The sequence below is a fragment of the Akebia trifoliata genome, chromosome 3 (assembly GCF_017979445.1).
Source record: "Akebia trifoliata isolate Shusen 1 chromosome 3, ASM1797944v1, whole genome shotgun sequence".
NCBI lineage: Eukaryota > Viridiplantae > Streptophyta > Magnoliopsida > Ranunculales > Lardizabalaceae > Akebia > Akebia trifoliata.
Genome location: NC_141377.1, coordinates 1,452,910 through 1,597,088, shown reverse-complemented (window position 1 = coordinate 1,597,088; position 144,179 = coordinate 1,452,910). Strand labels below are relative to the sequence as shown.

At 34.1% G+C, this 144,179-nt stretch overlaps 8 protein-coding genes, 1 long non-coding RNA gene and 2 pseudogenes across 12 annotated transcripts in view; 7 read left to right on the top strand and 4 right to left on the bottom strand.

Annotated features, from left to right (window-relative positions):
* The window catches only part of YSL6 (YELLOW STRIPE like 6), a 9,290-nt gene extending 5,775 nt beyond the window's left edge, over nt 1-3,515 (top strand). The window contains exons 5-7 of the mRNA XM_086433156.1: nt 756-945; nt 1,558-1,687; nt 2,442-3,515. Coding sequence (XP_086289282.1) covers nt 756-945; nt 1,558-1,687; nt 2,442-3,376 — 1,255 coding nt within the window. The 3' untranslated portion in view covers nt 3,377-3,515. The remainder of the gene's footprint in view (nt 1-755; nt 946-1,557; nt 1,688-2,441) is intronic.
* An 8,770-nt stretch (nt 3,516-12,285) lies between these two features.
* On the top strand, nt 12,286-14,065 carry LOC147405406 (transcription factor TCP20 pseudogene; annotated as a pseudogene). The gene is made up of 2 exons (XR_015175946.1): nt 12,286-13,589; nt 13,690-14,065. The product of XR_015175946.1 is annotated as a transcription factor TCP20 pseudogene (transcript).
* A 13,734-nt stretch (nt 14,066-27,799) lies between these two features.
* LOC147405405 (ACT domain-containing protein ACR6-like) lies at nt 27,800-31,505 on the top strand. Its single transcript, XM_086433155.1, has 7 exons — nt 27,800-28,049; nt 28,578-28,623; nt 28,775-28,889; nt 28,992-29,059; nt 29,501-30,109; nt 30,642-30,746; nt 30,844-31,505. Exons 1-7 carry the CDS (start codon nt 28,003-28,005, stop codon nt 31,180-31,182), a joined length of 1,329 nt encoding a protein of 442 aa, XP_086289281.1. The 5' UTR covers nt 27,800-28,002; the 3' UTR covers nt 31,183-31,505.
* A 775-nt stretch (nt 31,506-32,280) lies between these two features.
* On the bottom strand, nt 32,281-34,582 carry LOC147405404 (pentatricopeptide repeat-containing protein At5g66520 pseudogene; annotated as a pseudogene).
* A 6,746-nt stretch (nt 34,583-41,328) lies between these two features.
* LOC147405403 (uncharacterized) lies at nt 41,329-51,575 on the bottom strand. 2 transcript variants are annotated; one of them, XM_086433154.1, is made up of 10 exons: nt 51,240-51,575; nt 50,301-50,395; nt 48,208-49,026; nt 47,105-47,204; nt 46,853-47,002; nt 46,017-46,730; nt 43,996-45,918; nt 43,839-43,911; nt 42,568-42,719; nt 41,329-41,937 (listed from the first exon to the last, which is right to left on the bottom strand). In XM_086433154.1, the coding sequence occupies exons 1-10, from the start codon at nt 51,319-51,321 to the stop codon at nt 41,612-41,614; spliced, it is 4,434 nt and encodes a 1,477-aa protein (XP_086289280.1). In that variant the 5' UTR covers nt 51,322-51,575; the 3' UTR covers nt 41,329-41,611. The 2 variants fall into 2 exon arrangements, with proteins under 2 accessions (XP_086289280.1, XP_086289279.1); XM_086433153.1 differs by having other exon boundaries at nt 46,017-46,733; nt 51,240-51,574.
* An 8,132-nt stretch (nt 51,576-59,707) lies between these two features.
* On the top strand, nt 59,708-76,554 carry ARP2 (actin related protein 2). The gene is made up of 15 exons (XM_086433152.1): nt 59,708-59,862; nt 60,679-60,789; nt 60,926-61,060; nt 61,179-61,250; nt 61,362-61,440; nt 61,723-61,772; nt 62,595-62,698; nt 62,802-62,870; nt 62,953-63,016; nt 69,821-69,889; nt 72,203-72,286; nt 73,390-73,448; nt 74,880-74,946; nt 75,622-75,705; nt 76,139-76,554. The coding sequence occupies exons 1-15, from the start codon at nt 59,821-59,823 to the stop codon at nt 76,217-76,219; spliced, it is 1,170 nt and encodes a 389-aa protein (XP_086289278.1). The 5' UTR covers nt 59,708-59,820; the 3' UTR covers nt 76,220-76,554.
* A 1,456-nt stretch (nt 76,555-78,010) lies between these two features.
* Nucleotides 78,011-87,663, top strand: LOC147405401 (DEK domain-containing chromatin-associated protein 1-like). 2 transcript variants are annotated; one of them, XM_086433150.1, is made up of 11 exons: nt 78,011-78,761; nt 78,858-78,891; nt 82,641-82,720; nt 83,538-83,597; nt 83,808-83,918; nt 83,998-84,078; nt 84,167-84,244; nt 85,858-86,377; nt 86,950-87,032; nt 87,121-87,151; nt 87,260-87,663. In XM_086433150.1, exons 1-11 carry the CDS (start codon nt 78,321-78,323, stop codon nt 87,436-87,438), a joined length of 1,698 nt encoding a protein of 565 aa, XP_086289276.1. In that variant the 5' UTR covers nt 78,011-78,320; the 3' UTR covers nt 87,439-87,663. The 2 variants fall into 2 exon arrangements, with proteins under 2 accessions (XP_086289276.1, XP_086289275.1); XM_086433149.1 differs by having other exon boundaries at nt 78,012-78,761; nt 84,161-84,244.
* Nucleotides 87,664-90,222: 2,559 nt separating this feature from the next.
* On the top strand, nt 90,223-92,707 carry LOC147405400 (omega-hydroxypalmitate O-feruloyl transferase-like). Its single transcript, XM_086433151.1, has 3 exons — nt 90,223-90,362; nt 90,484-90,951; nt 91,482-92,707. Exons 1-3 carry the CDS (start codon nt 90,360-90,362, stop codon nt 92,337-92,339), a joined length of 1,329 nt encoding a protein of 442 aa, XP_086289277.1. The 5' UTR covers nt 90,223-90,359; the 3' UTR covers nt 92,340-92,707.
* An 8,992-nt stretch (nt 92,708-101,699) lies between these two features.
* Nucleotides 101,700-102,845, bottom strand: LOC147405399 (SAUR-like auxin-responsive protein family). Its single transcript, XM_086432698.1, has one exon. The coding sequence runs from the start codon at nt 102,417-102,419 to the stop codon at nt 101,925-101,927; it is 495 nt and encodes a 164-aa protein (XP_086288824.1). The 5' UTR covers nt 102,420-102,845; the 3' UTR covers nt 101,700-101,924.
* A 14,637-nt stretch (nt 102,846-117,482) lies between these two features.
* LOC147405398 (protein MICRORCHIDIA 7-like) lies at nt 117,483-126,417 on the top strand. Its single transcript, XM_086432697.1, has 21 exons — nt 117,483-118,003; nt 121,159-121,233; nt 121,360-121,394; nt 121,472-121,550; nt 121,860-121,952; nt 122,089-122,173; nt 122,474-122,549; nt 122,672-122,800; nt 123,064-123,162; nt 123,255-123,356; nt 123,469-123,630; nt 123,729-123,824; nt 123,983-124,034; nt 124,127-124,238; nt 124,319-124,392; nt 124,489-124,754; nt 124,919-124,971; nt 125,073-125,228; nt 125,316-125,391; nt 125,526-125,648; nt 126,118-126,417. Exons 1-21 carry the CDS (start codon nt 117,595-117,597, stop codon nt 126,229-126,231), a joined length of 2,466 nt encoding a protein of 821 aa, XP_086288823.1. The 5' UTR covers nt 117,483-117,594; the 3' UTR covers nt 126,232-126,417.
* Nucleotides 126,418-137,328: 10,911 nt separating this feature from the next.
* On the bottom strand, nt 137,329-138,599 carry LOC147405397 (uncharacterized). The gene is made up of 2 exons (XR_015175943.1): nt 138,042-138,599; nt 137,329-137,930 (listed from the first exon to the last, which is right to left on the bottom strand). It is a non-coding gene; the product is annotated as an uncharacterized LOC147405397 (long non-coding RNA).
* Nucleotides 138,600-144,179: the final 5,580 nt, after the last annotated feature.

Sequence of the window (144,179 nt, the reverse complement as noted above, 5' to 3'; positions counted from 1 at the left end):
CAATCATGATGGCTACATTTTTATTGGGGCACAAACATGATGTATGTAATTGCAACATCTGTGTTGGTTAATTCGAAACCTTTGATCAGATGGTATGCTCTTGTTTTCTGCCCAAGGACCTGTGTCTCTCATCCTAATTTTTTTGCATATTTCCCATGTATCACTGAATCAAGACCATTTGATTGGTAGTTCAAAGTAGCCAAAACAGTACCAATGAGGTGATCACTGTCACCAAGGGATGTGGAGGTATCAAATAAAATTGCTGTGTACTGGGAAAAATCATATATTTGATGTATAGCTTTTCTCAACTTCTGTGATTACTTGGCTTGGCTTTGGGTGTGACTTTGGTGAGGTGGTAAGGTCTGTGTGTGGTGAAACCACAGACCTAGGATCAAAACCCTGATTTCAAAATTAAACCTATAAAAAAATGGTTTACTTGGCCTTATTCTATGACTTGTTCCTACCAACTTATGTCCTGGATAAGTATTGGTGGGCCATGTATAGTCTGGGGTGCGGGAAATGAGACTCTCTTAAGTGTTGGTGCGTATATGCATGATTTGAGATGTCCATGACTCGGGAAGAATTCATGTGTCATGGACACAAAACACAATCCTTCTCACCATGTTGGAGCTCTTTCCATCAAGGGGAGCCTACAAATTTACACGGAATATAAGATTAGAGCTCATGAAGATATTAATCATAGCAAACATTGATATTCATAGCTGGTTTACATTATCCCCTTGTTCCTTATGCAGATTTTATTTTGACTTCAGTCCAACTTATGTTGGATGTGGTCTTATTTGCCCCCACATAGTCAACTGCTCAGTTCTTCTTGGGGCAATAATATCTTGGGGCATTCTTTGGCCCTTCATTACCAAACGTGCAGGTGACTGGTACCCAGCTGACCTTGGTAGCAGCGACTTCAAAGGTCTCTATGGATATAAGGTATAGTTATATAGAAGCTCTAGTAGCTATTTATTCTTAATTTAGTTGAACCAGTAATTCTTTTAGAATTAGTGGGTGACAACCAGGAAAAAAGAAAGCAGTAGTTTTCTGTTCCAACTATTTTTGGCATTTTTTATATGCATATGCCTGTAATTTTTATTAATTATTCTAATATTTTATGTTGTTGAAGAAGGTTAAATTATTTCCCCAAATACAGTTTAGCTGGATATCTGTAAGCTTAAAGGAATTTTGTATTTGGATTGTCAAATAAAGAAGAAGAATTTGATCTCCTTTTAATTCTTGACTCAGTTGTTTCTTGTCAAATAGCTTTAAGAGTAGTTCTTCAACTTTTACATTTACAAAAAAGTCAAAGAAATTTAAAAGCTCTTTGTGCTAGTGGTGGCATTTTGTATTTGATTATGATTTACTGGATTGAATTTTGTATTTGCATATATTTATTGAAGCATCTCTTACTAGTGCAAGTGTCACAAACTTCCTACGCTGTTTTTCTTTTTTTCTTTCTTTTTTTTTTTTTTGGATTTTAGAATCGATATTTTTATCCTTCTCTAGCAACCTTAGTTGGATATTTTTGTGCCTCATCTTATCTAACAGGTTTTCATAGCCATTTCTCTTATCCTTGGAGATGGGCTGTACAATTTGGTCAAGATAATAGCAGTAACTACGAAGGAAATTTGGAACAAGAGCACAAAACAGAGCCTTCCTGTTGTTAGTGAGTTTCAAGGTGTGTAAACTTTTGGTTGCAGACCTGTGCCTTTTATAATTTCAGTTTTATATGAGTTGGCATCCTTCGGGCTCTTCCATACTTATATTGGCTCTCTCTGCTTCTTTTTCTGTTGTAGAATTTATGTCAGGGTTTTACACTCATTATCCAAGAAAAGATGCAGATTATTTCTTTGTCTATTTGAGTTTCCTACTTTAAGTTTCCAAATAAAGGAACAATTTGAACCCTTTTTAGCCGTCTTGGATTTCTTTCACAACAATACTAATATTTGAGGGAGTTGTTTTAGAACAATACTAATCATAAATACACATAAAATGCTGAACCTAATATTTGAGCTCTCTGATCTGAATGCTTGGAGGAACTTCCACATATAGCTTTATATTTTCATCCTATTCTAAAGATCTGACATGACATTAAATTAACAAATTGACCCCAGAAAGTCTAATGTGGACAATTCACTATGGTTATCCTATTTCTTTTTCTTTATTAAAAAAAATTCTACGCATCTTGATAGAAAGAATTACAACAAACTATGTAAACTTATGCAGGATGAGGAAAATAAAAAGTATTACAGTTGATATAATTTGGTTTCTGGTGCCTAAGGGCTAAGACTCAATTATAAATGAAGTGTTGCATTTTGTTTGTCATCTTCGTCAAATTTTACCCAAATTTTTTGGGTTATTAAGCTTGTTTGTATCATATAAATCTTCTTGCTTTTTGGTGGATTGATTTTTCTAAACCCTTCTTGTTGCAGATGGTGAGAGCTCCGAGTCATCAATGGATCAAAAGAAAATGGATGCAGTATTTCTGAAAGACAGTATACCTTCTTGGTTCGCTGCTTCTGGATACGTGGGCCTAGCGGCTATATCCACAGCAACAATACCCATAATCTTCCCAACCCTCAAGTGGTATCTAGTTCTCTCCTCATACATCGTAGCTCCGGCACTCGCTTTCTGCAACTCATATGGAACCGGGCTCACGGACTGGAACTTGACTTCAACTTATGGAAAAATTGGCCTTTTTATCTTTGCTTCATTGGTTGGTACTGATGGTGGAACCATAGCTGGGTTGGCCGCTTGTGGGGTCATGATGTCCATTGTCTCCACTGCCGCTGATCTCATGCAAGACTTCAAGACTGGTTACCTCACTCTATCGTCGGCAAAGTCTATGTTTGTTAGTCAATTAATAGGGACAGCCATGGGTTGTGTTATAGCCCCATTAACTTTCTGGTTGTTTTGGACTGCATTTGATATTGGTGATCCTAACGGACCTTACAAAGCACCATACGCCGTCATATACAGGGAGATGGCCATTCTTGGAATCCAAGGCTTCTCTGAGCTGCCCAAGCATTGCTTGGCAATCTGTTGTGTGTGCTTTGTAGCGGCTATTGTTATAAATCTTCTAAGGGATGTGACCCCAACCAAGATCTCCCAATTCATCCCTATACCGATGGCTATGGCGATACCATTCTATATTGGGGCATACTTTGCGATTGACATGTTTGTGGGGACGGTGATATTGTTTGTCTGGGAACGGGTGAATCGGAAGGACGCGGAGGATTACGCAGGAGCCATTGCTTCGGGTCTTATATGCGGTGATGGAATTTGGACAATTCCATCGGCAATCCTCTCTATCTTCCAGATCAATCCTCCAATCTGCATGTACTTCGGGCCTACTTTGAGTAGCTAAAAACTGGAATCGTAAACCATGGTATTGTAAGTCTTTTATTTCATCGCACTTGTAAATATAAATACTTTTCTACCACGATCATCAGGTACCTTCTGTATTCTTAAAGTTGTGTCTTAAAGGACCCTTGCCATGATTTCTAGTTTGTGTGTTGACTTAGAGGACTCTCTGCACCCTCATTTTTTTAGCGGATCAACGGATAGGATCCAGACCCAGTTTATGGAAAATTGGATTGGATCTCTAAATTTGATGAAGAAAAATGGGAAATTTGTATGGTAAGTTGAGATGAACTCCTGTGTGTTTGTGTCTTTTGACTTTTGTTTGATTAGACACGCTGTGGTGGTTATTTCTTAGAATAATAATAATTCGTAAGAACTATTTTTAAAATTAAAAAATAAAATTATTTTTTTCAATATGTGCTGTAGTAACTTTTTACCAAACATGTTGTAACTTAGTTAATTTCAATAAAGTGGTGTGACTATAAATAATAAAATTAGCATTATAAACAAATATGTTATATTTAATATGGACACTTTATTGGCCTTGCTTAGGAGAGGGTGGTGTGAGCTGTTGGATGCACTTTTGATGGAAATAAATTACTAATTCAAAAGCATTTTGGGGATATTTTAGTTATTAACTAAGAAAGCAACTGTACTATTGTTTGAAAATTTCGAAACTTTATAGTTCACAGAAGTAGTACTCATGTTTTTATCAAACAATAGTTAGAATTTGAATAGTGTTTTTCGGCATGAAAGTGCTCCCAAAGTTCTCAGACCTATATGCTTAGATTGAATGAATCATGACTGTTTAATATTTTATTCGAGATACTCCTTTGTTTTCAAATACTCCTTTGACCTCAGTCTACTTTGGAAGATCACTATAAATACTCCTAGTCTTCTGCTTTCCCTAAAATCTTATCTTGTTCTTTATAGGAGAGAGAATATTAAGGTTGAGAGCGAAAGTAAATAAAGTTTTATCTGAATTTTAGGATAACAGATTTTTGAGAGAAAAAATGAAGGGTTTATATGGTAGGGGTGTCAATGGGTTGAGTTTGGTTCAATTCCACATATACTCATAATGGAAACCTAATTAAAGCGCTCGTTTGATTCTTATTTGTTTTGATTCCATATTGAAATTTTAAAAGAGAGTTTAAAAAAAAAAATAAAAATCTTATTCTCTTTATATTCTAATTTTAGCTAAAAGGGATTTATTTCTACCTATTTCATTAGTTTATTTAATATCCTAAAATATGTGCAGTTGTGTACCTTGAGAAAAAAATCTATGGCTCTATTCATGAGAGTAGAGGGGGACTTAGTTTATCATTATTCTTATAAATAAGTTACAATTAAAGCAAATTATCGAGTCTCCTTAGGGTACTTGTCATACATGTGAAAGAGATATAATTATTATTAGGTCCCTAAATGATTAGTCGAATCTGAACGAAAAATAATTAGGTCCATGATGGTAGACTCAAAATTAACTAATCGATTTTAGATACATTCAATAATAGAATAATTAGGTACCCGTTAACATCCTTAGGTTTTGTTCAGAGGTTGACGATGAATCATTTATATTAGTCTCTCAAAAAAAGACTGAAGTCAAGGGTGTGAGTCATCAAATTTGAAAATACAAAGAGTATCACAAATATTCATATTAAAAAAAAAAAAAATGGAGTCCTACGCTTAAGTTGTCCTTTAAAAATAGGTGGTGGTTATATGTTTAAAAGAAAAGAAAAGAAAAGAAAGGGATAGGTGGAGGAGGAGATGTGACAAGAGGATAATGGTGACGTTGATCTTATCAAAAGTTTTTAGGGCTGGAGATTCTGGCTTTTTATTGGAGATCACTGATTGGTCATTGTTAGGTTTCCCTATTTGATGGGGGTGATGCTCCTCCTCCTTCTCTTTCCCTGTTTTTTATCTTTCCAATATTAGCCCCATTCCAAAACATATATTTCTTATCCAAGATACATTAAGCATTTATCTTTGCATTATCTTAGAGGATAATTTTTAGTTTCATTATCTTTTCTCTTTTTTCCTTTTTCAATAATACTCCTTTAATTTTTTCATTTTTTTTTTTAGACATTTCTTTCAAGAATATCTCTTTTGATTTTATATATTATCTTTACTCTTTACTCTTTTCTCTCTTTTTAAATAAATATTCCTTCGATTTTATTGTCTTTCTTATGATATCTCCTTTCAATATGGGCAAACTCTAATAATAATAATAATAATAATAATAATAATAATATTTAAATTTCGCGAGATTGGCTTAATGGCAATTTCGGACCGATAAGCGATTAATGCTCGTAGGACATGAATTCGATGCCCAGTATGAGTATAAATTCCTCAACGTCCACTCGTGAGGGCACACCCTCACTTACCTAATGTGTGTGATGTGTAGGATGCTCCGCTACTACTTGAAGGAGACCATGGTCTATGGACTGGGCAAAGTTAGATACAGACTTGGTCCAGTGTCTACAGGGATACCCGATTATCAAAAAAAATAAAATAATAATAATATTTATTATTATTATTATTATATTAAGATAAGGCGAAATAATAATACTCCAACACCAAAATTTGGAAATTTCATAAATGCCCCCATCTTTACATCTTAATTCATTATTATTAGGGGTATTTTCGTAAAAAAAAAACAAGTAAAATTACTATCTCAAAATCCCTGTAATCATGTTAATGAATTTTTTAAAATTACAAAAATATTTTTTTATATTAATTACAAAAAAATCCCTTTAGAAAATTAATATTTCAAATTACAAAAGGCCATTATAATAATGCATGTGCCTTCGCACCTACCGCCATTAATAATAATAATAATAGAGAGTAGAGACAAAATATAGGGATATGTTTACAATAGCTGAAGATATGGACTTTCTAACAAAGCTCTGAAAAAATATAGCTAGAAGACAATATTTACATCTTATTTAAAACATTTTCAACAATACCCTTTTTTTTTTACCTCTCTCTCTCTCTCTCTCTCTCACTTTCATCTAATCAATGACAGATCTCGAGGGAACCCTGATGCCCCAATCTCGGAGTAAGTTTAGATCCGGAACCCTTTGTTCAATACAAGGATATCGATTAGTGAATTTCATCCCAATAGGGTTTATGGTTTCAAATCTCAGTTTGATGTCTCATCTCATTCATGAAAAAAATCGAGTTATTTCAGACCAGTCTTCTTCTTTTAGATTAGATAAATCATTTAACTCAATTTACAATTATTTATTAAAATATTAAGTCATAGATAAGTAATTTTTTTTATTTATTATTTTTTTTATAAAATAAGGTATATGATCATTAGTCACAAGACCATTTTTTTTATTTAAGTAATACATATTTAAATCATAAAAAATAATTATTTTAGTTAAAAAAAATACAAAATCCTGTTGACTTAGTCAAAATTTTCAAAATGTTATCCAAGACATCTTGTTTGTCTCATGAGATGGTGTGGAACTTGAGACGCGGTGTACATTGGTCTCGTTAGTGAAAAATATTGAGATGACTTGGGCTCATCATCTCGATCCCAAACAAGATTTGTAACCAAAATGGACTGGAGGCTCATATACTCATTAAAAAAATATATAGGAAAAATTACTTACTAAACCCTGTACGAGGGATGTGTTTCTAAATGCACCTTTAGTTTTGGGACAGTATTTTAACAACCCAATTTGTAAATTCTTTCTTTCTTGATGATCCCTCACCCCGATAAAACAATGAACTCAAATCGTCAAGTTAACTATTCAAATCATCGATCTCAAACAATTTGATTCATGTTGAAATCACAATTGTAACAAGGTTGATCTAGAAAATTTGAATCATCAATCTCACCAATTGAAGGGAGGGGCGGGGGTCATCAAATACTAAGAAAGAAAATCATTATTAATCAAGTCACCTCGGATAAATTGGGGGGGATTTAGAAAGAAATCCCTCCCACAAAATGCATTAAGTAAATTTTCCAAATAATTAAACTCATAAATATAAAATCCAATGATAATGATAAAACATGTATATTAAAGATACATTACTTATCTCCCAAGAAAATCATGTCCGTTGGATTTCATATTTCAACGGTCAAGATTGTGTGTTTGTTTATGAGTTTATTTTTATCCATATAAATAAGTCATCCTTCAATCCACCTCTCTCTCTCTCTCTTTGCGACGATGCAACCATACATTTAATTGTCAACACTTTTGCCATGATAACGGTCCTTTTGACATACGCTCCCTGACATTTTTCTCGAGATATACAATTACACATCCCAATAAATATGTACATTGTGTATCCCGAGGAAACATCTATGGTTCTAGCACATGCCACGTCAGGGAACGTATGTCAAAAAGAGGGGGGGGGGGGGTTCAGAAAATCATTATTCTTAATAATATTAGAATGAATTGACTTTTAATTATGCCAATCATCATGTTAAGAGTGACTCAATGTGAGGTTTGATGGTCTAAAATAGTATCATATGGACCCAGACATAAGTATCTTCAGTTGTACTCCCATGGATCATATGGACCCATAGATAGGGATCCCTCATTTTATACGATTCAATGGTACTAAATTGATTGTGTCTCAGAGACCATTTTCGCAAAGTTAAATCCATTCTCACATCTGCATAATTCATATGGCCCCACAAGTACAAATAAGGAGTAAAGAACAAGGATTAAGTATAGACCGACTCTATACTTTACAATATAAAAATGAGCCTAAATAAATAATATATTATGTGTTTGTTATAAATGTCCAGATATAGTTTTGAAATTAGAACTATATCTTGAAAGATTAAGACATTATAGAGAACTAGAAGGTGACGTATGCAAACACATATATCTAAAGGGATTGTTTATAATTTAAAATTTAATATTTTTGTAATTTTAAAAATTAATCAACGTGTTTTCATAGACATGTGAATGCAATTTTCTACTTTTTAACCAAAATAACCTTAATTATATTAAATCTAAATGTTAAGATGAGGGCATATTTGGAATCCAAATTTTGATGTTGAACCATGCACTTCTACTTAGCCGTCTCTCATTATAATAGTAAAAGATGAGAACTTAACAAAAGGGTAAATTTAGGTCATGGTTTGAAAGGGCATGGATTCGAATCCCACTGTTTGCAAAATGCTTTGGCTCTGGATAGAATTGATTGGAGGAACGCAATATGTTTAGCCAATCCCAACTCTTTGGGATAAAGCGTCGAAGATGATGATAATGAAGAAGAAGAACTTAAGAAAAAGGGTTGATCAAGAAATCAGTTTAAATACGATTGGTTGGGATTTGATTCCATGAGACCACCTTACTTTCCTATTCAAATGGGCAAAGCAAAGCTTTATAAAAAGATAGGGTTTAGAGGGTCCCAAATGATTAAAAATAACATAATTAGAAGCTTATCTCATGTGAAAACATGAATTTAAAATTATATAAAGCAAGATCTTTCTCTTGAAGTTTCAAATTCAATTTGATCTTAGGGTGATATGTCAACATTCAACAGCTTGCTTTCAAAGGTGGGGTCCAATGTGTCGCCTAGGTGGGAAACAAAAATGACAAGCAATCCAAGCACCAACACACACATGACTCATGCCCAATGTGTCTATGCCATTATTATCTACACTCAATAAATTGCTCTTATTTCACACCAAAGCAAAGCTAAAATATAACTTAAAAAAAAAAAAAAAAAAAAAAAAAAACCACATCATTCATGTGGTTCTAATCATCATATCAAAACCCTTAGGGCAAAAGAATGGATCGGATTTTAATCAAAATCCGAGTGATCTGAATTTGAATTCAGTGAATTTAGACTTTTAGAGTAGATCCAAATAAAAATATGGGCGAATATGATTTGATGGCTCTTGAATCCAAGTTGGATCTGGGTCAGATACGGATCTGTCTGGATTCGAATGATATATTACTTTAAAAATTATATTTTGATATTTTCAAAATATCTTTTTTTACTACGTTAATATAACATAAATTCTTGTAAAATAAAAAATAAAAAATTATAATGGTAAAATTGAATGGTTAGCAATTAGAAAAGAAGTATAGCAAAAAAAAAAAAAAAAATTTGTTAAACAGTGCGGAATTATTTAACCCGACCAATCCGAATCTAGTAATTCGGTCAGGTTGGATCTGCATCCGGATTTAGTGAAAACAAAATGGTTCGGATATGATTTTAGCTAATAGGATCTAAGTTGATTTTAGCTAAGGTTCATGATTCGGCCAAACAAATTATGCTTCCCCATTCCACTATGGCCAAAGCCATATCTTTTGTTAATGAAAGTATCTCCACATCTGCTTTCATTATCTCAATCCATATCTTTTTTGTTCTTCCTCCTACTCTTTTGAAATCTTTCTTACATACCTCTAATAAATAATTCAATAAAATTATCTTTATAGTCAGATGTGTAAGAAGAAAAAAAAAAAAAACAACATAAATAAAGTAAATAAAAATTTGATTTTCCCTCTTTAAGACCGAATTTCCTAACAATAGGCCAGGGGGACACATTAATCATGTCAACTTGAATTTCTTTTGAACTTTGTTACTCAAAGCAACTTTGAATTAATTGCATTAGCACATCGTTACTAGAATGAATATGACCCCTTGGATAGTCTCTAAGGACAATCCTTCCAAAGTGGAGAAGGCAAACATATAGGAACCATACCATCCCATCAATGTTAAATCTAGTTGGATTAAAAGTATCAAGGTCTTATAGTTTGCTCTTAAAAATATTACTTATTTGATTTTTTAATAAAAAGCATTATTTTCTATAGTACTTATTTAATAGTATTTTTGTAAATATCATCATCATCAAAGCCTTTTTTTTCTTGGATTTGGGGTTGGCTAAATGAATCATGCCCCTTCACACAAATTTTTTTAATTTATTTATGACAGGTGTCTGTACTAGGGAAGTATGGGTCCTTCCCCCGACACGTGCAATGCCCGCACATCACATGCATCAGGTAAGTGAGGGTGCGCCCTTACAAGTGGTCCTGAGGAAATATTGCTCATACTGGGTTTCGAACTCACAACCTTCCGGACTCTCGTCGCTTTATTGGATCCAAAATTGCCATTGAGCCACCCCTCAGGGTTAAATTCACACAACTAGAACCTATTTATATGAATTGTTCATGTCATAGTAATTCCAATACTAAAATAGGAGATGTATGTGTTCCAAAAACTGCCACATGACACATTATTTAGGCCTATAGATCTCATGATTTCTTGTCTCCCAATTTCCTTAGTTGACCTATACATCATAAATTTACACATTGGTGATTTCAATCCATTTCATATCATTGATTTTTCAAAACCTACTATTTAGTCATGAAGTGGTCCACAATGATATACGGTCAAATCCAATGGCTAAAACATATAGTTTTTTTTTTCTACGTGAACGAGATTAGTAATTAATAATTAGTAGGTGAAGGTCGGTTTTGAATGCAGATCGTCGTATCAATTTGACAAGTTGGCATTTTCCCGCTAAAAATCGTTTAATCAGTCACAAATTATGGGTCCAAAATTCATGGTGTCAATGACAAAAATGTGCCAATTGATAATATATGAGACTAGAGTGATTGAAATTCAATAAGCCAAGATAATGACCTCAGTGTCCTATATAGAAATCAATGACAAAGGTCATGACCTCAGTGTGTCCTGTATAGAAAGTAATTACTGTCAGTGAGATTTCTAACCACTGATTGCTCCTTTTTTAGGTGGTTAGTAGTGTTGTATGTATCACATTAAAGTTTTGGTGATCAAAGCTTAGAAACATCTGACCTACCCCAATCATAGCTGTAACAAATCACACACCTAAGTAATTAATATTATTCCCTTATGAGGGATGGATTATTATATAAATATAAACTAATATAAATGGAAAAAAGAGGGGCACTTAAATATGGGTTTCCCTAAAAAATAATTGGTCATCTTTGTCATGAAAGATTATAAAAATAAACTACTTCCATGAGTTGTAAGTCTTCTACAATACTCACAACTCTCATGTGTGCAATTTTTTTTATTTTTTTATTTTGAGTCTATATGATTGTAGAAAAGCATTTTCTAGGGAAAATGGATTTTAGTAACAGAGTTGATTTTTTAGTTTAGGGAGAATAATGTTAGGAGATGAGAAAACCCTTTTCCTGGGGATGGCCCGAGAATAATTTTTATTCCATCTAATGTGGAAAATGGGTTTGGTAGGAAAAATGTGCAAACCATACACTTGAAAATCACGTTTTCAAAAAAAAACTATTTGTTCATCCTTTTTCAAACAAACCCATTTTTTCTTGTTTTTTTCTTTTATCATTTTCAACTCTTCTTTTGGAACCTAAGTTGATTATTCTGATGCACAAGTTTGGTTCTCAACAATTAAGGAAAATGGGACCCTATACAACACCCATGAAATGTCAGAAACTCTTGTATTCAGAAATAAGAACAGATCCAAACTGAAATAAATAAAAAATTAATTAAAACACCCCCACATTAGAGTAACTGCAGCAACCACCACCCCACTCCTTCATTTTCTTGTTTTTATTATTTTATTTACTTTCTTTAGGGATGGGTCTAGAGTGGTACAGAAGCAACCCCACACTTGCCTATTCATGGGTTGCCAAGTGGACCTCTTACAAGAAGCCAAGTTGGCAGTTGAGTTCCTTACAAGAGATTCAAACATTGTTGTTGCGTTGTTGCAATAATAGCATACAGAGGACAGTGATAATGAGGGAATCCATGGAATGTAGGAAAATGGGTTTATTGGTATCTGATGTGGTGAAATTGGCAGTTAAAAGGGTTAACAAATCAAAGTAGCCAAAACCCACAACAGTAAAAAAGATACCAATTGAAGGAAAAAACTAAGAAAAACAGAACCCACAACGACAGTAAAAAAGTGAGAAACAGTTAAAAACCTTTACAAAGAGTAAACTTTGAAAAAAAAAAAAAATGGGTATCTTGGGGTTTGGTATTTTATTTTTCTTTTTGTCTTTTGAACAACAAATTCATTCCTTGCCAAAAACAGTGAAAACCCATGAAAGCTTAGGTCTTTTCAAGGTCTTCTTCACACCTTCTTCAATCAAAGAGAGAGAGAGAGAGAGGTCAGTCTTTTGTGTTTCTCTATGGATCCCAAGAACTCAAAGCAACCTCAAGAGGTACCCAAGTTCTTGAGTTTACCACAACAAGATATGGGTGAGAATAAAACAGCAGAAATCAAAGATTTTCAGATTGTTGTTGCTGATAAAGATGAGAGTAAGAAACAATTAGCACCCAAAAGAAGCTCAAACAAAGATAGACACACAAAGGTTGATGGGAGAGGTAGAAGAATAAGGATGCCAGCTTTATGTGCAGCAAGAATTTTCCAATTAACAAGAGAATTGGGTCACAAATCTGATGGAGAAACTATTCAATGGTTGTTACAACAAGCCGAACCATCGATCATCGCTACGACGGGCACCGGAACAATACCAGCTTCAGCTTTGGCTGCTGCTGGGGCCTCTGTTTCACAACAGGGGACTTCTGTTTCAATTGGTGTTCATCATCATCACAAGATGGATGAGTTGGGTCAAGGAATTGGGTCCAGTAATAGGACCAATTGGACTATGGGTGGTAATTTGGCTAGATCTTCTGTGGCCGCCGCAGGTTTGTGGCCCTCTATCGGTGGAATCGGGCCCGGGTTTGTTCCTTCTTCGGGTCCATCGACGTCAAATTTAGGGACCGAAAGTGCAAATTACTTGCCTAGAATTGGGTTCCATGGTTTCGAATTGCCGGGTTCTAATATGGGTCCAATGAATTTTAGCTCAATTTTGGGTGGAAATAATCAACAACTTCCAGGATTGGAACTTGGGCTCTCTCAAGATGGTCATATTGGGGTTTTGAATGCTCAAGCCTTGAACCAATTTTACCAACAAATGGGGCAAAACCGAGGCGGTCCTGCCTCCTTGCATGAGCAACAACAACATCATCAACAACAACAACAACAAAATCAAGCTGAGGATGATTCTCAAGACTCAAGACATTAGAGTATTAGGAGAGTGAAGGAACAAACAAAATTATCCGACTTAATCTTTTATGATGATGGTTCCTTTTGTGTTTAATAGCCAAAGTTGGAGGAAGAGATTTATGGGAATTCAGTCTTTTTTTATGGATTTGGGTAATTGGGTCTGACCCTTTTTTTCTTCTCTCCACAGCTTCATTCAAGCCTTCAAATGCAGGTGGTTTTTTGGGTTCTTTTTCAATTTCATGTAAATTTTTTTTGTAAAAAAAAAATAATTATTAATTGTGATATAATTGCTTTTGGTTTGAATTGTGCAGGTGAAACTGTGCAGAGAGGTTGGTAGCTTTGGGGTTGGACTTACTTTCTTGTTGATTTCAGGTGTGTCGATAATAGTTTAAGCCATCTTTGATGATTCTGTTGTGGTTAGAATTTTCGATGGGGAGGTGACCGACTTGTTTGTGGAAGATAAACTTAAGGTTTGCTTAGTCATACTTGTGTGGTTTTTTTTTTTTTTTTTCTTTCTATTAGATCTAGCAAAGTTGCTCTATATTCTTCTATTCTGAATAGATTGATTAAATTTCTGGTTAAATGTGGTTGTTGATGCACAACCATTGTTAGCTTCAACCCATCAATCATGTTTGTTTTGAACTTAGTTTCTAGTTATCCGTTGAAGTTTACGCTACTTTACATCAACTTTGTCCTTTGTCTTCTATCTTTCTGAAATTTTCTTTGCTTGAGATATCGATCTATTTTCTAACAAAATGCTGAATTCTCTTAACCCAATTTAGGAAAGTGATGCTTTCATTTGATGGAAGTTTCACATTAATGTGTCGATAGTTTCCAGCGTGTTTAATCATTGGGTTTGGTTTATTTTGGTTAGATAAAGATGCACACTTACTCATCTTTTGTGCTTAAAGGTTTTAAATGTTTTGGTAGCATTTAGAAAATCTAATTTCATTTCCAACTTTCACGGATTTCCCCAATATAGAGGTGAGACTGTCGTAGCTGATCATATATATAGGTCACAATCGCTTATTAATATCATATTTTACTTAAAATTTCCAAATATGTCTAATAACCCATGCATGGTATTTGAAACGTCTTCCTTGTTATATCGTGAATCCGAAATGATCATAAGGAGAGGAAGCTTTAAAGTAACTTTCATAACTAAATCTATCACATTACAGACATAGGTACAAAGGGTCGAGTTAAATCCTTCAAAATTTGTTCTAAAGTGGTCGAGTCCACTGTCCTCTCTCCATCAATTTTGCTTGGTTTCTCTAGTGTCATTCAATGTTGAATAACTGAGCTTTCTTTCTCCCTCTTGAGAAACTCTCACTTTATTGTGTCACTTCTAGAAATTGTTTCCAAGAGAGAACAAATAGAGAAAGACCATGAAACTCAATCCTTATGTGGGGTGGAATCAGGATATAAATTGTGGATCTCAATTGTATATGCTACACTAAAGTGAAGTATCTAGTCTTTTCTAATTGCCTCTAATAAAATCCAAGACTTCGTTGGAGGACTTCATTACTCTAATGAAGGTCAGTCACTCATTCCTCTTGTAAGGAATCTCCATCATAGACACTATTCATAAAACGGAGAATCATTAAAGCCACAATGAAAGGTAGGTCAGTCACACATGGTGCTGCAAATAATGGCAACAACAACATCCCTCCAAATCCCTCTAGCATAAGCAAGAGTAGTCCATCTTCATTAGCGTGACCTCAAAACTAATACTTCTACATGTTTGGATTCCATGCCTTGTTAGGATTGTGAGCATCTCAGGATCCTCCTAACTAAATTGAGATAACTTCTTGTAGCGTATCTCTAACCATCCTACGTAAACTAGTTCAGTTCAGATGCCAAGTTGCTCCTTTTACTAGCATCAATGTCTGTTTTCCCTTTAGGACACTGTTCGGGAACGTGGAATTAGTATCTCCATCATTTTCTGAATCATTATAGTGAGCAATTTCATATTACTTCTCACAACATGGTTTTAAATCTCATTCGAGACCTAGACGACTCATTCGATTCGTCTCGGTATCATCCACCAATGAGACTGGTTGACAAGTCGTCTCAAACTTGTTATGTGTCTCAAAAGTCAGTCTATTGTGCCCTTGTTGAATGAGACATTTCAAATAAATTGGATAACTCGTCCAAGATGACTCGGTTTCGTTCATGGACGAGACCAGATGTCAAAACGAGTTTTAAAACCATGTCTCACAAATGCCCATTAACAAATATGTGGCTTAAGATTTTCAATGCTTAAAATTCTTTTCTACCTTTGAATCCAAAGCATTAAACTTAAAGAGTTTATGGCCTTGTGGGTTTTGGTGATGGTACAAAAACTCATTGTCACTATTGTGCCCATATTATCAGAGACCGGGAAAAAAAAAAGAAAGCACTGACAACTGTTGGCCGTTGGGATAAGCCCACAACATTGGTTCCACAAAAACTCCACCCTTCGTTATTTCATTCAAATTCAGGTGACCAAGCTTCATCTGCTTGGGTTTAGTGGAGAAATGAATGATTGTAGGTGTTGTGAGATGTCCAGTGTTCTTATTAGGCTTGGACTTAAAGAGGCAAGGCAGTATCAAAAGGGACATTTTCTATGTGAGGTTCCTTGCGATTGTGGACAAAGAGTCTGTAATCTTTATTGTTAATAGTGGATTTTTCCCCCTCTCCCCTGTGGACATAAGCAATTTGCCGAACGATGTAAGTGTTCATTTTGCTTTTTATCTTTACTCTTGTTATGCTTCCGCACAACAATATGACAACCAGAGGAGGACCGATGGTTGGAGTTGGGGGGCAATGCAATGAAGGCATGAGGTAAGCAATCCTTCCACCATTTCTAACACTAGAAATTGTGCAATATTTGAGAGAAGAGGAGGCATTGGGAACTTTAATATAAGGTTCATATGTAAAGATCATGGTGCGACAGCAAGCTTCGTGAGTTACAGATGGATGAGGGAATTGACACATAAATTTATGGGAAAGAGGACTATAAGAATGGAGGAAATTGAGTGAAAGAAAGGTTATGGTTCAAGGAATCAAATCATGCATAATAAGAGGTTGAAACATTAAATCCTGGCAAGCTTAAAATGGAACTACTCTATCAAATATCCTTTTACGAGACTAAAAGTCATCAAGAAGCGACATAGAGATGACACATACTTTGTCAAATATTACACAAACAAAATATATCAAAAGCTTATTAGTGCAATTGTGATCATTAGGTATTTGAAACTCTATGAGCCTGATATCTTAGAAGCATTTATTGGTTTCAAGATCATGTTTTAAAGTCTCTACTATATATCCATTCTTTGTTAGATTTTTCATTGAATAGGAGATTTTTCAATCAAGATCATGTTTAAACCCAAATTTAAAGTCACTAAATTTCTATACTTTTTTTTTTTGGGTTCATGCTGATTTGAGCTAAATTACCACTCCAGATTTTGATGAAAGTTTTCATATTGTTTGTGACATGCCCCTCTTGACTTTGGTCTTCCATGAGAGGGTAGCAAAAATCGATTGAAATGCCCTCATCTTCATCCTGTTAACCCCCCCCCCCCCTCCCCCCCTCTCCCAACACACACACACACACACACACACACACACAAAGAAAAAACTTTGATTTTTGTTTTTAATTACCAAAACGCCCATTTTCTTCTATCTCTAGACAAAAAAAACCTTGATTTTTCTTCTCCAAAACTTGGTTTGAAGGTCGGAGATGGAATCTGAGATTGAAGGTAAGGAAGACGATGGGTTTTCACAAAAAAATAAGGATTTTTGGCAAATGGTCAAGACGTCGAGTACAGGAAATTTAGGTAATTTTATATTAATTTCTCATAGAGGACTAAAGTCAAGTGGTACCCAAGGGGTATTTCTAATTTTATAAAAAAATAAAATAAAAATAGAAGGATACCTCAAAAATTACCCAAATAACATTCAACAAAGGTTTGAATTATGTCCAGAAATTAATTATCTCATAGAATATTATATGACTTTGGAATGATCAAACCATCTTTCATTCTTTAGATAGAATTGAATGGAGTAAAACATATTCATCCATGGATTTGATGATAACGACGACAATAATGATGACTGAGTATATACAGTTCCAACCTGACATAATCATCTTCCATTATTCGGGTTTGGGATTGGAAATGTAGTATAAAGGGGACACCATGTATACGTATAAAAATAAAAATTAAAAAAAAAAAAAAAAAAAAGAGGGGGGGTGGGGTTCGGGGGGTCAATTGTTCAAAGCCACCGAAATTCAATCTAGTCCACCATGCAAACAACCTGACACTAAAATGTTGCCTTAAAAAGAGACTAAATTGCTTAAATGTCTAGACAAAGAAGCTAGGCATGACTCATGAGGACTACCTTTTTCTTTCCTTGTCATGCTTCTCATGTGCCATCTTACGTCACTGCAATTGGTATTAATTCGTTGGTCAGGGAAGTAAAAAAAAAAAATGGAAACATATGATTCCAAAATTCATGGGCTAGTCATTTTTTTTTATAATTCTTTATCAAAAAAAAAAAAATACATTTAGATTTATTTATTGGTCCCATTCGGCAGCCAACGTTATGGAGCCAAACACATTTGTCTTATATGACTTAAAAGTTTTGGATTTGACTGATTTTTTGTGTGGATGATCTTCTCACACAAAAAAATCAACCCAATCTGAAACTTTTAGGTCATATAGAACAAATTTTGGGTCCCTAACATTGGCTGCCTAACGCTATCCTTTATTTATGTGTAATGATTTTCTAACGTCCCTCTCTGACACACGCCTCTCATCACAAAACCATAGATCATTTGCCTCAAGATACACATAACCATAAATCCTTTTCTTGCGTGTCTTGAGACAAATGATCTACGGTTCTGTGACAAGGGCGTCATATTATCACGACTCTTTATTTATATATGTACCTATTGTGCATTTTAAGTCAATAGTAAGTGGCAAGTGTAAAGGCACATGTATTTTGAAAATATTATTTCAAAAATTTTCTATAGATAATCTAGTTTTCTATATCATTCTTTACCATTCAATAGATTGTAAAGGTCTTTTCATAATTTAAAATAGAATCATGATAATATGATTCTTCAGGTGGCATACTCAAATGACTGCATGACGTGGACAAGTTTGAGAACCGTAGATCTGTACATCTCGGGATACATTTTTTATGGGGAAGTGCGATCGTGTATCCCGAGGCATACAAATCTACAGTACCGAACTTTTCACGTCATGGAGTCATTTGAGGAAAATACAGATATCCTAATTAGTTACCATCTTCTAGCGATTAACACACACTTTCATAGGGATTTCATTTTTTGGGAATCCCTAACATCCCAACAATCATGTTGATAGAGAGCCTTAACGCACAGGTTGTTCTAAATTGTTATCGATCCATTTTCTATTTGGCGAAACATTTTTATTAGAGTCGGACTGGAGTATCTTCAAGATTGTGCCTCATATCGCACTTTCATAAGCATCTACGGTTCTTATACACTTCCACGTCAAGAAAGTGCGATATGAGGTTCAATCTTGAGGTCAATTCAGCATTATTCTTTTTATTAAGGTCCTATAATTTTCGATGATGGAGGGACTGTTCAACGTCGCACTAGTGGCCATCCAACTAATATAATCTTACGTATCTAAATAGTTTCACTTGTTAACATCAAATGATTGCCACTTTCACCGAACAAAGAAAGGAAAATTACTTAATGAACCCTAGTGGAGGGGCATGTTTCTAAATACACCCCCACCGGCATGGGTGGCATCTTAACCATCCAGTTAGTAAAAATCTTTTCTTTCTTAATGATCCCTCATTCCATAAAATGGCGAACTCAAATCGTCGAGATTAATGATTATAAATCATCAATCTCAATGATTTAAAATCATTGATCTCAATTATTTTGTAGTAGTTATTGGACTTATTGGAGTATTAGTTTTGTCGTAGCTTATTTGGTGTATCTCGGCACACTTTAATAAGCTACTACATAAAGTGTGTCGAAATACTCCAAATCGTATTGGTATTGTAGTTACGATAGTTATGAAGTTATTATATTAATCGAACCTATGTTACCATTATATATTTAATAAAATCATCAATTGTCATGTTTAACGTTGTAGTTGAAACTAATAAAACTAGTTAATTCTTTGTCAATATAAAATCCAAATTATTGAATTAAAACTTCTTTATCGTTCGATAATTAAAAAATTATCATATTTTCTAATTATTGAAATAATGAGAAAGTTATTAAAAAGCTAAATTGAGTGAGTTTGAAATCATACACTAAATTTTTTATTTTTATTTTAGATAGATAATTAATTAATTTTTACATATAATCAACTTTGCCGAGCTCGGCCCAACCCGGTTGGATATGATCGTATGGCTAGGGCTTGGATAGCTCAGGTCCGTTCAGGCTTTGGGTGGGCCCAACTTGCTATGTCTGAGCCTGCCCAAGCTTTTGTAATTGATGTCCATTCAGGGCTTAGGGCCAGCTGTTCCTTCTTTCTGTTAGTAAGAAAAAAATCTTTAAGCATATAAAAAGGTCGAAAGAAAATGAATTCCTTCGGAAAAAGTGTTCCAAGGAAAAAAGTTCTTTAAAAAATTGTTTTCCAATGTTTGATTGTCTTAAAAAAAATGTCAAAAAGAGACTCAGTTTTTTGCTTTTGGTGGTGTGGACTACGAGAGAGAATCATTTTTCTATTGGATTGGTTTGAAAAATAAATACATTTTCTATCAAAAGGGGTAAACTTGCTTTCCTCATAAAAATAATTTTCCCCAAAAAAATTTGCAATCTTATACTTCCAACTCTCTCTCTCTCTCTCTCTCTCTCTGAAAATTTATTTTCCCATCAATTTCTCCACCACAAACTATAGATTAACGTTCGAGCTCCATCTTTGGGTAGCACTAAGTAGGGGTGCAACTTGGTCCGGTTTAAACTGAGAACCGAACCAAGCCGATAGCTTTGGGGTGGTTTGGTTTGGAACAACTTGCAGTTCGGTTTCGGATTACGAAAATGGAGAATCGGTCAATTTGGTTTGGTTCTCAGATCAAGCTTGTATAGAATCGAATCAAACCGAGAACTAAACCCTTATGCAATAAAGAAAAAATATATGTAAAGAATAATTATTATGAATTATTTTAGGAGTTAGGACATAGATTAGTGATCTTTTATGAATAAACTAATGAATTTTTATGGATAGATTTGTGATTTATTGTATGAAATTTTATGTTTATTTTTTCATTAAAAAATATTACTTACAATTTATAAAAAACCGACCTATGTCGGTTCAGTTCCAATTTGACCTCAAACCGAACCAAGTTGCACCTCTAGCACTAAGAGGAAAGAGATAGTGGTCAAAAAGAGATGTTCGATTTTTGTTTTGTCGGAGTTTCAAGGGAATTGAATAAGTCAACCTCGAAATTGCGAGGACTTTTCCAAGGTCCAACTATATGGAAAGAAAATACATGTTTCTTAGGAATCAATATAAGTTTCTTAGGTATTAAGAAAATACATGTTTGATTAAACATCTTTCCATATCAATCAATTTATGTTCTTACCAATCACATTTGAAATTAAATAATTCAGAAGATTGGTGTGTAACCAACCAAGTAGAAGGTCTTGGTTTCGACGGACGACCAATAGATTTAGTTGAAATCACCTAATTCATGAAGATTAGATTAAAAGTTGGTCTAGTTGCCCAACCACCTTACTACATCTAAATAAATAATATATTAATTAGATATTTAATTGGTGATTGTGCTATCTAATGAAGAGGGTGACACTTGATATTGGAAGATATCTCTATCATAATATATTTAATAGAAGATTTTCTATGACCTCACTAAGATCTTTAGTACCCAAAACTTGGGCTAAAGTCATCCTCATGTCCATTAATAGCATTATTTAATGTCTACTTAGTCTACTATGGGTTTTGAATATAAATAATATATAATTTATTAAAGAGAAATCATTTCCTTATAAAGATAGTGAGGAAAAAAAATCTCGAGACGCATAAAATAAAATCTCAATATTGGCAATGAATCTCGAGGAATTTTTTATGGTGGATGAGACTTAATAAAATCTTTTTTTTTTTTTTCCTCATTATCTTAGTAAGGCTAGTAGGACTCTTTATTAAAAAGTTTTTAAAGTTTTATATTATGTCAATGGGTTGTTCTAAATATAGAACAATCAAAATGAATAATTTATAAAGTCATTCTTCATAAATAATAAAACTATTAGATATAATTAGTATTATAAGAGTATTTTTGAAAGAAAGAGTCATGATGATGATGATGATGTTGTTGAAGGATTTAACTTTGACTATAAAAAATATCCAACATGAAAAAACTGAGTGGCTCATTTGGTTTACCTTCTTTTATAGATTGCTTCCCACCCAAATGTCATACAAGACTTGTCTCCTCCAAATTTTATGGTGGTGCATGTGAAGCATAATTTTAGGTTTGTGGTGTCATCCTCATGTGTTATCCACTTGACCCATTAAATGATGGTGTAACATCACTATCATCATCATCATCATCATCGTCATCTTTACTATTATTTTATAAAGACAAAAATACTATTTTATCTCGAATGTACACATGCCACCTTATGATTCATATATAAAAAAAACTCGGACATAAGAAAGTTGAATTATTAACCCAAGAAAGATCCTAATTCATTGACTGTATTAATTTGGGTCCATGTCATGATGACAGCCATATTACCTTCAAGGATGAATCTTATTTTGAGGACTAGTTAATCAATCACTTTCTTCTATCTTTCCACTTGCTTGTTCCCTGACCCTTCTAAACTCGGACGATCCAAATAAAGATTAACTTTACATCCTTTCGTTGATTTAGATAAGAACCAATGATCTCTGACTAACTATCCTTTTCAATCTTCTCTCATCTAAAGCTCATTCATTCCTAAATCGAATAAGTCAAGTGAGTGGAGCCTTACAATCAGGGGGGGAGCCAGGATTTTCTTGTAGTGGAGGCAAACTATAATTAGTTGTATAATTGAATAACTTGAAGATGAATGATTTTAGAGAGAAATTTAGAGATTTTTGGTTAGAAGTTGAAGAAAGGGATATTTAGGTCATTTCCAATTAGTATATGAGAAGGCCCGGTCAAAAGGCAATGTTATCAACAAAAAATTGAAGGGGGAGAGGGGAATTGGAGGTAGGTGAGGGTGTGGGGGCAAATGAGACATTTAATTAGTTGAAAATATAAGGGTGTCTCAAAATTTTGTGGGGGCAATTGCCCCCACCAGCTCCTTACTAACTCCGCCTTTACTTACAATAGTTAATTAAGGACAAGTAATGGGAAGTGCGATTAGTGGAAGGCAATAATCGTGATCCCAAAATCATGTAGAGCATTGTGGTCATAATCATAATTGAAAAAAAAAAAGTTCAAAAAGAAACGTTTCTCAAATAGTTGGGGTTGGGAACTATTGACTCATGAAAAAACACGAAATCCTGATGGTTAAAACATGAAATCCAATGATCAAGAGATATGCTATATCCATCCTCGAGATACATATTTTATCCCGACAGTTAGATTTCATATTTTTCACAAGTCACCAAATCTAGACCCATCTATAAATAGGAGTAAGACTATTTACTCATTTAATTCATTTGATTGTAACTTAAAATATAAGTCACGATAAACTAACGCGCTAAAATTTACACATTGACTAAAGTGGTTGACATGGCAATGCATAGAACCACAGATCTTTTTCTTCGGGATACACAATAAAAAAATCTATGATTCTGTGCACATGCCACGTCAACCACGTTAGTCAACACTTAAATTTTAATGAGTCAATTTACATTTTAGGGACGATTTAATTATTTTTATTTATTATCTTAAATACCATGATTAGTAAAAAGGATATTTTATCATTCGATTTTATATATCTAAGAATCATATCTTCAATCAAGATTGTTCTTCAATCTTTTTGTTACTAAGAAAATATCTGTCATTTTCAACTTTCCATCAACTTTCGTTGAATCAAAATATCTTCTTTAAAGACTTGATGCCTACAATCTAGCTATATTGATGGCCCATCGATTAAAACAGTGACATAGATCCATGGCCCACCGCACATGTTTGAAATTTGAACCCAAAAGTTGTAATTTTGTTTTTTATTATTCTTATTTAAAAGCATTTCTAGAAGAAGAAGAAAAGTTCCACATTTTATTCTTTTTACACCGCTATTGTCAACTTAGCTTTCCCTCATTATTAATATTTATTTATATATATAAATTTCGAATATTTAAGTGGGACCAGAATTTGTTCGTTAGGCCACCAAACTAATCGGTATCTATCTTTTTTGTGGGTCCACGTGGCGGCGCGTTTCCTTTTATTCCTCTCTAGTCTAGTCTCAACTAGTGTAGGTTATTTATTTGAATATTGGACTAAAGTACCCTCGTATAACGCTGTGAAGAAAAAAATTTCAAAATCTATATTGCCACATTAATTTAATTTTAAAATTCTAATTAATAAAATTATATATAACACTAATTAATGATTAAAACCTACAAGAAAAGAGGGAGGGGAGGGGATTTAGAACAAAAGTTGAAAAGAGAGCATAGAAACGACTATGGTAATTTAAAAAATAAAATTGTCTTTTGCAACCCAAGACCCTTATTTAATTAAAAAAAAAAGTTACTTATTATATACGATTGACAATGGTTTCTAACTTATAGACTCAATTAGTAGGGATGAGGCAACTGGTCTTTTAAAGCACCATATTTCACTAAAATCCCTTAAGTACATGCAATACCCTCACAAACCACACGTACCAGATAATTAGAAATAAATCATTGTAAGTGGCCAACGAGAGAACTTGAACTTAAGACCTCTCCATTTTTTAAGGGATATTTATGTGTAATATTAATGATTTTATTGACACAAAACACTCCACCCATAGATGAAATTTCACAAGAAAATCTCTCTCTCTAAATAGGTTCAATGATTTTTTGAAGAACAATGGAATTAAATAATATATTTTTCAAAAAATATATTCTCAATGATTAATCATGTTTCCCTTAAATTAAACTTTGTGGGTTTCGCGTTTCTTTATAAGTATCAATTCAAGATTGAGTTTAATGCAAATATTTAGCATGATATAGGTTATGCAAAGCCAGGCATGTGTGCCTTGTACATAAGCCTTTGAACTATCACTCGAGGTTTTAAAGAGTATTTGAAGTATTCTAATAAACAAGTATCATAATACCCTCAATGTTAAATTGGAGACAAAAACCTTAAATTTTTTTTCTTCCTTCAAATCAATCATCTCGAAAACCTTTATTTTTCATATTCAAAACCAGTCATCTTCAACTTTTTAGATTCTATCTACTTCAACTTTCAAATCTCAATGCAAGATAGGATTTTTGGGCAAGTAATAACGAAGAAATTTTGGACATAACAAATAGGATTTTTTACAAAGTGTTAAGGTTAGGATTAAGTGATAGATTAAAGATAAGGTTGAATAGATTAAAAATAATTTTCCATAAAGTTTAAAGAGTTTGAAAGATGATTAATTTCTAGAAAAAAAAAATCAAATAAGATTTTTGAAAAAAATAAAAAACAACTGGAATTCTAAATAGAAAATCTATGATTTTCTTCAGAGGATTAATGTTAAGTTGAAAATGAAAGAATAATGGTAAATTCTAATAAGTTAAAATAAAACTTAAGATGATAACTAATTTTGAGAAGAAAAACCCTGATTTTTTTTTTTATTCGGTTAGAAATTGAATATAAAGACATTTAAGTCATTAATCATATTAGTATATACGAAGTAATAATTGATGAGGCACGCATGGGTGGCTTTGCATAATACCTACAATACGAAGTTTCCTCATCAAATTCGATCTTGATCCGGGACCAAACCTTTATTTTCAACAAGATATTTTGAGATTTTTGTTCAATTATTGATATAATTTCTACATGATTGAGAGTGTCAAATTTATGCAAAGGAATTCAAACCATTTAATTTTATTGATAAGTGTCATAGTCGCATGAACTCCACGTTTCTCACTTATTATGTATGGTTCTTAGTAGTTATCAAACAAGCCTACTTAAAGGATAAGAAACATGTGTGTCTCGTCTCCAACAATGTTGTAATCCAACGCACATTCAACTTAGCGATTGAAGTCGACAGCTATGGCTACTATCTCTTCTTCTTCTTTCCGTTTCCACACCTTAAAAATCTAATTTGATTTTATTATCCATTAAGTTAGAAATTTTTTTTATTTTATTTTATTTCTATTTATTAACTTACGATAATTAACATAAGAGTCTCTCATCGATCATATATGTATAGGGCCAGGATCCCTCGACTCCTAACAATGACTCATGCAAAAGACACATGATCCTAATCCTTTAAATGCAAAATCCAATGGTTGAGATTTATCTGTAGGATAAGTATCTTCGAGATTTGTGTTATAAAGATATTCTTATATCTCAACCAATGGATTTTGTGTTTAAAGGGTTGAGATCATATGTTTTTTTTCATGAGTTATTTTTAGGAGTCAACATATCCCAACCAGTATGTATATCGTCTAGAACAATATCTCGATCCAACAGTCAAGATCGTCAAATATTTTTTTTTCACTACTAACCATATTTTCTTTTTCAAGTGGAAATGACTAAAGAATACTTCACAAGATAAGAATTTTCTTGGAGTTCCCAAATTTGAAATATTATTTTAGATTCTCGTTATATTAATTTGATTTGAAGAGAGATAAATGGATAATTTAAAGAAAAAATTAAATTTATGAGGATTACATCCTCTCTCTTTCTCTCTCTATTTTTTTTCCTCATTGCTTTATCCTATTCTCACTCTCTATAATTTTAGTTAAAGATAATTTTAATATTCTTTTTAAGGATCTATCATTTATTTTCAAGAAGTCTACAAATAAATATTTAACAAATGTATTTATTATCATCCAATTTGTTACCATAACATCTAACAAGTAAATAAAATTGATGACAATATAAGTTTATAATAACAAAGAGAACAAAAAAAGGGTTACAAACTTACCCTATCTAAAATGTCCATTCAATAGAGGGAAAATGTGATTTAGACGTACATCTTCACATTTTGGTGAATATTTGAGATATCACTTTATCTTCTAATTGATGACATGTCCCTTGACCTATGTCCTTTATTTTATTTTTATTTTTATTTTTTTTAAAGTAGGATTGTTTGGGCCCGTAGGCCAAACTAGCAGGGGTGAGGAAACTGTCCTCTTAGAGCACCATATCTCACCCAAATCTCTCAGGTACATGTAATACCTTGTACAAATAACACATATAAGATAAGTTGGGATAAATCCATGTGGATGGCCAATAGGAGGATTTGAACTCAAGATCTCTCTTTTTCTAAAAAGAGGTCTTAGCTACTACACCCAACACTCGGTGGTTCTCTTTACCTATGTCTTCTCTTATAGAGTAATAAACATTACCTCATCTCCAACTTTTAACAAAAATCTTGACCTCCTCTTCAACCTTTAATCAAAATCGTTCATTTTTCTTTCTAAAATCAACAATTTTCAAGCTCTTCAACTTATTATTTTATATTTTTAACCTTATTTTCAATTTCACCTTATTTTAGAGAATTGTTGATTTTTTATCCAAAATTTAATCATTTTCTACTACACCAAAAAATCATATCTTGCTCTTGAGAGTTGAAGGTTAAAGTAAATACGACATTTAGGTTGAAGATTAGGATAAAATATTTATCAATAATCTGGTTAGGAAAGAAAAATCAAGGGTTTTTAGCTGAAACTTGTACAGAGCGCATTTAGATCATTTTATTAGTTATGTTACAGAAGATCGAAGTCAAGGATCATATAATGAGTTTGAAAATTCTTAAATATTCACCAAAACGTGGAGGGTTATATTTAAATTATCTAAAGATAAAATTCTAAAAGGGTAATTTAGGTATTTCAAGTCAGTTGGTCATTTATTTAACTTGGCAAGGGAACGAACCGATCTGTCACGAAGGGATTGCCGCCTAAATACGGGCAAAACTCCAGAGTAATCCGTACACAACACGTGTCACTCAGAATATGACTTATTACCTTTCAATTCCCATCACATTGTACGGACTTCTTGATGGGAAGTTTTAAAAAAGGAAAATACATATAAAATTCAAGTATCATCCCTAGTTGTTCTCCTTAATTCTAGACCGTTGATATTTAAGATGCAAATCTCGAATAACAATTAGAATTTAGTATGTAAGCGTGACGACTTCAGTTGGGGCAGCTTTCATCAGTCTTGGGCAACGGTAACTGTTTCTAAAACCAATGACAACTCGACACGTCATCCTTCTTGGGAAATTTCCATTTTTTAGGTCAGATTGACAGGTTGTTCACAGTTGTATTTGTTCTTGTGAGTTGGTTTTTTCTTTGAATGGCGAAGGTTCTCACTTTACTTTACTCTCTCTCTCTCTCTCTCTCTCTCATTTGTTCTTCCTTTTAGAGGGATCTTTATATTCTTTTTGAAGAACTACTTATAGTTTTCAATCTCTGGGTTTGTTTTCAATCTTGTTTTTAAATCGTGGGTTTTGTTTAGAAGTTTTGAGAATTACAGATATGGATGATGAGTATGCAAAGCTCATTAGAAGGATGAACCCACCAAGGTATTTATTTTCATTTTTTCTCCTTTTGTTTTTTTGTTTTTCTCTAAAATCTCTTTTTTGTGTAAAATTACAAAATGGGTTGTTTTGATTTTAAATTTTAAGTGAAGATGTTGGTTTTTGTGGAGATTCAAAGATGTGTGGAATTTTGTTTTTCAACCTAAATCTCTCTTTCTGAAATTTTTATTGTGTTTCATTGAAGATGAATGTTTCTTAGTAATTTTCAAGAGTTAGTGTCAAAGGCCTTTGGAATTTTCTCTGTTTTGTTCTGTTTTATCAAACTCTTTTTCCTGGTTTTGTTTGTGAGACTATATATATGATGGATGGACAAATTTTTGGCTTTCTTACTCCACTTGATTATGAAAATTATGGGTTTTATTTTTATTTTTATTATCAATCTTTAACTTAGACAAATTGGGTTTTGAAGATTTTGGCTGAAAATATCAGTTTTCTATATTTTATTTTTTCTCTTATTACATGCTTTTTTATCTAATTTATTTTTTCTTTCTTCCTTATTTTTTTTCATGGCAGAGTTGTGATTGATAATAATGCTTGTGAGCATTCCACAGTTATCCAGGTGCCCCTTTATCAATTATAGTTTTTTTTTTTTTTTTAAGAATTGGTAGACAAGGTTCTTCTGTTTTTAGCTTCTCTGGTTTTACTTTCCATGCTTATGTGAAGTAGTAAGAAATAATTGAAAATTACTAAATGGGTATTATCTTACTTAGGTGGACAGCGTAAACAGACAGGGAATTCTCCTTGAAGTAGTTCAAGTTCTTACAGATTTGAACCTTATCATCACAAAGACATACATATCTTCTGATGGGGAATGGTTCATGGATGGTATGGTTACTCTATCTAGCTATCCAAATTAAAATTGATCAAATTCAAAGTTTTTCTCTTTGTCTCTCATATTCTTCTCAATCTAAAACTTTATGTTTCCAGTGTTCAAAGTGACTGACCAAGATGGACATAAAGTCAGAGATGAAGGGATCATCAATTATATTAAAAATGTAAGGAGCTGTCTACTACTAATTATCTTCTCTCCTTGTAAAGGAAATCTGTTGGGGTTATGTTTAATATCCTTGTGAGGCCTACTGCCTTGTAAATGGTTTAGAGGACTCGACTTGACTTGCTTCTCGCCATGCTGACGCAATATGTTTCTCAGTTTTTCTCGTTCTTATGGTTTGTGAATGAATCAAATAAAGGTTTCTAGTATGCCCACCTCACAAATACCATTGTCTTCAAACTGATCAAGTGCCCAATTTTTTCACATAAGACCCATAGGAAATATTGGATTTTTTTTGCTGAATTTTGCGGTCTCAAACTTAATTATAACCAACCATCATGAATTTCACACACCCTTTTCGATTTTTTGTCAACTTAAAGTCAAAGTGTTCATATAATCCCACGCAATTTTGCATAACTACGTCTGTACTTCATCAATTTTTCAGTCACTGGAAACCAACGCTTGCTTTCTACCCTCTCTAGGAGGTTCTGTTGGGGTAATGCCCTCAAAAGAATACACCTCAATTGAGCTAACCGGCACCGACAGGCCAGGTTTACTTTCCGAAGTGAGTGCTGTGCTGACAGACCTGCATTGCAACGTTGTAAACGCTGAGATCTGGACACACAATTCTAGAGCAGCGGCCGTAGTCCGTGTCACAGATGAGTACACCGGGTGTGCTATCGAAGATCCGAAACAACTTTCCACAATAAAAGAACTCTTGTGCAATGTCCTCAAAGGAAACAATGATTTGAGGACAGCAAACACAATGGTTTCAGCACCTGGAGTCACACATACAGAGAGAAGGTTGCATCAGATGATGTTCGCCGCTAGGGATTATGAAAGGGTGGAAGGAATTGGACTCGGGAGAGTGGAGGATAAGAGTTCAAGACCCCAAGTCACTCTGTTGGATTGTTTTGAGAAGGACTACACCGTGGTTATTGTGAGGTCCAAGGATCGTCCAAAGCTATTGTTCGACACCGTGTGTACGTTAACAGACATGCAATACGTGGTGTTTCATGGCACTGTCAACACGGGAAAGATGGAAGCTTATCAGGTAAAATCAAGTTAGAGAAAATGGAATTGATTTCTTGGATATGTAAATGTGGCTTGTGTGAGCCGACCACATGACTTATTTGCTGATGATTATATGTATAAATTTAATAAATGGTCACAAAACAATTCTACATTCAAACTAAATCCATGACCAAGTGAAGATTGTTGAGTGTATATTTTCCTCCACTCTCGGGTGTCATACCCCAGTTAAGCCCAGTGACCTTATATTCATAGTTCTCCCCCTCTCCAATTGATTGGTCTTTTGGAGTAGTTGGTTGGTTAACATGGTATCAGAGCACTAGGTTCGAATAGTTCATGGCCTCATGGGTTCGATTCTTTCCACTCTTATGGTGAGGGGGAGTGTTGAGTGTATATTTTCCTCCACTCTCGGGGTGTGACATACCCCAGTTAATCCCCGTGACCCCTTATATTCAACTCAGCCAAGTCACAACTCAACTTACTAAGACTTCTAACATTTGGTTTGGTATCTCTTTATTCAAAACCATCTAAGGGTGTTTCTTTTTTGGATTTAGGAATACTATATTCGGCACGTTGATGGACTTCCCATACACTCAGAAGCAGAACGACAACGTGTGACCCAATGTCTTGAAGCAGCCATTGAAAGGCGAGCTTCAGAGGTATTACAAGAATTTCCCGAGAACTAGAACCGTAACATTGTACATACTTCAGAGTTCAATCGTCTTCTAACAATTTTTTTTTTGTTTAATGTGGCAGGGATTAGAACTAGAATTATGCACTGAGGATAGGGTTGGACTCCTCTCGGATATTACAAGGATTTTCCGAGAGCACAGTTTGTGTATCAAGAGAGCAGAGATCACAACAAAGGGTGGGAAAGCACTAGACACATTCTATGTCACAGATGCGTCTGGTACCACTGTAGACCCCAAGACTGTTGATTCAGTCCGCCGACAGATTGGACAAACTGTATTGCGGGTGAAACGGAACTTAAGTTTCTCTCCCGAACCTCAGCAGGAGACGACAAGTTTCCTCTTGGGGAACCTCTTTAAAGCTCGAGCCTTCCAAAACTTCAGACTCATCAGATCTTACTCTTAATATATTCATATATATTTGAAGATGAAACTGTGCAGAAATATCATATTTTCCACTCAACATGATAAAAGGGGTATCTCCTCGCATTAGTGCTGAGGGGTTAATGTTATGTCCTTAAAAAGAATAGAAGAAACTCAAACACAAAAAAAGAAACCACCCTATACTGTAAAATTACTGCAGAGTTTGGTGTTTATAGATCTTTCAGCTCTGTAATTAAATGGTGTATAGAAATATTACACTTGTAAAAAAAAAAAATTGTGTACAGATAACTGATGTTTATAAGGGGAAAAAATGATGTAAATTTGATGTAAAATTGCCTTGATGTATGTATTTAGTTTTGTAGCATAAAATTGTCATTAACTGATGCATTTATATGTCAATTTGCCATTAATAGAGATTAAACTGCACTAGAATGATTGGATATAATGGGGTTATACTCCATGGTCGTCCCAATGATTATGTTGGGTTTCAAGGTAAATAATCAACTAGACCCCATTTCTGTTGAGCAAACAACGAAGGACTTCATTTGTGAATAATAAAAAATTATTTTCTTTTTCGTACTAAGGTCAGCGACGTGAATTCTATTTTGCCATTTAACTCTATTATAAATCCCAAATCTTTTTTCTAATTACCTCCATTCATGTGGTATTCGATTTTTATTATTTTTCTTTTTAGAGTCCTGGACTTGCGACAAATTGTTCTTTCATGGTAGTGTTAAGTGGTTTTCTTTGCATATACTCAAACCATCTCAACGAAGACTTCTTATTTATCTCCGTAGAGTTATTCCAAAACCTATGGGTGAAACCCACTTAAACTACACTCACCGAGTGTTCAAGGAGATGATCAAACCAACAAACCTTTCTGCTTAACACCGTGATGAGGGGGTACGCGCACAATGGTTCAGTAAGGAAGGAATGCATCTTTATATCTATATGCAATACAGGGACTTCAACCTGATAATTTCACCCATCCATATTTTCTAAAGGCTTCACAGATTTCAACCAATGATGTTTTGGGAGACCTCATCAAACTTCTTTGATCGGTTTCTATTCTAGCTATGGTGATGATGAATATGCTTGACCGAGTTTTGATAGAATGCCAGATAGAAATGTGGTTTTATTGGTTTTATTGGATTACGTTAATTAAAAGAAGTTTACATTATGATTCTCTCAATTTCATTATGTATAACCGAAATTGAAATAATTTACAGATGTCGTTCTGGATAGACTTAATGAAAACAGATATATTTACCAATAATCGGAGCAAGAACATGATCCATCACTGAAATGGTGAAAGCGGTTGCAGTCTCTGACAATCATCTGCTTATTGTAGTACTTAGAGACCATCTTCATGAAAATATGACAGTCATCACAGACACGGAGATTTTTAACAATCCGAATTGGTGTTCTTTGATCAGAACTTAAAAGTCCGAACGCAGTAGCCAACTTCTCACTATGGTGTATTAATACTTGCTCCTTTTCATCCACGTCCACATCGTGCAAGGCAGAGGAGAGGTGTGGGGTATATCCTTCAGCTTTCAATCTTCTAACAATCTCATATAATGTTTCATAGATATCTTTGCATCTGGGATGAGCACGGTCTCCTGCAAAGAATTCATTGACACTATTATTCACCTCAATTGAACTACACCCGGGCTTCTTAATTACACCCTTCTCCTTCATCATCTTCCTTAGCTTTGCAGCTTCATCCCATCTACCAGCCTTAGAGTATATATTTGATAAGAGCACATAGTTTCCACAATTCCTGGGCTCTAATTGTATAAGACAAAGAGCTACTTCTTCTGCTAGCTTGACATTTCCATGTATCCTACAAGCACTAAGTAGTGCTCCCAACACTATTGGATGGGGCTCCATAGGCATATTCTTCAAAAGTTTATGGGCTTCTTCCAAATGCCCGGCACGACCAAGAAGATCAACCATACAACCATAATGTTCTACCTTTGGCATCAACCCAAACTCCTCACTCATCATTTGGAAGTATTTCACTCCAGTATCCACCAAACCCACATGACTACAAGCTTTCAAGAGCCCAACAAACGTGACATCATTGGGCTTGATCCCTACACTTCTCATGTACACGAAAATCCCAAATGCCTCCTCTGCTTTGCCATGCATCGCTAGAACTTCGATCATTGTGCTACACAAGAAAGTGTCCTTTACACGTGCATTTTCAAAAACCTGTTGTGCATCCTCAACACTCCCACATTTTCCATACATATCTATTAATGCAGTATTAACATATACATCCATTTTGATTTGATTCCTATCAATATAGGCACGAACCCATTGCCCCAAATCCAATGCCCCCAATTGACCACAAGCCGGAAGCACTGCAACCACCGTGACCTCATTCGGCTTAACGTCAGATGCTTGCATCTTTCTAAACAACTCCAATGCCTCCAAGAACCTTTGGTTATGCATATAACAAGTGATCATCACATTCCAAGATACAACATTTCTCTTAGGCATTTCTTCAAACAGTTCTCTCATTGCCTCACAATCCCCAATCTTGGCATACCCCGAGATCATCGCATTCCAAGAGATAACATCTCTCATCGGCATCTCATCAAAAAAATGCCTCGCTATTTCAATATCCCCACATTTACAATACATGTCAACCAAAGTGTTCCATGATGAAACATTCTTCATGGGCATTCGATCAAAAACCTCTTGCGCCATACTAAATTCTCCACATTTAACATGCCCAGCAACCATTGTGTTCCAACAAATAACATCTCTATCAAGAATTCTATCAAACATTAAACGACCATAATTTGAAAACCCACAATTACAGTAAAAATCTATAAGTGCAGTCTGAACAATTACCTTAGAATCTAAACCCATCTTTGTAACAAGCCCATGTAACTCTTCTCCAACACAGATCCTCCCTAAACTTGAAGCTGACCTCAAAACAACAGGAAATGTGAAAGAATCACAGAAGACAGACCGAACCCGCATAAGCGAATAGAGACGCAAAGCATCCTCATGGGCTCCGTTTTCAGAGTACCCTTTGATCATGGCATTGTAGAAGAAGATCTTAGGGTTTTGGATTCCATCAAAGATTTGACGAGCGTAGTTCATGGAATTGGAATTGGAACAGCACAAGAGGAGTTGACCGAAGACGAGGTCGTTTCGGGTGAGACCAGTTTTGATGATTTGGGCGTGAAGGGTTTTGAGTTGGATTGGGGTTTTTGGAGATTTGAGAGAAGAGAAGAGCCATTCTTCTATGGGTTTTTGGGTTGAATTTGAATCGAGATTGTGAGGTTGCAGAGATAGAGCGGGAAGAGCTAAAGAAGTCATCTTGGTTTGAATTCTTGAGTCTGGTCTGGACTCTGGAAGTCTGGAGTGAGTCAACTTGTTTTCTGTTTTATGACAGTTGGTGGAGTAGTAAATCTGGACCGTTCATGAACAAAAATCATGTTAGCATCTTAACCGTACAAATTAAATCATTCTTATTTTTTTCTAAGAGAAAGAAAAGGAAACTGCCATTGGCACCCAACGTTTACTTGTTACACCCCAATTAAAATAAAATAAAATAAGCTAACAATGGTTGAGATTTAGGATTTAGGATTTTATATGCACCTACTCACAATTGTAGGAGTCATGATAATCTGACACCCCCTACGCCCCCATCACAGAATCGTAGATCATTTGCCTCGAGATACACAAAAAAGGTTTATGGTTCTATGTATCCCAAGACAAATGATCTATAGTTCTGTGATGGGGGCGTTAGAAAATCATTAACCTAATTGTAAACTGTTAAAGTTGTCTCAATGTGTTGTAATGCTTTGTAGTATTGAAATAATAAGTTGAACACAACTTTTGTAATGTTTGAATTGTGTGTTTCTAATCTTTAATTTGTAGGGTTGCAACTTGGGCGAGTTGGAGGGTCAACCCAGGCTCAACCCAAGTTGTAGAATCGTCAATCCGATCCTCAGATTAGTACTCATTAACCCAAGTTCAACCTGAGATTGAGCTTGTGAAATCGGGTTGAGCTTGGATTAACCCAAGTTAGGTAAGTTTGGGTGGATTGGACTTATTAAGAAAGTCTAATTTCATTTTGATCAACACATAAATTTATTTTATATCTTAAAAAATATATATAATATAAAAATAAATCACTAGTAAAGAAATTTGGACACAACTTCCAAATCTAGTAATTTTTATATTATAAATTTTTTTTCCTTAGTTTTACAAATATATTAGGAAGAAAAAATTAATATTTTTTTAAAATAACAAGTAAATATATAGCATCGGGTTTAGGTTGAGTTGGGTTGCCCCAAGCCTCAACCCGAATTGAGCTCAACTCAGTTTCCATATAACCCAACCCGGGCTCACCTATCAATTGGGTTGAGTTTAGGTTAGCCCACCCAAGTTGCAGCCCTATTAATTAGGTGTGATAAATAATTTAAGAAATTAGGGTGTAGTAAGTAAGAGTTAGAGTGCCAATATCTGCTCTCAAAAGAAAACTATTTAGGACAAAGTTTTGGTGATTTAGACATTCCCCTCCATGTTTTGATGAAAAACTAAGATACTCTTTTTTCTTTCAAACCTGTTTATTCTTATCTATAACCTTTAACCAAAACCCCTTGATTTTTCAAATAAAAATGGGATATATTCGATGTAGGGTAACTTTTTTTTTTTTATGATCCTTACCTTGAACCTTAAACTTCTATCTCTAACCTTCAAACCGCATAATAAGACACTTGACTTTAAAAGTCATTGTTTTTCTACAAGAGATTGAAGAGTATGAATGGATGAAAAATAATTTACCCTAAAGAGCTTGAAGACAGTGGAGTTTTGTTAGAAAAACAAAGTGTTTTTAGCTAGACATTGAAGATGAGGGTATTTAAGTCATTTTTCATTGATCTTACCAAGTAAACTGAAGCCAATTTGAAAACACTGAGGGCTATCTCAAATATTCTCCAAAAGATAGATAGCCATTTCTCAATCACCCAAATCTTTTTTAACAAATAAATTTCAACTTTTTATAAATTCCTTCCCCTCCTCCCAATTTTTAATTTTTTTATTTTATAAATTGAACATTTTGTGAGAAAGCATTTTAAAGAAAATTTTCAAGCTTCATACCGGACCTAAGTAGATTTTGTTGGTTGGTAATAGGGTTGGTAATGGGTTAGATAATATCCTTCTACCCAACTCATCTGACCCAAATAAATCGCACATGGGCAAGATTTTTCTACCCAATTAAGAATTCAGGTAATATTACTCAATACCCATTTACCCAAAAGTTTTGTAGGGTCGGGTATGAATATACTTCTTACCCTACCCGTTTATCCAACAGCAAAACTATAATTTCATATTCTATATATAAATATATGAAAATAATTAGTTTTCTTATTATATAATTTCTGCTATTAAAATAAAATAAAAACTAAATGAGAGAGTAAAAAATTTGGGTGACCCAAGAATCAGATAATAAATCAGGTATGGTTATCCACCTATAACTTAGGTAAAAATTTGGATTTTGGTATTATCCTAAAATTCAGATAGAAATCAGGTATGGGTGTGTATGTTTCAATTTGGGTATGGAATCGGTAGAAGTCTCACCTGACCCACACCTAGCCCATTGCCAGCCCTAGTTGGTAATTGAGATAGGCATACAAAAATATCTTCTGAAACATAGTTATCCTGGAATACAATTTTTTTGCAAAATAAAATGTGCCTAAGAGAAAAAGGCTTATCATTTTATTCTATTTATATTTCTTATTCTGCCAAAAACTTTATTGACAAATCCACACTGTGTTTGGAAGGATCGTCAATGAGAGTGACCACACAACTCTTTAACACTATATTTGGATTGAGAGAAGTAGAGAGTAGAAATTCATTAAGATAAGAGAAACTTATCTCTCAACCATGTTTGGATTGACAAGAGAGAACTTGGGACAACTTTGAAGTTTTAAAATATCTTAAAACTCTCCACTTTTTGGAGAGAAAAAAAACTCACCTTTTATTTCTCTCCTATTCTTTTCTTCTCTTCCCCACTTAACAATACAATCAAGAGAAATGGATAGAAACTCATTTATTTTCTCTTCTCTTCTCTTCTCTCTATAGTTCTCTCAATCCAACCACAGCTTAAAATGGTTGAAAGCACCAAATATTTCTCAAGTAATAATAGAAGAATCAACTGCAAACCAAACAATTGTGATGAGAATTATTCAAAGTTTTTGAAACTTGTTTATGGACATTAATGATGTACCTATACAACTCGTGATTACATCAATGCCAAATGTCACCACAAAATCAGCCAATTCCGAAACTTTTAACCCATACAAGACAACAACTCTGTTATGGCGTGGATTGCTCTTTTTAATTCATGGGGTGTTTTTATAAATACTCTTTTTTAAGTTGTCAGTAGCTGGATTTTCGTCAACACATTTCAAATCTAGTCTTGAAGCAACAACAGTGAATTCATCTAGTGACCACTTTTTTAAAAGGGATCCACTAAACTTTGGTATCTTAAAGTCTGTAGAGACGGCCGAGTCTGAAAGTATACAAGTATTCTTTGCATTCCAGTCTTTTGGAATTGAAATCTTATTTCCACTTGCAGATAATGCAAAGACTTCGCCACACCCTTCACAATTAATAATTTGATTTGCGGGCATTCTAGTCAGCAATTTCTCCCCTGCAAAAAGATAATTTCATCATTAATTTTTTATTTATTTATGGTTAATAAAAGTAACCGATCATTTTTATGATATTGGAGGCTGAAACCTACTCAATACCTTGACCTCTCTAATGAATTCTAAGTTTCCTTTTTGGTATATTCAGATTCATCCTTTTCATTGCCACTAAATGTGTGCCCTACAAGACCCATAAAACATAGTAGAAAGAATCCTTCCATGAAGCTATCATGTTAGAATCCTTATACATAGCGCCTGAGAAATCTCATGCATGCTTGCCCATAGAAAACTGCTCTTTTTCATATAAATGACACAGAATTTGATCTAAGGAACACATTCTTTCATTACTTTCCAATCTAATGTGAGTTTACTGAAAAGATAAAATGTTAAGTATTGAGTATTAAAAGTTTAAATATGAGGCTTTAAATGATCCATCTTAACGATTTGGATCTTAAGAAAATTTTATGGACTAAGGGGTTTTACGATGATTTCAATTTTTATAAGGTGCGTACCATTAGAGAGTAAAATTGATTTTTATTGGGTGAGGCCTTTTAACAAATAAAATTTCAAGTTCTCAAGATAACACCCCTGCATTTAGAAGGAAGTTCCCATTATTACTAAACAGTCTATATAGTAATTATGAACTCTTTATAAGGCCTAGAAGATAATTTTCCTTTAATTTCTTGCACAGACAAATACATAAATGGGTTTGAGAAGCCGAACTATCTTGATGTAATTGTTATATTTTTTGTTAATTAAGAAAAACAAGGAGTTAATGATTAAAAAAATGGGATTATTTATTTTAAAAAATGAAAATCTGATGATCACATCCATTCTTATATTGTTTTCCACTCTTTTGTACTAATTAAATTTAATGAGATATCTTTACCTTCTTTTCTTAATTGATTTTCTCCCATATCTTATGGTAGAATTTAACTTTCCAAACTTTAATTTTTCCTTTTCCTATCTATTCAAGACTGAATTAGCATGTAATGTCTAGAGTATTTAAGATTTATAACCTCATGTGTTATGTGTTTATTTTTGTACTTCAATCTAAGTAGAGACATAATATTGTGTGCATTCATAAGGGTATGGTGATCTTCTCTCGTTTTAAATTCCAATAAGTGTGACTATTTTTTCATTTAAAATGCATTTGTGATCACATGCAAAGTATTTTGCAAAAATTACTGGATCAACTTTTTTTTTAAGATTTGCAGAAATGTCCAGATCTAATTTTGTAATTTTTTATTTCTATTAAAAACAATTATGTATATTGTACAATCACATTTGCTATTTATCCTTGTGAACCTACATTCAACTAAATGACATAAATCGATCATTATCAAATTGTCCGTAAGAAATACAATTACAATTTTGGATATAAAACTATTTTCATAAATATCCACGTTAGGGAAACCCTCGATACACTTGACATCCTACAATTGGTTGATCAAACTGAGATGTGGATTATTTGGTTCATTGAATCCAATGAAGATTATTTTATAGATCAAGTTTTATGGGATCCACATAAATGCATTTGTTTTTAAAAAAAATGAATGAAATTGTTCTAAAGGATCTAAACACATTTTTTACTTTTGATGAACGAAAATCTAATTTCTCAGTGACTTCTAAAGTCATAATTATACGCGTTCAAAATATTTACTTGTTGTATGCATATAAATAATGATACAACAAAGAAATAACAAATGCAAGTGAATGCATGTTCCCATTTTCCAACCATACAATAAATTTAAGTAAAGTCTTTGATAACCACACAAAATATACATGCAAGGACAAAAGATTATCATTCAATAACCACCAAAGTAATTTTCCATTAGAGAGTTAATTGAATTTTTTATATTTTTTATATTTTAAATTGTCATTTTTCTGGTTTGTGTAGTTGAATAACTTACAAACTAACTCCTTTAAAATTAATTAAGTACATATCTTGAGTTCGAAAATTAGGACTAAAAATATGATATGCATCAAACAACCCGCACGTGCAAGAGCCACTAATTTTAAAAAAGAAGAATTAAGGAAGACGCTCACCTCAATTATCCAAAACACACCACCTAAGTCAGAAAACCTCGTCAATTCATATCCAAACCAGAAAAATGAGGGAAATTATAAGAAAGATGAGAAGGAGAAGGTTAGAAATTCAAAAGAAGGGAAGAGACTAACACACACACACACACCCACACACACACACACAAAACAAAAAAAAAAATTGTGCCACAAGAGATGGAGTAGAGAAGAAGAAGAAGAAGAAGAGGAGATCAAAAAAATCTATAAATAAATGCTAATTACTAATTTTGACTAAAGTATTAATTTTATTATAAAGGCTATAAATAAAATAAATTTACTAGTTGAGAACCCATCGGGTGCCTAAATGAGCCCGATCCTTATCTGGTTCTTAAGATAGCAACCCAGATTCAGACCAAAAAATGACTGTATTCATAATTATAGACCCAAAACCGACATTAATTTCGGATACATCAAATAATTAGGTACCCATTGACACTCTTAATAAAGGGTACGTCCATTTACTTATTTTTTTGATAATTTAGATCACTTTTCCATGTTTTGGTGAATATTTGAGAATATCCCTTATATATGCCCGTTGTGGTGGGGTGTTGGTTGGGGACCATGTTGCCCTCTCTCCCTCCACATTTTCTACTTTTTGACATCCCCTCCTTAAAAATTTTGAAATTTTAGATACCCTTGTGTTATAGAACTGATAAATTGCACCTTGGTGAATATTTTTTCTTCCCAAAACTTTTTAACGTCTATATTAAATTAATTTCAATCTATTTAATGTCATATTCAATTCATCATTTTGAACATCACCTTATCGATAGTAGAAAATCCTAGAATTTTTATCAAAAATTCTCACCGCCATGTATTTCAAAAATCATATCTTATTCTTCAGATTTATAAGTTAAATTATATTAATCTTAATATTGAAGGCTAAGATAAATATAAAAAATAAAATAAAATTATCCATGACGTTGAAGGTAAATGGTTCTGAGAAAATAAATCAAGGGAAGACCAAAGTCAAGGACATGAACAATTTGATGAATATTTAAAATAAAATACCATGTTTTGCCTCAACCATAGGCTGACGAGAAATGACCTAAATACCATTTTCTTAAAATTTTAACCATTAATTTTCTCCATAAAATTTGTCAATCTTCAAACTATTCAACCTTATCACTAAAGTTGTCCCCCCAAGGAGTTCGAATTTCATAGCTATTTGATAAGGGGATGTATTGATTTTTCACATTAAAACCAGATATATTGATAGGATTTTTTTCTTTTTTCTTTTTCTTTTTTTTGTGACCCTCATCTCTGACCTTAAAATTCTATCTCTAACCTTAGAACCTCAATAATAAGACACTTGGATTTTAAGTAGAAAAATCAATGGTTTTCCACGAGAGATTGAAAACGATGATTAGATGAAAAATAATTTAGCCTAAAGAGCTTGAAGATGGTGAACATTTTATCTATTTCTTTATTTATCAGTAAGCCTGGTTTTAATGAGTTAAGTAACTCGGTGCTGATGGGATTTGAGCCCAGGTCTCTCGTATCATCACCCAAAGCACCTGCGAAGATGGGGAACTTTCATGATGTCTATACAAAGTATTGAGAGGGCCCCCCTTGATTACCAATGTGCCCGATGTCACCGCAAAGGAGAAACAATGACTACATCTACTTTACAGAAATAGAAAACCTGTACAAAGAAATGCATGAAAATGTAGAGATGAAAGAAGGTTACTCGTCTAAACCATGGATCTCACCCATCATCATGCGATTACTAGAGACCTTGAAACCGAGAAGAGTGGGATCGATTTGCTTTCCCTTCTTGCCTTTCTTTTTGCCACCACTTTGGCACCATTGTGTTGTTTCTGATGATTCCAAAGATTCCCTAATCCCATCGGCATCCGGCATCACCTGATTCTTAGAGTTTCTCTTCGGCATGTCCATGAACGTCGTTTCTGACACATCTACATCACTACAAGATGAGTTTCTTGGGAAACGTGCGTCTTTCTTGCCAGATGCCCGAGTTTCAGAATTTCTTCCAGAGTCTTGTCTCCCATCTAAAAGTTTCACATTTTTTTTATATCATTAAGCAGGTAAATTCAACATTAAAGCAGTGTTGAGAAAAACAAAATGAATGAGAAACTTGTCCATACAATTACGAACAGCTTTTAAGGGTCTGTTGTTTGTTGAGATTTTTTTCATTTTTTCTCATGAAAATCATTTTCTCACCAAATGATTTGTTGAGTAAACGATTCTCATAAAAAATGGATTGCCAACATTTTCAAACAGGAAACTGGGTTCTGGGTAGAAAATGTTTACTTGCAATCAAAGCAAAATTGAATGCAACAAAAAGCAATGGGTGGTCATATTCTGACGCCCCCTCTGACACATGCCCCCTGATGTAGCATGGGTTAGAACCATAGATTTTCCCTCGGGATACACAACTGTACATCCCCATAAATATATGCAGTTGTGAATCCCGAAGAAAAGAATCTATGGTTCTAGCACATGCCACGTCAGGAGGTGTATGGGGGCGTCAGCAAATCATTATTCGAAAACAATTTCTCTATAGAACTACAAAACAAGCGCCCGTAAATTTCACACTGGGAAATTGATTTCCCAACAAGCAGACAGACCACAGAACAAATCAATAACCAATAGATCGGTCATATAAATTAAGTGCATACCATCAGAAGGTGCAATGCTCCTTGCATTGTTTCCTCTGACAGTTGGGGAAGAAGCCAGTTCGGACAAAGATTGCTGGGTCAATGAAACCCGTGAGGCCGGTGGATATTTCAGCAAAGTGTTATCAAGTCCTTTAGATAGGATAGAAGATCCCCTGCCAAAAGAAAAGGATGGAAATTGCATAAAAACAAGGTGGGATGTTAAATAGTATTTTATTCACTAGTTTATTGCCCTAAATTCACAAACATAAACCATCAAAGCCTTGTCAAATCTCTTTACTCTGCCCCTCAAGGAGTGACTTTCTTCATTTGAACTACGACCTTGGACAATCTCTTAACCTCATATCACCCCAAAATCAGGGGCATTACACCTATTGATTTTTTGTTTCATGTGTAAATCCAATGGGAAAACTCTTGATCATTTCCTAATTCATGGCGAATTTTTCCATGAGGTTTGGATGCATTTCTCTCGCTTTTCCAAACCTCTTGGGTTTTTTTTTTGTTTTTCTTTTCCGAGCTCGGTGCTTCAATTATTTCAAAGCTGAAGGTCTATGGCCATAGTTGATCGGGAGAGGACTTTATGGAAGCATGCCCTTTGCAGCTTGTTGGGGTCTATGGAAGGAGGGGAATGGGAAGATCTTTGAAGAGAATGAGAACTCTTTGCATGAGGTTATCATTAGTATTATGGATTTGTGTTATATTGGCGAAAACCGTTTAGAGAGTTTAAAGGTGTTTTTTATTAGGATCTTCTCTTTAGATGTACCTTGGTTTGTAAAGTTAGTAGCAAGTCTTATTTTGTTCTCCCTCTAGATCTCATCCGTCCTCCCTTCCATAGAAGTTCTTTATATCAATTATCCAAAAAACAAAAAGAAACAACCTTGTAAAGATACTGGGACCAACCTAGGTACCCTAAGCACCAAGGAGGAGTGCCCAAACATACAAGTTATTTTCAATTTTTTTTATAAAAAAAAAGTCCTTGTAAAGATACTAGGCCAACCTAGGCATACAAGTCCAAGGCAGAGTGTGCCCAATTCAATGGCCTAAGCATGCTAACAAATCCTCCAAAGCTAATTTATTCTTCCACTCAGATTCCAGACCAACAAAAAATGTTAAAAGGTCGAAAATATTGAACTGTAGCTCTTAGTCAAAGAAAATAAAACTTTTATCCGAAAGATTCAATCCTAAGTGCGAACATTCTCCACAGATTTAATCAGGTTATATAGATCATTATTAGAGTCAGTACGGCAATACAACATAGCAGAAAGAATCCTTACCTCTCATTGGAAATATCTTCACCAAATGCACTGTCAAGTCCCATATCATAGTTATAGAAGCCAACATTTCCACCTGCACTATTTCACTCATCAGCCTCACATGAAGAAAATGCAGCTCTACCACTTAAGCGAATGAAAGTATTCAAGAAAATATTACCAGCGCTGCCAAGGGAAGCCGCCAGCTCCACATGATCTATGGTAGCCACTCCTGCCTGCTCAGCCATGCTACCTTGAAGCTCTGAAATTGTTCTGTTTCTAAACCCATGCCTATTTCCAGCCATCACTTCTGACGATCTAAGGGACAATCTTTCACTATTTCCGAATCTGCTTGACTGCTCATTCATGCCCATGTTTGAATTAGAGCCTTGAGGCCCTTCTGCAAAAGAAGGGCTTAGAACACTTTGTTGACCTGTTGGGAAATTGAATGGATGACCCGATGAACTTGACTCGGCAAAGAGCCACGAGGGGTCCCTTCTTTCATAGGATGAGGTAGGAGCATTATCACCCATTTTCAATGATTGGTTAGAGTGAAGGCTCAATCTCTGTTGGAGCGGATCCATAAAAAATCTCTTTGAGCTCTCATCATTTCCTCCAGTTGGAACCCATGAACTCGGGTCCTTAGATGACATGTTAACTTCTGAATCCCTTTTCTTTTGCTCAGAACCAAGATGCATTTGTTGAATTCGAGCTTCCATCCAGCTATTTCCTAGTTGTTCATTGCTTTCAGACCGGCAGTTATTCTCTATCGCATCCAGATGTGAAGTCTGAAACTGGTTAGGAACTCGAACGTGGTGAGATCCATGAAGCCCTCGCTGCAGTCGTTCCTGAATTGCAAAATTCTGCTCAAGATGCCTTAGTTGCTCCTCGTTGAAGGAAGGCCTGTGCTGTCGCTGGTAAACATTTAATGGGTCTACTCCTGCAGATTGAACCTGATGAGGGCTAGCCGCCGTCCTGATAAATTGACCGTGTTCATTAACTGACCACACCCCACAATTACGTCTGTCTTCTTCCATCCTCACCTGCTGCCTGGATTCCAAAGAAAGCATCTGTTCATGAGTTGGGTGCAAGAAGTTCTCCAGCAAATCATTGTGATGTTCCCGTTGCAAGCCATGGCCAAATTTTGCTTGAATGAGCTGCTCAAGAGATGGATCAGGGTGCCTTGGAGGTCGAAGGGATTGTTGATGCAGGTCATGTCGAAGGTTTTGTCCCAATATAGCCTGATCGAGAAAGTTATTATTGTCTCTAGGATGGTTAATAACTGTGTGCCCATAGCCAGGATTATGAGTCTTCTGAGACAGCAACTGCTCGAGAAGCAATTGTTGAACTTGAGATTTCTTTTGCTGTTGTTGCTGTTGTTGCTGCTGTTGTTGCTGCTGCAATTGCATCTGATGATGATGGTGCAATTGCATTTGGTGATGCTGTTGCTGCTGCAACTGATGCTGTTGGAGCTGAAACTGTTGTTGTTGTTGATGCTGAAGTTTCGACATACGTTCCAAATCTGGCATTTGTTGATTGATTGATTGTTGGTTTTGAACAGGATTCCTGCTCTGATAAAGAGCAGAACTTAATTGATCTAGAACAGGCCCATTCAAATTCAGAGCAGGATGCGCATGAAACAAATCTGGTTGATCAAAGTTGTTATCTTCTTGGTCTAAGCATGAAAATGGACGCTCCATGGTACCTTGAAGTGAATTGGGGTTATAAAATGAATTTGTTCTGTAATTATCAGAGTATGCCTCCCCAACAAAAGGGGAATCAGACATCACACCAAATGAGCTCTGCTTATGACTGACAAAAGGAGCATTTCTTCCAACATTAGGATTCATAAGGTGGTCCTGATCAACAATTACAGAAGACATGTTTGACGACTGATGCCTCAGATTAGTGCTTTCTAGCTCAGACAACATAAGGCCAAAAGGATGCAATTTATGATCCACACGGTGAGGCATGGTGGTTTCTTCAACTTTATTTACAAGAAAAGGTTGGCTGGCATGAGTTGTCAATGTATTATAAAGGTTACTTGAAATGTCCCCAATCGAATTGCTACTGCTACTTCCAGGCCTTCGAGGAAACACAACTTCTGCAGAAAGGAAAGAAAACACCAACCATTAGGCCTGGCAATAGAAAAATATAAAAGATGGACAAATTAACCCCACCACTACTAAAGCGATAACTAACCTTTGTTCATTCCAACAAAATCAGGATAGCTCTGACCCTCAGAAAAATGGGATTCCATCAAACCTTCATTTTTTAGTGATGCCCAGTGCTGGTCATCGGTGACAGACGAGACACTAAAATCATGAGCAGGAACAGATGTGTCAACCATCGCGCTAATGACAACAGCATCAGACGGTTCTAGAATAAAACCAGGATCAGTACAAAAGGTAGACCCATTTTTAAGTTTCAAATGTGGCATGACATCTCCAAGCTCTCGAAAATGTGTTCCTTCTGGAGCATCCGACAGACAAACCAGTAAGTCGGTCCCAAAAAAACCTTGATCAAACCATGAAATGATGTCAACACCCAGGAATGGTCCCTGGATCTCCCCCTGAGGATCCCTGTAATACAAACTTAACTCCTCAGGTGGAGTACACATTTCTAATAAATTTTCCTCTACATTGCTCTTCAAGTACTGCTCATTGCCACTCAGAACCTCCTGGAATTCTGATGTATCAACATTTTCAATCTGTTCAACATTATTGAGTAAAGCAAAATCTCCTAACTGCCTATGTTCAACAGCTTTGACCTCAGTATCGTGAAGGTGAGCACCGAGCTTTACTATACTACTGCTATCATTACCCTTTAAAGCTGCTGCAGTCAAACCATCTGATCGATCTGTCACACCAGAAGTGGGCATAGCATTATTATCACCTTCTTTAAGATATACATCTCCTGCTGAAACAAAACAACACTTTTTTTCAGAGAGAGAACAAATGGCACCAAGAGCAAGACTTATTTCAACTCTACAAAATTATCATCAGTGGTCAAAGGATGAATAGGAAGTTTTCACTTACCATCCGACATATTCATTTGTGTGGCACCAGCATCATTTCCTTGATAAGCATCATCTTTTCCAGCTTTCGCAAAGCATTCATGAGTTTCATCAGTGTTAGTAGAAGGCAGTATGCCCTCCTCACTCTCGGTAGATGTCACCTTTCCGACACCTGAGAAAGGGGGGAAGGGGGAAAAAACATTCTCCGAAGATTCAGATAATCAGTACCAAATGTACAGGACTCAGGAGTGGAATTAATTGCAAATTTGATTACCTGTCACATTTTCATTGGATCTCATGATCTTGTCTCTAGATGAATTATATAAAACTCCACTGCTGGTAATTTTTCCCTTCCATATATAGTTAAGAACAGCCTGCCAGCCACAACAATTACATTAGCCAATAGAAAAAACAGTAGGAACAAGCAGTGGTACTTAAAATGGAGACATTTCCAAACAGAAAGAAAAAAATCATAAATGATGAACATCACATAACCAAATTATTAGCTTCTCAACAGGTGACAACTGCATAAACAAAAATAAATCCATTGAAACAAAAAAGTAAAAAGACTAGTGGGTTTCCAAGATGAGAGAAAACTACATGTAGTGTAGTGTACAAGATCAAGTGCATTGGGAATCGATAATTAAAATGGATATCGAGTGATAAAACATAGATCAAAAGATTTTTTTTTCTGTTGGTACACACAGATAAAAAGATTATAGCATGGAAAGTACAGGGATGGGGAGGAACCATACAATTTTGTATAATAAAACATTGAGAATGTAATGCATATTAAATAGGAAAGTTACTATTATGTGATGCTGTGTCAATCTACATGGTTGCTAAATTTGTCTGCATCCAAAAGCTTAATTGTAACTACCTGTGAATCACTACATGAAAGTTGTTCTGCCATTTCTAGCCTTTCTCTTTCTTCCCCAACCCTCACCTTGATGGGTTGAGGGCTATTTCAAATTCTGTACATTATAAATTATATAGCAGAAGAACCATGCTATAAATTATGCAGATAAAAACTAATTATAACATTCGTGCATGACATCTGTAAGGGAAACATTGCCAAACTGGTCTGTCCTTTTCCATTCTATCAACAAAGGCCTAAGTTCTCTAAAATCTCATATAATATTTAGAATATTCCATTCAATATGATTCCATGATAATTGAACTATTCACAATCCCCATACGAAATGAATACTCATGGGCAAGAAAACCTCATGTTGGACATGCTTGCTGGACAGACAACCCTAACACGAGGAAATCTTAATTTAACGGATGCCGGTTTTCCTCTGTGCATTTACAGTTTTCCTAGAAATAAGAAAGTAAATTCATAATAGAAGAAAAAAAAATGTATGTAAAGCTTACCTCCTCTTCTGCATCAGGTACAACAAAGGCCTGAGGCTCAACAAAGTCTGATTGTGTTATTGGGAGTACTTCCTCCATCCCATTAGGCATGGTATCAAAATACGGAACAAGCCTTTGTTTCCGGTAAATGTCAAGAAGTTTCCCCCGTGGATAGCAAAATGTATAAGCAGGGAGGGCAGACTTTCCATGTAAATGCTCATTCTTATCTACAGAAGCAGAACCAATTGGACCAGTGAAGGAAGACCTGCCAAGTGACAGGCTTCGGATTATGCTTGAACTCCCTCGTCCTTGAGCAAATCCCACAATTGAACCCTCCACCCGTCCTCTCTCTAGCCCACTCCCTGGTGTAGATCGGTATACCGATGTCCCACTTGAATGAACTTCCATACGATGACGTGGCCTCCATTTGTCACGAGAATCAGTTTCAGAAGATGTACGATTGCTACCAACGGAAGATTGTTTGTCATTACGAGCGTCTTCCTTCTCTGTCCTTGTCTCTATCAGAGAATCCTTCTCTTTGTCTTCAGGACCCCATCCTGATGACCATTTGCTGTCTCGCCGTGTTTCAAGCCCAGGATTACGACTAAAAGCATCATGCCAGTGATCAGAAGAAGGCAAAACCCTATCTTCTTTCCTGCGATCTCTTCTGCCAGGCAAGCCCACTTCCCTCTCCTCTTCACGCCAGCGGTGACTGCTTTCACTCTCGGGTGCGGTCCTTCTCCTGTCTTTTTTGTCCTGAGATCCATCTAGCTGCCGACTCTCTTTCTGAATGGGATCTGAGGAACTTCCATGAGGCAAAGGATTTGGTGCACGCATGTCCTTTCATATGTAAAAGAACAATAATAACATTTTTTTTAAAGAAGGATAAATCAGTGGATACTCAAAATAACACTCATATGACAATGCTTCATCTGGTTCTCTTATTTTCTTATGTCAATTTTGGAAGTTACGATGACGTTCATGAAATGGTATCCCTGGAGTTAAAGATCCACTAGGGGAAGAAAACTGTTTGATGTTTTAATTTCACTGGTAGTTCTTTCAACTTCAATGTTAAGTTATGAATCGTCATCCACTCACCTTTTGTTTATACACTTTTTGCTTCTTTTTCTTTCTTTCATTTTTTTTTTTTCTTTTTTTCAGATAGGTAAAGGGTTAGTGGTTAGTAAGGTGAAGTTGGGTTCAAAGGCGTTTGAACCTAGGACATGGGAACAACACTCCACACGTCTTACCAACTTACTCAGTTGGCACTTCACTACCGGCTCAAATGCCCCAATAGGTCGACTAATTCTCATTTTCAAAATCTCCTCTTGTACTCTAGCACCTATTATCGGGGGATGATTGCCCCCCTTTTCTCAATTGACGCTAGTCACTAAAGATGAAGTATTGTTGAGGTATGAAGTAGTTTACCTCTCAAATTTTTAATATTTAATAATAGTCCAGTCATCTTTTGGTGGTTTTTATTACACTATGATGCACTAAACTTCATTTTGTTGAATGTTCTAACAAATTAATTGCAGTCTCTTTTAAAAATAATTTGTTCGTTGAATGTGATATCAATAACAGGTTTAAGTGCATATTAAAAAAAAACATATCAATCAGTAAAAGTTATTGATGTTAACTATATATGGCTATTACAAAAATGGTCCTTCTTATCTTGCACCTAATTTCTAGGATTCGGACTTGATAGCGGTTGGACAATGGTGGCCATTCTGATTCATATATCTGAAGGTAGTCTTATTTTAAAACTGACATAATGAGAATATTTCGATTCAAATGCTTGGTTGTAATTGTAATAAACTAACAAAATTCTGTGTTAGAAAAGAAGGATAGAAAGAGTAAAGGAGTTGCATAGCAAAAATAATTCTTAACTAAGAATCAGCAAGCCTATCGTGTTAATGTTGGCCATAGAACATGACCAATGTACGGTAGCACTGCCTCACATGGTCAGACTCATCAAGATGGGAAAAAATATGAAACATGATTCTCCAAAACAAGTGGTAACCATGGTTCAGTAAAAAATCCAAGAAACTCTTAAGCTGTCCACCTTTCCTAATGAATGTCTGTAAGTTGAAGAATGGTTCAGAGATTCATACCCCTGGTGCACCAAGAAGTCCTGGCTTAGTTTCGCTTGATTTTGCTTGAAGCCATAGGGGAGACAGCGGTATATTGTTCTCTGAGGTAAATTGATCTGCAATATTTCCATATAAATAAATTTAAAAAAAAAAAATAAAAAAAAAAAAAAAGAGAAACGACAACTGATAACACGTAAGTGAGACGTCGAGTTGCATAATTTAAATCAAAATCAAAACATCAAAAATGAATGACAGAAAGCTACCTTTAGAATCATCAAGATGCCCCAAACACGAAAAGAGGATTTAAAACCATAAAATCCTTTTAGCATCAGTAAAAACCGGTGATTGCTAACTCTCGAATAAGGATGGAATCGATTAAAGAATAAAGACCAAATGGTCAGGTTGTTAGAAGTCAATTGAAATGGTTTGGTAGAAAGACTAACGATAATTACCAACGTGAAGTATGGAAATATTTGAAGATACATATTGACAAGAAATATAGATCTAGATAGAATAGATTGCTGAACTAGGACTCATGTTGCCGATACAAATAATTTCAATAAGGTGTGTGATGATGTTTCGAAAGAATGTTTCCAAATAAAATAAAAAAAGGTTCAAATTCCAAAAGCAAATTGAAGTTCACTCAATGTCACAACCACCACAATAAACCTTTTAAGTGAAGTAAACTGTTTTCATTTAGATATCTGAACCAACTCAATTATGGTATAATTTCCTAATCTTAAACCAATATTCGATAATCAAACCCTATCCAAAGATCAAAACTACCAAATTAACAAAAATTTAAAACCTCCAAAATACACAAAGAAATAAATTAAAAGACCAACAGAATTCCAATACATCAGATCGATCAAAGATTACTCACATTAACTTCAAATAAACAATAATCTTCAAAAAATATCCAACAAATAAAAATTGTAAAACATTTTAAACCCCAATTACCTTTAGTGGTCAACTGTTCATCAAGAACTTTCAAGAAGGGAAGATCCTTCGGAAAATCAACTTCTCCTTCACAATTCTCCATGAAAATAGCTTAAAAGATTGATGGTGAGAAGAATTCGAATTATAATGGCGGGAAACCAGAGAGAAACAGATTGAAGAGAATCACAAAACTGAGAGTATCAGAGAATTCAGATCAAGGCACGCGTAGCACAAAGAACACCCGAAAGATGAGAGGGAATTGTGGTGAGAATTGAGATTCTAGGGTTTTTTCGAAGCTTTCATGGAGAGAGTGATGCAGGAGTTGCAGTCTTGCAGAGTAAGCGAAAGAGACGACTGAAACAAGTATAAAAGTAGCATAAGATGAATCAGCTAGAAAAAAAAGGTAATTTAGAGATAGCCCTCTATTTTTTGGTGAATATTTGAGATACCTCCTGTATACTCAAACTGAAGACGTACGCCTTGAAGTTGGTCTACTGTCTGATACAAATGAGAAAAGACCTAAATACCCTCATCTTCGATCTCTACCTATAATTCAATTATCAACATCTTGGGGAAAATATGGGATGATCAAATTTTGGGTAGATAGTTCAAAGGTATGTTGAAGATGATGGATTGAATATGAGATAGAATAATTTAAAAATAGTATACTCAACATGGCGAAGAGAAGATGAAGAATTTTTTTAGAGAAACACAACTAATTAATGGATTATTGGTTCGAGGTTGAGGATGATAGGTTTTCTGGTTAATCATTCATGGCGGATTTGATGTCAATGGGGGGTGTTTATCAATTTGAAAACCCAAGGGTGATATCTTAAATATTAAGCCACTTATTTTGGTATAAATAATGGGTTTTGTTTAGGGCACACGATAGAGTGCAATAAATACATTTTCGAAATTGGAATGGGGGCATTTTGATAAAATAAATACCTTTTTAAAGGTATTTTCAAAATAAAATCCAACTTCCAAAGTGTATTTATTGCACTTTAACATGTGATGATAAATAATAGATATTTATGTTATGAAAACAATTAGTTTATGTAAAGATTTGGTCAATGTTTCTAAAAAAATCGAATGAGTCATTTCGGACAAGCAACATTATGGACTATTCACATTGACCATCTTGCCTAGTCGTTTTCAATGGTGACAATTATCTATTTGGAACTACTTACAAGTGTCACTAAGAACCCTTTAACATAACTGAAAACACTAGCTTTGGATACCATTTTATTGGAATCGATAAGAGTCAGGTCTAAAAAAATATGCATTGATTGAGAAACGCAAGTTGGGTACCTATGGGTATTCAATTTGAACCGAATATATGTAGTAATTTCTCAAAAATCCTAACCAAAGCAATACATTCACCTTTGTAACACGGAAGATTTGAATCCATGCACAATGTGGAATCCATTGTGCCTAGTGTGGAATGGGTGTCCATAAGGACTTCATTCTCGAAAAATATAGAAACAATAGTAAAGGGATAGAAGATGAATAAGGGATGCAAATTAAACTATTTCAAGACTCGTCTTGTTATTAACCTTCTTTCATTCTTCTTCTTTAAGCACTTCTAAGATGTTAAAAATAAAAATAGAGGGAGAGAAAAAGAAAGAGATGTGGAGTTTTATTTATTTTTATATTTTTTGGAGGGGGGAGTTGTGGTAAAGTTTCGAAGTAGAATGTTTTGTAAATGTGTGCAAAAGATAAGGCTAAGATGGCAATCTATCCCTAACGACACCCTTAAAAAAAGTATGGGTCCTTCACAAGTCACGAGGCACAAGAACAAAAGGTACATAACCTTTCTTTTTTTATGCCAACTGATTTGGATTTAACATGCCTAAAGGAAGGATAGTCTCGATGATTGCACTTAGAGAATGGACATGAAGGAATTCTTTTTGTGTAGGTATTTGAAGCAAGAACATCATGGTTTTTTTGTCGTGCAAGTACTTTGAATTAAGGGTGTCAATGGGTACCCAATTACCTGAAATCGATTAATTGGTTTTGGACATGATCATTTTTGGGTCCGATTCTAGGTAGCTGTCTAAGGACCCGATAAGGATTGGGTCTCGTCAAGTATTTGATGGGTACCCGAATAGTAAATTTATTTTATTTATAATAAAAATTAGTAGAGTAATTAAATACTAGCAAAGATATATCTCGAAGTAAATGTATTTGAAATAAAATTAAGATACAGAGAGAATGAGAAGTGTTTAGGTTTTTCTTTTACTTTAAGTGAACGTCCACTCATTTTTCACATATTATACAATTTCAATATCTAATAAATGGTTCATCATATTTTTCTACGATTTTATTATCAAAAGTTTGATTTGCTTGAAGAATTCACTGTAGAACTAGACATTTAATTGAGGAATTACATGTTAAATTCTTACATTTGTAACTAATTGTCCATTTTATCGGATACTTATTGTTTTTTGCATTAAAAAATAAATAAATATCTCCATGGATGCCTGATGGGTACTAAGTATTTGTAGGGTCGGTTTTGGTTCCAATGATTTTATACCAGGAATTGGATTTTGGTTATGAGTATACGTGAAACTAGCCCATTGACACCCCTACTCTAAATACATAGCCTCGGGGGGGGGGGTTTGAATTGTCCAATCTTTGGCTACTCAATCTATTTATTTTTTCTTCTATTGGTCTCATGACTTCTGAATTTCAAATTTTGCATGCATCATTTGTGCAATTTTGGGTGTTTATAACCCATAGACCTACTCAATGGAGGTCGCTTAAGCTTTTAGGTAATTTAGACGTGCCTCTTTACGTTTGAGTCAATATTAGAGGCACTCATGTGTTTCAAACTAATAATACACCCCCTCGGGCTAGGTTTTGAGTCGAAAACAAATGTAAAATAACATAAATGCTTTTTTATTTGATTTTATGACAAAACCATGTCTTATTTTTCCCCATAAAATTGTTATTTTGGTATCTTTTAGTTGTTAACCTCGAGGGTAAATTATTTTTACTTATTCAACCTCTCTCAATTCATTATCTTCAATGTAATGTAGAAAATACTTAATTTTTATACCCAAACATCCATCCTCCTCCAAAATTCCTATTTTAGCCATATAGATTTTAATTTTGAAAAAGATAGATACTTAGGATATGTTTGGATTGAGAGAAGAGAAAGTCATTGATATTGTGTTTGGATTGAGAGAATTGGAGAGAAGAGAAGAGAAAATAAATGAGCTTCTCTCCATTTCTCCTGTTTGGGTTGTTAAGTTGGAAGAGAAGAGAAAATAATTTGAGAGAAGGGGAGAATAATGGAAAGAAACCCTTTTAAAATATTTATAATGCCAACTTTGCCCCTAGATTTATTTTAAGATATTTTAAAATTTAAAATTGTCTCAAGATCTCTCTTGTCAATCCAAACGTGGTGGAGAGAAATTGAGTTTCTTTTATCTTCTCTTCCATTATCTTTTATTCTCTCAGTCCAAACACAACTCAAGAGAAGAAAAGAGAATAAACTCAATTTCTCTCTACCATGTTTGGATTGACAGGAGGAACTTGGGATAACTTTGGAATTTTAGAATATTTCAAAAGAGATTTAAGAGGAAGAATTAGAATTATAAAACATTTTAAAAGAGTTTCTCTTCATTTCTCTCCCCTTTTCTTCAATTATTTTCTCTTTTCTCCCTACTTAACAATCCAAACAAGAGAAATGGACAAAAACTCATTTATTTATTTTTCTCTTCTCTTTTCTCCATTTCTCTCAATCTAAACACAACATTAATGTAGACATAAAATATTCATCTTTGAACCTCAATGCTACGTTGTTTGGAATTGCCACCATTCTTTTTCAAAAATAGGTATGAATGGATACCCAAATCAATTTTTTAGAATATTCATTTTACATAGCATTGTAGTAACTCTCATTCATGAAAAATATATGATCTATCTAACATTTAGGTAATAGAGAACGAGAAAAGTGTTAAGCACCTTTTTTTCTCCACCTAGGGTGGTTTCCTTTTTTAAACTTGGTCATTTTGAGAAGTTAACAAAACAATAAAAATGCATGAGATGCATGGAGTGGGTATGTGCACATGGTGGGTATGTACCTCTTCGAAAGAGAGTTTAATATTAGTGTTGACATAAGGAACATCATATCGAAGAGGATATCCCATGGAGTCATCACATTTTACATGAGTTGAAATGTTGATTTAGAATTTTAGATAAATTTCATGGTTGGAGTCCTTTTAGATCCATAACCTTGATGCATGCATGTTTGGCTAAAAATTTAGTGCTTTAACCCCATTAAGAGAGTTATACATTTCTTCATCATGGTCAATCATGTGGTGTGTGTATGTGTAGTGTACATTATAATGCATGCGAGAAAATAGGTTAAAAAATGATTTCAACCTCTATCCTTTCGACCAAATCGCCTCAAGCATTCCATGTCCAAGGTTGAACTTCAATCTACTTGGGATGAATGAGTGGTTCTCCATTACATCCTAATGATATATATAAAAAAAGGGATAAAAGAAGAATATGCAAATATTAAAATAAAATAAAAAAGAAAAATCTAATCCATACCCGCCTTGTCCCTTGATGATCTTGAGTCTTGAGAGAGGTAACCTGAGGGTTGAAAGCTTTACTTGTGAGTATATAGTTAGAGAATAAGAAGTTTGTTGGTTGAGAATGAAGAGATGGGTAAGAGTTCTAGAGTTGAGGATTTGATTGAGAGAGGGTTAAAAATGTAAAGTAGAGATTTTGGTAGAGTTTTAGGTTAAGAGATGGGGGCTTGAGAACGCATTGCTCATAGAAAATGGAATTATTTATACAGTTTTTTGATAGCTTTTAAGAATAAAGTGGTCAAATCCTAAAAATAAAGAAAATTGTCATAAGGTTTAGATTTTTTTTTTTTGAAATTTTCATTTTTATGATGATAAAAGTGAATTTATAAATAAATCCTAAAAGTATTTTTTTAATCTTTGATTTTTTTGTAAATAGATATAAGAGAACAAAAGTACTTTTGGAAAGGTGAGTAAGGGAGTGACATATGTAAATGTGAAGTGGTAGGTAAAAAGTACACATTGATTCATTTGTAAATAATTCATAAAGTAAGAGGTGGATATATATTTTTGAAATGGACTAATGGGAGAACTTCATATATGTACTTGAAAATTTTCACGTTTGAGGATAAAATTGGAAGTTCTCTCAAGTTTAGAAATTTTTATCAAAGACCTAAGTACCTTTTTTGTTTAACCACACTTTTTCTATCAACTTTAGAGATTTTTACCAAAGGCCTAAGTACCTTTTTTGTTTGACTACATTTTTTGAGAAAGGTATTATTGGATTTTCACAAATGAGAATTGACTCTCCAATAGAATTGGAGCATTGGGCATTGAGGGCTTATGAGAGATCAATATGTGTCATCTTTTGAGGGGGTATAAGGGAATGGAGTTAGAATGGACTTGGCATTGGACTTAGAATAGAATTGGGTTTGGATTTTGATTATGGACTTGAGTTATGGACTTTAGGCATTAAGACTGGGTTTGAAAGTGAGTTTAGTATGGATTTATGTTATGTATGATGGGTTAGTTAATGGAGAGTGGATATGAAATTGGGTTGGTCTATAATTAGGAAGGTGGGTGTGAAATTGGATTGGATTAGGAACAATATATGAGCATGCAAAATAATATGAGATGATGCATGGGTGCATGTTTGCATGAGGAAATGTGCCAAGTGAATTTTTATGCAATGTGGGCCCATTGAAGGATTTTGGATTTTTAATCGAAATCCATTTAAGATTTTCAAAATTTTCTAATAAATTCGTGCAAATTGGGGTGCCTACAAATAAGGTTAATTATAAAGATAAACAAGAAAAATGAGATTTTTATTTATTTATTATTATTATTGTTATTATTATTTGTGGTGGTAAAGTTTTGAAGTAGAATGCTTTTCATCCTTGGTCCAAGAGAGCCTTTACTTATTAAGTTATTGAGGGAAACTCAAGTCTTTAATAAATATAAAATAAGGCTAAGATGCCTATTTGTCCCTGAGGACACCCTTTGAAAAAGTATGGAGCCTTTGCAAGTCACGAGATGCAAAGACGAAAGGTACATAACCTTTTTTATATTTTTATTTTTATGGCAACTAATTTGGATTAAGAGTGCCTAAATGAAGGATATTCTCGATAATTGCACTAAAAGAATGGACGTGAGGAATTCTTTTCATATAGGTACTTAAAGTACAAACATCATGATTTTTTCGTCGTGCAAGTACTCTAAATCAAATGGCATCAATGGGTATCCAATTACCCGAAATTAATTAATTGGTTTTGGACATGATCATTTTTGGGTCTGGTTCTGGGTAGATGTCTATGGACCCGATAAGGATTGGGTCTCGTTCAAGCATTCAATGGGTACCCGACTAGTAAATTTATTTTATTTATAATAACAACTAGTAGACCAATTAAATACTAGCAAAGATATATCTCGAAGTAAATGTATTTAAACTAAAATGAATATACAAAGAGAATGTGAAGTGTCTAGTCTTTTTTACTTTTACTCTACGTGAACATCCACTCATTTTTCACATATTATACAATTTCAATATCTAATAAATGGTTCGTACCATAATTTTCGACAATTTTATTATCAAAAGTTTGATTTGCTTGAAGAATTCATTGTGGATCTTAACATTCAATGGAGGAATTACATGTTAAATTATTACATTTGTAACTACTTGTACATTTTATTGGATACTTATCTTTTTGTTTTTTTTATTTTCATTAAAAAATAAATAAATATCTCAATGGATGCCCAATGGGTACCAGGCATCAGTAGGGTCAGTGTCGGTTCCAATGATCTTATACCTGAGTCCTTGATTCCAGATATGTGAAACAGACTCATTAACACCCCTACTTTGGGAATTTTGAATTGTCCAATCTTTGGCTACTCAATCCGTTTGATTTATCTTCTATTAGTTCCGTGACTTCCGAATTTCAAATTCTACATGTATCATTTGTGCAATTTTGGGTGTCTATAATGCATAATCGCTTAAGCTTTGAGGTTATTTAGATATACCCCTTTATGTTTGAGCCAATATTAGAGGCACTCATGTGTTTCAAATTGATAACACACATCCTTGGGCTAGGTCTTAAGTCGGAGACAAATGTAAAATAATATCCATGCTATTGTATTTGATTTTATGACAAAACCACATACTTTTTCCCCAGAAAAATGTTATTTTGGTACCTTCTAGTTGTTAACCTCCAGGGTAAACTATTTTTGACTTATTCCACCTCTTTTCAATCCATCATCTACAATTGTAATGTGGAAAATCCTTAATTTTTATACCCAAACATCTATCCTCCTCCCAAATTCTTATTTTATCCATATAGATTTTAAATTTGGAAGAGATAGATACTGAGGCTATGTTTAGCCTGAGAGAAGAGGATAGGAGAAACTCACTAAGAGAAGAAAAGACAAGGGAAGAGAAGAGAAAAGAAACTCAATTTCTCCCCATCATGTTTGGATTGACATGAGAGAACTTGGAACAACTTTGAAAATTTAAAATATCTTAAAAGAGATTTAGGACAGAGTTGAAATTATAAAATATTTTAAAAGGGTTTATTTCTATTTATCTCCTCTTTATATCTATTTTTGGAGTGAAAGAAAACTCACATTTTTTTTTCTCTCCTCTTATCTCCAATTATTTTATCTTCTCTCCTCACTCAACAATCTAAACAAGAGAAAGGAGAGAAACTCATTTATTTTCTCTTCTATTATCTCCATTTCTCTCACTCCAAACACAACGTTAAGATTAACTAGAAAGATAAAAAACCCTTCATCTTCAAGTTGTTAACCTCTAGACTGAATAATTTTTAACATATTTAATCTCATATTCAATGTCTTATAGAAACCCACAACTTTTTTTACCTCAAATTTGATTGATCTTTTCAAAAATGTATATTTTGCTCTTGAGGTTTGAATTTGAAGATGATAGAACCTTAAAGCTTGAAGAAGAAGATTAAAAAACTTGATCCCAAAGTTAAAGATAACTGGTTTTGAAGAGAAAATCAACCTGAGGTTAATGATGAGGGCATTCAGGTTATTTACATAAGTTTCTTAGATAAGACCTAACTCAAAGTGGGCATATCAATAATTTGAAAATACAGGGGTATTTCTAATAATATAAGATGTGGAGGGGCATGTCTAAACCATCCTTAAAAATATGAGTATTTTAAAAATACCATCTGTAAAATTAGTGATATTAGGTTCACCCCCTTCAACGTTTCTTTTCCTTGATGATTTAACAGTGACATTTTTTCTCAAATTTGATCCAGTAATTCAAGTATAAATATTTTTTTTTTCTCAAGATTTGATCGTTAAATCATCAAGTAAACACAAACCTTGACTTACGGTTAAGGGGTAAGCCTAATCTTGCATTTTGTAAGGGGATAAATCTAATATCACCAATTTTACAGGGGGTGGTGTTTATAAAATATCCAAAAAAATATTGGGGTTTTGTTTGAGTAAATTTGCTCTACCAGCTAAAGGACGCATTCGTGTGTTATAAGCATTTGTAAGAAAGGGAGGAAGAAGAGAGCAAAAGTGCAGAGCAGATGGAGAACAGAAACGTAGTCGTCTGCGACAATGGCACTGGGGTAATTTTACTTATTCCCTATTTTTATTTATTTATTTATTTTTTAAATTATCGTCAAATTGATCTCTTAAAACAATCATAAATCGTCGAAGATTAGATCGTAAAATGTTTCATACTCTTTTAACTTAGATTTCTTGCCATTTCTTTACTGATTTTTGTTTCAATTCTACCATAACAAATGAATTTAGTGTTTTGAGTTGTGATCTTGGTTTCAATTCTACAATAAAGAATGAATTTAGTGTTTGGAGTTGTGATTTTGGTTAGTTTAACCGAAGTAACTGTACAGATTAGCTATGATTGAATGAAGTTTTCGATCCATCCATTCATACATGCACACATATACATACATACATACATACATACATGCATGCACAATGTGTATGATGGGATTTGTGGGTGTCAAACGATTTTCAGAAATAAGGAATTTGGGAGATCTCTGTACTTAAGTTGCTAGGTTTCTGCATTTGATTTGATTATAGATTATAATTTCAGATTCTAACACATACATGATACATAAACACATGCACACATATACATCAGTACATAAATTCAAGTGTTTTTTTTTTATTTTTTCGAGGAGTAGAATTTTATTAAGAGGAGGCTGAGGAGACCGAAAAAATAAACAGAAAAGAGAGGATAACTCACATACCCACCAATCATGCCTGCAATTACATTGAAATCCTACAAACCCAATCCCATCGACCCATATTATCTTTGAAAAAAACCCCCTAAACTCCTTCAAGAAGTGTGAAACATAGGTGGATGAAGAATTCGTTCAAGTTCTCCTTTTTTGAAATTATTTGTGTACTCTGTGCAGTATGTCAAATGTGGGTTTGCTGGGGAGAATTTCCCAACCTCTGTATTCCCTTGTGTGGTGGGTCGTCCCATGCTACGGTATGAAGAATCACTTATGGAACAAGAGTTGAAGGTGAGACACTTTGACAACTTTAATTGCATTTTGGAAAGAAAGCAATGTGTTTAAGTTAAACAACTTAGATTTAGTGCCCCTAGAGTTTGATTTCATATTGTTTAAATGGGTGTTTTTTTTTTTTGGGTTTATTTAGGACATTGTTGTTGGCGAAGCTTGTGCTGACCTGCGGCATCAATTGGATATATCTTATCCTGTTAAAAATGGTATCGTGCAGAACTGGGATGAAATGGGTCATGTGTGGGATCACGCATTTTTCAACGAGTTAAAAGTAAAATTTCAGGGTTTATGATTCCTTATGCAAATTACACATGTTAGGGATTAAGTCCTGTTGGGAAACAATTTTACCATAACAGAACCTACTGATTTTTCAATTTTCCTTCTAACAGGTAGACCCTTCAGAATGTAAGATTTTACTCACAGACCCACCTCTTAATCCCTCAAAGAATCGTGAAAAAATGGTGGGCTTTTTGTTGGGTTTCCACTACAAAGTTAAATTAGATTTTAAACTATGAATGCTTTTCTTATAATTAGTTGCAATTAATCCTGACAGCCTGCCGTTGACATTACAGGTAGAGACCATGTTTGAGAAGTACAATTTTAATGGTGTATTCATTCAGATCCAAGCTGTTTTGACGTTGTATGCTCAAGGTGCTTAATTGTATTATATAAGCTTGAGACTTCCAACATGTCGTTTCTCACTATTTTGACATGAATGTTTTTCTACAATAATTTTAGAGAGCTTCTATTGCCACACCAACTTTTGCTAACGCCTTGCCACACCAACTTTTGCTAACGCCTTGACAATGTTCAACATTAATTTTTATTCTTTGTTTGCAGATATTGTTCTTGTATAGTTATCGAAAAAAAATAGTATTGTTCTGGTATGGTGGTCAAATTTCTTGCTTTAACACTTACTTGAATTCTTTACAGGCTTGCTTACTGGTCTAGTTATCGACTCTGGTGATGGTGTTACTCACGTGGTAAGATGCTTTCTAACTCTCAACTCCGGTTCTGAGAAAAACTAAGTATGTTTTCTCATGGTTGTCTTGCTTTGAAAGGGAGTTATCTTTTCACCTCACTTCTTAGCTAGGTTGGTTTTGCAACTTCGGATCCACGTTTATTGTTGGCCTAGTATTTCAAAACCAAATGAGGGATAAGTCCTTACTTACCTCTCTTTATATGCATATCATATACACATACATAAATAAACACAAACACGTGCGTGGAGGGGGGGGGGGGGGAGGCGGACATATTAGCATACTTCTGCAAAACCCAAGCTTCCGAGGTTTTTTTTTTTCCCCAATTGGTTAAGTGTGAAGTAGGGGTTTTGATCCCGGGAAGTTATATTGACGCGTCACAACTTCTAAGGGCGGGCCAAAGTGAATAAAAAAAACTTTAAATTTTTTCATTTTAACATGGAGTGCCCAAAATAATTTTAAAATTTTTTGAAGTGCCCCTAAAAATATGAGGGCCGTTAGAGTTTCTTGGAGTGTCAATAAAATTTCCATTTGATCCCAGGTCCAAGGCTTTATACCACCATAGACTTTATGACCTCACCAAGGTGAAACCTCCAAAAAGTGGGATTTTTGTATCCCTCGTTCCACGTGGATGGTTCTACATCTCACAACTTCAAGATGAAGTTAAATGGCGAAACAAAGTTTGTGTTGCCTACCTCAAGACTTGGGATGAGGCATAGATGATGATGCAAAGGAAAAAAAATATACTAGCATTGTCACTAGGCTTGATTTAAGTAGCAGCTGTCACTGTAGTTACTAATATTGCCTATATGTCTTTCCATCTAGGTTCCAGTGGTTGATGGGTACTCATTTCCACATCTTACAAAGCGAATGAACGTAGCTGGCAGGCACATAACATCATATCTTGTAGATTTGCTCATGCGAAGAGGGTAAGACTTGTAAGAGCCTACCCACTATAGGAAGTTTCACTAAGCTTGGTCACTCAAAGGTTCTCTCTGTCTTAAATGGAAAACCTATCTTTGTGTTTTGAAGGTATGCAATGAACAGGACTGCAGATTTCGAGACTGTTAGGGAAATCAAAGAGAAACTGTGCTATATTAGGTTTTCAAATCTTCTTGTTTAAGTTGAATTTTTCCGAACTTCTCATATTTTCATCGAATAATGGGATATATTTATTTTGCAGTTATGATTATAAACGAGAATACCAATTAGGACTGGAGACCACAATTCTTGTTAAGAATTATACTGTAAGTAAATGTTCTTTATTTGTTGTCATAGCCATTGGTGTGAGTGTCATAATCATCATCGAAGACTGGGTTCAGCTAAATGAATCACTTTCCTTCATTGGCGTGAACATAATAAATAATTTATTTCTTGAATTTCGGGAAATGTTGCCTTATACCATGACCAATATTTAGACTGGGTATGTACTATGTAGTGTGATTTGTTCAAACGACAAACCTAGTTAACTTTGAAAGTCCAATAGATTCAGAGGCGGTGGTGTCATTGCAAGTGCAAATTAATAAAAACAAAATAATATATGTCGCTCCAATGACTTGACTGGCTGTCTGTTGAGTGTATATTTTGCTCCATTCTCGGGTGAGTCATACCCTAGTTAAGTTCCATGACCCCCTTATATCCATAGTTGTAACCTTCTCCAACAGATTGGTCTTTTGGAGTAGTTGGTTTGTGAAGATTTTAGAATGAAATAATCAGCTCTCCTTTTTTCTTATTGAATAAAGAGAAATGTACAAGTTAAATAGGCTATTTGGAACAGCTCCAAATCCCTAAAAAATAGGAACAGAAAAACAACTATTTAAAGGAGAGAATATCTCCTTTATTTTAGGAAACAAACTCTGCTAATATTCTGGAAATAACAACCAGAATATTTCTTATTTGAAAAATAAAAACAAATAAACCTAACTAACTTTGACTTCAATAATCTGCACTCCCCCTCAAGCTAGGTTGTAAATATTAATCATACCCAGCTTGTTACTCAATTCTTCAAAGTTAGTCCTAGGCAAAGCCTTAGTGAGAATATCTGCGATCTGAAGCCGTGTAGGAGTATAAACTGTCTGCACAATTTCATTCTCAATCTTCTCAGAAATAAAATGTCGATCCAGTTCAACATGTTTAGTTCTATCATGATGGACTGGATTTTTTGCAATACTTATAGCAGCTAGATTATCACACAACATCTTGATTGGTCTCTTCAAAGTTACTCCTAGTTCACATAGCAATCTTCTTATCCACATTCCTTCACAAATTCCAAGAGCAAGTGCCCTGACCTCTGCTTCAGCACTACTCCTTGAGACAACAGATTGCTTCTTGCTTCTCCATGTTACTAGATTTCCCCAAACATAGGTACAATATCCCGAGGTCGATCTTCTATCTGAAATGTCACCTGCCCAATCTGCATCTGTGTATACTTCAACTTCTCTATTATCACTTTTCCTATACAGAATACCTCTTCCAGGAGTCATTTTAAGATACCTAAGAATTCGGTAAACAGCCTCCATATGCATTTCAGTTGGACTATTCATAAATTGACTCACAACACTCACAGAAAAACCTATATCAGGTCGAGTGTGCGAGAGATAAATGAGTCGCCCTACCAGTCTTTGATATCTCCCTTTATCCACTGGTGTACCATCCTTGTCCAAACCAATTTTCTTGGTTGAATCCATTGGTGTAGCTGCAGGTTGACATCCGAGCATTCCCGTTTCCTTTAATAAGTCTAGTACATATTTGCGTTGAGAAACAAATATACCTTGTCTGGATCTTGCTACTTCCATGCCAAGGAAGTACTTGAGATATCCCAAGTCTTTGATTTCAAATTCTTGAGCCAATGTTTTCTTCAATCTTAAAAGCTCATCTTCATAATCACCTGTCAAGATTATATCATCAACATATACAATTAACAATGCTATCTTCATTTCTGGAGAGAATTTAACAAACAAAGTATGATCAGCTTGACATTGTGCGTATCCACTTTTGACTACTGATTTCGTAAACCTATCAAACCATGCACGTGGGGATTGTTTAAGCCCATATAGTGATTTCTGAAGTCTACATACTTTGTTGTAGTTTGAAGAATTTTCAAGTCCAGGAGGTATCTCCATATATACCTCTTCTTCAAGATCACCGTTTAGAAATGCATTTTTCACGTCTAACTGATGTAAAACCCAATCTTGATTTGCTGCAAGAGAAAGAAGAACCCTGATTGTATTAAGTTTTGCAACTGGAGCAAACGTTTCTTGATAGTCAATTCCATAAGACTGAGTGAAACCCTTTGCTACCAAGCGAGCTTTGAACCTCTCGATACTACCATCTGCCTTGTGCTTGACTGTGAACACCCATTTACAACCGACGGCCCTTTTTCCGGGTGGAAGATCAACAATGTCCCATGTACCATTCTTCATCAAAGCACTAACTTCTTCATTAACTGCTATCTTCCACTTAGGATCTTTTAAAGCCTCTTGTATAGAGTTAGGAACCTGTACACTATCAAGAGTCGACACAAATGCCTTGTAGGATGATGATAAGGCATTATATGACACAAAATTGCATATGGGATGAGCTGTACAAGTCCGAACATCCTTTCTTAGTGCAATCGATTTATCCAAATCATCAGGAATACAAGCAAAATCAATATTTTCATGGTTAGATTTTTCCATACCTGAATGAATTTGAGCAGGTTCTGGATCTAGTTCAGATTCTTGGTCATGAGCGATAGATGTTATGGATTCTATCTCATTTTCAGGTTTCTTTCTTCTAGTATAGACACGAAGCTGATTATTGTTAGTAGCTTGTGTTTGTTCTGCTGAAACTGGTTCGACTGGTACTATTTTGGCTGGATTTTGAGTATGAATAACAGCTTGTGTGTCTTGGACAATGGCTGGTTGTGACAAAATAGGCAAAGATGAAATGGATGGATTGATATCAGCTTGTGGATTAAATTCTAGACCAGAAACATTTTCCCAGAATTGAAATTCTCTCATATTCTCCCCCTGAATTTCAGATTTAGGATAATAGGATTGATGTTCAAAAAATGTAACATCCATAGAGTTATAGACCTTTTTTGTGATAGAAGAATAACATTTATATCCTTTTTGATGTGAAGAATATCCCAAAAAAATGCACTTAATAGATTTTGGATCTAATTTAGTGCGATGTTGTTGATGAATATGAACAAACACGGTGCAACCAAATATTTTAGGATCAAGGGATGAGAGAATTTTAGTAGAAGGATAGGATTGGAGAAGTGTTTGACAAGGAGTTTGGAATTTGAGAACTCTAGATGGCATCCTATTGATTAGATAAGCAGCTGTAAGGACTGCTTCCCCCCAAAAGAATTTAGGAACATAGGAAGAAAACATGATAGATCTAGCAACTTCGAGCAAATGTCTATTTTTCCGCTCAGCTACCCCGTTTTGTTGAGGAGTGTCAACACAAGAACTCAGATGAATAATTTCTTGATTTACAAGATAATTTCCAAGAACAGATTGAAAGTATTCTTTGGCATTATCTGTCTTTAAAACTTGGATTTTTGTTTGAAATTGAGTTTGTATCATCACATTAAAATTCTGAAAATTTTGACACACTTCAGATTTTTCTTTCATAAGAAAGACCCATGTTAACTTGGTATGGTCATCAATGAATGATACAAACCATCTCTTTCCCGTTATATTTCTTACTTTTGAAGGTCCCCACACATCACTGTGAATCATGGAAAATGAATGAGATGGGTTATATAAAATACTGGGATAACTACTACGAGTATGTTTAGAGAGTTGACAGATTTCACAATAGAAATGGGATGAATTTTTATTGATGAAAAGAGAAGGAAATAATTTTTCCAAATACATGAAATTTGGATGTCCTAAACGATAGTGCCATAACATTACTTCACTATCCTTATTGATGCATAAACTAAGATCAGAATGACTAACAAAAGAAACACAACTAGCATTTTTAGCTTGTCTTATTAGAGAATTCTCGCCTTTGAGGAGATAGAGTCCAGAACACAAATCAGCACTGCCAATCCTCTTCCCCGAATCCAGTTCCTGAAATTCACAAAAGTTTGAGAAAAATTTAGCCACACAATTATGATCAGCTGTAAACTTTCTAATTGAAAGAAGATTACAATCAAGGTTAGGAACATGCAAAACAGAGTTTAGAATCAGATCCTTTGTAATCTTTATGGAACCAATGCCTTCAACTTTGGAGTGGGATCCATCTGCTATCTTAACAGTATAATTATTATTACACCGATTATACTCAGAAAATAGAGTTGCATCTCCAGACATGTGATCAGATGCTCCTGAGTCCAGTATCCATGGTTTTGCACATTTTTTAGTGGCTGCAAAAACAGTGGAAATTTTACCTTTTAGGGCTAACATTCCCATACCAGAAGAAGGACTAGCTTGTGGCAGTGAAGTTTGATTAAAGAGTTTCTGAAGGGCTTCCAACTGCTCCTTAGAGAAAGGACTTGATTCAGGCACATTTGGATGATTTTCCATAGTTGTAGCAGCATTTCCACGACTCTCTCTAGGCTTCCAATCTGCTGGTTTTCCATGAAGTTTCCAGCAGGTGTCACGGACATGTCCAGGTTTGCGGCAATGGTCACACCAAGATCGTCCTCTTCTTGGTCGGCTATCTTGAGTATTGCTGGAAAAGTCTCTTGCAGCTAGTGCTGATCCTTCAACCGTGGAGGCAGAAGTTTGTGGTCCCATCATTAATTTTTTTCTGCTTTCTTCTCTACGAACCTCAGAAAAAGCCTCTCTAATACTCGGTAGTGGTTTTGTGCTCATTATTCTCCCTCTAACTTCATCAAGATTTTTATTGAGACCTAATAAAAATTTGAAAGTTCTTTTCTGTTCAACAATCTTCCTATAAATTGTTGTATCTTCAGAACACTTCCATGGATAAACGTCGAACATATCAAGCTGCTGCCAATGGCGCGTGAGAGAGTTGAAGTAGTGAGTGACTGAAAGATCTCCCTGACGCAGATCATGGAGGATGGCTTCGACTTCGAATAGTTCTGAAGTATTTTCAGAACTTGAATAGGTTTCTCTAACAGCATCCCAAATTTCTTTTGCTGTCCCATACAGAAGAAAATTTTCTCCTATATCGTTGTTCATTGAGTTAATAAGCCAGGACATCACCATGTTATTTTCAGTCTTCCAAGCCTTGTACTTTGAATCATTCTTTGCTGGAATAGAAACTTCACCTGTGAGATACTCATCTTTCCCTTTGCCACATATAAACATCATAACGGACTGAGACCATTGGAGGAAGTTATGTCCGTTGAACTTGTGGCTAGTGATGAGAGATGTGGTTTCAGATCCACCATGATTGACAGGTGCTGAAATTGTTTCAGGGTTGGAAGTAACTTCAGACCCTGAGTTTTGTCTTTCAGTGGCCATGCCGTATTTGGTCATTTGAAAGAGACTAAATGATATTAGAGGCGTGCTCTGATACCATGAAGATTTTAGAATGAAATAATCAGCTCTCCTTTTTTCTTATTGAATAAAGAGAAATGTACAAGTTAAATAGGCTATTTGGAACAGCTCCAAATCCCTAAAAAATAGGAACAGAAAAACAACTATTTAAAGGAGAGAATATCTCCTTTATTTTAGGAAACAAACTCTGCTAATATTCTGGAAATAACAACCAGAATATTTCTTATTTGAAAAATAAAAACAAATAAACCTAACTAACTTTGACTTCAATAATCTGCGTGGTATCAGAGTGCTAGGTTTGTATAGGTAACGGGTTTGATTCTTTCCATTCTTATGGGTGAGGGGGAGTGTTGAGTGTATATTTTCCTCTACTCTCAAGTGTTTCATACCCCAGTTTAGCCCCGTGACCCTCTTATATTCATAGTTCTAGTTCTTCCCCTCTCCAACAGATCGATCTTTTGGAGTAGTTGGTTGGTTAACACTTTCCACAAAAACTGAGTCTACTTGACTGTTCCGCATTTGTTGTCTTTGTGCATTTAACCAGATCAATATTCGGGCATCTTTGCTGTTTTCGCTTGTCCTTTGCGAGACTTCAGTTGCTGTCTTGGAGTTGATTATGTACCATTTTGGCAATTGTGAATAACAATTTACACCAAGATTTTTTTTTTCATTCCTTTTACCGTTAGCTAGCTTGACTTGAATAACAAAAATATCTAGGGAAAAAGAAAGATAATGTGGCTAGTGGCTTGGCTCTAGGAGTTCAAAATTCTGTTTTCCAATTGGAGGAAGCATTTTCCACAAAAGCAATATGCATTAATATTGCCTTCCCAACTTGAAATAATGCCAACACCTTGCTATTCTGTGAATCTCTTCAACCGTTGATGAGTATCTACCATGAGATAAGCACACAGTTCTGAAGTGTTACACTCCCCATGAGGGATGGGTGGATTTTTCCAGTGACAGGCAATAAATTTGATGCAAATTTTGTCCAAAATTACTAGAAGTCTTTTGGCTACCTGTGGCCACAAAATTTTGTTCTATCATCAATAAGAGGGGCACGGGCATCCTCTTTGGGGTTAAGGTGGTAAAAGAGGAAAAGAAAAAATTGTAGGGGTATTATTGGAAAAGGGGGAGAAGAGGATAGACAATAAATTTGTAGGGGTATTATTGAAAAAAAAAGAGAGAAGAAGAAGGTAATATTTAAAGTTGGAGGGTATTTTTGGAAAGGAAGAGAATAAGGAAGATAATAAAATTAAAAGTGAAGATAATAAAGTTAAAAGTTGTCCTCGAGATTTGTAGGGAGATTAAATCCCAACCCCTCTTTATGTGGGGGATAAAGAGATTGGGGTCCACCGTTGTGTTTTATTAAATAGATGATATGTAGTTCGTGAAAATGTTGCTATGCTATTTTGTGTTATTGGCATAGGTTATAACACTTTACACGTTTAAGTAATGCTCCGACCAACATGGAGTACATATTAATGTTCTAAATTTTTATTAACTGTCTTTATGTTGAACTGTTGTGCATTAAGAAGTTAAATTATTTTTATTTTTATTTTCCCTATTACTGAGAGTTAACTCGATCAGCTGCCAGATGGACGGGTTATTAAAGTTGGCACGGAAAGGTTCCAGGCCCCTGAGGCTCTTTTCACTCCAGTAAGTCGATTATTTTCCTCCAATTTTCTCGTTTATAATGAACATGGATTGCTTTTATGCGGCCTGCATCTTGATATTCTATTTCATTTCATTCATTAGTGAACCTTTTCTTTAACTTGAAGGAAGCATGATATATTTTGCAAATGCATGAAATATAGTGCCATTTATTTATCTTCGACATGTGCATATAATTCTAAATCACTTTGTATGGCTTTACTGGATGTCCTTGCACAATCACCTTGCATTTGTTGTCTTGGTCAACTGAGCTATTTAGAGGTATATAAACGAGTCTAAGAGTTTTGGTCATGTCAATACAGATACACAAGTCAATATGGCCAGATGTGGGGTTGCTTACATGTGGACGTGTTCTTCAAAATTCTGTCTAACTTTATTATAATGTTTTCAATCTTCTAATCAGTCCCAAAGATTGAAGAGAATCACATCAGACTTCATTTGCTCTCTCTCTCTCTCTCTCTAGATCAACTCAACTTCTCTTAAGACGATTGACTAAATACTTGTCTTTTATAGTTTCATCAATCCTTTCTTTAGGTCCACAATATGGGGTGTAGTTTTTAGATTCACACCTTTGGATTATATATCCAATGACTGTGTTCATTCATGTTTGATATTTGGAATGACACATTCCTTGAGTATCAAATATCCGACATTGTCAATCAAAGGTTCACACCCCCCCACCCACCCACCCACCCACACACACACACAAAAAAAAAAAAAAAAAAATTGTTGAATTAATTAACAATTTTTTCCTTTATGGTCAAGCTAAACAACATTTATAGCATACCATTGATGTGATTTGGATGGTTTAACTAGTGGGCCATCCACTAAATACATGTTTGATAATTAAAAAAAGAACTAGAGCGGTTTTACAACCTTAACTATCCTAAATTTTGGATGTTTATGATCGTTAATGATGGGTTAATAGGTATTCTACTTGGGGCTCACTGATGTTTAAGCTTTTACGCGTGGGTAGGGAGTTGAATATTTATAGTGCTTATGCTTGATAATATTCCACAAGACTGCATGAGAATAGTCCATGTACTACCAGGGGCGGAGCCAGTAAGGAGCTGGTGGGGGCAATTGCCCCCACAGAACTTTGAGACACCCCTATATTTTCAACTAATTACATGCCCCATTTGTCCTCACTTCCTCACCGCTCTCCCATTTGCCCCCACACCGTCACCTCCCTCCATTCAAGTTCTTCAACTATACAACTAATCATATCTTGCCCCCACTACAAGAAAATCCTGGCTCCGCCCGTGTACTACTGTCACATTTTAATTTTAATTATAAGATGGGTGCACCCCTCCTGGAGATTTCCTATGGTAAAAGCCTTCCTGATTTGATATGGTTTCCTTATTCTCTAGAAAAATCACCCACGGATTTATTTTCCTAATGCACATAGTAGATTGGAAAGTAAACTATATTAATACTTGTTATGGGTGTCTCCGCATTTTGGGTGTTTTGAAGTCACCGTGTCTGACACACATATCTTTGATAGTATCCTTGTCACATAGCTTAAAAGACACTTGATGTTGTCATGTGCAAACCACAAAGTTGCTAAGAACCTGTAGAATCACTTATGGAGATGGGTACATGGGTCACCATCTCATTATGAACCTTTCCCAATTAATCTGGGGCACTTTGTTGGGTGAAATCAAGTTTCTACAACAGAATGAAGAACTAATGTAAGTGATACATTTACAAATTTGAACCGATCCACAAAAAAAAAGACATTTACAGATGAGAACCACAGTTTGGACCAAAGTTACAAAGCTAAAATTCTTAGAACTAAGACTGGTTTATCAACTATACGAGCAAGTTTGGCTATTTCTCTACAAATTCCTGGAAGAGTGAAGTATTCACCGACTGACTTGTAAACCATACTGACCAAGATGACTGCAAGCAAGGTGATTGTGGTTTAGATTCCTCTCACTCTCTCATGGTTACGTACATATATGTTTTTATGCATGGCTATCAGATATACTAAACACAAGGGTATAAGACACATTATAATGCCTGTTTCTTTTCTAATGTTGTGATAACGAAATTTCAAATAAGTGAAAATAGAGAAACTGCAGAGCAATTTGATCTCCTGGAAGGGAAGTTTGCTCAACATTTAACAACACTCAGTGAATGATAGTAGTTTCTTAACAGAGTTTAAGATAAAAACAATTTTGATATTATTGAGAAATTGCTGCACTGATAGGAATGGTATTTATCTTTTTTTTCCTATTCTAGAAATGTAAGTGTGTCAAGGTGTCAAAGATGTAAAAGGTGCTATCTTGGGTGCAGGAACTCATAGATGTTGAAGGTGATGGAATGGCAGATATGGTATTTCGCTGCATTCAAGAAATGGATATTGACAATCGGATGATGGTACCAAGATCGTTCTTTAAATATGATTCTAGCATTGCTTATGTCTACTTCCTGATTATGCTTTATTTTTCAGTTGCTGTAATAGGGACACAAACCATCTCTATTATTTTAAAGCTTGTGCTCTGAGTAAATTCAGGGGCCCTTTTTTCCATGCTATTTTTTTTGTCGTTCTTTCAGTCATTCTTAGCTTTATTTTCTTCAAAGTTCATGGTCATCCCCAACAAAGAAAGAGTTAGTGTATCATAACTGTGATGTGTTTTGTGGGTTTCCCCTGGATGACTGGATCTTTATTTTTTTTATGATTGGTATAATATTTTATTTGAAAAACAAAAAGGAGATGTAGGAGGTCCACTGGACCTACCTAATACCAATAGAAAGAAGGGAAAATAAAGAAGACATAAAATGGAAAGGAATTGAACTGCTGTTATTCAACCTAAAATGCTCCTCTCATGAGGTTGATACCAAAATCTATTCAATCTTGGAAAAAAAAAAAGATCTGGATTGTTTGAATATGTGAAAACTGTTAGAGTGTATATTTTCCTCAACTCTCAGGTGTGTCATACTCCAGTTAAGTCCTATGACCCGCTTATATTCATAGTTCTCCCCTCTCCAACAGGTCCATCTTTTGAAGTAGTTGGTTAATTAAACATGGTATTAGAGCACTAGGTTCGTATAGGTCACGGTTTCGATTCTTTCCACCCTTATGGGTGAGGGGGGAGTGTTGAGTGTATATTTTCCTCCACTCTTGGGTGTGTCATAACCCAGCTATGCCCCATGACCCTCTTGTATTCATAGTTCTCCCCCTCTCCAACAGATTGGTCTTTTAGAGTAGTTAGTTGGTTAACCAAAACATTTCCCCCAAGGGGGACCACAAAATTTGGACTCATGATCTCTCCAAAATTTCTCATGTTATTAGTTACTCTTAAAGGTGCTCTATCAATTTTGTGGTACATATTGATGGGCACACGCACATCTACTCTGTTGGAGAGGCGGTGCCCCACCAACCATGAACCACACTCCACACATTTATTCTGCTGTGGTTTTGTTTGTGTGGATTTCCTGTTGTATGCTTTTTTACTTTCTGATATGCTTTTCATTTGCAGCTCTACCAGCATATAGTTCTAAGTGGAGGAAGCACCATGTATCCTGGATTACCAAGCCGGTAATGTTCTAGGTTCTTCTTTGTGGCAAACTAATCCAATTACTTTACCTTCTTTTGAAGGTAAGGCACCGTTAATAACGAGGATAATGATGAATGGAAAAAACCTTACAGCATAGGGACGGTGCACACCTTTTGGGTGTCATTTGACTAAGGCGTACTCTTATGGAATCATGTTACATTTATTTTTTTCTTTACTTTTGTAACTTCATTACAAAATCATATTTATAATTTTAAAGTTGTCTCTGATATAACATTTAATTTCTGTTAAGGTCCTTAACTATATGTATGATTATTTTCTTTGGGCCCTAATCTCTTGAAGCCCTAGTTAATTATGCAACACCAAACAAACCCTACTTGCTGTTCTTATCTTATTTTTATCTTTCTTTTCTATTTCTACCTCTCTACGCTGAACCTACTCATTCACTTCTTCTAGTCTTAGGGTAGCACTATGCAGTTTTAGTTAGAGTGGTTCTTATGCTCTAAGTGTAAGTTTTTGTTTGAGGATTAGAACTTAGAAAGCTTGAAACTATGGATGTGGTAAATGTGGCATTGGTGTGTATCAGTGACTATCCTGACCAACGTCCTACTCTTGCGGCTGTTGTGAGTGCCATGCAGAGATTTGAGTTGCAGGAATTCAATCCTCATGCCTGGATGAGAATTGAAAGATTGTCAATACGAGGTAGGAACCTATCCAAAAAAAAAAAAAGAAAGAAAGAAAAGAAACTATGGATGTAGTACAGTTTTAGTTCTCGATTAAAATGTGTATGGAACCGAGATCTGGATAAGAAACTTTTTAACGTGAAATTCTGAATTGTCATAATTTTTTTTTTGGATGGATATAAGTATTTTATTAAGAAGAAACCAAGAAAAGATTTTATAAAGACCCTTCAGAGGTCAAGGAGACCTGCCAAGGCAACAGAACACTATTTCGTTATGCCTCAAGGCTTTGGCTAATTAAACGCCTTTGGGTATAGAAACATCGTTCACACTTATTGGAAAATCTGATATACATTGTTAATTTCAACATTTGCTTAAATTCTCAGCTCGACCCACAGTAGATTCTTCTTTTTTTGCTTCTGTTACCTAACCATTTTTAATTTCCCATATGCACTCATGTTGCTTCATGACCATACGGGAATCTTTGGGGTTTGAAGGATTTGTGAAATATGTTTCTGCTTACATGCTTCATGGATGACAAGAGACACCTTCATTTTGAAGTTGGCAAGGAAACAATATTGCTAATAGAAAGACAACATATTTGATTGGAAGTCCATTTCCAGATCAAACATTACTACTTGCAAGCACTCATGAAAATTAAAAGAGATAGACCCTATCATTCCATGTGGGAACATTTATTTGGAATAGTTACTCTTGTTGTTTTCTTCCAGACAGCAATTTTCTCACGTTGCTTAATTTGATGACTTGTGACAGTTTGGAGAAAGAAATTCTGGATCGTTATCTTGAAGTTGTCTTGAAGGGTAACAAAGATGGGTTAAAGGTAAAGCTCTAACTCTTGATATTTTTGATTTTGGTTCATTCTTCATTAATAATTTCTTAATAGCTTCTCGTAATTGAAGTTACTTACCACTAATATGCAATTCACTTGACCAAGATATTAGCCAAGTAAAATAAAAACACCCACAGCCTTAGACCAGAAGCACTGTTGTTAAATCGGTACAATAGTTTGTTAATTTTAATTATAAATTTGATTTTGAAAATATGCTAATTAGTTGATGTAATTAGTCAAATGGATAGTTTCTTTCAAATTCATTAAATCAAATAAAATGAAGACTAGCTCACTCATATTGCTTCAACTTTTGAGTGGTGGCCATACCAAAAACAGCATGAACCACTGATTTTGTGACGTTGGGCCAACAAGAAAACCTATTTGTACATCTTAAAGGTTGGTAAAATCCATTGAAGGTGCCACCTTGTTGAGGTGGTAATACCACAGATGGGATCAAAACCCCCCCGCCTTTCAAGCTTAACCTATAGAAAAAAAAAATGTTTGGTAAAATCTCTCTCTAGTTCACAAGCTTTCTATTGCTCCATGTATGGCACTTGAATACTTGATAGACCTATCTCAATTCTCTACTCATTCACCATACAGATCTTTTCTGTTGCCTTGCGATGAAATTTTATTCTTATTATACTCAACTCTCTGTAAGAACAGAAACTGCGATTGCGGATTGAAGATCCCCCACGAAGAAAGCATATGGTGTACCTTGGTGGTGCAGTTCTCGCGAGTATTATGAAGGTATGTCCCTCTCTCTCTCTCTCTCTCTCTCACACACACACACAAAAACACAAACGCCAAAAAAAAAAAACTTAGAAGCGTCCATCCTGCTTCAAAATTTTGGTAGAACCCTCTCCATTAGGTTGCACGTGGTGTCTCAAGGAGGTATCCCAAATATTAACAAAAAAGTAGGAGCGAGAAATAAATATAAAAAGCGACGTGTCATATTATGATTCTTCCAAAATTTTGAAGCGGCCTGGCCGCTTCAAAGACTCCACACACACACACACACACATGTACATACGCACAGAGACAGACAAAAGTGCAATGGTGAATCTATAAAACATGTTTCCTATCGTTTTCTCTAAATTTTTGTTAGTCTTAGGTTAAACTTGCCACCATTTGCCTTATTCCCGGTACAGAGCTGATTTTTGTGGCTTTTAACTATATGCAGGATGCACCAGAGTTCTGGATTAGCAGACAGGACTATCTGGAAGAGGGAGTTGATTGTTTAAGAAAATGTGGCCAAGCTTAATTTTCCCTGAATTGTTTCCCCCTCGGTGGTTCTTTGAGTTAACACCGAGAATCTGAAATTTATTGGAAAAAAAGGTGCAGTGTTCTGGAAAATGTGTACTCAAGGGGTGCTCGAGGAGCTAGGAAGGTTACCAAAATTGGCCACAAACGTATTCTTGTTATAAAGTCTGTATGATTTAAATTACTGTACCACCAATTAGAATTTAGAACAAGTTTGTCAGGGTGATTTCTATCTGTCAACCTAAATCGCAAGGGCAGAAGGGTAATTTCATTGATACAAATAATTGGAATTGTTTTGTATATATTATATTTAGACAAAGCATTTATCAGAGATAACTTTCATTTCTGAAAATGTTACCTAATCTTACTGAAAATTCTAAATGAAAACTAAGAAATGACATCTCCCTCCAGAGTAGAAAGAGTACAAAGAACCACTTGAGTCATGCTGGAGTGACCTCAAAATTGTGCCTCATATGGCACATCCTGACGTGAAAGTGTGTAAGAACCATATTACTTTTTGACTTGTATTCCGTTGGAAAAGAATCTATGGTTCTTACACACTTTCACGTTAGGATGTGAGATATGAGGTACAACCTAGAGGTCACTTCAGCATTATTCTTCCAAGTTAATTGAAATTTGGTTCTTCAAGCCATGGTTTGAAAGTATCACTATGTTTTATGTTCATGAATGTCTGTACAAGCCTGATGATGAGTAGCTTCGTACCAGGCTTGCCTGAGGGTAGTATTGTACATGTGTAATTGGGCCTGATTGTTGGGCTTTTATTATGGATTCGGGCCTCCATAAAGCCATTGTGGTTCGTCTCGAAAGTTGATTTTTCCTTCTAGAGACGGGGAAAGACAATCAATTTTTAAGGAGGGGTGTCAACTGAGAGTCGAGATTTCAAACAAGCCCAACCTTCATCAAGCACACGACAAGCATTTAACCAAGCAAGCGTGCTAATGTGTCCTGAGCATACTAGTTGTCTTGTAACAAGTCCTTTGTACATTGACAGCCTTCGAAGTTGCCACAACGTTATTGTGTTGGAAAATGTTGACATGACATTAAAAATTCATATCGTTTCACACATTCCTGATGTGGATGTGTGCACTGAGCCATACATGCTTTTCATCGAGTTACAACGTGTTGAAAAGCATCTATGGTTATGTGTGCAGCTCACCTTAGAAATGTGTAGCATGATGTGAATTTTAATGTCACTGCAGCATGACTCATCTCAACAAGCATGACCGGGACACCACACATGCCCACTTAAAGGCCAACACATAATATGGACCTTGTTAATGTGAGTTTTCAAAATACACGCTACAGTGCAATAAATACACTTTGAAAATTTGATTTTGTATCGAAAATACCCTTAATTTTTTTTTTAATACCAAAATATGCTAAAATGCTTATTCCCAAGGTGTATTTTTTGTATTTTAACAGAACCCCAACATAAACTAACATATATCAACAAATACTAATGACTTGAAAATTCTCACTCGGTTGACATGGCAAGTGCACAGAATCGTAGGTCTTTTTTCTTGTGTATCCCGAAGAAAATAAATCTATGGTTCTGTGCTCTTGCCACGTCGACCAAGCGAAAAGTTTCGAGTCAGAAAATCACGGCTCATCAACAAATGTAAATATATTATTTAAATAAAAATTAAATTGGTTTTTAAACCATTTGACTCAGTCCGAGCAGGGACACCGAGTTCACAAAACCATGGTTCCCACCAAGACCAAGGCCGAAACCCCAATACAAACTATAAAGTCCGCGCTCTAATTTTCACATCTAAAATTTGAAACCAACCATTGAGCGCGCCTTTATTAATTTTCCCCCAATTTGGATTTTGGAATCCAAATCCAATTTCTCTTTCAAATCCACTTCAGACAAAATCCCTTTTTTCTCGCTCTCCGACACCCGTAGAACTCTCAGTAGTTCTCAGTCTCTTTACTTCTCTAGCCAAGGGTGCGCACTGCGCTCTCTCAGATCAATCTCGCTAGGGTTTCTGCAACTTCGAACTTTTAGGGTTTTAATTTCTTCTTTTGGAAAAATAAAATCTGTTTACGATCTGTTAGTCGTTGTCGATTCTTCACTTTCCATGGCTTCTGAAACCCTAGAAGAGAACGAAGTCGAAGAAGGTCCTTCTCCAGTAGAAGAGAAGAAACAAGTTACAGAAGAAGAGAAGGAAGATGGAGATTCAGCAATGGAAGAAGAGAAGGAAGATGGAGATTCAGTAATGGAAGAAGAGAAAGATGTTTCTGACGAAAAAGTGGAAGAGAAGGAGAGTAAGGTTAAGGGAGAAGGAAACAAGAAGAAAAGGAGAGAAAGACAGAAGAAAAGCTCAAAGGAAGGAAATGGAGAGTCGAAGAAATTAACGGAAGGATCGACAGAGAAGAGATCGAGAAAAAAGAGTTCGACTACTTCTGGAGAACCAGTGACACCGATTGAGAGACCTGCGCGAGAGAGGAAAATTGTCGAACGGTATTCCGCACCGTCTTCGGAAAAGGCCCTGACACCTAAAGGGTTGTCTATTCAGAAGGTACCACAGTGTTTCTCTCTCTCTCTCTCTCATATGGTGACCCTGTCGCTCTGGATTTAGGTTTTTTGTTAACAAATGGGGTTTTTATGATTTCAGGGTCATGGGACACAGCTGAAAGATATTCCAAATGGTATATTACTACAGAATTTTTATTTTAATATAACTTTTAGTTGATCATTTAGTCTGATTGAACTTATGGGAAGTATTTTTTGTTGTTTAGGTTTTGGGTTTTTGCAAAAAACAGAATCTAGTTTTTCAAGGATTTTATATTTTGATGGCAGTGCTTCTTATTTCTTGCATGGGGATTTTTTATTCAAAATTTCAAGCACTTGAGATTCAATAACATTTTTATGACTGGGTGGAGTTTCTCTTGTAAAAAATATTGTATGAGGAAGTTGGAATAATTAAATTATGTTGTATTGTGGTACCCTTTTGTTCACTTCTGAATATCACTTTTTTAGAAGCTTAATGGTTTTTTTTTTTTGTGTGCAAGAGATTGTATGTGTACATCTCTTTCCCTTTTTAAGCTCTTATATTTGACGATATAATATGAGAGTGTTATCACTAGAGTAAATAATGATTGTGAATGAAGATAATTTTTACGGATTAAAAAAAGACTATATTAGGAACTTGGAAATGGTTTGTATTGATTTATGGAAACACTAGGACGGATAAGCAGTTATAATAGGAAAAGAATCAAAGTGAAAATGCCAGCATACATAGCACTGGTATCAATGACACCATTCTATAATAAACATGTGTTATTCTTGCCTAAAACTTCAATGTTTTTTTAATCTTGCTTTCATTTTTTAATATGAGTGAATAGAATTGGTTAATTTTTTGCCGGGTATATTCCATTCTTTCTTTCTTTAATGTGAATTTTGTTAGAACAAGAAAAGTTATGAATTACAAGAGTGTCACTTTGGGGCTAATCTTCTTCTTTGGAAGATATTGTGGATATTGGTAGTAAGAGAGGATACGAAGAAGCATACCTGATTGGATGATAGTGATGATGGAATATAAGAATTTTAGTACATATAAAGAAAGATTACAATGAAGATACACTAAAATTAATAAATTTGTGAGAATGTTGTAGTAGCCCCAATGGGTGATAAACTAAGAGAAAGTTGTTTGAGATGGTTTGGTCATGTGCAATGAAGGTCTATTACAATCTAAGAGGAATCCATAAGTTAAAAGCTCTAGAACAGGGAGGACAAGACCAAAATACACGGATTGAGGTAGTGAGAGTGGGTATGAGGAAGGTTTAAATCTTGTTTTGTCTTGTCTCAGAATGTATTAGTTGAGACATTTTGGCTTTTCAACCTTCTAAGATGAAACATACACACAATTAACATATTTGATAGTGTCGATTTCTATGTGAGAGAGAGGTAGAGGTACTTGGATTTTCAGAGTTGATTCAATTCGAGAGTTTTGAGGTCAATTCTTTTTTTCTTTTTTCTGGATGCTCGTCTCTTGTCTATGCGTTTTTGTGTGAGATACTTCTGTTTTTGAATTTATGGAATGCTCTTGACATTAGTAATGTCTGAAAGACATGGTCAATTTCTCAAGCCCTTCCATTTTTTGGTAAATATTTGAGAAATCCTGGAGTTTTCAAACTGATGACATGCCCCTTGAACTCATTATCCTCTGAAAGACACATTTTAAAATGTTTATTAATGCATCAAATCTATTGGAATGTTTCAATATCGTTGTGTTTTTTTTTGATAATCAAACATTGAATCGAGACGGGAACTTGGACCATGGGTATGAGCACCCTTGATTCAATGGAAGACATGGCTTTAGACATAATTTATTTGTTCAGTTGACCCAATCTTTTGGGATAAGGCTTTGATGATGATGATGATGGGATGTGGACCTCCATATTCTTACCCTTACCATTGACACAAATTTTAGCAAGCTTCAACCTTCGCACTTGTGTATGGATATGAAATGTGCTTCATCGAAAATGAAGTGAATCTTTGATTGGTCTCTATAAATTAGTAAAAAATATGAGTAGTTGGTATAGCTCTATCTAGAAAAAGGACTTGATCTCATAAATCATCAAAAAGTGCATTGGATGTCAATATTTGCATATTTTATGCTATCGGGCTTCAAAAGGGTATTTGGATTTCATGGTTGTTGGAGCACACATCTTAGACCTAGTAGACTAGGATTTCTTGCCAACTTGGATTGGGAAACAAAATTATTACTATAATTCTTCTTGAAGAGCATTTTTTGTCATGTCATATCCGTCGGTCTTAGATATACATGACCTAGAATGGGGAGGGGTGCTGGACAACTCTCACACGTTTCAGAGTTGAAGCTCTCCTTCTCACCTTGCATTCTTTGAATCACATCTCTTCTTTGAATCCATCTCCCTTCCTCATCCTCCTTAATGCAATAATATTAAATGGCTGTTTACATGGTTTAGCAGAAGCTGGAGCCACCTTAAATGAATCAACAAGAAACACATACACATATTTATAGCCTTATCCGCCTCACTACAGTTGTTTAAACAATTAAATATATTACATTTTCTCATATTAAACGAAAACCTGACAGCTAGCTAGTAGCTATCACTTAGGTTCAAAGCTTTGTGGGCCATAACTTATGCCATGGGTATATTGTTTATGTGGTTGAATAGGTGATAGGCTTGTGTTTGTTGAGAATAGATTTTCTTGAAACCCATTTTCAACAACATATGATGGGAAACCATGCTGATGTGGTTGTGTAAGGTAACACATAATGTGGGACCCACATGCTGTTGATCGAGGACTTACGGGTGTGGGAGCTGATGGTTTTTTTTATAACCTAGTTATGTCACTTTTTAATCCCCTGCATACATTTCAACTTCAAAATTTCCAATAGTAGTTGTTTGGGGCCTCAAAGTCCTATCAAAGGTAGCATTTTTCACTTGGTTGGCAGCTTTAGAAAAAAAATTGACTGAATTTTATCGTTGCTTTTGGTATTACTTCCATAGTTTTTGATTCTTTATTCAAAGCTAGTGGTGAATCTGTCAATCAGATTCTCTTTCGTTGCAATTTTGTGTGTGCAATTTGGTCCCATTTCATTTATCGTGTCCATATTGACTAGTGTTTCCCTAGTTCAATATCACCTTTCTTTTGAAGCTGGCATTGCAAGGCAATTATTTCTAGAGAGGATTTTATGGAGCTTGGCCTTTTATGTTATTTGTGGGGAATTTGGAAGGAGAGGAAATAACTACATATTTGCAGGGAAGGATCACTCATTTCAGGTGGTTATCCTCAGCATTGTAGGTTTTCTTTTTTTCCTTTAGTACAAAGTTTTTAGGGGTTTCAGGTCTTTTTTTGAAGATTTTATGTTCACTTGGGAGATGGTGTGCCTGGGTGGAGTGTAAGGTGGTGGGGTTTGATCACTTTGTTTTTGTTATTTTGTATAGATATGTCCCCTTGACCTCATATTATCCTTTTTTAAGTTTAATTTTTTTTATAGGTAAGTTCAATGAAATCTATATCTATCAAAAAGAGCTTTTCCTCTTTAAGAAAGAAAACAGACAGTATCCCATGAAAGTTGAACATGTTCATTTCTTTTGCCCTGTGAATATGTATTTTTCATTGTATACCAGAGTTTGTTGAGGGTGACAAAGATTGAACAAATGGATTTTCAATATTGCTCATTTTTCGTTTTTTTCTTTCCTTCTTGAGATAGATTCCAAGAGTTCTATGGATTAATGGTGTCCTCAATTCTTTATTCTCTGAAAGATCATTGATGCATCTTGAGGCAGAATTTTTCCTCAACATTTATTTCCAGAATGTTAGGCATTATTTGCTTGTATTTGATTTTCTTGATATAGCAGGCTGGTCTGTTTGCAAGTTTCTCTGATATTGTGAACTGTTTCAGTGGCTTTTAAGTTATCAAAGAGAAAGCCTGACGACAACCTGCAGATGCTTCACACAATTCTTTTTGGGAAGAAAACCAAGGTGAATTTATCTTTTTAGTACATTGTTTATTTGGTGTTCTGGACTAGTTAGTTTAATCCATCTTTCTTTCTTGCTTATTATATTTGCCTTTCTCTTGTTCATATTATATATACTAGAGTTCTCTCGTGCCATAACCTACTGCACGAGCATCCTCTTTGTAGGTTAAGGGAGTAAAAATGGAAACATAGTAGTTGGAAGGGTATGATTGGAAAGAGGGTAGAAGGGAGAGGGGAGGAGAGGAAAGATGATAAGGTTGAAGGGGTGAAGAGAGAAGGCAATACAGTGGGTCCCACACTAAGGGATGGATGGGATGTTTAACCCCCATAACTGTAGCAAAAGGTGGGACCTACAGTTGTGTTTTATATAGATATTTGATAGATGAACAAAATTGTATTGGAGGTCAAGGCGAGACCAACAGCACAAACAAAAAGCCAAAAGACTACAATAGAACAGATACAAATTAATCCCGAATCCTTCCTAAACAAACTGAATCCCATCTAACTAATAGATCCTGAAAGAAAACCCCAAAGAACTCCTTAGAAGCCTTACACCAGTAAAACAACAAGCCCACTATAACTAAATAATTTCCAGAATTGAGTGCTTTCCTTTGAACCACCGACAGTTTCCCCCTGTCCAAATGCCCCAACACAGTAGAGGGAGTCAGGGTCCACAAAACATTTTCCTAGCAGAGAAAGCAAGGGACTGCCAATTTTGAAAAGAAAAAGAAAAGAAAAAAGACTCGTGTAATTTTAGTTGTCAATTTTCTATTGACCCTAAATTTTCTTGTCAGGAACTAATCACCAAATTTATTTTGCAGGTACACACTTTGAAGAAAAATATAAACCAGTTTTCTGGTTTTGTGTGGGTGGAGAATGAGGTATCGTAATGGGCCAAATTTTCTTTAATTATATCACTATTTAACTGCAGTTTGCAGACTATGCTCTTGTGAATTTGAGGTTATGGAGGAAAAAAAATATACAATAAGCAGTGCTGGATGGATGAAAATTTTGATAATTTCTAGATTAAAATGTCAACATTCAGCTCAAAACCTCAGTTTCTTATTTGCTGAACATTTTCTTCTCTTCAGGAAAAGCAAAGGGCAAAAGTGAAGGACAAGCTTGATAAATGTGTGAAAGAAAAACTGTTGGATTTCTGTGATGTGCTCAATATCCCAGTTTCTAGAGCCACAACAAGAAAGGTTGGTAAATATTATCTGTTGCCTTAGTGATCTATTATTGTGAATTATTATTTTTATTAGACTGAGCTACTGCTTCCAGGAAGAACTCTCAGCAAAGTTATTGGAGTTCTTGGAATCTCCACATGCTACAACAGAAGTCTCTCTTGCTGATAAAGAACAGGTTTTGCATTATTACTTTCAGTTTTTTTTTTTTTTGGGTTCCGGGGATTAAGTTATGTGGTGAAGTTTATTACTTATTTCAGTTGCAGAAAGGTAAAAAGCGTAAGAGGAAGGCCTCAGTGGGTACTGATACGACGCACAGAAATGACACTCCAGGGCTAGCTGAGGTTTGTCCTCCCTCTATGGATATCCTTTCTTTGTAGGAGGTGCCAAGACTGATCTTCTCTCAGTAGTGTTCTAATATAGAAATTTTACTTTTAACTTTTTTATTCTCAGTAAATGGTAACACATATCATATACTGTACCAAGTATTGGTAGCGGCCTCTATGACATAATGGAGTTGTGTAATTCATTTAGGAATATTTTGATTGTCATGGACACATTAACTTTATTTTTGAGTAAAGATGTTCATAGTAGATTAATATTTGTAAGTATGATGAGACATGTCTAGCAATCATAAAGGATGGCTATATTCAATATTTTGACTTCAAAATGGTTCTTGCCATGTTAGTTTGTTAATAATCTCATTTTATTGGGTGGGTAGTTGAAAATTCTGATGGTCTTTCTTCACTTCTATCCAACTCACAGTGTACGCACACATATTTATGGGGTAGGGATAGATATAAGGATTTATTTATGAGCAAAAGGAGGTTGAGAAGGCCGCACAATGGTTCGTGTTTGCGCATGTTTATTTTAGGGACATTGTTAATAATATTATATTTTTTTGTGAGTTAAGATTTATTATGAAAAAACAAAAGCAAAGGAGGTCAAGAGGAAAATCTTATTCTGCTGTACTATGGTTAATATAAACCAACCAAGATCTTATTCAGGTACGCTGGTATATGTACACCAACTTAGGCTATGTAATGCTTATTATTCTCATTCCTTGTAACTATTGTAAAATGTTGTTCCTTTCGGCAGTACAGTCATGAGGGTATGGTTTACCAGCAAACTAGTCCTAGTTGTAAATTGTAAAAGAGAAAAAGAACTCTTATTCTCAAGCTATGAGGTTCTAGATTTGTTGCAATTAGATTTTAGATTTGTTTCTAATATGAAACATCGCCAAACATTTTGAAGTCGATGAATGTTGCCAATATTGATTAAATGTGTTCTTTATGCCCTTTTTCATTTGATTGTTGTAGACACCCTGGTTTGTATTGCTCTTAGGTTTCTTATTAAGCTAGAAGGGTAGATAACAACTGTTTTTGAGTTATGGTGAGCTGCTTCTTTCCCTTCTACTTCTTTCGTTCCTTTCTATTACATATGTTGTCATCATCCGTTTAACAATATCTGTTTATGCGTCCCCTACCACGGTCAATCTTTACCATGGGCACCTGTCCCAATACTGTTGAACATGAAGTTGTAGCAAAAGTTCATTAAGGAACCACTCTATGGTTCAATCAAATCTGGCTATATCTGATGTTTTTGTGAATTTTTTTAGGTTAGGTTTAAATTTTAGCTGCCACTCTTGGCATCTTGCATTCAAAACATGTTGTGCGCTTGTGCTTGTAATATTCATTTTTTATAAAACCAATAGCCACTGCTGATTTTAACTTTTTTGCATTAGCTTCTGATTGCCCTAAGTGCATCTGTATCTTTGTCTGCATCTCTAATGCTTAACAATGCTGATTGATAAAATCTCTCCCTTATGAAAACTGAATTTGATTCGTTCTTCATAACCGTTTCCTGACTAGTTTTGCAAAATGTTCTTTCTATATCTTCCTTTGTTTCACTCATGGTTACTTGTTTTTTGGCTTTTTGTACAATATTCTATACCTAGAAACATAAACATAGCCTCGAAGTTAAGAAGAAACAAAAGAATTCCCCCAAAACCGAGGAGAAAGTTAAGGATGAAGATGAAAGTGAAGCTGAGTCTGCAGACACCAAACATTCTTCTGATGAAGATGGTGAAGGCGATATGGGTCAGAAAGAAGAGAGTGAGGAGAATGAAGAATCAGAGGAAGAAGAGAAACCAAAGGAGCAGACAGAGAAAAAGAAGGATCTTGGAAAGAAGAGCATACAGAAGTCCTCAGAGGGCAAGTCCAGGGTTGTTGAGAAGGCGAGCACTTCTGCGAAATCTGGAAAAGGTCCTACAAAGCCCACAAAAGCCCCGAGGAGTTCTTCTAAAAAAGGTGCTACAACTGATGATAAGGTTTCTGTCTCATCTTCTAAATCTAAGAGGTCGGCAAGTAAAAAGGAAAAAGTGGTTGAAAAGAAAAGCAAGGACCAGAGTGCATCTTCCAAAGATAAAATGCCTTCCAAAAAAAAGCCGAGCCAAACACTTTCTGGAAAGGAACGAGGTATATTACCTTATGGTTTTTCATATGGTACACTTTGACAGGTGTAGTTCAAAGCATGGTATTAAATCTTGTCCGAGACCTAGATGTCTCACCTGAGTCATCTTGGTATCATCCATGAACAAGATGGATAGACATGGCATCTCACATTTGCATAAGCTCCCGAGATAAATGAGTTCACTCGGATGATACTTTGAAAATCTCAGATCTGTTAGTAAAACTAGTCTGAGTCAACTGGGATTTTATATATTTTAATGCAAATAATTAATTTTTTTATAATAGAATTTAAACATTTATTTTCTAAATAAAATATGATTTTATAATAAAAAAATATTCTGATCTACATTATTTTATAAAAAAACAATTATAATTATTTTCATATAAATATATAGACAAGACGTTAAACTGAGATTTGAGACCATGGTTCAAAGAAATGTGGTTTGATTTTGCATATGATTATCCAATTGAGATCTAATGTTTGGACAGTTTAAAATCTAGTTTAATCTCTTACAAAACAATTTAATTTGTTTCATTTTATTGCCCTCAAAAGTCCTCCAATTTTCTTTTGACACTAGGAAAAGGCACTAAGGCAGAACCTGGCATAGAAGAGATGCATGCTGCCGTGAGCGATATACTGAAAGAAGTGGACTTCAATACTGTAAGTTGTGTCAATAACAGTGTAATTTTTGTGGTTCACTCTTTATTGGTTAAATTATTCACCGAACACCCAACCTTTTATAATGCAGGCAACTTTATCTGATATTCTGAGGCAGCTAGGTACGAGTACTTTATTTAATTATCAATGAAAATAATAATTTCTAGCACATTTTAACTTTTGTTATCAAGTTTTTAATTTTTAATTTTAAAAACCTGCTTGATTGATAGGGACCCAATTTGGTATGGACCTAATGCATCGAAAAGCGGAGGTGAAAAATATAATTGAAGAGATAATAACCAACATGACAGATGAAGAAGATGAAGGAGAGGAGGCTGATGAAAATGCTGAGGAGAACGGGGATGGTTCGGGAGAGGAATCAGATAAAGATGATGATGATGATGCTTAGACTGTTCAGCTCTTAATTATATGTTAGTGGGCAATGCTTCTGTTAAAACCATTTTTGTGTACAACTGACAAGCTTTTATTCCTCCTTTGTAGTTCAGCTTAGGATTCATTTATTTATTTTTCTTGTTGAATTGTCTTTGATGTACATCTCTTCTCATCGAAGTCGTATTTTTATTGTTTGTTTTTGGGAGACTGTTGATAGTAGTAAGTAGTGGATTTATTTTCATGTAATGGTTTAAAGTAGGGACATAAATGGGAAAAGCTTCATATAATGGTTGGATCTAGGATATGACGGACAAAGTTCGATTTGAATCTACATCGATCTGACCCATTTGGTGTTTCGGATTATTTTACAAATGCCCCCTCCATGTTTTGGGGAATATATGAGATGTTTCCTATGTTTTCAAGATAATGAAATGCCCCTTTGACATCAGTCTTCTCTAATAGATTAATTAACTGACCAAAATGTCCTCATTTTCAATCTTTTAGCAGAAAATGATTGGTTATCTTTCCAAAACCAGACATCTTGTATAAAACTTGTCATATTGCACATCCTGACGATGAAAAGCATCTGTGGTTCCTATACACATTCATGTCATGATGTGTCATGTGAGGTACAACCTGAGGTCACTATACATAAAAATTTTATCCGCATCTTCAGCCTTACTATTCTATCTATTTCAACCTTCAGACCTCGAGAACATTTGATTTTTGGGGGTAAAAAAATGAATGGGTTTTTTTTACAAGACAGTAAAGATGAGCTTAAAATTGATGGATTGAAGAAGAGGTTGAATAGATTAAAAATAACTTACCATTGAAATTTATAATTGTGAAGATACTGAGTTTTTTTTACCAGAAATTAAAAATAAGTTATTTTAAATTAATCTATAAGAGAAGAATCAAGATTGAGATAAGAGGGCATGTTTGTAGTTTGAAACCTTAAGGATTATCTAAATCAGCCTAAATAAACAAAAATTCTCATTGAGTGTACGGCTTCTAATAATGTGTCTCAAGAAATGTGGGATTATATTATAGCCTGGTTGCCACTAGTAGAGGAAAAGTGAGAGATATACAAGTCATTGCGCCATCTGACCTAATCAATTTAATATGTTACAGCCACTTACTACTTGTACCCCATTTTAAATTAATTCTTTTTTATTTGTTTTTTGACTGACAATATTACTAATAATGACCTTTTGTTTTTCATCTATACATGTGAAATGGGCCCCATAGTAAATTCAGGTTTCAATGGTGATGGATGGTGGAGATTCAATGTATGGTCTTTGATTATATTCAAATATTTAAAAAAGGTAGGTCTCTCTTGTTGAACTAATGATACTCTCTAAAATAAAAAATTCAAGATGAATACAACCTCTCAACCCACTTTAGTATCTTAGCAAAGATAGATAAGTTTCCTATTCTCCTTTCATGGACAGCTTTATCTCTATCTTTACAAGAAACTTAGGTACAGTGGACTTCAATTGTTTAACTATATTTATGGTGTCTTAGGAAAGATGAAAAACAAAAGAAAAATCCCAAATATATAATGGTGAGCCCCAACTCCCTACAATACTAAAATATGGTTTGACAAGTACAATAATCTTAGGGTCTGTTTGGGAGATAGAGGGACTGGAGTTGCAAATATGCACAAACCTACCTATCACGTGAAGAATAAATGTTGATAATGATATAATGTGTTTGGTAACCCATAAATATGATGATACCGATTACGTGTCAAAGTTCATTTTGAGAGAGTGAACCAACAGTTCCAACTTCCAAACAGACCCTTCATATAAACTAGGAGTGATCCATTTATTAGATGGTCCCCATCTTGATCATGAATCGAGACAGATTACATTTCTTGCAAGTTTTTGCATGCAAATTATTCTTATAATGAGATACACGAGATGGGTCAGTGTTTTTGATAAAAATCCACATTAAATATAATTTTACATGAAAAAATCCCAACCATTTAAACACAAAATTCAACAGTTGAGAATTATCCTCAGGATAAGTATCTCCTAGATTTATGTTGTCAAGATACAAATAAATCTCAACTGTTGGATTTTGTATCCAAAAGGTTGGAATCATGGATCATGTGTTTCCTCATGAGTCAACCGATCCCAAAATGTGCAACAATAAGAACTCACAATTTTGAGGAGTTGTTTATCCTAATATCCCTTCCTTAGTGTTTAATATCATACGACGGTCCTTTGATCATTATCAGAGGACCTTGACATCTGATCCAAAACCAAAAATTTCATCGGGCGGTCATGATTATTCAACTAGTAGTTATTATTATTATTATGGCCCACCCAAAAAGAAACTGGGGTCCATCAGTTGATGTATTATGGTGTGGAGGTCCCAAGATTCCATGAGCCTAGTTGGTACTTTTTCGTGAGTGATGTAACAATAAGCAAGATTTGACATTTGATATGGGAAGACCAAGCAAGCAAATTTGGGAGGCCAACCCCACCAACCAACCCCACACACACAAGAAGCCTTCAACTATGATGTTATGGTTTCATGGCCAGTAGCCTACCCTCACCCACATAACCAAAGCAAAAAATCTACAAAGAAAAACAATGAAAAAAAAGGAAACAAAACAAAGAGGAGACCCATCTCCCCCCATTAAAAGACCTTGCGTATGCATCATCACCAATAAAGTTTCAACACCTGTCCTCTTGTTCTTTTCAGTTTCTTATAAGAAATATACACAGTTTGACTAATTTCTTACTCTTCTAGTCCTATATATACATCTTCCCTTTTCCCTCATTCATAGCAAAAACCAAGCACATCTCAGCTTTTCTACCTGATATACACCTGGTTTTAATGCAACCCATGTGTTTCTGATTGATTCTGAAAATTTCCTTTTTAAGTTCCTTTGGAATTCTCATCTGCATCGGTTGCAGTTTCTTACACATGGTCTGTTTACTAACAAACAAGGAAAAACTACATTTAAATGCATTAACTACGAGCGATTTCTCCTTCACGGGTTTTTACTTATTTTCTCTATAAATTGTTGCTTTTCGTGTTTTGGGTTCAGGTTGCTGAGCTTGGAGGGTCTGTTATTATGGAGAACTCAAATGGGAATGTGTTTGAACTTAGTGTGAAGCAAGGCGAACCAACTTTGGTTCCTCCTGCAGAGGAGACACAGAAGGGCTTGTACTTACTCTCTAACCTCGACCAAAACATTGCGGTGATAATTCGAACCATTTATTGCTTCAAGTCGGATGAAATGGGGAATGAGAGAGCTGGGGAAGTCCTCAAGGATGCTTTGTCAAGGGTTCTCGTGCACTATTATCCTCTCGCGGGGCGTCTGACAATCAGTTCGGAGGGGAAGCTTATTGTGGATTGCACGGGCGAAGGTAGTGTTTTTGTTGAGGCAGAGGCGAATTGTACGATGGAAAAGATCGGAGATATCACGAAACCTGATCCGGTGACTCTAGGAAAGCTGGTTTATGACATTCCCGGCGCAAAAAACATACTAGAAATGCCTCTTCTTGTGGCTCAGGTCCGTGACCTTATCTGAAGATTTTTATAAATTAAGTTCTTGTTATTTAGAAGCACACACACACACACACACTTGTTTTACACCGTTGAGGCTTCAACACCTCTGATTATTTCTTTTATCTAATATTCAAACTCTACGAACAAATAATATTCTTCGACTAGACATATTTCAGAATAAAATGAGGCCTTAAAGTTTGTGTAATAATTCTCAAGTGATTTTCCACTAATAGTCAAGCGTTCCATAATTGTGGTGATTAAGACCCATTTTTGAATAATTACACTGCTTCTTGGAACCTATCTTTATTTCATTTTTGAACAAGTATGATAAGATTTTGATTATTCCATTTTCACATTGAACTTAAGAGGCTTGAAGAAGGAACTACGGTGTGAATCTTACTCATTCTTGGACGAAAGAATAAGATCATCCGATAGAAGTACAGACTGGTCTAGTCTTGCTTGAAGTCCATGAGAAAGCTAGTATGACCTTGGAGATTTGTTTTGTTTATTTATTTACTTATTTTAATCTTCTAGGTGACCAAGTTTAAGTGTGGAGGATTTGTTCTTGGGCTATGCATGAACCATTGTATGTTTGATGGACTCGGAGCAATGGAATTTGTGAACTCATGGGGTGAAACTGCCCGAAACTTGCCATTAACTGTCCCCCCATTCCTAGATAGAAGCTTACTCAAAGCCAGAGACCCACCTAAGATAGAGTTCCCGCACCATGAATTTGAAGAGATCAAAGACATATCAAACACTACTGATCTTTACCAAGAAGAAATGCTATACAGCTCCTTCTGTTTTAACCCCGAGAAGCTAGAACAAATCAAGATGAAAGCTATGGAAGATGGGGTTCTTGTCAAGTGTACTACATTCGAAGCCCTCTCTGCATTTGTGTGGAGAGCTCGAACTCAGGCATTAAAGATGCAACCTGATCAACAGACAAAACTCCTCTTCGCTGTTGATGGGAGGTCTAGATTCGATCCACCGTTACCAAAAGGGTACTTTGGGAATGGAATCGTGTTAACGAATGCTCTATGCAGTGCAGGTGAACTATTGGAGAACCCATTGTCGTTTACCGTTGGGCTAGTTCAAAAGGCGGTTAAGATGGTCACAGACAGTTACATGAGGTCGGCTATAGAGTATTTTGAAGTAACACGAGCTAGGCCTTCTCTTGCCGCAACCCTTCTGATAACAACTTGGTCTCGACTATCTTTCCATATTACGGACTTCGGATGGGGAGAGCCTATTTTATCGGGGCCGGTGACTCTGCCTGAGAAGGAAGTGATCTTATTTCTATCTCATGGAAAAGAGAGGAGAAACATAAATGTGCTTTTGGGTTTGCCTGCATCTTCCATGAAGATCTTCGAAGAACTGACACAAATCTAGAAAGAAAAGAAGACGTATTCTATTGGTGGATTTCTTTATTGGATCAGCTACTCTAGATTAGTATTTTATGGAAAATAAAAAATAAAATTGTGGAGACTCAAATGCACTTCTTGCAGAGTAATTGTTGAAAGTGGAGGAAGAGAAAGCTACAGAGGTGTTCAAGTCAGAAAGAGAAAACTGTGAAAGTGCAAATTCAGGTCTCTTGTTTCCTGTTTTTCTATGTATTTTGATGTTTTATGTTGCGAGCTTAAGTCGAAACAGTCTATTAAGTTCTGTACTACATTTGTTATGTTTGTCATTAATGGAATTCTATTTAATTGGAAATCATATCAGATCTCTTGTTTCCTGATTTTCTATGTATTTTGATGTTTTATGTTGCAAGCTTAAGTCGAAACAGTCTATAAGTTCTGTACTTCATTTGTTATGTTTGTCATTAATGGAATTCTATTTAATTGGAAATCATATCAAGAATCTTGATCTCCTCCCCCCCCCCAAACACACACACAACAGAAAAGAAAGCTGCTGTTGGCACCCCCAACTTTTACCAATTACAACCAATTTCTTAAATTATTTATCACACCCTAATTGAAGATTAAAACACACCATTCAAACATTACAAAAGTGTTATTAGCTCTTCATTACAAAGCATTATAACACATTCAAACAACTTCAACAGTTATTTATAATTAGGATTAGGCTTATATAAAATCCTAAATCTAACAAATAGATATTTAAACAAAAAGAGTGAGAGAGAGTTTCTATTGGCACCCAAACTTTTACTTATTCTAAGCTATTGAGTTTTTTTTTTTTTTTTTTTAATTGGGGTGTAATAAGTAAAAGTTAGAGGTGCCAATAGAAGCTCTCAAAGAAAAACTAAAACATTAATTAACATCAAAGGAAATGTCTAACACAACATTGGTAAAATTTCTCCATCTTCAAATAATATGAAACTAGTTTTGCCGACCCCATACAACAAGGAACTACTGAAAACAGAATTCTACATTTTAGTTAGGAGATTCGATACAAAAGAGGCTTATTGAATCCGAACCCGTTTATCATTCAAACTTCACCATAAATGGACCAACGTAGGAGCCCATTCTCCTACTAACTCAACTCAATACTGCAATAAGCTACGTAAATGTAATTCTACTAAAAACAAAAGGATTTTGTTAACGTGTGCGACCCAAAACAGAAATGGCTTAAAGACTAGCTTATACATTAACGATATTGGATTCAATTAAAAAGTTTATAGATGAATCCGTGCATAAATCAATTTTCATAAGGAATGGAATCATAGAGGGGCACATGTTCTTGATGATCCATATCTATAGTATAATGAGATATGGGGAATGTAATTCAACTATAAACCACTAATTTTGAAGTCAAAACTACTAATTTTGGGAGCTTGGATTCTACAAAAGTTTGCCAAATAAATTCATGGTTAAATCCATAGAATCTTCTAGATTGATGGGTTCATGATGGTTCATTTTTCATATTTTATTTTTTCAAATAATTAAATTCTCAAGTTTTTCTCACAATAAAGATTAGCTTTTAAAATTCAGTAAAAAGTGAAATATTGAAGTTCAAGTGCTGCCACACCCCCCCCCCCCCCCCCCAAACTTCTAACACGAATCCCCATGATTTTTTGTTAGTTTTCGAGGCATGAGACACACATCCTCATACATAAAGTCTGATATTATATAAGTAACTACCTGATTTGCTTATAAAATGATATAAAACACAAAATATTCATTTTAATGGAAGAACTAAAATCAGAGGAAATTCACACAACAAGAACCACAATCTAGATAATCACACACATTATCATTTTCAAGACAAATTACATTTTATTTGTATAAATGGTTTTAAAATGAAATTACAAAGAAACAAAAAAAGAAAAAACCCAAATAAAGAAACCAATAATTAAAGCCTAAAGAATGAAAAAAATACATAAATTCACCTATGGTATGCCTCTGAGGTTTTGGAAGAAAATCAACACTTAAAAGGTGCTCGAAAACTGTGTTAGAAGCAAACCCATCTTCAGAATCTGCTAAGTTTCAAGCATCAAGAGAAGCTCGATCAAATACATAACAAAAATTAGCTGTTTGGGCTCCCAAAAGCTTCCTCAGAAACGTATGAGAACGCCGAAACCAAAAATAGTTTCGAGAGATTCAGATTTCAGGATTTCAGAATCCAGATCAAGGTTTTAGAACCCGGTATCTCGTCTTGTTATAATTATAAATATACCGAGTTGAGTCTTTCGATTCAGATCGTTTGAACGAGTCAAATCATGGGGAAAACTCGAAATGTGACCTTTTAAATATTAATTAACTATTTATATAGTAAAAAAATGTTTAAAATTTTATAGATAAAAAACAAAAGTTCCAACAAAAAAGAAGACAAATAAAAAAAATAAAAAAGTAAATTTTGTGAGATTTAAATGAGGATAAATAGATTAAAAAATGGCCACGGAGAGAGAATGGTCAATCAAAATTATTTTTAATTAATTTAGATATTAAATTTACTTTAGTAAAAAAAAATTCATTGTGTCTTGGTGCTCCGAATCAAATTGAATGTCCCACTAGCTCTTTAAGTTGTATATAAAGAGAGAGAGAGGATTGATGTTTGTATTTGAGACTTAGAGAGTGCCTGAGATGAGTTGAAAATCTAAAAGAGAAATTAAGTAAAAATTATAATAAAAAATTCTCGAAATTCCCAACGTGAGTGCATGGCCGAGAATGGGATTTTGTAACAGTTCTTATTTTTTTTAAACTTTGAATTTATAAGAGGAATGAGCCTTCAAATTTTCTCTTTTAAAACCTTGAGGTTTCAACGTGGGGATGGGAAATCTAATGGATTTTTTATTTTTAAGAAATTTCTACAATTTTCGAACAAGATCCAAGAGATATTAATGTCTATTAATTATTTATTTTTTGAAAATGTTCAACTTCCAAGTAATTGTTTATTACAAATAATAATTTGGAGGGGGGTCCAAGCACGTTTTTAAAACTCATTTTCACATCTTGTTTCGTCTATGAATGAGATTGAGTAGTCTCGAATGAGTTCTTCGATATGTTTGAGTTGTCTCGTTCAACAATGAGAAAAATGACCCACAATGTGAAAAATGAACCACAATTTTAAATCTCATCCGATCATTTGACTTGTCTATCTATCTCGTTGGTGGACAATACCTTGATGTATTAGACGATTCATCTCGATTTCGAACGAGATTTAAAACCATGAGTCCAAGTGAGAAACTTAGAGAAAGGGCTTAGACCAATAGCTCAATTGGTTTGACACATTGCAAAACAACTTTAAGATTGTGGGTTCAAGTCCAGTTTACCTATAATAAAAAATAAAAAAAAGAAGACAAACTTAGAGAAAACTTTGTTGCCCAAGGCATCTCAATCTTGAACGATTTTTTACAATCATGATTCAGATTTTAAATTGTGTATGACCTTGGGTGAGGAAGAAAACAAGTCCCACTTCTACAACCATATATCGTTTTAAAATTAACTTCGTATATTGTCTTGGTTGTCAAGTCCTCTTTTCTAGCTTGAGTAAAATCATTTAAATAGATTTAAAATAATTTTATTTGGTAGAAGGATTAATAGATGCTCGGATTGTATGCATTTAGGAAGGAGGGTTAAACCCTGAGTGATTGTTTGTTCACAACCCAACATCCGATTGACATATGGTGTAAATGATGTAAGTAATAGAAAGAAAATTTCTCAGTTACCCGCACATCCTCAGTGCACGGATTATCATATTGACAATCGAACATGACAACCTTCTAAATTTCATTAAAAAACTCACGATTAAAATAATAATAATTAAAAAATAAAGTTTTTCAAGCTTGATCAAAGATGTTGAAAATTGAAGAATCAGATTTCGTCCTCTACAACACTGTATTGGATTATGTTTTTGAATTCCAAAAGTTCATCTTATTTTTTCAATGTGGGTCAGGGAGAAATTTTCTCTTAAAATTTCAATTCACGTTTTTCACCTTAGATATGAAATTTTCTCGTTTAAAGAATCTTCTTTGGTGTGGAAGTGTGAAGTTTTAACTCTCTTCCCTGGTGTATATGATCTGGACCCTTTATTTTTAGGGTAAATTATACTTTGACCCCTTATAATTTGGTAAAATTTCATTTTACCCCATAATATTCTGATATTACCTTCCTTTCATTGTTGGCATTAAAATTTAAATGTTATTTTACTATTTTACCCCCTTATTTTATGTTATTTTTATTAGAATTTTTTTAAAACAATAATTAAAATGCCCCGGCCTAGGCATTCATTGAACTCATTTAACTTTTTTACACGCATATTTTTTATTATTAAAAAAAAAAAAAATTTTAAGGGTAAAATGATCTTTTATAAAAAGAATTTAACTATTAAGGTGATGGCAATTTGAAGGAAGTAAGGTGGTGTTTGTTTGCGTTATTTTTCAGTGCTTATTGCTGAAAAAAAATTAAATTCAGCACTTTTGTCAAAATAGCGCGTTTGTTTACTTGTGCTTATTGCTGAAAATAAGTGAAAAAAATTTAGCACTATTTTGATGCTGAAAAAAAGTGCTGAAGCGATAAGCACTTCGCTTTTTTCAACACGGACAAGTATGCCCTTTATTTTTTTGAGCATGGACAAGTATGCCCTTATTCTTAAAAGGATATTACCTCTTATATCCCATGGATAAGTATATAAACACCCCACAAATTAATAAACCCACACCATAGCTAAATTATTTTGTCTTGTATGGGTTAAAAGTTTTGGAATGAGTTGATTTTTGGTGAGGATGATCTCTACAATGAGGAGATCATCATCACTAAAAAATCAGCACATCTTGAAACTTCTAACCCTATCAAAACAAGTTCAAGAACCGTAAATTATCCCCTTTTTTTTTTTTTTGAAAACTATTTTTAACGAGTTAGAACTTTCAAAATAGACTGATTTTTGGTGATGATGATCTCTAGACCATATAGACCATCCTCACTAAAAATTTGCTCATTCCAAAAACTTTAACCCATATAAAACAAAACAAAAAATGGCTATAGTGTGGGATGTCCTTATTAATTCATAGGGTACTTTTATAATTACACATCTTTCATTTCCATCGAAAATTATTCATCCAAAATTAAGTTCTTTTAAAGTTGATTTCAAATTTTGGTGACTTGTATGACATTATTATTTTTAATTTGAAATTTGTGGGTTTTTATAAATAGAAATTATTATTTATAAATTGAAGATTATTTGAGTATTATTTATTATTTAAAAATAAATTGTATTTTAATTTTATAAAAAATAATATATTTTATTGTGTTTGATAATAAATAAGTATTTGAAACATGTAAACAATGTATATATGATTGTAAGGGTAACAAAGACAATTTATCAGTTTCAGCAATGTGTAACAAACATGATTCAACATCTAAACAAACAACTTTTTCAGCACTTAAATTCAGCGCTTATAAGTTTCAGCGCTTAATGCTATTCAGCACTTATTTTTTCAGTTTAACAAACAGCACCTAAGTGAACCCCGTAGATAACTATATGAGAGGTAATTGCAATTATCAAAATAATATGGGTTGAAATGGAATTATGCCAAGCTACAGGGGTCAAAGTATCATTAACCCTTATTTTTATATAGGTTACAAATTTAATCCATTAAAAGATTAATTATTTTATATTAAAAAAAATCAAACCCTGTCAACTTGTCGAATTTTTCATAAACTCGGGTGATATTTTCATAGTACTTGAATGATTGTGACTTCAAGATCTAAGATGATCACTCACATTGACTATCTGTCTCGACTGGCTTCAGATATCCAGATTCTTCAAACAAGTTTTGAAACCATGACAACTTTGTGGGTTAGTCAAGTTTGGTGTAAAATGGGCTTCAGCCGGCTTTAAAAGATTTTCAAGGCTGGGCCAACATCAGGCTTGGGCTTTGGCAGAGTTAGAGCATATTAAAGATCTTGAGTAGAGTGGATGGGCCTGTATCCTCTATTTTTTCCTACAATTTGACCAATTGCCTGTGATCACTAGAATGTTGAGGCAGGAGATAGCTGTGTCATGTTGAGCCTTTGTGCGATCGAAGACATGGTTTTGAATTTGTCCGAGAACAAAAATGATTTATCCGAGATTAGTTGAGTCATCTTGGTGTAATAGAAGAAATATTCAAGTTAAAGGTTTTAGAACAGAGAGAAAAACTCTTAAAATGTGGATTAATATTAATATAATTATGAAAATGGATATCAACACACATTTAATAAGACATAACTTACATAATCGAATGGAAGAATCAGATTTATTTAACTTATCCAAATCCTCGAGATAAGACTTTGATGATGATGATGATAATCTTATGTCTTATCCTTGGAAATAAACTTAGATTGGACCCACTAAATAATGGGTTAGCCCAATGCACCACCGATGAAGGCTAAATAATAAAACGAGATGAAAATGAGAGATGAAGAGTACTAACCCATTTTTTCATATTAGAGAAAATGTAAAACTTTACGGATTTGAGGAAGAGATCGTAATTAGTGCTAACAATAGTATACAACAATATCCCTCATAAGAAATTACAAAAATACTCTTAAAACATTTATTAAAAAAAAAAAGGCTTAAAAATTAACTAAATGATTTGAAAATGCAATTCTAAAGGTTTTGACGAACATTTTATTATGAGTCGGGATCTAGTACGGTGTCATGTTATTATACATAGGAACAATGTCTATGGGGCACACTTTGGTTGAAGAATGAATACTTTGGGCTGCGTGCATGGCTTAGTTAGGAGCCCAAGCTAAGTGTCTTAAACTTGACTAAAGCGTGCACATAGACATCATTAATATTTTGGATCATGAGTCTTTTATTATTCATTGAATATATCACCAAAAATACATATGCTATCTTCAGAAAATAGATAACCAAAGCATACATGACTTCCCACTAGGGGTGTGCCTTAGTGGTAAGACCAACAACTAAAGTTTGCTCCTCTAGGTTGTGAGTTCGAAATTGAGGACCATTTATTGATTAAAATGCCACATGTGTTGTGTGGGTCGGTACATATGGTCATGGATTAGTCCTGTTGGGTATGGCTGTGAAACTTTCCTATGGATTGCCTAATGGACCGAGTCTTGATCCTTTAGCAACGAGAATACCACGTTTTGAAAAAAAAAATAATAATAACATACATGACTACAATAAGAAACTATGATTTTGGCACTACTTCAACCATTTGGAGAAAAAAAAAGAAAGAACTCTAGACATAGTGGAAGGGACGAATAATATTTAATTGTATCATTAACCCAAATTTCTATTTAGTTCAAAATAATTCATTGAAGATAAACACGAGGTTAATTAGCTTATGTAGTAGGGATCGATTTCGATGAGTTTTTAATCATGTTGACAAAACTTGCCATTGGGCTTAAAATGGATCGGGTCGGGCCAGATCTGAGCCTATCCATATCCAGATCTAGATTCGATTTTTTTAAGGATATGAATTCAACTTGAATCCTATTAGTAAAATCTTCGAACCATTTTGCTTTCACTAAATCTATTTCCAGATCCGACCTAACCAAATTACTTGATTTGGGTCGATTGAGTGGGATGATTTCGAATCATTCAATAGTTTTTTTGTTATATTTATTTTCTAATTGCTATACTTGTATATTTTACCATTATAATTCTCTTATTTTATAAGAATTCATATTACATTAAAGTAGACGAAGGAAGATACCTTGAAAAATATAAAAAATATAATTTTCAAAACAGTATATCATTCGGATCTAGGCAGATATAAGGATGGGTCCTTATCCGACTCGGACCAAGGGACATCAACCCATATTTGACCAATTTTTTATTCGAATAGACTCTAAGGAACCAAACCAGCTAAATTCGATTCCAAATCACTCGGATTTCGGATAAAATCCATTTTATGCCCTACTTGACCAAGATATATGCGCTAGATCAATGTAGTCCTACACAAAATATGAACTAATTAAGGTTACGTAGGCTACCCTGCTTAGAAGAATGATGTAGCCTTTGGAGTTGGAAATCTTATGCTACATTGCTTCCTTGCCAAGATGGACTTTTAATGAAACCTCAAGGAGATTGTGAGCTGATCTACTAGAGATACCCTTATCATCTAGTCCACATTTACACCTTTATGCATTTATTTTGAGAAATTTTCTTACCACTCCAATTTTTTTAATTTCTTATGGCACTCATTTTTAAGATAACTCAATAAAGAAAAAAACAAGTACTTGATATATTTTTCTAAGATTTTCAAGAACTCAAAGAGAGATGAGACCGGCAATGATAGTTTCTCTCTCGTGCACACACACACACACACACACACACACTCTCTCTCTCTCTCTTTCTTTCTCTCTCTGTTTTTTTTTAAAGGTCAACATGATTAAGGCAGACTTAGACCAGCTACAATCGAAGAATCGAAACACCAAAGACATCTTGAAAAATAACAGAGACAAAGTCGCTAGAGAGCAACTCACAATCTAAATTAGTACAACCTAAGCTATTCTGATAAAAAACAAGTATGTCGGTAGTCTTGTTGGCCTCTCTAAAGACGTGGGAGAAGGAAACTTTGCTAAATTTGTGGAGCAAGTTCCTTATAGCTAGGATCACATGAAGAACACTCCACGGGGGGCTCCACCTACCCTTCAGGACTTGGATAGTTTGCAAGGAATTGGATTGGATCTGAATCTTAGAGCATCCTTTAGATATTACTAACTTGATCTCATGGAGAATGCCTCGGAGCTCATAAGAAATGACAGAGATCGAAACTTCACATCCAGCAATAGCCACCAAAACTTCTCCTTCACTGTTCTTAAAGATTGCGCCAAACCCTCCTCTACTCGTGGAGAAGGAACCATCTGAGTTAATGGCCCAAATACCTCTATCTGGTTTAGGCCAAGTGCAATACCTTCTCGGCTTGTAGATAAAGCTAGCTTGAGTGTCCCAAGCATAAGTGAAGGCACGATTCAAATCAAAGTCTTCAATGTCTTCTAGTAATCTCTCGAAGTTGATCCTAATGTCTTCTAGTAATCTCTCTCTCTCTATGGTTCTTTAATTCTCCATTTTTCTCTCTCCTTGGTGGTTTAGGGTTCCCTCTCACTCTCTCTATCTATTTAATTTTATTATTAGGGGCAGATAAAGGAGTTGTGGCAATAGAGGTTCTCTTTACATCTTCCCTATTTTAGTTATTTATGATTGCAAGACTTCAAATTTCTAAATTTATAGTCACAAATTAAAGCAGAAATTAATAGAGCAAAATAATCCAAAACCATCAAAATTTCCTAAACTGGATGTAGCAAATTCAATAACATTTCAAGAGCTGGCATTCTATAAATCAAATGCATTGAGAAGTATTCACAACACATGACCAAATGAAAAATAATTTCAACAGTTCAAAGCCACACAACATAAAAAGGAGGACTTATGAGAGCTGTTTGTACATACTAAGATTGGATTACATGCACTGTCAAATTCTCTTAATTACTATACATGCATGAATAAGGAGAACTATACATACATAATAAGGTCTCACAAACAGTAAATTAATTATTAGAATCGATCCATTGCCACCATCTGAGACGGACTGATAAGGCGATATGAACCATACCCTTTGGTGAAATTGCACCCTTGACGTATCTCATCACCGTCCATCGCCGATAATACCTTATAGAAGATATCAACATCGCATGGTAGCGCTAGAGGGCCTTCACTATTGTACCCATATTCCAATTCAGCCTCTTCAAGTAGCATCTTGAAGAGTGGATGGTTGATGCACTCAGTCTTGATCACGAACCGTTGTTTTTGTGGACCAACATAGACGGAGAAGCAACCTTCGGGGGTAACTCGAGGTTTCGTCTTGTGTTTAGTCTCCTTCGATGGAGAGCCTGTGTTTCGTGGCCATGATTTACACTTCGACATGTGAACGAAAGGTATTCGTGATGATCGCTTGCTACTATCATTCCTCCCAATCGATCGACATCGCTCCCATGTCTTGAGGATCATACCTTTCTTCACTTTCCCCTTGTCCATATCCAATCTCTCCATGAAAAAATCAATAATACACACAACAAAGAGCAATTGAAAGAGATGGAAACAAACACAACTTCTTAGATTGAATTCTTTGCACAAAACTGAGACACTAACTTCAAGGAAAATATATAATTATTTGAGTGATTTGGGTTTTGTTTTAACCTCTGTCATAAACCAAATGAAACAAAAATTTAATTCTTGGCCTCATTGTGTTACTCATATCTTGCTGAACTTAAAATCAAGTGTTCTTCCAAAACAAGAGAAACCCAACAAAAGAAAAACAGAAGAACCCAATAAGATAAGAAACACTCAATGAAGCCAAATAGTGGATGGATATATGAGGACCATATCACAACTATACTTCGAAGGGAATAAAAAGAAGAAATAAAGAGAAGTGAACCTCACGGGATAGGTTCTGAATTGCGTCTATAACTAGGAAATCTAGGCATAGACGAGGCAATACTTATATACAGCCCATACCATATGAATATTATTGAAGATAACTCCATTTGTCAACTTGAACAAGTCCGAATTAAAAAAATAAAATAAAATAATAAAGTGTACAAAGATTAAGACATAAATTTTATGCTTTTTTATTTATTTTATTTACCTCCTTATATAATGAGACATATTTGGCAAGCTTCTTCCAATTTTATAAAATTTGAATGGGATCCTTACACCTTTAACTTTGATTGACTTTGACTCAATCAAAGTTCAACTGATCCAAGGGTCTAGATCCAGTTCTCCAAGGAGTTACTTTGCTACCTAACTATGCTTTTGATTGTGCACTGATGATAAATTGTTTCATACTCCTTGGTCAACCTATCTATCAAAAATCAGTTTTATTGGTGATTCTTATACGTTCGATTCGAGTATTTTTTTTAATATATATTATTACTGGCTTTATAAGCAGGCCTATTTGTGGATTTCTTGTTGCCAACAAGATCAACGTCAAAGGTCCAAGGAGGTAACACAATTTTGTAGAAAACAAAGATGATCAAGGATATTAGGTAAAATATTCCTCCATATTGAGGGGGGAGTAAGTACAATAAAACCCATTATTTATTTTAGAGATTTTGCTTCACTACTCTAGTTTGTTTTGAGAATTATCAAATCATGCACCCAAGGTTTCCCATTAACTTGCATCAACTCTCTGATTTATGTCATAGTTGTTGACTAAAGATTGCCATGAACAACATCACAATAGCTATTAGAATTTAATTTTAAATAGCTAAAGAGACTATTAACTTTCAAGATTTCAATGGAATTTTTGTAACCACCACAATTATGTTTCTTCCACTAATATTCTTAGTAGTTGTTGAGTGTATATTTTCCTCCACTTTCAGGTGTGTCATACTCTAATCAAGTCTTGTTACCTTCTTATATTTATTGTTCTCCCCTTCTCCAATAGAACGATCTTTTGAAATAGTTGATTGATTAACATGGTATGAGAGCATTAGGTTCGTGTAGGTCACGGGTTCAAATCTTTCCACCCTTATGGGTATTGGAAAGTGTTGAGTGTATATTTTCCTCCACTCTCAGGTGCGTCATACCCCAGTCAAGTCCCGTAACCCTCTTATATTCATTGTTCTTCCCTTCTCCAATGGAATTGTCTTTGGGAATAGTTGATTGGTCAACAGTAATTTGTTTATTTTATTCTTTAATGTAAGAAAGACAACGTTTCTATTGTCATAAGTGATAAATGATACTTTTGTAAAACTCACAAGTCTCAAAAAGTTATTTAGAAAAATATTATTGAACAGTAATTAAAAATAAAATCCTTACTTTTTCTATACTGTAAGGCAAAAAATTGTTAACATCTCTACAAGTAGAGGTTAGTAATCTCCAAAATCATATATATTTTTTTGAAAAATATCCTTAAAAAATAATAATATGGCTAACATCTCCTCGAACCCCTAGACAATAGCATTCTCGAAAAATTGAAAATGAGTACTTATTTTTAAAAATATTTGTAAAAGAAACATGATTGTAGAAGATGCTAATGTTCTATTGACGTATTAAACTTAATCATATCACATAACTTAAACATCAATAAAGTATCTCCCTCCCGCCTCACCTCTTTTCATTTGTCTTTATTCCAACTTTTTCAGGTTTCGAACATCTTATTGTCTATCAACATGCATGGTATATGATATTAGAAGGGCCTCTCTATAAAATAATTGCATTTGTAGGTGCTCCTCCATTCTTCAAACTTACTCTTTCTTAGCCATGAATTATGTCAGTCATAATTGGGTTTGATCATATAACCATAAAAAGGACTAGCAAGATGAGAGTTATAGAGATTTTCAAGGGTATTAGAATCACTTCATACTCTTTTGTCGATACAAAACGACTTTCCCGACTAAGTTATTAAGAAAAAAAGGTCTTACTAAGGCTCATCCACCGTCAAAACAAAATCTCGATATTCATTTTCCTTACTAACTTAGTCAGGCTAGTCCTACTCTTGTTGATATCCTTGACTTTGAGGGTAAATGCAAATTAATAGAAAAGACCATGGGTGCTTTGGAAATTTGCCCAATAGATTATATTATATTATTGGTTGGACTCTGGAGTCTTTCCATATTTGTAGTTTCTTATGCTTTTTATTTTAATTAAGAGTTTACTTATGTGGGAGGGGACCCTCTCAATTTAGGAGAACAAAGCTTAGTGACAGTTGAAAGAGAGAAAGAGACAGTTTCGATTATTGTTAAATGCCATCCAATAAGAAAGTGCCACGTTTATTATTTTTCTTGACTATCTTGATTTTTCTAAAATTCAAAAAATCGTCGGAATTAGACTTTGATGATGATGAATATAAATATTAATCAAGTTGGCATTCGGGTAAGGACAAGGAGGGGGCAAGTGCCGTGCCCAAACATTTATGACTAGTGGCCAGTTTGTGGGTCCCACGATCTTTTCTAAAATTGGAAATTTTAAAATTAAAATTCGTGGGTAGGAGAGAGAATTTTTTTTTTTGTTGCTTATATCATTTGCGTCATATGTTAATCAGCATTCAAAAACATGATCAAATGCTAGTGTTGTAGAGGATGAAATTCTATGAATTTAAAAAAAAATGTAATTAATTTTTACCATTGAATTTTAATTTTACATTTGGATGTTCGGTAATCATCAATTTTCAACACCTTGGATCAAGCTCAATTTTTTATTTTATTTTTATCATGAGTTTTTTTAATGAAATCTAGAAGAAGGTTGTGGTGTTCAATTGCCAATATGATAATACATGTGGGTCCCATGATCTTTTTTAAAATTTAGAATCTTAAAATTAAAATTTGTAGGTAGAGGATGTGTGGACAGGAAAGAGAAATTTTCTCTTTATTACTTACATCATATGTGCCATATGTCAATCGGCTATTGGGCTGTGAGCAAAAAATCACTTCATACGATGAGGGCATGATTTGGAGTGATTTTTTTTATCACAGCCCAACAACCCTTTTAGCACAAATGACATCAGCAGAGCAGAGCAGAGAGAGAGAGAGAGAGAGAGAGAGTTTAGTTGGTGAAATAAAAGAGAGAACTTTCAGATCTAAACTCCTTGTGACATTCAAAAACATGATTTGATGCAATGGGATTGTAAAGGACAAAATTATATGAATTAAAAAAAAAACAATTTTAATTGTTATTTTTCATAGTTGAATTTTTTTTTTTCCTTTTGATTATGAATATTTTCATGAAATCTAGAAGTCTGGAAGATTTGAAAATTTAAAAATAAATAGAGAAACTTTCTCTATTGTTGATGTCATTCATGCCACATGTTAAACGGCTATTGGACTGTGAGCAAAAAATACTCCATGGTTTATGCTTCCGACAAACCCATTCCCCCAAAGTAGGGATGTTTAGAAACTTGCTTCTTTTATGCAAGGAATTGGTTTTCAAAAAGGTATAAAACCCTTGTCATTTCTCCTTCTTTCCTAATTCTATATTCTAAGCAAGAAAATGGGTTAGAAAATGTAACTTCACTTCACATTTGGTATTTTTTTTTTTTTCAGAAAACCCATTTTCTTGAAGATCATGGTTTTCTGTTTAAGTGGAAAATATTTGTCGAACCAACCTGGCCCTAGGAAAAAATGTTTTCAAATTAATGGAAAATTTCTAAGATGATTATTATAAGTACTCCAAACTTTAGTAACCAAGTTCAGATTCAGCAATTACTCAAATGGGGTCAATTCAACTTAATTTGGATAAATTCAAGAAAATTTCAAAAAGAAAAATTTAAAATCCAATCTTTCTCTTGAAAATTGAAGATTGAAGAAGATGAGTCTTGAGATTGAAGAGGGAGGGAGAATGATTAATCATTAAATTATTGATTTATTCATTGATTTTCCTTTTTGTGGTTCTTTATTTGAAGAATTTTTTTCAAATTTAAAATTTTTTGTAGAATTTTGTGAAAGTGCAACCAACCCCCAAACCAAAATTGAACTTTGCGTTGACAATATAATTTTCTACGTACAATTTATCGTGCAAAAATATTTCCCTTGAAATCCATTTACTTAAGATCGTTTTCTCAAGGAATTAATTAGAGTATGAGAATTATATAACCCCTTCATTAATTTTTCATGAAATGTTCATGGCGCTTAATTAACACCACACTTGTTCAAGGGCGGATTTAGAGTGGGGGCTGCAGGGGCACTTGCCCCTACAAGAATTTTCTAAGTCTATGAATTAATGAGTTACTACGACAAATTTTAATGACAGATAAAAACATTTGTCACTATTGCCCTCACAATTTTTTTTTTTCAATCTTAGTTGACCCTACAACTATTTATTTATTTTCACTCTTAATTGTCTCTACAAAAAAATTTCTACTCTTGGTTTGGTTGCCCCCACATGAGCAAAATCCAGACTTCCTTCCTGCACTTGTTCATGCTCATATGCATGTTTAGGATGTGATGTAGCTCATAAACATGTTTAGGATGCGATGTAATCCATTTCAACGTTCAGTTTAGTTGATTTAAAATATTTATTATTATATTCATACTTAAAGAATAAGAGAGTTTTTATTTTCACGCCAACTTTCTTTATAGCGCACTAATAATATAATTAAGAAAAAAGCTGAAGTGACTGCATTGGACATTGTTTTTGACACTGACCTAACATGGGGATGTGCAGGAAATCATAGATATATTTCCTCAAGATATGAAAAAAACCGTTGATGATTCTGTGCACACCTCCACATCAACTTAGTGTTAAATGTAATGTCTTGTGCAGTGATTCTAGGACGACTCTATGATTAAATAGATGGGTAAGGGGTGGAGTTTCTTCTTTCACCATCCATCAATCAAGAGAGAGAGAGAGAGAGAGAGATTTGAAATGAAGAAAGAAAAAGGAGAGGGGGAGGGATAGGGGAAGAAAAACAAATCCTAGAAAAAAATGAAAACGATTCGATAGAAAAGAGATAATGAAAGAGAGGGAAAGACGATACTTCAAAAAAAATTATTTTTATTTTCTAAATATGTCAAGTGAAGAAAAATCCTACAAGAAAAAAAGAAATAGTAATAGAATTTTAAACTTTTTCGGATTCATAAGTAAGAAAAAGGAGATATTTTCTAAAAAAATATCTTTAAAGAAAAATAAGAGACAATTATGCAATATTTATTTTTTAATTGATGTGGTATAAGAAAGTTAGTGTGAAAATAAAAGTTCCCACAAATAATAAAAGTGGAGCACATGGTTTTTAAACTCGTTCGAGATTAGGACGTATCGTCCGAGTTAACTCGGTATTAAAGTTGAAAGAGACCAACTCTCAAAGTCATTTTTTTGACCGAGTTTTACATTTCACGTTTAACTTTTTGAGTTATCTCACAAGACGTCTCAAACATATCGAAAAATTCATCCGAGATGAGTCGGTATCGGAGCTGAACGAGACGAGATACGGAGTTTAAAAATCATGGTGGAGCACCAAACACTACAATTTCTTAATGATGATGACAAATAATAATAATTATTTATTTAATTAAATAACGGATTTAACTAATTGCATAGTACGTATAACTTAGTCCTCACCCGTCCTTCAACCACTGAAACAAAAGTATATTTAAAAAAACTTTAGTTGTTTTAATTAAATATCCACTTGGATATAGGTACGGCTACCCACCAATACTTTCTTTTATCTCTTAAAAATGCCAATTAATTGGATAATTTTGATGGTTTTTCATCTCTTATAAGAGACTTATTAAAAATATATAAACAAAAATGCATCGTCTTCGATCCCAAGATTCTATCTTCTTCAACCTTTAGCGATGACTAAAGTAGGGCCATTAATGAATTTGATTGAACCTGAAATGCAAGTGATTTCAATTACTTCGGGTATATAGTGAATATTTTAATTTCCATAAGGATCTGATCCAATGATTAAGGATCAAATTTGATAACCGAATCAGTTACGATATTTTCCTGAATGTTTTCAAATAGGTCCTAGATCAATTACATCTTGATCGAATAATATATTGAATTTGATCCAATCCAGACTTGATTCAATTGTTATCAAGTTAGATTTTGATCTAAATTAATATTAAGATCTTGTAGGGTTCAATCCAATAAGTTATTGGATTGGAACCCGACCCAATCGAAGTCTTATAAGATGGTTTTTCAAATCGAATCCAATCCATTAACATCCTATTCCTTCCCATATCGTCATCACCAACTTTAGAAAAAAAAAAAAATTTATGTTTTTCCAATAAGAAACTATTCGATATAAATTATCTTAATAATTGCTATTTGAGGTAATATTCTCTTTTTATAATAATAATAATAACTCCACATTTTGAAGAATATTTGAGACATCCCCTATGCTATCCAATTGATGACGGCAACCTTGACCTCTGTCTTCTCTTGTAGCTCAACTGAAAATGATCTAAATACCCTCATCTTCGATATCTAGCCAACCACCTGTCAACTTCAAGCTCTTAAACATCTATGCTAATTATTTTTAAGAAAATAATGAAGTAACATTGAAATTGACATCGTTTCACACATTGCTGATGTGGATGTGTACAAAATCATAGATGCTTTTCATCAAGATATAATTGAGAAGCATCTATGGTTCTACGCATACACATGTGTGAAATGATGTCAATTTCAATGTTACACGACTCTTATTTTTTAATTTTGTTAACGTCGTCTCTAGTCAATCATGTATAACCGCGCTTTAATCCTCTTGTAGAAAACCTTATTTTTTCATTAAAATTTCATCTTGTGCTTGACTTTTGAAGGTTGAATGGGTAGACATAATCCATCTTGTCTTTTTTCCTTCTTTTAATTTTTTTAACCTGACAACTAGATTAGTGGCTAGTAATTACTAAGGAGTTGTGAAGAATGCACGCAGTTTTTTATACGTGGCTGACATGGCAAGGGCACAAAATCATATATATTTTTCTTTGAGATACACAAAGAAAAGATCTACGGTTCTGTGCCCTTACACATCAATCGCGTCCAAATCACGTATGATTTACTGTGTGCATTCACGTTACGCCATTTTTATTTGTCACTTAGAGAAGATTGGGATTGATAAGACATGTTCATTAGTTTTAAAACAAAGTGGTATCTCAAATATTATCCAAAATGTGGAGGATTAAGAGTGGTGTGTCTTGAAAAACAAAAAACAAAAATACAATAGTAGACTCCTTCAAACAATAAAAAAAAAAAAACATACTTTATTTTTTAATTCTCAAGGGGTGAATCTAAGACATTTGGGAAAATAAATAACAAATGGGTTGGCTATGTCAAAGGGGCATGAAAGCTACACATCTTTTGTCGGTCTGCTTAAACTACATATAGAAAAGGTCACAACATCAACACTCATTAATTTATGTGTTAGGTGTGATAAGAAGAGTGCCACAAATAATTTTAAATCATTAAACCACTCATCTTAAGACCAAAAATCATCATAATTCATGCCATCCTCTACTCCCTTAAGGGATTTATGACATATTTATATCCTTATTTTGACTTAAATTTTGTATGAAAATTTGATGATCTTTAATATGTTATCATGTCATCATTGACTCTTGTGCCTTGACATGTTATTGGCAGTTAGGCCACCGTTTAATAAAATGCTAAAGGACATATAATGACGACGAGAAAAAGATGTGTTTAGGTCATAAAAATTTAAAAAAACCTTATCCCCGTGCAATCATCATCATCATCATCATCAAAGTTTTATTCCAAAAATTTCAAATTGGTTCAACAAACAGAGGTTGAAAAGCAAATTATCAAGTAGTACATCTTATTGATAATAATGACTAATTTAAAAATAGGCCTAAGCCGATTCCATTTATATATTAGACGAAATGTTTTAAACACCGTATCAATGAATCTTTTTACATCATTAAAAAAAATAAAGATAGAAGTAATTTTATCCTAATTAAATTACCTCTATTTAATTTTATTAAAAAATAATGATTTGTCTTTGACTATTCAGAACCTAAACTCTCAAGTATTAGGTACATATTCTCCCTAAAGTTGAAACAACTCTCTCCAAATTTACCTTCACAAATCATTTATCTACAAAGAAATTGTACCTCATCTATAGAAAATGATTTTTATTATTATAAATAAATTAAAAACACTATAATAGTGTTGGATAGTTGTGTCCGATGTTTAATATAAATATATATTTGAGTAATGATTTTCCGAGTGCCCCTCTGATATACTCTTCCAATGTGGCATGTGATAGAACCGTAGATTGTCTTCCTTGAGATACATAACTGCACATTTTTATGAGGATGTGAAGTTGTGCATCCCAAGGAAAGAAAATCTATGGTTCTGTCACATGCCACGTCGGGAGAGTAGAGGGGGAGTATGTCAGATGGGGGAGTCAGAAAATCACAACTCTGTATATTTTATTAATCCTTTTAAGGAAAGGTAATTTTTTTATATTTAATAATATAAATGATTTATGGAGGAAGAATTTGTAACTAAAGTTGAAAAAGCAAAATTTGGAGGGAGTTGATTCAACTTTAGGGGAGTACATGTAAATAGCACTTGGGTTTGAGGTCTACCAAGAAAGAGACTCATATTAAACATGTCTTGGGCTGAACATCTCTCATTTTCTGTATTGGGCCGGATATCCATCATTTTCTGGGCTGGGTATCTATCAATCCAGATTGAGTAAAAAAAACGTATCTATTTCAATCACCCTCATTCAATGCTTGCCTACAGTTTCTCCGAATCTAGGGACGAATAATAGTATCCCACCTGGCATCCTTTTGGGTGGGACCATAAATGATTCTCAATATCAGAATTGACATGACATGTAGAAGTTGGGTCAGGCCCAGGGGTAAAATTTTGTTTGAAGCCCATGATGAAACTTGACGTTTTAAAACATGGACCGTCGATTGAACTGGTGATAATCGAATCAACTTTGTAAAAATAGTTTCTTTTTATGTAACATCATGAAATTTTGTTACTCTATTAGCTATATATAAGGTTCCAATTTTTTGTTGTCGGCTATTTTATTAGACTGAGGGGAACAAGTGTAGAAGTTTGGTGAATTATTCCATTTTCTTTATTACACATAGGAAGAGGATTGAAGTCATATTTTCAATTTTTCTCATTTAAATATATGTTAATTTTAATTTTATTTTATAAATTTTGATCATTTTTAGTTTATAATGTTTCAATTAAAGTACATATTCATAGTATTAATCTCGAGCAATCATCAATAAATTCAACGATTACTCGCTTAATTTCCATTTTGAATATTTTGTGCCAAATGTCTTTTTCCCAAGAACATAACAATCCCCGCTTTTGATTAATTTGGAGTTTTTCTTAGAGGACTTGTTCTATCTTATTGTAAAACTTATTTGGTACATGTAGTGTTTAGGCATTTGCACGTGCCTCGGGATTAGTCCTTGGACAAGACTATGGTCTATTGACTGGGCAAGGTCCAGATACGATCCGGTCCACTGTCCACAGGGATGAATAGTTATCAAAATAAAAATAAATAATAAATGGTGAAAGCATATATGAATCCACTTTCAATTATAAATGATTTAACTCTTAAGATAGAAAATAGAAATTACGGCCCTTTATTGCATTCACATTAGGAGAATGCAGATGCAATGCATGTTAATGAAAAATAAATAAATGACATTAATTCCATCCTATCGACTCATTATAGTAACATTAAATACAATTTATCTTCCAAAATAATGACCAAGAGGGCACCAAAATTCACCAAAACATTAAAAGTTTCAATGAATCCATCAAGTTTATTATTTGTCATTAGTGCAACATCGTCAATTGATAACATGGTCCGACATTATGAAATTAGGATAGAGTTTGAACAGATGCAAAGTTACAGAAAGAGTATATGAGTTTAACACGATATAGACAAGATTAAAAGAGAAGAAGCAAGAAAATAAGAGATAAAGATGTACATTTTATCTCAATTAGAAGAAATATTTAAGTTAAAGATTCTAAAAAACCCGTGCAAAATACTCAAAAATACATGAATGGAGTAGTGAACGTAGATATGAACTCACTACAGATTAGAAAATCGAAATTATGCTAATTGAGTTGGTTGATCGTAATGTCCTTCATTACATTCACACTAGGAGAATTCACATGCAATGCATGTTAATGAAAAATTGAATGAAAGTAATTACGCCCATTAACCCATTTTAGCAAAACAGTTTATCTTCCAAAAAGATGATCAATAGAACACCAAAATACAACAAAACATTAAAAACTTCAATAAATCTTATAAGTTAATTATTGGTCGTAAATGCAATACCATCGACTGATACCATGTTTTGAGATATGAAATTAGGATAGAGTTGAATGGATTCAAAGTTGGATAAAAGGGAATATGAGATAGACGGGATCGAAAGAGAAGCAAGAGACTAAGAGACAAAGATGTATGTTTTAGAAAACTCTAAATGAGGGATTAAAAAACCACGTAACTTTATCTGTTGCAATTTTATTACAAAAACTCCCTTACCTGGTCAAGTTTGTTAATTTACGAATTAAGCTACCATGACTAACTTAGAAAGATTTAAAATCTAACTAAGGGTCATTGAGCCCGCATGGCTTATCAAATTAGCAAACCAAAGCACATATTTCTAGAATTTATGAAAAAATTTATATTCAAAAGAAAAAAAAAAAAACCTAAAAAAAAAAAAACCTTTTTGAGCTTCATCGTAAGTGTTCGTAGTGGATGGCTACCGAACTCCCAAATTTGAAATTAAAATTAAACAATGAAATTAAATTTAAAAAAAAAAAATTCTTAAAATTTTATCCTTTATAATCATGTGGTATCAGATCATGTTTTTGGATGCCACAAATTGATGTCATTAGGATCAATCCAAGATATGTTAAGTAATAAATTTACCAAATTTTTTGCTTTGGATCCCCACTCTAGGGTTTGCTTGATAACAAACTTGATAAAGTGAGATTTTGTGGGTAACAAACTTTAAAAAGGAAGGTTCCTTTGGAGTTGTCAGAATTTTAAGAGAGTTTTTGTAATTAAAACATAACAAATAGGTCTGTCAGGTAAATTTATCTTAAAAAAATCTAAATGTAAAGATATTTTGTTATGTCAAGAGCCAAGACCCAATGTCATTTGAGTAGGACTAGCCTGATCAACTTATTAAGGAAAACAAGCCTTAATAATTTTGACGATGTTTGAGCCCTTGTGTTGCTTTTTTCCTTACTAAGTTAGTGAGGAAAGTGTTTGTGATGTCATTGTTATTAAATTGTGTGTGTGCATTGTATATATGTTTTAGGCCATAAAGTAAGAGTACAAAATCTTTTATATATATTTATAAAAAAAAAAAAAAAAATCTTTTATATATAAAAATAGTTAATGTTGACTCTTCTGTTTAACAGGGTTGAATCCCAAAGAAAGTCCAACAACCAATAAAAATGTACCACGCATGCCAGAGAAATCTTAGAACCCTAGGTAGCCGGTCTCCTTTCTTCTTTTTTCTCTTTATATTCTTGAGAAAGAGAACTGATTCCATAGGTAACCCTCTTTCTTTCCCACATTTCACTATTAAGTTGGTGGTGGGACCTAATGTATATATGCAGGACTAACTGCTTATTAGAATGTCGTTGGAGTTGTCTTTATCATGCGATCCCAATCAACTTTATTCTTCAAGTCCTACTTAGATTTACTAGTGAAGTGTCACAAATACCCTTTAACACATCTAAAGGTGTTTTAGAGTCACCCACTCCAAGTTTTTTAGAATATTTGAGATACTCTGATGAACTCAATCCCTGATGGACTAATAACTTAAAAGAGTCACGTAATCTGACTATCTAATGTGATAAGATCTGTGCTCTTCGAGATACATGAGTCTCTTGAGATACACATTTTTATGGGGAAGTGCAGTTATGTATCCCAAGGAGTGCAAATCTATGATTGTCGAACTTGTAACGTTAAGATAGTCGATTGAGTTTGCCATGTGGGATAGTAAAATTATGATGATTCTAACTTAAATGCTCTTTCATCTTCTAATATATGGTCAAAACCATGGATTTTCCATTTTCAACATAAAGATTCTAACTACTTCAAACCTTTAGACCTCAAATTAGAATAATTCTTTTTAGAAAAAAATAGAAAACAATGAAAATTTGGGTTGATAATTTTAGAATTAGTACAAAAGATTGAGACAAGGTTAAAAATGATGCATTAAGAATAAGATTGAATAAAATATATATATAGGGTCCCGTTCGACAAACAATCTTAGGGGGATAATATTAGGAGACAAAATGAGTCCTATATGACTTAAAAGTTTTGGATTTGACTGATTTTTTGTGAGAATGATCCCTATGATGAGGAGATTATCCTCACAAAAAATAAGTCCAATTTGAAACTTCTAACCCCGTCAAAAGTGGTTTGGAATCGTGGATCGTCGATTTTTTATCGTTAATTTGTAAATCACTTTTGATCGGCTTAGAAGTTTGAGATTGGATTTTTTTTTTTTTTTTTTTTGTGAGGACGATCTCTTCATTATAGAGATCAACCTCATAAAAAATTAGTCCAATTCTAAATTTTAAAGTTATATAAGACAAATTTTATTTTTCAACATTGTCCCCTTAAGAATGTTTGTCAAACTCTACCCACATATATATATATATATATGTGGGTCCCGTTCAGCAACAAACATTTTGACAAAACATTTTTCAAAACATGGGTTAGAGGTTTTGGAATGGGCTGATTTTTGATGAGGATGATCTCCTCACCGTAGAGATCATCCTCACCAAAAATCAGCCCATTCTAAAATTTCTAACCCATGTAGGACAAAAATGGTTGGCTAAAATATATATATATATATATATATATATATACTATAAAAAAACATATGTAAAAACAATGTAACATTAATAAATTTTCAAAATATGAGCTAGAAGTTTCAGATTGGACTAATTTTTTTTTTTCCGGATGATCTTTCCATCATGGAAAGATCATCCGAAAATCTGAAACTTCTAATCCCATTACAATTGATTTAGAATGTGGACCGTCGATTTTTTGTCAATTTTTGTTAATAATTTGTAAATCACTTTTGATGGATTTAAAAGTTTTAGATTGAGCTGATTTTTTGTGAGGATGATATTCTCATCATATGAGCATCCTCACAAAAAATCAGCTCAATCCAAAACCTCTAACCCATATTTTGAAAAACCATTGTTTTTACATATATTTTTACATATATCCGTTGAACTGCCCCCTGTATATATATATTTACCTATGCTGAATAAAGAAGTTGAAAATAAATTAATAATTTTATGTTATAGATTGAAAAAGAGAGTATTTAGGTCATTCTGTATTAACATATTAGAGAATAAAATGGGCAAAGGGCGCATAAGTTTAAAAAGTTTCAAGAGTTCATAGATCCTCACATATATTACCATATTTGTTTATAAAGATCGAACCACAAATCAATATGAAGTGAACCATTTTGTGGTATATATAAAGTTCATACTAAATTAGTGTAGTACAACGAACCTGTACTAATTAATTTGGTAACCCAACTACTTTTATTAATTAATTTTTGTTGTTGTTAGATACAATGAATCAAATACCGAGGATACAACACATTTACTTAAGAAAATGTAATGGACGAATGAATCTAACTAACCAATCAAAGAAACAAGTAATGAATCATTTCTACCTATCTATATAATAAAAACACAATAGTAGGTCTCATCGTTATTGCAGTTACGAGGGATAAACATCCCATTGAAATGGGATCCACAATAATTATTTTATTACTTTTTCAGCCTTTCAATTTTATCGTCTTTCCTCTCTTTCCCCTTTTTCAACAATATTCTTCCAATTTTACTATATCTCATCTTTTACCTTATTTTTAAAAATATCCTTCTAACTTTGCTATTTTTTTTTTTAATCTCAATCGTTTTAATAATATCCCTTCATAAATCATGATGATCCCCATCCATGCAGTAAAAACAAGATCATATGCCATTGAGATACGTAGAGTACAAAATTTTAAAAGAAAATTAATTTTTTTTTTCTTTTTAATTTTAATTTTAAATTTGAGAGTTAAAGATTACCGTTATTTTCAAAGTTTGGAATGGATGAAGTGAAAAAAAAACGTACTTTATTTTATTTTAATCAGATTTCGGCCAAAAGGTTCTAGTGCTTTTGTCCTCAGTTTCCAAATTGGCATGACAGGCACATGAAGTGACACGTGGTTGACCATTGTTTCCGTTTCTTTACTGGATTGAACTTTTTTTTATTATCGAAAAGGAAAGTGATTCTTAAGAAACCATCGTCTCCACGACATTGGACGCTAGAGAAGTCCAAGCTTCATAATTCGTCACGTAAGGGTATTTAAGTAATTACATAATCCGCAGTAAGGGGTATTTATTATGTATCATTGGTTCGCGTTAGACACTCTGGACGACATTGGAAGCTTGAGAAGTCCAGGAAAGAAATCAAAGTTTCGTAATTTGTCTTGTAAGGGTATTTCAATAATTACACACTTAGTAGTGAGGGGTGTTTTAGTAATTACACAATCAGCAAATCCTAATTCATAAGCGAAGTGTTCCTCTCAACGTACAAGTACTACGGCTGCTCCATAATAGAAACCAAAACAAAACAAACTCTCTCTCTCTCAGTCTGCAAAATAGCGGTTACTCGCTCTGTCGCTGTGTTGTTCTTGGTTCGTCTTCTCTTAAACCCTAAATTATTTCTAGTTTGAACGTCATGGATCCTGTTGTTAAGCAAGAGATCATCGAACCAGGAGAGACTCCAATTAACGACAGTCTTCCATTAGAGACTGCAAAACCGATTTCTGTAATCGATCTAAGTAGCAGTGATTCCGATTCAGATGAATCGACCGATTCTGAAAAAAAATTAATTTTCGATGCTTCTGGTAAAAAAACTATGGATTCAAACTGCATTAGAAGCGATTCTAGCAAGAAGCGAAAGTTTGATAACTTAGGAGTCGTTTTGCCTCATGGATTTCTCGATCCTCTTTTTCCAGAGGAAGTGATTCCTCTGCCTCAACAGATTCCGAAATCTCAATCTTCTTTGGCTCTTCGAAGTTGTAAGCAGTTTTGGAAGGCTGGAGACTATGAGGGAGGTCTAGATGATTCTTCGTCGTCTAGTTTTGGTAATTTAAGAAAGCTTTTATCTTCTTTTATAATTTGGACTCTGTTCTTTTAATCCGATTGATTCTTCTTAATTATTTAGTTCCTTATTACTATTACTCGCAATTAATTAGTATCTGATTTTCCTTGTAAATTTAATTTAACGAAAATAATGTGTACTTGAGACCCTTTTAGCACCCTAATTTGTATTTGTTTTTTTCCTTTCAATTTGACCCCTAACCAATTTTTTAAACTAATAATCTTGGAATGTTAGTGAATTATTTCTTTTGATGCTTCAAGTTGTTGTGGTTTTAGAATTATTCTTGTCACCCTTAATGGATTTCATGTACACTTTATTGAATCTTCATGCACCTATTTGGAGATTTAAGTTGTTGTCTCACAAATAATTTGGATTTTGTAAGTATTTGTAAGTATTGATTTCTAGAGAAAGACAATGAAATCAGGTTGATTATGTGAATGCTAGCAAATATAGATATCTTGGAGGTGTGTTAATTATAGTCCAACACCTTGACTTACTTTTCAAGAAGCCCTAAACTTGATGTAGAAAAACTATCCAATATTCACTATATATAACGAGTGAAGGTTATGATTACCGTTTGCCTTATCGTAGATACTGGGCTTGGAAACATGAATATTCTTTTACCTTTTAACTCTATTTTTAGTCATGACATGTTTCCTCAACTCCTTTCTTACTACCTCCATCAATGTCATTTGTGGCTTCCTTTAACCTTTTAGCGCTTTAGACTTGCCGTCTAGTTATTAAATTTCAATTTTGATGTCCATTTCGGCCATTCTGGAAATAGAAACAATTCTTGGAGATATTTCAGCTAGTGTTGAAATTAATATAATTTTTATGGAAATAATGGAAGTGTTGATGAAGTTTTCGTTGAAATTGTAGGAAATGATACAATAGACATGAAAACACACACATAAGTTATCAAATAATTATAATACGTAACCACATGAAATGTGGACATAAAGATCTTACATAATGCGTTGGCGTGAGTATCTGGAGTTTGACAACAAAAAACAACGACGAATCTGGATGAAGTGATAATAATAATGCTACGTTAATTATACATACCTTAATGGATAAAAAAATTGCTTAAATAAGAAAATTATTAAGTACTATATTTTTTGTTATTATGTATTTTGTTTTTTAAATATGGATAAAAATTACTATGTATCTAAGTAGAATATGTTGATTTATATATGCATGCTTAGTGAATGTGCTAATATGCTTAAAATATTTCAAAATAACAAGTACCCTAATATTATAAATTTATCAATATCTTAATCTTAAAAGAATAAAAATATATTTCGGTCTACTTTTTTTTTTTGGATAGGTAAAATATCATTTCATTGAAGTGGTTGAATTGACCAGCTAATAGAAACAATACAAGCAAGGACCCAACTTAACTAGACGCAATACAACAAATCTGATCCCACCTAACCAAAAAATCTTAAAGAAGACCCCCTAAACTCTTTAAAAACCTTGCACCAGGAAACAATAAACCTAGGATCAACACTAGAGTATTTTCAAGAGGCTCACTCATTAGTTTTGTTTATTTATTTATTTATTTATCTTTTCACTCAAAATCTTTCATTTTTTGTATATGAAATTTGATTATTTCAGTTGAAGTTTATTGTTAATTGAAATATTTTCGTGAAATGAATACAAAAAGAAATTTCTGATTACATTTCGAATCTAGCTTTGTGAAAATGAAAATATTTTGATTTATTTAATAGAAATATATCAAGATTTATTACTATGACTTGCATTGCGCCAACCCTTCTCACTAGTGATGTTATTCATCGCCTTTGTTAATGTCAACACCAAATATATATATATAGCAAGAGAATGCCACTCTTTAAAATTTCAACTTCTAAGCTACATTTCATGAACTCACCAAAACATTGTTTGTAAACCTAGTTAAATTGTGAGTAAGGTATTAAATTTCAATTTCTGTCATCCTGGACATGGAAATATTTCAATCAGTGTGGAAACTAATAATTTTTTTGAAAAGGATGTGGAAATGACAAAAATGTTGAGGAAATTTCATTGAAATAGTGAAAAGATGATAAACATACATTACGGCACACTTTAAGTCATCAAAATGCAATAAACAATCATAATAAGTGTAATACGAAAATCAACAACGTTATGCTACACATACATGCAAGTATTAAGAGCCCGATGGGAACCTTTAAATCTTCTATTGAGGTGAAAAGGCACCTAAATCAGTTCGTCAGCGTAAAACCTTCACATCCGGTTTATCATGTTGTGGAAAAGTGTGGTCATGACTTGTTGATTAGTTGCCTGCACTCTTAAGTACGAATTACCTGTAAAAACAAAAATATTCTACAGATTAAGTATTGCATTAAAATTTTATTGTATTTTTTATTGTCAAATTTTATTATATTTTTAATTTTTTAAATAGATATGAATAAATTACTATCTATACAACAAATTAAACATAGATGATCGTATGAGTGCTTCTATAAGCATACTAATATGCTTAGAATATATCAAAACAAGATGATGTAGATACCTAACTAATTCTAATTTATTTATTCTATTCATCAAAAATATTTTCGTTGAAGTTTTGCATTTTTAGACCTAAATTTGATTATTTTTGTCAACATTCACCATTCACCCAAATATTTCACAGAATGAATACTGATTTCCATCGAAATCTATACAAAAAAATTGTCGGTTAAATTATGGGTCTTACCTTCTAGAAATAGAAATATTTCTGTATTTTTTTATGAAAATATTCCAAAATTTAAGACCATGGTTATGAGAATGGCTATGCAATTTGGCGAGGTACTTATTGTGAAGCTAAAAGTTTGGGCTGTCTATCATATCGGTATGTGTAGATGGGAAAAAAAAAAGGAAACAAAGAAGAAGAAGAAGAATTTATTGGCTTTAACTCATTAACAATGCATATTAGACTTTCCTTAAAAGATTTATGAACTTTGATGGAACACTATAGGACATTACAAAACTAATCATCACCACCACAACCGTTTTGATGATTTCATGGATGTCAATGATGCTAGGAATTAGTTGGAAAATGTAATTCTTTTTTGTATGGCCCCAACTTCAAATGCTGCTGAAATTGCATCTTTTTTTTTTTTCATTTCATATCTGCAGGTGGCATGGATCATGTCAGGGTCCACCCTAAATTTCTACATTCAAATGCAACAAGCCATAAGTGGGCTCTTGGAGGTAAACTTGCATTATCTGCAGCTCTATATCTTTATGTGTAAACTTGTTCTCTACATTCTTGGATTTAGTAGAAATATTTTCTATCTTTGTTTGTTAACTTTACTAATTAGAAATCTTCTTCCACAGCTTTTGCAGAGCTTCTGGACAATTCTTTGGACGAGGTATTCAGTTAATGCAGTGCTTCTTCTTTTGAATTTTTTATTTTGCACTTTTTCTAAAATAACCAGTGTACTGTCAGATTTGCCATGGAGTTACATTTGCTAACATAGATATGCTTAAAAACAAAAAAGATGGGAGCAAAATGTTGCTGGTTGAAGGTATGGAGTTTTGTTTGGATTCCGTTTCTTTTTTTATGTTTGAGTTTTTTATCTTGATAGTTTTTCTACATCTGTGGAAGCTCTTTTAATCAAGTGCAATGGGGTATATTGCTTTTGGAATTTTTTATTTAGTTTACGGCTTGGGATTTACATCATCTGTATTACATTTTGCATGATTAAATACGAAAAAAAAAAAAAAAAAATCAAACATTTGGTTAAAAAAAGTAACATATCATTACCCCATTTCCTGTACCATTGTATCCATGTGTGTTTTGAATACTAATGATTTGTCTGATTTATCTTACGTAGATAATGGTGGTGGTATGGATCCTGATAGAATGCGACATTGCATGTCTCTTGGGTATTCTATGAAAAGCAAATCAGCAAATACAATTGGACAATGTAAGCTTTCTCTCTACTCTGTAAAAGTATTCCCCTCGTACCTAAGTATTAGTATTTGGTTTCTTAGGAAAGATTTTGTGATGGGCACATATTAGGTCTTTCTTTATATATGGTTTTTTTCATTCTTTTTTCCCAGATGGAAATGGTTTTAAGACGAGTACCATGAGGCTTGGAGCAGATGTCATTGTGTTTTCTCGCTGTAATGGACAATATGGAAAAAGGTTTGGTTTTTTCTCTCTCCTTCATAGTAAAGGATCACATTTGTTATAAGAACATTATGCTTTCATGTCTCTTTTACAGTTCTGGAATTATCTAATGCAGTGATACTCATTCATCTTTTTGTTTGCAACTCTCTCTCTCTAAAAGGAATTTTAATCAAACATGCTTTCTTGCCATTGTAAATTGGATTTGTTTTTTGAATACTTGGATATTGTCATTAAATTGTTCCTATATATGCTGTATACTTCATTCATTTTCTTCACAGTCAAAAGTAATTGTTATCCTTTGAAACTGCCTTTCAGCCCAACACAAAGCATCGGAATGCTGTCCTACACTTTTTTGAGGGACACAGGGAAGGAAGATATTGTAGTTCCCATGGTAAGAGCAATTCAAACCATCGTTAAGCTTATTTGTTCTACCCTTGTTTCTTTTCTCCTTTTTTTAGCACCCATATGGCCTTATTCTTATTCTCATGGTGTTGTTTGCATTGAAAATATAAGCTTGACTATCAAAAAGTAGGACAAGATTGGAACAAGATGATGAGACCATCTCCAAGTGTCTGGGATAGAAATGTAAATACAATCGTGCAGTGGTCTCCCTATACAAGTGAGGCAGATCTTCTTGACGAGGTGATATTTCTTTTTTTTCTTACTTTTTTGCAATATATACTTGATTTGGTAAAATTCATGTACTTCAGTAAATCAGGATTCCTTTTTTATTTTTTTGAATTACTTTTTATGCAGGACTGTTTAGCCTTTTAATTCCAATTCCTATTCTAATTCTAAAATGAAATTACAACAACTGCAGTAGAAATGTTGCTCTTCTTTAATAACTGTTGCTTTTATTATGTATTGGATTTTTGTTTCTAATTAATGTTTGTTTGCTTTCGCAGTTCAATCTGATGGAAGATCAAGGAACTCGTGTAATCATATACAATCTATGGGAGGATGACCAAGGGGAGTTGGAACTTGATTTTGATACTGATCAACATGTATGTCTTCCATGTCCCTTAGATCCATTCTTCTTGCTTGCTTCATATCATACTTCACATAAATCAATAACTTACAATTTTTGAAATGGCAGGACATTCAAATTAGAGGAGTCAACAGAGACGAGAAGAAGATAGAAATGGCAGAAAAATTCCCTAATTCCAAGCACTTCCTTACATATCGACATTCATTAAGGGTATCATATGTCACTTTCGATATTCCATTTGATTGAAATGCTCTTGCCTTAGTTCTTGTCAAAGTTGGAAAGTTAGGTTTTTAATCATTTTATATCATCTCAATGTTTACAGAGTTATGCATCAATTCTCTATCTAAGAATTCCACCTGGATTTCGAATTGGCTTACGTGGTAAAGATATTGAACACCATGACATAATGAATGATATGATGCTAATACAAGAAGTTACATATAGGCCGCAACCGGGTCCTGATGGCATTCCAAAGGATTCAAATGTAAATTTCTAACAAGTAATACTTTCCTTGGTATCTCCCTTAAGGCCTTTAACACTAATGACGTCTAATACCTTGATTTTGTCTTGCTTGTATATCAGATATTTGCTGTTGTGAACATTGGATTTGTAAAGGACGCAAAAGAACATATTGATGTCCAGGGGTTCAATGTTTATCACAAGAACCGACTTATTAAGGTCTGTTTCTCTCTTATCTTACATGGTCCATTTATAGGATTCTTGTTCCGTGTCAGATTTTGTACATAATTTACTTGTTAGTCTTCTTTAATGGTACATTTTTATCAATTGATGATGGTGAGCCATTTCTTACCTGGAAGTGTTCGTTATTTTGTTAGCCATTTTGGAGGGTTTGGAATGCTGCAGGAAGTGATGGACGTGGAGTTATAGGTATCAATTTTGTATTCGAAGTATTGATTGTAAGTTGATTAGTTGACACCGGTTCGGTTCACCACTTCTGATGTAATTTCTTTCTCTTACAGGTGTATTGGAGGCTAATTTTGTTGAACCAGCTCATGATAAGCAGGGTTTTGAGCGCACAATCGTCCTTTCAAGACTAGAGGCACGATTAGTACAAATGCAAAAAACATACTGGTTTGTCCTTGTCATCCCTTTGACTTGAGATTCACTAAGTTTTCACCAATTTGTTAATGACTATAAATTATCTATTTCAGGTCCTCCAATTGCCATAAAATTGGTTATGCTCCCCGGCATAAGAAAAAGTTTTCAAATGGGTCTCCTAGTAGAGGTATCTAACAAAAAAACCCCTTATATTTTGCTTCGACATTGATTGTGAGGATCATTTCATTGTATATCCCTGATGCATTTAATACGAAACATGCAGAGAGTTCACCCAACTATCCGCCTAATCCATCTTCTCGACAATTCAAGAAAGCTACACCAAGCAAGGATACGAACCCTCTGAAAAATGGATCGAAAAAACCCAGCAGCACAACATCGCCTTTTGCAGAAGATGACAGAGACTCAGAGATGCAAGCTGTCCCTCCTCGATCCTTAAATTTTAACATGGACAATAATGATATTGAGCCAGATCAAAATCATGCATTAAATGGAAGATTTAATCGAGTTTCTACTCGTTCACAATCAGCGGTACACAATTTCTGATTATGAATTATCCTCTCTATTTAGAGGAGCCTCTCACTGTTCATATATTATGTTTCTTTGGTACAATAAATGAAATCTTGACAAATTAGTATGTCGATTGATGATTTTTCTTCTACTTGGGACCTAATATCATATTCTTTTGCCAACAGACAGCTGATGATGCTAGAAATGGACATAAGTCAGATCATGATTTAAAGGACAGGTTATTTTCTGTTTCCATCCTCATATTGCGCTCGAATGTTCACTAGATACAATAATTTGAGACAACATCCACTATCAGAGTGTATTTTTTTGGTCTAATAGATTAAAGAAAATGGAGGAATCGTACTTGCTTGATTTAGAGTTCGAAAGAGAGAGGTGTAGATTGTTGGAAGATCAAATAAATAAACATTCTCCTTCTAATTCGGATGCACTTAGTCAATATCATTTACTAATGGAGAATCACGAATTGAAGGAAAAGTGAGTATGCTGTCCGCTTGTCCATTTTGCTTAATACAATACTTCGGGACCCTGACGTTAACATCCAAGTATGCTTTTCTTTTGTAGATTAAGAAAAACAGAAGAATCGTTAGCTAATGATTTGCAATTTGAAAGAGAAAGGTGTAAATCGCTAGAAGCTCAAGTAAGTGTGCTTGTTATTATTAAGACATAAACACCATTACACACACCTATGTTCTTGGTAGCACCTAATTTTGCAATAAAATCCCTAAATATGTGATTTTTTTTTTGGTAATATTCTATTTTTCAAATAAGTAGATTATGGAGTCGGAGCGAAAGTTAGAAGATATGGACAAAGAACAAGAAGCAATAATTGAAATATTTTCTGAGGAAAGGAGCCGTCGAGATGAGGGGGAGGAGAATCTACGGAAGAAGGTTAAGGTGAGAATAAGTTTCATTAACTTGTTGAACTCATCTTGTGTATATATATGGGTCATGTTCGGCAGCCAACGTTAGGGAGCCAACACCTTTGTCCTAAATGGTTTACAAGTATCTCAATGATTTGAGTTTTTGTGAGGCTGAGATCCTCCTCACAAAAAATCAGCCCAATCCGAAACTTCTAAACCCATCAAAAGTGGTTTAGAATTGTGGACCGTTGAGTTTTTACCCTTAATGTGTAAACCACTTTTGATGGCCTACAAGTTTCAAATTGGACTGATTTATTTTTTTGAGGACGATCTCCTAAAAAAAATCAGCCCAATCCGAAACTTTTAAGACTTGTAGGACAAATTTTGGCTCCCAACGTTGGCTGCCGAATGCTACCCTATATATATATATATATATATATAAATCGTGTTTATGGAGTACATTCTCATCAGAAAGATGTTTTGTTTTTGGTTTTGTCTTGAAGGACGCATCTGCTACCATACAAGAGTTGCAAGCGAAGGTGGCAGAGTTGGAAGCGAAGGTGGCAGAGTTGGAGAAGATGAGGGTTCCTGTCTGCAAACAGGAAAGGGAAACATGACTTTCATCATTGTCTTTCATCAACTGTTGATTACAAACATAGTTGTGGAGTAAGGGAGGTTGGCTGTGAACTGGGAGGGGGTTGGTTGGCTAATTTCTTCAATTATTATCTGTATTTATATTTATGTAAAAAAACTAAAAACATTTGATTGGAATTTGGGCTGATTAAGAGGGGGTTACCTTTGATGTCGGCTGATTGAATTATTGTTTATATTGAAACTCAATAAGTTTTCAGTTGCTTTATGATTCTGTCCATGCACTTTCCTGTAAACAATGACTCGTATTTGTCGTAGAGAGCACATATGGGCTATAGTGTTGTCATTGTTGATTAGTGGCGATATTTTAGTAAATACATTAAATGTCTCACATTGACTTGAAAATATTATATTTTTCTAAGATTTTATTTCATGCACACATTTTGAATATCCTCGAGCCCAACTAGCAGCAATACGAGCAGTAGACATAGGCATATTAACCAAATGCATATCCAGTTTAAGCACTGTTTACATAGATCAAGTACTACACGGAATTCAACTTCAGTTCCGAAACTGACGGAATGGAGCCGGATATTCAGAATTCATTTCTTTTACTTGACTTGGACCAAATCAAATTAAGTAAATAAGGTCTTGTTCTGTGTCATTGTTACCACGTCGATCACCCTGAAATCCCATTTGGATATTGTCCATTATCACGCATCTTTTTTTCTTGCCAACAAATTTCTTGTCTTTTCTATAAACAAGAACATTAATTCCGGTTAATTCTGGATGATACCTTGTCTAAAACCAAAACTGATTAAAACTGACCAAAATCCAGGATATCAGTCTGAGCGAATGCTAGATAGATCAGTAACTCAGTCTCAAACAGGAGTAAGCAGGATTATAGAGGCATTTTAGATAATTTTGAGAAAATCCATTTGTTAACGTTCAACAGACAACACATTGCATAGGCTGGCATTTGGTTTCATAATCGAACTCATGAGTCCTCTATAAACAAAAAGATAAAAAATAAAAAATAAAATATTGACTATAATTTCATAAAAAATAAAAAATAAAAAATAAAATATTGACTATAATTTCATACCTGTACTGTATGAATATTATGATTTTTAGTTTCCTCCAATATTTTACCAGACATCATCAACACTAGTTTCATCATATTTCTTGTAAGACCTCATGAATGGATTATATAGAAAATCTCTCATATACCAAAGTCATGTTTAACGAATCAAAATGATTCTCACACCATAACAATGTGAATCAGATTGTCACACAAAATGAAGCCTACCAAAGTCAGGTATTTTTCTCACTCCTCTCATATGACTTTCGAAAAATAGATATGCTTTGTTGGAAAAAGAAATCAAATAGTATTTTTGAAATTTTCTTGAAAATAAATTAATTCTACGTAACTTCAAATTTTATGAGCTTGTAATTGAATCATATTGGAGTGGCACTTGCATCAAATTAGATGATAATAATTTTGCCAAGCACTAAAAACTAGCAGTGTGGTTGAACCAGATTCTACTAGATTTTATAGTAAAATTTGTTTAATTAGTTTACTGATAGATTTGGCAAATGCCCTCTCTTTATTGAATTATGAAGGTACTTCAAGGGATAGTTAAGCACATCAAATATTTTTGATAAATATAAATCGATTTAAGATATTGGGTCCAACCAATTTGACAAATTTTCGATCTAATCAGGATCTAAACCCTAGCCAAGGCCCAATGTAACCAATTTTAGTTTTTTTATTAGAAACATATTTCCTTTTAGAATCTTTGATCAACCTCACCACCCTTACAATGGACCATCACCACACTAAGGTCCCTTCCCATCTAGACCATATGTGAGGACTTATCTAAGTTACATCAAAATTAGTGCTGCCATGAGATTTCAGCTTTAAATCCATGAACCTATATACCAAAATATGCCTATCCTAGAGTGGTGAAGCTCTCAGTTAAATCCTCACCACCACTTTCCTTTCCTTGAGGATATTGTTGTGGAAATGTCCAATTGTGTAATATTTTCTTAAGAAATTTTTTATTTTTGAGGGTTTTATTTGATTTAATAACTCTCGGTTGTATAAATAGAGATTTCTAGGATTGTAAAACTTAAGAGAGAAACTAGGGACTGTTCTTGTTTTGTTCCGTGGACATAGACACACCGTTGAACTACATAAATCCTTGTGTTTTGTACTATTATGTCATCTTTATTATTGCGATTTTTTCACAGACATGACTTTTGATTATGAATTAACCCCAAAACAGGCCAATTAAAAGTACATATCCAACATTCTTCTTATGACTTCATAAAAAAGTTTTTGAAATGCACTTTATGAGTGCTTGATGATGCAAAAGAATGCAATTTGTTGTATTAATATTGAATAATCCCTAAGATAAATCCTAACCCTTGGATTTTAAATTTAGGGATTGGCTGAAATCCAACTCATGTGAACCAACCTCTCTCTCTCTCTCTTTTCGAATAATATTTCCCAAGTAATCTGAATTCCCTTGGAGAAATGGATTCCCAACCATCAAACAAAGCCTAAGATATTTGTTCATTGTTTATTACAGATTAAGTACACAATATAGGGGCAAGTGGTAAATGCCACTTACCAGCACCTCAATTCCTGAGTTCCCTTTGGAGTGTACTAAGTAGGGTTGCAACTCAGGCGGGCAACCCGAGCCCTTGCCTTACCCCGACCTCGGGCATGAAATGCTCAATCAGAACCCTACCCAAGTTGGGTTGGTCAGGTTAATATGTTTATATAAAGATAAGTAATGTGTAAAAGAACTTAAAATTTACAATTATTTTTCTTTAAAATGTGTTTCAAAAGTTTATATACATAAAATTATAAACTAATTTAGACAGGGAAGAAAATTAATTAATTAAAATAATAATTTTTATTAATAATCATAACTTTTAAGAAAAGAAATTTGTTAAAATTGTAATATAATCATTGTATGATAATAAAGAATTGCACTAAAAACAAAGTATTAATAACAAAGATGGTTATTATTTAGATAAACAAAAGCATACATATTGAAATATGAATTATGAGTGGAAGAATCGAAGATAAGGAATATTTTTAAATTATAATCATATTAAGTCCGGGTTCAGGTAAATCGGGTTAGCTGATACTTATGCCTACTCCCAACCTGATTTGAGTTGGGCATTTTATTTTTTTGTTACCCGAACCCTGGGCAAAATACAAGCTAACTATGCCCAGACATGAACCAAAGTTGGGTATAACCCATCGGGTTCGGTTTTGCTCACCCAAGTTGCAATCTTAATATTAAGTGGTAAATGATGCCACCTACATCCACCACCATTTTTTTTGTGTGCTTATCATGGGTATCCCCACCCTTCAGGTGAGACTAATCCCACAATCACACGCACACCCCCTCAGAAAGTCGTACATGCAATTGGTTGAGTTAATAGTAAATCGGACTCTAGAGGGTGACCCCAAGGAATTCATTGCTTCATGGGGTTTCGAAGACTTGACCTACCCTTTCTAAGGAGCTTATCAAGGCTCCCCTTGCCACTAGGCCAACCCCTTGGGGTTACCTACATCCGCCACCTCAATCTGCATGATCAAACAAACTCCATGATCCACCTTGGGCTTGATCATTGACATGGATGCACATAACTTATTAAAGCGAGCGAGAGAGAGAGAGAGAGAGAAAGAGAGTTTCTCTCTCCTGCTCATAGTGAAAAAAAGAAACTTTTAGATATGATTACCTTGTGATATTCAAAATTATGATCCGATGCAATGGTCTTGTAGAGGATAAAATTTTATGAATGTAAAAATAAAAAAACAGAAAAAAATAGTTATTTTTCACTGTTGAATTTTATTTTAGATTTGGGTGCTCAGTAGCCATCCTTTTAAATACCTTGGATCAATCTTGAAAAACAATTGTTTTTAATTTTTTTTTTAATATGAATATTTTCATGAAATGTAGATGGCTGTGTTGTTGGATTGTCAATGTAATAATCAATGTGGGCCCAACGATCATTTTTAAAATTTGAAATCTAAAAAAATAAATATGTGGGCAGAGAACGCGTAAGAGAGGGAAACTTTCACTCTCTTTTTTTTTTTTTTTTTTTTTTATATTAAATAAGTTATGTTCTTCCACGTCAGTCTACATCAAAAGTATGTCTAATTATCAACGCTCTTTTTCGATAGTTGTGTAGATGTAAAGTCATAGGGTGTTTGACGAAATTACATCTATAGGCATATGACGAAAACTAGATTGGAGGACCAAAATAAAAATAATAGCAGCTCTAGCAAGAGGGTTAGTATACCTTCTAAACACCCCAATGTGCACGAGCCCACCCAAAAAATTTCAAAATTTCAAAATTTCAAGAATCTCAAGTTTAATTTCTAAAAGCCTTAAATGAGCCCATAGTCCATAATAAGTGTCTGAGCAATTTTTGCAAGCATACATGCATGCATACGACATTTCATATTATTTTGCATACTCAAACCTAAACATAATTTACCCAAACCAAACCTAAATCCCCTTCCTTCGTTTAAATCCATTTTCTATAACCCAATCCAAACCTATTATCCAGATTTTGATTATTTTAGAGTATACAATTAGTTTTTAAAAACAGTGTAGATCAACCAGATTATGAAATTTGAAAATCAATTTCTATACAAGCCTATTGATTTGAATCAGCTTGGTAACTTGGGAGAGTCAAGTAATTATATAAACACAATTTAATAAATATTCAAAAATAGTATTTAGTATTTTTAAAATTAAATCAATAATCATGTTTGTTTTACCCTGACTAGTACGCTTAGAGATGGTTCCACTTCAAACGAATTTTATGTGCCTGATGATTAGATTCCTAGAAATCCAATTAAGTTGAGTCAATTTTCATTTTTTTTCCTCTAGAAATTTAGGATTTTTTTTTTTTTAATTGCAATCTCTTATATAGTACATTCATATTCAATTTTGAGAGAAGATAAGATATATGAATTTTAATATTTTACCAACCCGATATAACGTTCCATGGTCTGTATCCAAGGATGGTGTAATTGCAAGCTCTAGATATCTAGCATTGAATGCAAGCATTGGAGCCTCTTACTTGGAATGCTACTCCATATGAGGTAGGGGAATCATCTGGTGGTGGGGATGGTGGTGGTGGCTGTGATGATGATTGTGGGATTGGTGGTGAAAATGGTGACGTGGTGGTGGCTGACAAATTTGGGGGTTCAACACAAAATCAATTGGCAATGAGTGGAGAGGCCTAGGAACTTACAAGGAATGAGACAAGGCAATGAGTATCTGATGTGAGACTAAACTCAACATGATGATCGTGGTGCTGGTAGGACTAGGTGTGTTAGTAGCATACCTACATTCATGGAACATAACAAGAACAATCACTACTTTCTTTCTTAAGTTTTACAGTCCTAGAGATCTCTATTTATATAATTGAGAATTACTAAAACAAGTGGAACTCCTCAAAATAGAAACCCCAAAAATAGAAAATCCCTCAAGAAAATATTACACGATTGTCCTTTTCATACTCCTTAAAAGAGATTCTTTTCATACTCCTTAAAAGAGATCCCTGCAATTCTGCGTAGCACAACAGAATACAAGACATTTACGCAAAAAGAAATAGTGAGCACATTGTCATCGGGAGGCAAGAATTAATCTGTCTTTTTTTTTTTTTTAATCTTAATTATTTATGGGGAAGAGTAAGACATGTGTAAGTGTAACGTGAAATAAAACCTTGAAAAAAATTTGAGACCAAAACTCGTGTTTTTGATGATAATCCTTTTCTAGTACTCTCCAAAGCTAATATAAAATGGCTAAAATGTCCTCACCTGCATTTTTATCAAACGCTTTTCATTATTCTCTCAAATCTATTTAACTTTTATGGTAAATTATATTCAATCTATTTGTCCTCAATCATCACTACATCATCTTCAATCTTTGATAGAAAACACTATTTTTCTGGAAAAGAAAAAAAAATTCTTCTAATTCCCCCCCCCCCCCCCCCCCCCCCCCAAAAAAAAAAACATTTTTCTGGAAAAGAAAAAAAAATTCTTCTAATTTCCCCCCCCAAAAGCCTATCTTGATCTTCAAGGGCACAGCTAGGGGCAGTTGCCCCTCCAGAATTATTTCAATGATTTTTTCAGAATTATTTCATGATTTAGATATAACTCGATGATTTGAAGGTATCACTCAGCTAAGTGATAAAGGCTTGAGAAGAATTGATCCCATGACCTAGGTTCAAATGCCCTTTTGAGCCCATTTTCACCTCAATTAATCACTAATACCTTGCCTCCCCCTCCCCCTTTTTTTTTTTTTTTTAAACTTTATTTCCCTACTCCCCCACAATTTTTGGGTGATTTAGATACCCCATAGTGAATATGTGAGATAATCCCCATGTGTTCTCATACTCACCCCTCAATTTTTTGGGTTTTTTTAGATATCTCTCTATATTTTGATCAATATTTGAGATACCTTAGTGTTTTCAAACTTATGAGATACCCCCTTGACCTTGTTACGACCCCCTCCTATCTATATTTTTTCTTTTATCCCAACTAGGAAATCTAGTTGATTCTTAACCTAAAGCCTTAATAGTTTTTATTTTTATTTTTTATATATTCTTTTATCCATCCTTATTAGTTGATGACAAGGATATGAGGCTATAATTCTCTGCTTCAAAATTTTGATATGTAACATATGCTTATTTAGACTCAACTAAACTATACCCCTAACTTAGATAGTTCTACATCTTCAACTTTTTGAGTTTTATAAGCTTGAAAGTAGTTGGACAGAATTAATCAGGGAAGGAGGAAGGACTTGACAGTGAGATAGGGTTTCAAGAAGGAAATTATTGGTCGAGAGAGAGAGAGATCTTAAGCATCTAGATGGCAAATCTAGAATTCTTGTTTATTTACAAATGCATTACAAAAATTAGGATTTATGTAAAATAATTTTTTTTATAAATTAGAAATTAATTAAATACAATTAATTTAAAAAATTTCAAGTGGATAATCTAGTATTATATGATCTTTAAAATATTGCAAAGGCATCTTTGTAATAAAAAATATTAACTAAGGTCTAAGGAAATTTTGAAGATGATACAATAAAATGGTATTTTGTAACTTTAAAAAATTAACTAACCTTGTTATAGGAGGTGTTTTGTAGTTTTATTCATTTTGACAAATACGACCCTAATAAGAGTAAATTTAAATGTAATAAGGGCAATTATGGAAGTGGGTCACTTTTACAAAGAAAAAAAGGAAAATCCTATATGGACTTTGGTTTTCACGGTGTTTCACAATGAATTGATGTGGTGGCCATTGATGTATTTTCTTCAGATACGAGCGAAAAGCATCTATGGTTATGTGCGCACCTCCTCGTCAACACAGTGTAAAACGCCAGGGGCGAAGCTAGTAAGGAGTTGGTGGGGGCAATTGCCCCCACAGAACTTTGAGACACCCCTATATTTTCTACTAATTACATGCCTCATTTGTTTGCACTCCTTCACCTCTCTCCCTATTTGCCCCAACACCCTCACCTCCATCCAATTGTATGGTTAAATTTTTTGTTGATGACATTACCTGTTGACTAGGCTTTCTCACATACTAATTGGAAATTACCTAAATATCATTTTCTTCAATTTCTAACTAAAAACCTCTGAATTTCTCTCTAAAATCATTCATCTTCAAGTTCTTCAACCATAAAAATAACCATGGGGGTTTGCCCCCACTACAAGAAAATATTGGCTCTGCTCATGTGAAACGTGGTGAAAAAACGAAGTCTCCCCCCAACACGACTCAAAAAGAAAATGGTGCTAATAATCTTCTACTTGGCCTTATCTCATTATAAAAATCAGAAGGTGGCATGTGCAAACCTACATATCTGAAGGGGTTTATTTGCAATTCAAAATATTAATTATAGGGTGGTTTTAAAGATTGCATGGTGAAAAGGGTAATCTTATAATTTTAAAAACTAACCAATTTGATTTTACTTAAGGATTTCAAAATTTTTATCTTGTAACTAAAATGACCCTCATTATATGAAGTTTAAATGTTGAGATAGGGGTATTTGGTGATTCAGCAACTTCTACTCCGCCTTCTCGCATTATAATAGTAAAGATAAAGGTTTATTTGTAAAATCTAAAACTTTAATTTATTGATTAAAATAAAATTAAGGATATTCAATGCCCCAACCCGCCAAAATAACCTAATTCAAGCTAACCCAAGCTCAACGCGATTTTAAAAGATCCAGCTTGGGTTGGTGAATTCTGGCCTAGCTTTGCGGGCTTGATGGCATTGGGGATGGTTTGCTTTACGCGACAAGTGTTTGAATTTTGGACTCGTTTGGATAGGATATAGTGTAAGTTTTTAATTTTATTTGTATTTTTTTGTTTAATTGGTGCCTATCTCTATTTTGTTTCGTATTTCGTCTATATTTATTTTGACAATGTTTGTTTTACTTTGAAGGTTGATTCCTTAATGGTGTTTGTTCTCTTTGTGTGGAGTCTAGATGTTCTGAGGTTATTGAGTTTTAAGGTGTGTATATATCGTTTGATTGAGCTGTGGAGGTTTTGGGTTTCTTTGAATGGTTTCGGTCAATGTTTCTGGTTTAGTTTAAAAGTTGCATTCGAATTAGGATCTTGTAGATCCTAGGAAACTTAGGGCCTGCTTGGATACCAGGAGCAGAACTATTGTTCCGAAGAACAGGAGTTGAAGTATTCTGTGGAGGAGCTGGAAAAGTAATTCTGTGTAGAAAAGGTGTTTGGCAATCAACTCTGTGAAGTACTGGCAGAAGTACTTTTGTGCTGGAAGTCTGTTTGGAATCATACTGACTTCTCATGACTTCTAGAAAAAAGATTAGAATACCTTTATATTATACCAGTTACTGTTTTTTGTCTTTTAGTGTCATAATATGCCTTCAAACTATACTGTTTTTGACATTTTAACTATAAATATTAATATAATATAATATAATATAATAAATATTAACATAATATGCTTCAATCCATTATACTCAAAATTTAAAAAAAAATTTGACAGACTGTCTTTTAGTATCATAATATGCCTTCAAACTATACTGTTTTTGACATTTTAACTATAAATATTAATATAATATAATATAATAAATATTAATATAATATAATATAATATTTTAAATATTAAATATTAATATAATGTGTTTAAATCCATTATACTCAAAATTTAAAAAAAAAATTGACAGACTGTCTTTTAGTGTCATAATATGCCTTCAAACTATATTGTTTTTAACATTTTAACTATAAATATTAATATAATATAATATAATAAATATTAATATAATATAATATAATATTTTAAATATTATATATTAATATAATGTGTTTAACTATAAATATTAATATAATATAATATAATATTTTAAATATTAAATATTTATATAATGTGTTTAAGTCCATTATACTCAAAAATTTTAAATTTTTTTTAAAATATTAATAAAGGTTTCTTTCGTTTGATTTAAGGGCAAATGAATTAGGAATGTTTTCATAGAAAATTAATAAAGTTAAGGGTATTTTGGTAAAACAAATCGTTAGATTTTGACTCCCCGCAAAATGAGTTTTGAGGAATAGGTTTTCTCGACTTCTTCACAAAGAGTAATTTCTTGCTCTTGCGTGGAGTATCGAAGGAGTTGTTCATCCAAACGCATCCAAACGACTTCTAACTCCTCGGAAGAGTCAGAAGTAGCCAAGGAGTCCTATCAAAACGCCTACTTACTGTTTCGTCTTTATTCTTTAAATAATTCTGTAATCTTTCCTCAATGAACTAATCTTTATTCTAACTTAAGCCAAGTGCTTCGGATTCTTACACGTGTCACTTGGACTAAATCCCCTCAAGGAGTCAACTAAAATGATGAATGAATGTTGGCTGAACTTCTCATCCACCTTATGATCCTAGTTATTTCAAGGACAGACACATGTCCCTTCCAACTCAACCTTGTCTTGCATTAGTGGCCACGTGGAGGCATCTTACTTGTCCATGTCATCAAAGGCAATTATACCCCCATAGGCTGTTTTCATTTGGTTTGGTGATTTCTAAGTCAATTTTTCATGCTTTTTTATGGTGATGTCGATGTGCATTTTCATTTCTTAGATGATGAGGAACAGATCAGATGATGCAGTTGAGTCCTTGGGGGTTTGTTAACTTGTTGATTTGATGGTGGGGTGGCCTATTTCAGCCTTATTCTAATATTGGTAGGGGCTGAGGAATGGGGCCATCAGGGTGAGTACTTCTTGGTGCAGGGCGCGTGCTAAGATGGTGTGGGCTCTTCAAGAGTAACAACTGCCATGGTTTGAGATTTGATCCTCCTAGGGCTATACTGAGACAAGATGAGGATGACACTGAGGAGGAGGTGGTGGAGATGTCCGGGCCTCAGTTGATGATTGGAACACTCCTTCCATCGATAAAAAAGAAAGTTATAGAAGCCTGTATGAGTGTGCTCCTCCTGGCTTTGTGACTTCACTTGCCGCAATAAGAATCATTAAATTGTATGATTGCCACCATGGAAGTATGGGTTCTTCTCAATTGGTCCAATCAAGGATTCATAGAGTGATTCTAGGAAGTTTGACAATGTCTTTTAGGAGAACACTGGATGAACATATGCACTTTGTAGTTTGCACTCACATTTTGAGGCTGATTTTACGAGCTTTACACACCTGGAGATATCTAATGGGCAATCGCAGCAGCCAAGGTCTTCTTGTAGATTGAGACCATTGATATCCATTCTTTGGTTTTTGATTTCTTTTTTTTTTTTTCGGGTCTTATCTTTATCTTTATGAAAGCGAGAGGTGGTTTTGTGGGCAATCCTCCTTAATTAACTATGCCTTTAGAATTTAACAGTTCTGTATTTTATAAAGGGTTGGGATTCATAGACTCGTGACAGTGAACTCATATGTTCACACACAATCCTAAATCATGGAAATATGAAATCCAACTGTTAGGATTTATCTTAGAGATCCAGAATCTATCCTCGGGATACATATTTTATACCAACCGTTGGATTTCGCAATTTATCTCCTACCCTTTTTTTTTACTTGGGTTTCTTCATTAATAACTTATAAAGAACTAGAAAAAGATTACAGAATTATCACTAAAACCAAATTAAGTGAAACATACACCAAGTTTTTTCACTAAAACTATATCTGATAACTACATGAAAACCATCTTCTGCAAACACATATGGTACAAAATAAGCATACAAGTAGGAAAAAAAAAAAAGAACATAGATGTTGGTTCTGAGAGTAAGTAAAATAGTGATAGAGGGATAAAACCAAATGATGGAAAGTAAGGCTTTAGAGGAATCTGAAGAGTTTGAGAACTCTTGTTTCTAATTTCCACACAAAGTAACATCCCTTTTGTTTGGTCTATAATACAATGCACTTAAGACATAAATGCATTCATTAGTTTTCCTCGACTTGATAGTCATCTCATTTGATGTCATCTTCAAACCAGGAACATTGCATGAAGAAGATGAGCTCTTACTCAAGCTTGCTTTGCAAAGGGACTCGACGACAAGAGGACCTTCTGCACACTTAACATTATCAACTGATGGGATTTCCAACTTATAGACTCCAAACTTATCAGTAGTTCTGTTGACTGAGAAGAATATCTGTTCTGTAGTTGTTGGTGAGTTTGCTTTGAATTCACAGTCTAACTTAACTTCCACACCTGGTCAAATAGTTTGGACATCAAAATTCAGTAACTTTTCTTCCAAAAATGTCTTTAAAAAAAAGAAAAATAATAACTTGAGACTAGATTTGGGTCATGTGAGTTTATCACCTTGTAAGAAGTAGCTGTGTCTGGAGAAGCTATTGTTGGAGCAGATATCACAATAAACAATACCCATTACAGAGAGTTTAGAGGAGGGTCCTGTTGGTTCAGTTTTCAAAGAAAGAGAGAGAGTGAAGAAGGATGAAAAAATAAGGAGAATTAATCTTGGATCCATGGCAGAAAACATGAGAGAAGATTCTATTGTAAGAGGCAGTAGTACTAGTTCATGAAGTGTCTTTGAAGCATTATTGTATGAGAATAGTAGAGAATATGGGTATGGTGTTGTATACAGGTAAATGAACCCGTGAGTGGATGGAGAAGGAACAAATGCAATTAAAGAGGGTGGAGAAGCTTTTTTCTCACTAGAAACAAAGGCATGTGAAGGGTTGTTTTGGCAGATTGTGCATGTGCAAGCAATGAATGAATGTGAGAATTTTTCTGATTCACGGGTTATGGGTATTTTCTTGAATGCTACATGGTCTATGAGTTCCCAATGAGAGCAAAAGAAAAGAATGAAAATTTTAATGTCTGACATCTCATCACGTTTTTTAAGTGAACTTTATTCCACACAATCTTTATCTTGTAAAACAATTATAGATGGGTGGAGTCAGGATTTTATTGTAGTGGGGTCAAACTATAATTAGAAAATGATATTTAAGTCTTTTTCAATTAGTGATTAGTTAATGAGAGAAGTCAAGAGGCAATCAAAACAGAAGGAGGGGGGCAAATCTTGGAGGGATGTGAGGGGGTTGGGGCAAATGAGGCATTTACTAGCCCCCGCCCCTATCTGGGTGTCTGTCAACCATTCTTTTTTTTTTTTTTTTTCTTTTTTGCCGCAATCCCTTTTCTTCTTTTTGAGTGAGAGAGAGAGAGACAGAGATGATCAACAAGTTGTCACTCGTTTATTGCAATCCATTTTGATGATTTATGACAGTGAAAGATGAAAGGAGAACGAAATAATTATGATTTCCATGATTTAGATGTAACTTTTGACACTAATGATTTTGTAACTCAACCTAGCAGGGTAACTCGAAAACTCAACTGACGTGTATCTTGTAAGAACCGTAGATTTTTACCCTTGGGATACAAAATTGCACATCCTCATAAAACCTGTGCAGTTGTATATCCCGAGGGAAGAATCTACGGTTCTTGCACCTGCCACGTTAGTGAGTTTTTGAGTTACCCTGCTAGGTTGAGTTACAAAATCAGCACCCAACTTTTGATTTATTTTTGGTAAATTTTTTACCGTGAAAGGAAAACGACATCATACTCATACTTTAAAATATTTGGTTTGAATATCCGTTTTGCCATTACAATATATGCATTGTAGTTATTTCGAAAAGATCTATCCAATGTTAAAGGTAAATTAAAAAAAAAAAAAAAATGAATCATCAAGATTGACATTTGCCATGTTGAGATAAACTTTTGAATTATCGATGTTAATTTTTAAAGTGTTGAAATCAACATTTGAAACGTTAACATTGACAATTTAAAATTTTTTGAACTCTATACTAGATAGATATTCTTGAAATACCCAAAATGCATATATTATATAATTGTCGAACGGGTACTTGGATCAAGTGTTATACCTTTATAATATCCATTTAGGGTGCAACCTTTGATCCGAGTGTCAATTTCTTCATTATAATATATGAATTTGGGGTATTTCCTGAATATCTATTCAGTGTCAAGCTTGAAAATTTTGAACTGTGGAGGTCGACGTTAAGATAAATGCTTCAAACATTGAGATCAACACTTCAATGTTGATCTAGATACTGCAAATGTCAATCTCGACGATTCAAATTTTTTGATCATGGTAGTGGATAAATCTTCTCAAAATAGTCAAAATGCATATATTGTAATTGGAAAATTGGATACTTAGATGACACTTTACAATTAAATCTTCACAATTATGAGTATGATGTCGTTCTCCATTTGTCATTCTTTGTCACAAATGACGAAAATCAAAATGTTACATCTAAATCTTTTCATTCACAATTACAAATCCTTGGAATGAATCACAGTCGTTATTGAAAAAATTACATAAGTTAAAATAGGTTAGCAAATGAACTGATTCCCCCTTTTAGTTTTGATGTGGCCCTTTTTCTTAATTATTATATTCTTGTGGAATTCTTAACCAAGAAACCATTGATGTATTGGAGTGACATAAGAAAAAAAATTACTTTGGTAGTAAAAGTTCTTTAAAAATAAAAGAAAAGGAGACAAAAGAATTTTTTTTTTTTTTTTTAAAGTTCTTTTTGCTTGTTATTGACCAATAATTTATGCATGTCAATTTTTTGTAGTTACTTACACCAGTAAAGACAATTTTTTTTTTTTGCCAACAATCTAAGGTTGGTTAGATGCCAAAGATCACACCTCTTAAAGTAGACCTCCCTCAGGGATCTCAGAAATTACTCGGTGTTTGGGGCTATAAGAAAATATTGGCATGCCAATAGAAGTTCTCCTATTAATTCTAAGGATTTTTTCTCAAAACGTGCGCAATTTATGTTCAAATTTCTATTATTATTATTACTACCAGTATCCTTGTAGCATAGCTGGGCTTGGCCTAGTCCATAGACCATGGTCTTGTCCAAGGATTAGTCTTGGGGCACGTGCAATGCCCACATTTCTATTATTATTATTATTATTATCATCATCATCATCATCATCATCATCATCATCGGGTATCCATGTAGTCAGGAACCCGACGACATCTTGGCTTTGCTTAGTCCATAGACCATGATCTTGTTCAACAACTATCCCCGGGGCACATGTAATGCCCACACCACATGCACCAGGTAAGTGAGGGTGCACCCTCATAAATGACACCTGAGAAATTAATGCTCATATTGGATATGAACTCATGACCTAATAGCATTAATCGCTTAACGGTCCAAAATTGCCATTGAACCAATCCACCGGTTACAATGTTCATTTTAATTCTCAAAACATAGTCAATGAATTTGTTGGTATATCTACAAATTTGTAGATATTAAAAGTGAAGAGTAGGTTATAAAAATAGCAAATGCATGTTTTGGGAATTAAAAGTAATAGTACCAAACTCGAAATTTTTTCATATTAAACGGACTAAATGGAGATTCACCCTCAATTCTAACCCCTCTTTTTTGAGAGTTTCTATTGGTACCCCAACTTTTACTTGTTACAACCCAATTTCTTAAATTATGTATCACACCCTACTTAAAGATTAAAACACACCATTTGAAAATTACAAAAATTTCGTTCAAGTTATTACCTCAACGTTACAAGGCATTATAACACGTTCAAACAAATACAAAAGTTGTTTACTATTATGATTAGGCTTATATAAAATCTTAAATCTGGCAAATAGAAATCTAAGAGAGAGAGAGTTTCTATTGGCACCCCAACTTTTAACTTTTACTTATTCTTGACCAGTGGTTTATATTTTCCATTTAAATGGGGAGTAACAAGTAAAAAGTTGGGGTGCCAATAGCAACTCTCCTTTTTAAGGTTACCAATCTAGGATGGTAGTGTCAATGGGTTGGTTCCTAAGGAACTTAGAATCATAACCACTATATTTATTTCAGTTCTGATTCTTGTTCCAAGTCCGATTCCAAAATAAATGGAATCGGAATCGGAACCAGAACCGAAACCATCAATAAATACAGGTATCCATTGATTCTGGCTCTTAAGAATTGAATGAGAATAAAAAAAATATTTCAAATCATTATGAAAAAAATTCCTTTAAAAAATTAGGATATTAAGTACAAAATTATTAACTTAGTTATAATTTATTACATTAAATATACAAATTAATGATTTTTTTTTCAAAAATAAAAATTGATCTTAGTTAAAAGTAATAAATTTTTAGAAAATATAACTCATTTTAAGTTCCAATCAATAATTTATTTGAAAAAATGAAGGATTTTACATAATATGCATTAATTTTGATATAAGAGAATTCTTCAAATCATCTGTAGAATGATTGGCTAGAACCTAACGGTTCTGGTTCCTATCGGTTCAGTTCTATTTTAGACTCGAATCTAATTGGTTCGAATAAAAAGGGAATTAGAATCGGGGTTTTTGATTTCTGTTCCAGTTTGGTTTTGGTTAAATGGGTACCCATTGACACCCCTCTTCAAGGATTTATTTAATGATTGGGATCCATAGACCCATGAATGTGAACTAGTATGTTCACACACAATCTCAATTGTGTATATATGAGATCCAACCATTGAGATTAATCTTAGAGATATGTAATGTATTCTTGGGATACATTGTTCATCCCAACCGTTGGATCCCACATATAAATGATCAGGATTATGTGTGAACACATGAGTTCACTTTCCATGAGTCTACCGATCCCAATCGTTTAATATGGCTACATAACATCAATATCAAATTTGAAGCATTAAGAAACCACCACATATGCATTGGTTGGGGCCACATCACTTTTTTCAATCGTGTGGTCCTTATCTTTCCCATCTATAAGAGAAGATTCCTGGATGAAATAGCCCAATAAAATGGCAAGCATCCTTATCATGGGGCCCATGGGCCTCCTAACGAATCCTGTGTTTAAAGAAAATTCTTGTGTCCAGTGGTTTCTAGAAAACAACAATAAGACCAATGCTTTACATTCAGGATCAGAGGGTAGGAACACATATTGCAGCAGAGCAGTCCATTAGTTGGCCCCATAGGTGCATGACATGTGGAGATAATGGACTGACATAGCCCAATAAAATGTAGGCCCAACCTCTTGTAGGACTAGTGTTAATGGGCTTAAAAATAGTCCCAGTGATCTTGTATCCACGATTCAAACAACTTGACACTGGTATAATGATTTTTAGTGTAATAATTTTCTAAGGCCCCCCTCTGACACAATCCTCATTATAGAATCGTAGATCAATTTTCTTGGGATACGTAAAATCATAAATATTTTTTTGTGTATCCCGAGGTAAATGATCTACGATTCTATGATGAGAGTGTGGGTGTGTGTGACAGAGGGAGGGCATCATATTATCATGACTCTTATTTTTATGATTATATATTTAAATTTAAATAAATATTATTTATAAGAAGGACTAATAGATGTTAAAATATTTAAAATATCAAAATTGATTATTTTATAATTAAAAAATATATATATTGGGAGTTTTTTGTAAACGAGACAAGATTTTCAAATAATCAGGCAAGTCGTCTTGTATTTTGACCGAGTCAATGTGACAGGCTATTCACATTGATGGTGTCTCGGACCATTTTTTTCAATCCATAATCAAGTTACATGCACGAACATTCTGATAGTCGACTTAACTTCCCATTGGATCTCCCCAACTGATCTGTTAAAGAGAAGAGCCCATCTCAAAATAAAAATTTATAAAATTATTAATATATTTATAAATTACTTTTAATACTTTAAAATCTTAATATATATTTAGTGGCTATTTTGATGAACACATTAGATTTATAGATCACATATAATTCAACTGAGTTTCCAATATAAATCAATAAGTTTGGAAATTGTTTATGTGAATAATAATTAGAAACAATGACTTTATATATTTCACATTAAAAAATAAAATAAAATAAAGTATAAATGATACATAATCTCCAAAAATAATTATATTACCTATTTGTATCTCATTTTTTGTCATACAAATTAAGGGTGCAACTTGGTTCGGTTTGAACTAAATTAGAACCGAACCAACACAAGTTGATTCTACTAAATAAGAACTAGGATCGAATCAAATTCCATCAAAACCAAACCAACCCAAATCGAATTAAAGTCAGTTTGGTCGGGTTTGATTTTATGGATTGTCAATATTCTATAAAGTGTAAGTAACATTTTTTAATAAACAAAACAAATGTATAATAAACATAAAATTTCATTCAATAATCACTGATCTATTTATAAAAAGTCGTTAGATTATCCATAAAAGATCATTAATTTATGTTCAAACTCTTAAAATAATTCATAATAATTATTATATACATATATACTTATTTATTGCATAAGGGTTTGGTTAGGTTCTATACAAATTCGATTTAAGAACCAAACCAAATTGATCGATTTTCATTTTTGTAATCCAGAGCCAAACCGCAACTTGTTCCAAACCACCCCAAAACTATCGATTTGGTTCGGTTCTTAGTTTGAACTAGACCAAATTGCCC

Coding starts and splice junctions, on each gene's coding strand:
- LOC147405405 (XM_086433155.1), top strand. CDS start 28,003: ATGGATGATGAGTATGCAAAGCTCATTAGAAGGATGAACCCACCAAG. Junction 28,624..28,774: donor AGCATTCCACAGTTATCCAG/GTGCCCCTTTAT, acceptor TATCTTACTTAG/GTGGACAGCGTAAACAGACA. Junction 30,747..30,843: donor TTGAAAGGCGAGCTTCAGAG/GTATTACAAGAA, acceptor TTAATGTGGCAG/GGATTAGAACTAGAATTATG.
- LOC147405403 (XM_086433153.1), bottom strand. CDS start 51,321: ATGGAGAATTGTGAAGGAGAAGTTGATTTTCCGAAGGATCTTCCCTTC. Junction 50,396..51,239: donor TGAACAGTTGACCACTAAAG/GTAATTGGGGTT, acceptor GAAATATTGCAG/ATCAATTTACCTCAGAGAAC. Junction 49,027..50,300: donor GACTTCTTGGTGCACCAGGG/GTATGAATCTCT, acceptor TACATATGAAAG/GACATGCGTGCACCAAATCC.
- ARP2 (XM_086433152.1), top strand. CDS start 59,821: ATGGAGAACAGAAACGTAGTCGTCTGCGACAATGGCACTGGG. Junction 59,863..60,678: donor TCTGCGACAATGGCACTGGG/GTAATTTTACTT, acceptor TACTCTGTGCAG/TATGTCAAATGTGGGTTTGC. Junction 72,287..73,389: donor ATATTGACAATCGGATGATG/GTACCAAGATCG, acceptor TTTCATTTGCAG/CTCTACCAGCATATAGTTCT.
- LOC147405401 (XM_086433149.1), top strand. CDS start 78,321: ATGGCTTCTGAAACCCTAGAAGAGAACGAAGTCGAAGAAGGTCCTTCT. Junction 83,919..83,997: donor CTAGAGCCACAACAAGAAAG/GTTGGTAAATAT, acceptor TACTGCTTCCAG/GAAGAACTCTCAGCAAAGTT. Junction 87,152..87,259: donor TGATATTCTGAGGCAGCTAG/GTACGAGTACTT, acceptor CTTGATTGATAG/GGACCCAATTTGGTATGGAC.
- LOC147405400 (XM_086433151.1), top strand. Junction 90,952..91,481: donor TGCCTCTTCTTGTGGCTCAG/GTCCGTGACCTT, acceptor TTAATCTTCTAG/GTGACCAAGTTTAAGTGTGG.
- LOC147405399 (XM_086432698.1), bottom strand. CDS start 102,419: ATGGAGAGATTGGATATGGACAAGGGGAAAGTGAAGAAAGGTATGATC.
- LOC147405398 (XM_086432697.1), top strand. CDS start 117,595: ATGGATCCTGTTGTTAAGCAAGAGATCATCGAACCAGGAGAGACTCCA. Junction 121,953..122,088: donor AGCAAATACAATTGGACAAT/GTAAGCTTTCTC, acceptor CTTTTTTCCCAG/ATGGAAATGGTTTTAAGACG. Junction 124,972..125,072: donor GATCATGATTTAAAGGACAG/GTTATTTTCTGT, acceptor TTGGTCTAATAG/ATTAAAGAAAATGGAGGAAT.